The following is a 144,179-nucleotide window of genomic DNA, read 5'->3' as shown; positions in this document are numbered from 1 at the left end:
CAACCATAAATCATTTTATCTATGCAATTTAATTCAACATGCACTTACATATAATTGCATTCATAATTTACTCATCCATGAGATTTGTTACAACAAAGACATTTGTGTTCTTTTAAATAGATGCAACAATTAAAATCAAGCGCACATATTACATGAAGGAAAAAAAGATAAAAATAAAATAAAAAATAATATATATATATATATATATTATAAGTTGCCAAATGACTAGGAATGAGCTCTTTTCCACCCAATCATATGCTCAATTTCACATCATTCTCTTACAACTAGCCATGCCCTAACAAATCCATAATACCACAAGGGGAACTCTTTAACACTTAGGAATTTAGCTAGGTGAAGAAAATTGTCCCTCGCAAGAAAAACAAAGATAGGAACTCCTCTTCCCCACTAAGCTTAGGGCCCACCACAATTTTTCCAGTACTTTTCAACTTGCTTGCATAGCCCCAAGGAAATCCCTTCATTATTCCATATTCCCTCGGCAATTCATTTGCTTTTGTTATTTGTGCATTTTCAGTAATGCATCAATTGCAACCCTCTCAACTCATTAATGATCGAGGCTTCCCTATTTGACTTCAAGGTAGCACAATGAGTATAGAAAACCAAATGTCCCTCAAGTAAGAATTTCACTCAAACATGTATATCTCACCATGCAAAAAAATGCTCTTTGTTGTACATGTTTTCCTTTGCTACCTAGCTCATTACATACCCACTTGTGTGCTACTTAACACTCACATGTGGTGTTCCTATTTTCTTCCATCTAATCGAATGTGTTCCCCCATCCATGCAATTTCCCTTCAATTTTGTGGGCACACTTTCATGTGCACATTCCCCAAGGCAAAGGTGAAGTTTATAAAGGTGATGGGAGTAATCCTATTCTTCTAATAGGTGTAGAACATGGTCCTTCCACCAACCTTGAATATCTTCATTGGTAGAACTATTGCCATGATAGAAATTAAGGACCAACCTGAGAGTTGGTTACTTGGTTGATTATTTGTGTGTGTGTGTGTGTGTGTGTGAATTGATGTGTGTCTTTGTGTGTACACTTGTATATCAACCAATACGTTACTCAATTTCCTTCAAGAAATTCCCAACCTATAGTAAACGTCATTCATCAAAAGATGTGTATAGTGGATATCAATCATCGTGATGGACTCGAATGCAAATAACCATGGGACTATAGTTTCCCCCCACCCCCTCCAACCATACAATATAGATCCAAGAGGTCCATTTACAAATATGGCTGCCTTGCAAAGTATAGTAACACACCATTGATTTCATACTTTCCTTATGTGCCATCAAGAAGAGAAAAACAACTTTGTCTATAAACTTTGTCATGCAATCATAATGTTTGTCCCATAGAATTAGGGACTTTGGTTCAATAAAGTACACAAACCATTTAGGTTGTATGCCATTTATTTTAGAGACCAAAATTTTCCCATTAAACTACGTTGGGACTCTCATACTTATAAGAAGCAAATCTCAAATTTACAAGGTTACATAAATCCACAAGTGAAAACTCAATAAATTTGCATGGATGTTTTGTAAAGACATTAACCCAATCAATATAGTATCACAAAACGACAGTCCACAAACATTATCATTTATCATACCCATAGTCCAAGGTATATGGGCGCAAGGTAACCCATAGAAAACAAAACAATGTTTATTCTAGAGCGAACATGAGACACTCTTAAACAAACAATTTCAAAAGGTTATTAAACCAAGTCCTATTGACCAATAAAGTTGAGATCACTATCCTTATAAAACTACCTCAACAAAACCAATGGAATATTCAACATTCACTTATACATATATATATATCATTCCAAGTCATTACAACTCAACATGCCAACACACGTGATTTACAACCATAAATTATTTTATCCATGCAATTTAACTCATCATGCACTTACATATAATTACATTCATAATTTACTCATCCATGAGATTTGTTATAGTAGACATTTTCATTCTTTTAAATAGATGTAACAAGTAAAATCGAGTGCTTCTATTACATGAAGGAAAAAGGGACACTTATATAAACTATAAGCTACCATCTGAATAGGAATGAACTCTTTTCCACCCAACCATAGCTTAGTTGCAAATCAATCTCTCTACGACTAGCCACCCCTTATCCAAGCAATGATACCACAAAGGGAGCTCTTCACCACTTAGGAATTTGGTTATGTGAAGGAACTTGTCCCTCACAAAAAAGAGATGGACATGAACTCCTTTTCCCCACTAAGACTAGCATCCATGATTTCTCTAATGCTTCTCAACTTGCCTGCATAGCACCAAGGGTATCCCTTCACTACCCCATAGTCCCTTAGCAATTCATTCCCTTGTGCTACTTGTGCATTCGCAAAAATGCATCAATCATGACCCCCTCAACTCGTTAAGGATTAGTGTTTCCCTACTTGAATTCAAGTAACACATCAAGTATAGCATACTCAAGGTCTCTTAAGCAAGCATTATGTTCAAACATGTATGTATCAACACGCAGAAAAGTGCTCTTTGTTACACTCATGTGTCTTTACTTCCTGACTCATTGCATACCCATTCGTGTGTTGCTACATACTCATGTGTGGTATTCCTCTTTTCCTCCATCTAATCGAATGAATTCCACCATCTATGCACTTTGGATTTGAATTTCGTGGGCACATTTTCCCACACACATTCCCCAAGGCAAGGGTGAAGCTTCTACAGGTCATGGGACATTCCATTCTTCTAATAATTGTGGAAGGTGATCCTTCCACCAATCTCATTCAAGAACTGGCTTGTTAAGTGAATGAGGGAAGTTGGGAGGATATTTCTCAAAAATGAAATTACGAATTATAAGAAAGTTTGGTGAAGACGGATAAGGTTTATTTGGTACATTTGGATTCCCTTCTCATCCTCCTCACTTGTTCCCACTCATGGTATCATAGTTTGTCTTGGTTTTTGGTGGGCTCCAGTATTGTAGCAATAATGCTACAACTCCTGGAACTCCCTTCTTTAATTTTATCAACCCGGTAGTTCGTAACAAACTTGGAAGCGACGGTGCTATATGCACAAGTACTAGCTCTTGCCGCAGCTGTCACTTGGTCAGCTGGCACAAGTCCGCTAGGAGCTTAAGCCAACTTCTATGAGCTCTTAGAAGAAGCTTTTTAATTTATGGATGAAAGCTAACTCAAAGGAAGCTAATCTACTTGCGGAAAGAAACTGAAAGCCAAAATGAAACACAAACCCTAGCAAACCCTAATTCTACCAGCTAGTCTTATTGACGCAAAGGAGAGCATGCAAACTACTGAAATAGATGCCATTACTTCTATGAAGGTAAAATGCATGTGTCTAAGTTATCACTATCTGAAGAAAACATCTTTTTGTATTTTTGATTAAGTTGTTGGAATTATCATGCATGTGCTTCTAACTACTTTTGACTGTGCAGAGGTGGGTCAAGGAGGAGAAATGCTTGGAAGAGGTCGGGAAGGTTCAGAGAGGGTCTAAGGGGTCCCTAACACCCTTCCAGAGAGTCTCACAAAGTTTGGCTGCCAAGAAACCGTGTTTATGAGCTTCTACAGGAAGTCTGCAGGGGTTCTACAGGATGTTCAGGATTTCTACAGGATGTTCTGTAATTCTTCTACAAGATGTTTCGAAATGGGATTTTGGAGCATGGATGGAGGGAAAAAGATGGAGGAATGAGTATGGAGGTGAAATAGGGGTGTGAAGAGGTCTAGGAATTGGTGGATGAGGCTAAGGAGTGATTGGATTTGTTCAAGGATGGAGGAAGCGATGATGCACAAGAATGTAGGAATTAGGGCAAGGTGGGGAAAGTATGGCAAATGAAAGGTACGAATCATGGACTAAGGGTTGGAGCAGATTATCTGATGGATTATGGGTAGATAGAGAAGGATAATTGGTGCTCTGCAAGTTATTTTTCGAATTTAACAAATGAAGACTTGGAAAATCAAGAACCTAATTACCTTGACCTAATCTGACCTAGATAATAGCAAAAGAAATGGAACAGAAGTTTATTTGCACAAAATCAGATGAACTAACTATGCAACTAAGCAATCATAACCCTAAGCATGCAGTCAAAACTGATATCAAGTTTGACAACTAAGAATCCAACACTAATACTTGCATGGTGAAGCAAAACAGCGTTTTTGTGGGCAGCAAGGTCACCTTTGTCCCAACTCACGATCCCACTGAGGGAGAGGTAAGATCAGAGGTGCTTGAGCCCCTTTTTCCAAGGATCCTTTATGTTATTAATCTATCCAAATCAATCTGAACATGAAAATCTACTTTAATCATCAAAAGCAACCTAAATAACACAACAAGTTTTAAATCTAAAGAAACAATGTAAACTTTGAAACGGGAACTGATACTGTTACCCGTTTTGTAGAGGTGGCAAAAAAATGACCCGATTTTCAAAAGTGGTGATGCAGAATACACATGTTTTTTTTAGAACATGGTTTTTGGAACTTTAATTTTTTCATGTGCATTAAGTTTTAGAATGGTAGTGAATGGTAGTGATTTTCATCCTGATTTTAAAAAGTGAGTATTCTGCATCACACCCTTTTTTTAAAAGACCTATTTTTTTACTTTAAATTTTCTAGTGTGTGAAATGTAAAAAATTATTTTCTAAATTTGATAGTTTTTGAAGTGGTCATTTTATTCATATTTTCTTGTTCTCTATCTTAATTTTTTTTTTTTTAGTGGGGTTTTTATTGTTTTGCGTTTTTAAATTAGAAAGTCGATAGTTTGAATTTTAGATAATCTACATATTTATACATCCTTAATTAATTTTTCAATCCACATGAAATAATTGTTTCTAAAAAACAACATTTTTTAACAATGGACATAAAAATAACCATTTTTAACATAAATATAACAAAAAAACTAAACGTTTTGATAATTTTTTGCTAGAATTAACATGTCAAAATCACAATTTTTATACAAAAATATTAACTAAAAATGGTCAAATAATAGTTTTTTTTATGAATTTCATGTCAAAAAAATAATAATAACAACTTTTTTTTTTCAAAAAATAATAATTAACTTAAAAATCAATGCGAAAATCACAGTTGTGCTCTCCCCCGCCCACCCCTCCACCGCCACCGCCCCCTCCCCGCCCACCCATCCCCCTCCACCGCCACCGCCACTGCCCCCCCGCCCACCCTGCCCACACCCTCCCCCCCCCCCCCTCCACCGCCACCCCGCCCACCCCTCCCCCGCCACCGCCCCCTCCCCGGTCCCCCCGCCCACCGGCACCGCCCCCTGCCCGCCCACCCATCCCCCGCCACCGCCCCCTCCCCGGCCCCCCCGCCCACCCCGCCCACCCATCCCCCACCACCGCCCCGTCCCGGCCCCCCTGCCCACCCCTCCACCACCACCACCCCCTCCCCGGCCACCCCTCCCCCTCCGCCTCCCCCGCCCCCTCCGTGGAAGCGGCACCCCGGGCCGCCTCGCCCCGCCCGACCGGCGGCGGGTCGATTCCGGGAATCGACCCGCCGCCGGTCGGGCGGGGCGGGGCGGCCCGGGGGTGGCGCTGCGCGGATCTAGAACACATCTACCCAAATCTTCAAGTAATTTCGAATCAAACAATGAATACTTTATTCTCCCACCTTCAAATGCAATTGTTTTATTTCTAGACGCACGTCAGGAGGGACAATGTTGAAAATGGATCCACCTTTTTTAAGAGTTGATCTAGTCTATATACTCGTCGCACTTCCTTTTATCCCATTCTCTTCTCTTAAACTTCTCTTTTCATTCCTTTTTTTCTAGTTTGTTTCCTCCTATTTGAATTCTCTCATGCATCCCCCTAGCAACTTCCCCTGAATCCTTCTTCTTATTCCAAGAATGGAGGTGAGACACCTCTTTAGTCTTCCTAGTCAGAATTTGCCTCCAAAATTTCTTAGGAGCTAGCTTAGAGAGGTGTAAGAGATTCCCTTGTCTTTGACGAATGTATTGCCTCTTTTTCCTTTTAGTTAGGGCTTTATATATTTTTATCTTGTCCATTTTAAGAGATTCATCAACAGCTTCCTTAATTGCTCTCCTCGCACTTTTACACTCTTTGTCATACCATGGATTGGTTTTGCTATTTCTTTTATTATTTGATATAGGAAAAATAATTTGCAAAATTTGATAACTAATTCTCTAAATCCCTTTCCAATACTAACACTTGAAAAATCAATTAGGTAACAAACATGCTATTAGATAGAACTATTTGTTTCTTTATTTCACCAAACCAAATTGAAAAAATAATTTTATAAATTAAAAATCAATAATACAATCTTAGAAGCAGTTTAAACCTATTATTATAATCATGATGTGAAATTGAATAGCTAGATTCTTAGCACATCTAATATTCTCTTTTATTCTGCTATCAATGATATCATATTTTCCAACGTTTGATACATTGTGCAAGGCCTATCTATATAAAAGGATCATGAAATACAAAAAATGGAGAACCTTTTCCCACGAGCATGTGTGTGCTTGACACAATAATACTTGCAACAACAAATATTCAATAAGATGCAAACACTTTTAAATTGGTTGTAATTTGGAGAACCTGATCTTTTTTCAACCTTTTGAACTCATTTCTGTATCAGCCATAGCCAATATTATGCTTTGACTTCCTTAAAATTTTCAATGGTTAGAAGAATAAATTACTGATTAGCAGAAATAGTAAGATATGTACAATTTTGGTTTTGTTAATATCACAGTTATGAGATCAAATTACATGTTATAAGTTTAGAAATTTAATTTAAGACATCATTAAATCATTATCCAATATAGCATACAACATTTAACCTTATAAATAGTGTTTTATTAGCACAGGGTCCACATTAAATATATTATTTACTTCTTCCAAATCATCTCGGGAGGGTTTCAAATGGTCTGCCTTCCATACGCTACATGCAGAAAATACATTCCAAATAAGATTTAATTTTAGAAATAGTGTTTTTGTTAGTACAGGGTCCACATTAAATATATTACTTATTTTTTTAAATCGTTATACATCTTTACAAAAAAAGAAAAAGGCAGTGACATCATTACCATGCAACTCTTGTGTTATAAAGAATACGAAATTCAAATATAAAAGTGTTTATGAATATCAAATATAAAAAATTATATATATCATATAATTTTTTATTATACATTTTTATACTTTGAAATTCGCATATTTTAAAGCTCCAAATTACTTTTCCATTATTCTAGAGTCCTATAAGACAACCAAGTTGAATAATCAAACACCAACTGGAAACTAAAAGTCCGATATCTTGCGAGAAAACTCGAGCGTTGTACTTAATATGTTATTTCTCAAGTGATTCTCTGTATTCTATGTTTTTAAGAATTCCTAACTAAGAAGTTGTTTGCTAAACCAACCAAAAACCGAGACAATCAGGCACAAAATCATGACAATTTGTAATAAAACAATAACTAATATACTGTATACAATATTGAGGAAAGCTTGATGATGGTAATACAGCAAGGAGAAAAAACTAAAATATTCAGTACCGTAGCAAATAATCCGTCTGAATATATAAACTAGAGCTCACAAGCTCCGAAGCCGGTACGGGTCGATTCCCGGAATCGACCCGCCGCCGGTCGGGCGGGGCGGGGCGGCGCGGGGGTGGAAATTTGTGAGCTCTGGTTCACAAATTTTTGGTTTAGGACGCCATATTTGATGAGAGAGAAACTGTTAGAACTTGCAAAAGTGGAATTCAACATCTTTCACTCTATACAGAAGAGAGAGTTACAATCTCTCTCGAGGTGAGGTGATGAGTTGTCATTGCATATCGTCTCCAAATTAATTGAATTTGAGTCCTGAAAAAATCAAGAAAGTAAAAATGGGAAGTTTATATGTGTAGATGGTGGAAAGATTATGGGTTCCCTCAAGTAACATTCGCACGGCATCGTCACGTGGAATACTACACTTTAGCAGCTTGCATTGCAAATGATCCTAAACATTCTGCCTTCCGACTCGGATTTGCCAAAATATGTCATATGATCACGGTTCTCGACGATATCTACGACACCTTCGGAACAATGGAGGAGCTCGAACTCTTAACCGCAGCATTTAAGAGGTGATATCTGGAGAGGCCTATTTCATACATATAATTCTTATCTATTTTTAATAACTTTACCTTCAAATTAAGAAAAAGTATACTAATCCTTCTCGATTTTAAATAAATAACTTTCCTTTCGAATTAAGAATATGCATTCTACTAATCGAGTCAACGAATATTACTATTGCATAAATTGTGTATATAATGATCAGATGGGACCCGTCTTCAATAAAGTGTCTTCCAGATTATATGAGAGGAGTGTACATGGCGGTTTACGACAACATAAACGAAATGGCACGAGAGGCACAGAAGATTCAAGGCCGAGACACAGTCAGCTATGTTCGACAATCTGTATGAACAATTATAATAAAGCATACACGTAATACAAATATTTCTTTGTGAGAACCTTAACTTGGGGAAATATTTCACCCAGTATGATCAGTTAATTTTGTTTCGCTTAGTTAATTTTGTTTCGCTTGTTCATGTGCATGTCCAGTGGGAGGATTATTTTGATTCGTATATGGTAGAAGCCAGGTCGATTTCCACTGGTTATCTTCCGACGTTCGAGGAGTACCTGGAGAATGGTAAAATCAGTTTCGGTTCTCGCATAATGACACTGCAACCCATGCTCACGTTGGGATTTCCTCTTCCGCGTCACATACTGCAGGAAATAGACATTCCCTCACCTCGAGAGAGATTGTAACTCTCTCTTCTGTATAGAGTGAAAGATGTTGAATTCTACTTTTGCAAGTTCTAACAGTTTCTCTCTCATCAAATATGGCGTCCTAAACCAAAAATTTGTGAACTAGAGCTCACAAGCTCCGAAGCCAGTACGGGTCGATTCCCGGAATCGACCCGCCGCCGGTCGGGCGGGGCGGAGCGGCGCGGGGTGGCAACAGCGCCACCCCCGCGCCGCTCCGCCCTGCCCGACCGGCGGCGGGTCGATTCCGGGAATCGACCCGTACCGGCTTCGGAGCTTGTGAGCTCTAGTTTATATAATCAGACGGATTATTTGCTACGGTACTGAATATTTTAGTTTTTTCTCCTTGCTATTTCCTGCAGTATGTGACGCGGAAGAGGAAATCCCAACGTGAGCATGGGTTGCAGTGTCATTATGCGAGAACCGAAACTGATTTTACCATTCTCCAGGTACTCCTCGAACGTCGGAAGATAACCAGTGGAGTATTCCAGGAGTACCCAACGTGACGCGGGTCATTATTTGGTCTTATCATAAACTTCTTTGTTTATTCATCAACGATGCTATAATATTCCACATCATGATGGGCTTCGTCATCCACTCCAGTTGTGTGTTGCACTATGAGATGCAACAAAGTTGTCATGTTTACCCTTATCTTTAAATTTTCAGAGTATTTTGAAATGCGGCAGATAAGCACTAAATTAAACTCATTGAGATGTACTAAATTGCACCTAACAACTCATTCTACCAGTTAAGCTGAAGTTTCCTTGAGGCATAATCAGGGAAAAACCATGAAATGAGATTGTCTTCACATAAAACTGCCTCTTTTTCAAATTAAAGTAGTATTTGTACTGCATAGACAGTTCATTACGTACTTCTGTCATGATCAATGTAAGCCATTAAACAATCAGGAAACTGCGTAGTCCGCCTTTTCATTTGCCTTCTTAGATTTTAACTGCTCTAGATGTGCATATGAGCTACTACAATTATTTGTTCCAGATCAGCGCATTCTATAGCCACTATCAATAACCTTGTAAGGCAAGCACCTGTTTTCCAGGGCAGCAATCTAACTTTTTTGTTTTTTTGGTATTTTCTAGGTCAGTTGTGTTCATCCGAATAGATTTCTTGAAATCTTAATTTTGAGTTGTATAATCTGTATAAGTGGAGTGCCGTAAAGCTTTTTCAGAATGATAAATCTATTTATGCTTTTAAAAAACTAAATGCCATTCATTGTTGGGTGGATTCAGCGTCCTTTATTAATGGAGTAGAGATAGCTAGAGCCTCATGAACTAACATAATATTAAGACAATTTTGCACAATATTTTTGAAAGACACCTTACCCAGATGTTCAGAGGAGGAAAGAAAGGTGTTGGCACACACCGAAAGCCCATTAACAACTTTCATACTAGCACCAGAACTATGGAAGGAGGATGTGGACGTCACACGAACAACCACCGCGACACTGAAATCATAGACATATTCGAATCATTACATATTCGAATCTTCTTAACGAATTTCCAATATTTTTCCCCTGATCCTGGCGAATTTCGTAACTATGGAATAGATAGGTTAGTGAAGCAGTATAACTATAATAGTTTTTTTCCATTTCCCCTTCAATCTGGTGATTCAAAAACCTCTAGAACATCTAAAACTTTGAAGTTTAATAACTATAATCTAAATTTACAAAAATCCCTACACAATTTTATCAAAATCTTACGAAAATTTTCATAATTTTCCAAAAAAAAAAAAAAACCAAACCAACTAACTAAACTCCTCCTCCTCCTTTCCGTAACCAAAATAATGAAACAATAAAATGGAAATTTGGAGTGCATGTTAAAACGGGATCTGCAAGGGCGTTTCTGTGTAATAGGATTTTTTTCACATCATTAACGAAATTATTCAAGCTCCATTCAATATGTCTAATTTATTTTCTTACGAGGTTAGTATTTTATCTGTGGTGCGAGGGATGAGTCAGATGCACGCTAATTTCAAATTCCTCACGGAAAGATTTGCTACAAACCATACTATTCATGATAGTTCTAGTTATTATGAATATTTAGGTTTGCTACAAACCATACTATTCATGATGGTTCATATTATTCAGGATGGTTTTATGATGGTTTTAGTTATTATTGTTCGAATGGAAATTCGTTAAGAAGATTCGAATATGTAATGATTCGAATATGTCTATGATTTCAGTGTCGCGGTGGTTGTTCGTGTGGCGTCCACATCCTCCTTCCATAGTTCTGGTGCTAGTATGAAAGTTATTAATGGGCTTTCGGTGTGTACACCTTTCTTTCCTCCTCTGAACATCTGGGTAAGGTGTCTTTCAAAAATATTGTGCAAAATTGTCTTAATATTATGTTAGTTCATGAGGCTCTAGCTATCTCTACTCCATTAATAAAGGACGCTGAATCCACCCAACAATGAATGGCATTTAGTTTTTTAAAAGCATAAATAGATTTATCATTCTGAAAAAGCTTTACGGCACTCCACTTATACAGATTATACAACTCAAAATTAAGATTTCAAGAAATCTATTCGGATGAACACAACTGACCCAGAAAATACCAAAAAAACAAAAAAGTTAGATTGCTGCCCTGGAAAACAGGTGCTTGCCTTACAAGGTTATTGATAGTGGCTATAGAATGTGCTGATCTTGAACAAATAATTGTAGTAGCTCATATGCACATCTAGAGCAGTTAAAATCTAAGAAGGCAAATGAAAAGGCGGACTACGCAGCTTCCTGACTGTTTATTGGCTTACATTGATCATGACAGAAGTACGTAATGAACTGTCTATGCAGTACAAATACTACTTTAATTTGAAAAAGAGGCAGTTTTATGTGAAGACAATCTCATTTCATGGTTTTTCCCTAATTATGCCTCAAGGAAACTTCAGCTTAACCGGTAGAATGAGTTGTTAGGTGCAATTTAGTACATCTCAATGAGTTTAATTTAGTGCTTATCTGCCGCATTTCAAAATACTCTGAAAATTTAAAGATAAGGGTAAACATGACAACTTTGTTGCATCTCATAATGCAACAGACAACTGTAGTGGATGACGAAGCCCATCATGATGTGGAATATTATAGCATCGTTGATGAATAAACAAAGAAGCTTATGATAAGACCAAATAATGACCCGCGTCACGTTGGGTACTCCTGGAATACTCCACTGGTTATCTTCCGACGTTCGAGGAGTACCTGGAGAATGGTAAAATCAGTTTCGGTTCTCGCATAATGACACTGCAACCCATGCTCATGTTGGGATTTCCTCTTCCGCGTCACATACTGCAGGAAATAGCAAGGAGAAAAAACTAAAATATTCAGTACCGTAGCAAATAATCCGTCTGAATATATAAACTAGAGCTCACAAGCTCCGAAGCCGGTACGGGTCGATTCCCGGAATCGACCCGCCGCCGGTCGGGCGGGGCGGAGCGGCGCGGGGGTGGCGTTGTTGCCACCCCGCGCCGCTCCGCCCCGCCCGACCGGCGGCGGGTCGATTCCGGGAATCGACCCGTACCGGCTTCGGAGCTTGTGAGCTCTAGTTCACAAATTTTTGGTTTAGGACGCCATATTTGATGAGAGAAAAACTGTTAGAACTTGCAAAAGTGGAATTCAACATCTTTCACTCTATACAGAAGAGAGAGTTACAATCTCTCTCGAGGTGAGGGAATGTCTATTTCCTGCAGTATGTGACGCGGAAGAGGAAATCCCAACGTGAGCATGGGTTGCAGTGTCATTATGCGAGAACCGAAACTGATTTTACCATTCTCCAGGTACTCCTCGAACGTCGGAAGATAACCAGTGGAAATCGACCTGGCTTCTACCATATACGAATCAAAATAATCCTCCCACTGGACAGGCACATGAACAAGCGAAACAAAATTAACTGATCATACTGGGTGAAATATTTCCCCAAGTTAAGGTTCTCACAAAGAAATATTTGTATTACGTGTATGCTTTATTATAATTGTTCATACAGATTGTCGAACATAGTTGACTGTGTCTCGGCCTTGAATCTTCTGTGCCTCTCGTGCCATTTCGTTTATGTTGTCGTAAACCGCCATGTACACTCCTCTCATATAATCTGGAAGACACTTTATTGAAGACGGGTCCCATCTGATCATTATATACACAATTTATGCAATGGTAATATTCGTTGACTCGATTAGTAGAATGCATATTCTTAATTCGAAAGGAAAGTTATTTATTTAAAATCGAGAAGGATTAGTATACTTTTTCTTAATTTGAAGGTAAAGTTATTAAAAATAGATAAGAATTATATGTATGAAATAGGCCTCTCCAGATATCACCTCTTAAATGCTGCGGTTAAGAGTTCGAGCTCCTCCATTGTTCCGAAGGTGTCATAGATATCGTCGAGAACCGTGATCATATGACATATTTTGGCAAATCCGAGTCGGAAGGCAGAATGTTTAGGATCATTTGCAATGCAAGCTGCTAAAGTGTAGTATTCCACGTGACGATGTTGTGCGAATGTTACTTGAGGGAACCCATAATCTTTCCACCATCTACACATATAAACTTCCCATTTTTACTTTCTTGATTTTTTCAGGACTCAAATTCAATTAATTTGGAGACGATATGCAATGACAACTCATCACCTCACCTCGAGAGAGATTGTAACTCTCTCTTCTGTATAGAGTGAAAGATGTTGAATTCCACTTTTGCAAGTTCTAACAGTTTCTCTCTCATCAAATATGGCGTCCTAAACCAAAAATTTGTGAACTAGAGCTCACAAGCTCCGAAGCCGGTACGGGTCGATTCCCGGAATCGACCCGCCGCCGGTCGGGCGGGGCGTGGCGGCGCGGGGGTGCGATTCCGGGAATCGACCCGTACCGGCTTCGGAGCTTGTGAGCTCTAGTTTATATATTCAGACGGATTATTTGCTACGGTACTGAATATTTTAGTTTTTTCTCCTTGTTGTATTACCATCATCAAGCTTTCCTCAATATTGTATACAGTATATTAGTTATTGTTTTATTACAAATTGTCATGATTTTGTGCCTGATTGTCTCGGTTTTTGGTTGGTTTAGCAAACAACTTCTTAGTTAGGAATTCTTAAAAACATAGAATACAGAGAATCACTTGAGAAATAACATATTAAGTACAACGCTCGAGTTTTCTTGCAAGATATCGGACTTTTAGTTTCCAGTTGGTGTTTGATTATTCAACTTGGTTGTCTTATAGGACTCTAGAATAATGGAAAAGTAATTTGGAGCTTTAAAATATGCGAATTTCAAAGTATAAAAATGTATAATAAAAACTTATACGATATATATAATTTTTTATATTTGATATTCATAAACACTTTTATATTTGAATTTCGTATTCTTTATAACACAAGAGTTGCATGGTAATGATGTCATTGCCTTTTTCTTTTTTTGTAAAGATGTATAACGATTTTAAAAAGTAAGTAATATATTTAATGTGGACCCTGTACTAACAAAAACACTATTTATAAAATTAAATCTTATTTGGAATGTATTTTCTGCATGTAGCGTATGGAAGGCAGACCATTTGAAACCCTCCCCAGAGGATTTGGAAGAAGTAAATAATATATTTAATGTGGACCCTGTGCTAATAAAACACTATTTATAAGGTTAAATGTTGTATGCTATATTGGATAATGATTTAATGATGTCTTAAATTAAATTTCTAAACGTATAACATGTATTTTGATCTCATAACTGTGATATTAACAAAACCAGAATTGTACATATCTTACTATTTCTGCTAATCAGTGATTTATTCTTCTAACCATTGAAAATTTTAAGGAAGTCAAAGCATAATATTGGCTATGGCTGATACAGAAATGAGTTCAAAAGGTTGAAAAAAGATCAGGTTCTCCAAATTACAACCAATTTAAAAGTGTCTGCATCTTATTGAATATTTGTTGTTGCAAGTATTATTGTGTCAAGCACACACATGCTCGTGGGAAAAGGTTCTCCATTTTTTGTATTTCATGATCCTTTTATATAGATAGGCCTTGCACAATGTATCAAACGTTGGAAAATATGATATCATTGATAGCAGAATAAAAGAGAATATTAGATGTGCTAAGAATCTAGCTATTCAATTTCACATCATGATTATAATAATAGGTTTAAACTGCTTCTAAGATTGTATTATTGATTTTTAATTTATAAAATTATTTTTTCAATTTGGTTTGGTGAAATAAAGAAACAAATAGTTCTATCTAATAGCATGTTTGTTACCTAATTGATTTTTCAAGTGTTAGTCTTGGAAAGGGATTTAGAGAATTAGTTATCAAATTTTACAAATTATTTTTCCTATATCAAATAATAAAAGAAATAGCAAAACCAATCCATGGTATGACAAAGAGTGTAAAAGTGCGAGGAGAGCAATTAAGGAAGCTGTTGATGAATCTCTTAAAATGGACAAGATAAAAATATATAAAGCCCTAACTAAAAGGAAAAAGAGGCAATACATTCGTCAAAGACAAGGGAATCTCTTACACCTCTCTAAGCTAGCTCCTAAGAAATTTTGGAGGCAAATTCTGACTAGGAAGACTAAAGAGGTGTCTCACCTCCATTCTTGGAATAAGAAGAAGGATTCAGGGGAAGTTGCTAGGGGGATGCATGAGAGAATTCAAATAGGAGAATTCTCATAGATATGATTGCGCTTAGTTAAAAAACAACTGTGCATATTCATTGAACCCTTATGCTTTGGAACAATACAAATATTAGGATTGGATAAGTTCTTTAGTGATGCATACGCCCTTTGGTTGGAAGTCCTCACATGTATAGTGTATTTCAAGACCATATTACACTTCATGGACTCTTAAAGACTATTGTAATATATTGTATTTTATTATATGATACTGTGAAGGATGCCTCTTAGGTCAGCAATGGTCCAAGTAGCATGTTTTTGAAAAATTAATTGTATATATTAAATTTGTTATTTATCATGTGAATGTTTGAGCAACGATATCTATATTTGGTCGAGCTCTATTATTTTGTCTGTACTCCAATTATATATAATTAGCATTATAGTTTTGATGAAAATTTTAAGGTGACGTTAGGTTGCCTTCGCATCCCCGACTACAGGTTTCGAGGGTGGACGTCAGCTTGTATGTGTGATACAACGGACAGAGAGACAGTACGCGACAGAGAGACTCGGCAAAGTGAAAAGACGCAGACATTCTCCATTGACGGGTAGCTTGGGTTTTACCAATTCCACGCATCAAATGACGATCCACATTACCAATTCCACGCAGCGGCACCCCTGAGCCGCCCCGCCCCGCCGGACCGGCGGCGGGTCGATTCCAGTATCAACACTTTCGTTCTGAAGCTATATTTTGCAGGAAAATTTCGTAGAAAATTTCGTAGTCACTGCCATTTTTAAAACAGCCGCAAAATTGACACCTAAAAAAATAAATCATTATTCCAGTATCAACACTTTCGTTCTGAAGCTATATTTTGCAGGAAAATTTCGTAGAAAATTTCGTAGTCACTGCCATTTTTAAAACAGCCGCAAAATTGACACCTAAAAAAAAAAAACATCGTTCCAGTATACACACTTTTCGTTTTGAGCACTGTTTTTGTGGTTTTTTTGGGGTTTTTGGGCCAGAGTTCCCATTTTGAGTTTATAGTTCCCGTTTCAAAGTTTACATTGTTAAGAGCATATTTTACTCTGAGAATGCAGCAAAGACACATGAAAGTAAACAAAGGAGGTACTGGGCGCTTGAGATGGGCCCAACCCCAAGAGCTACAGCCTCCTAAGAGAGATTTAGAGCTGGTGCAAAGCTGGATTCATCTTTATTGATCAAGAAATGAAGAGTTACATCAAAACTGTCCACAAGGAGAACTTGAAAATGCGCTGAAAGCAAAGCTAATCTACTGCCTAAAAATCGAACTACAAAATGACTACAACAAGACTATGAAATGACTAACTACCAGCTACAAATTGACTAACCATTAGCTAACCCAAATGAGGCCCTAAGCCTTCTTATTTATACAAATTGAGGACCCCAACAGTCCTCCTAAACTTTAGGGACTCGGCTGCCCAAGACTTGTAGTTAACAGTAGTCCTACTTGACTTGCTTGGTTGCCCTTGTGCTGATTGATTTGGTGGCCCTTGAACTCCGAGCTGATGGTGGAGAATCCGAGGTAAGGGCCCATAAATGAAGGGAACACCTTCCTAAAAATACTCTCCACGAATTTGGCTTCCAAGTGCTCATTTCAACCATTGAGTTTGTCTCCAAATTGACCAAAAAGGCTACACAAAGCACACATTAGACTTGTTGGCATAATGACTAACACAATTCACTCTATTAGCATAAATATAATCAAAAACATGCAATAAACTAATGAAAATGGTGGATTAAGTCGAATTAGGAGGTTGAATGAGCCCAAATAATTATCCATTTTTGGGGCTCATCATCACCCCCTACTAAAAGTGTTGCTCATCCTCTGAGCAACCAATCTATCTCCTCATCTTTGATGGCCTTGGTGGCCTCCCTGTCATGCCAAGCTTCTGAAGTGATGTCCTCTTCTCTGTCATGAAGCCATGCTTCTTTTTTCTTCCCACTGCATGTGCTCCTTTTCTTAGAGAAGTTTGAGCTTTGGTATGATTGTGCAAGTATATTCAATCTGATGGTGGCAATGGTGGTGAAAGGAGATGAAACCAGTGGAGGATGGAAGAAAAGAGTGGTTGCATGCCTCCTCAACAGACTTCTAGCTTCAAATACCTCTCCATAATTGATTCTGGCCTGCCCAAAGGCTTCTACAGGATGTTTTTGGTAAAAATACAGAACTTCCTGTAGAAAGTCCTGTAGCTTCCTGTAGAAGGTTGAACCATGACCAAATTGTGTCCGAACCTTGAAAAAATGAGTGTTCATGGAGGGAGTGGATGTGCTTAGGGTGGCCAACACAGGTGCTGCCTCCTTAGCTAAAATCTCGGCCAATTTCTCCTTCTGCTGCCCTTTCTCCAAACTTCTTGTAGAAACAGACAGCACCACTGTATCCTGCTTGGTTGTGGGTGCTTTTCCTTTCAGCTTGGCTGTGGCTGCCTTAGAGGTGCCCTCACTGACGTGGACTTTTTCAGTCCTTTCCATCCTGCTCTGTAGTCTTTTCTCCCTGGGTGTTAGTGTGGTTTTGTCCCCCTCTGTTTTGGCAGCTTGGTTTCTCTCTTGATTTCCCTTATGTTCTTACTTTGGTGTTTTGGCCAGAGTTTCTTGGCCTTTACCTTTCTTCTCTGCTTGAGTGTGTTCCTTCTCCTCGCTGCTGGAGAAGGTGAGCTCCTCAGCCAACATTCGGATGTCATCATCTTTAGTCAAATTTCGAAAGGCTTCCCAGGAGAGAGGGACGGTGTACGTGTGGAGTGCATCTTCCACGAGGAGCTTAATGAGCCCATGATGGGCTATCTGGCCTGGCGTTCCCTCTCTCAATTTGGTGGCACATTCAGTCATGGACTACAGGAGGAAGTAGGGAATGCTCAACTTTTTCTCTAAGGGTAGGTCCATTTGGTGCCTGAGTTATGTGAGCAACCGAAAATGGTATCCATACACGATGCTATATCGCCCTTTGCACGTGATATACTTCATAATCTGGAGGCTGACCTCACTCTAGAACGGTTGTAGGCTGGTTCTTCGAACTCCATTCTTGTCTTCTGAGAATTGTTCCTCTGGCAAAAATAATTCCTTCTTAGCTTTCTGACCCATTTTTCTCTCCTCCTTATCCCAAGGTAACCCCATTGGTAGATCAGTTACTCTGCTAATGAACTATGGGGTGAGTCTAAGGGTCAGTACTCTGAAGTTGACAATGGTTAATGTTTTTGAATTTGGATTCAAGGATCGCAGGAATTCCTCTGCAACCTCGTCATCGTGACCTTGAAGCTTGTCACAAAATGACATCCATCGTGCACGAGAAAACAGGTCCACCACCTCAGGCGTTTCCCGTAACTTCTTTGAGTCTATAGGCTCTTTTCTAATGAACCCTCCCGACATGGTAAAAACTTGCTTTGTTGGCCTGCTTGCCTGCTTGTATACAGAAGTGGATTTTTGGGATTTCCTTAGATAGAGCGCAGAGCTATGCCTCTGTTATGCACACAGTATATAAAATTCACAACTTTCTGCAAGTGAGCCTTAACAGTGGCTCAATTATGAATCAAAACCCTGGAGAAAATCCCACATACATACTACGACAACAATTCTCATGCAGCGATAAGAAAATGGCTTGTAATTTCATGAACAGACTTTTATTCACAATTTCCTACCCCTTCAATACGTCGACTCCACCAGCTTTTTAATCAGTTGCGTGGGAGAATTATGTTCAGGCCTACCTCATTAAGAATCGCCACCCCCGACGTGAACAGTCCAAGCTTCTTCGTATGTTGGGTTTCCTGTAGTGCAGCTTCCTGTAGAAACGCCTGTAGAGTGCCCCTACGCCTCTGAGTGAGCCTGATACGCGGGATAATTTCGAAAACAGGTAGAAAACCCGATGGAGGACGACTAGTTAACAGATTGTTGGAGCAGAGGATGCGTACTTCGGCTAAGAACGTTATAGGTGCAAATGAATCAGCGGGTGGTGAGAGTCAGCCGAGCATTTTTCAATTACGGCATGATTTGTGGTGAGGGAGTGAAGTGGCTATGGGTACGTGGCCACATGCAGACTGCAGTGCTATCATGAACTGCCTGTTCTCTTCTAGATCAGTTGCACTGGAGTTCAAATGGCCAACACTCCCTGTTTTTTTTTAATTTTCACGTGAGTCGACCGTCCACGTATACTGCATGATTTCTGGCTGAGCGCTAGAGAAGGCACTGTTGGGTTAACTTTGTTAGATTCCTGGCTTAATCTCACCATTTCATTCATTTATGCACTTTCAAATCATATTGATGCAGATAGAGGAACCGGTTTAGACACATACATGTAAGTCGGTGTGTTGTTGTGTCCTTTTTGTTGCTGCATGCATTCGTTACTTTGGTTGCATGAGGGCTTGGCTGATGATTTTTGGTTTTTTTCCTTGTGCAGGTGTCCTCTGGTCGGATGCATGCTTCAGGAGTTCATTTCCACACTCAGATCTGCACCTTCAGGCTGCTGCTGCTGCATTTTCACAGGACCAAAACTTGTTTTTGCCATTGCTCCCAAACGGTAGGTCAGATCAATCTGAAAATTGTTGAGCATGTTCCTATCATCATTATGCGTCTCCCATAGCAAAATCGTGATTGATGGATGCACATATTTCGAGAAAAATGGAAAATGGCTGAAGATTTCAGAGATCAATTTCTCAGAAACCGTGCATCAGAATTAGCTGAAACTGCTTGGGTAGGCTACTATCACCCATGTGCATCTCCCCATGAAACAGGTTTTGAAACAGATGCATGGATATGGAGAAAATGCAAAAATGGCTGAAGGAGATGGAGGCTGATTTCTTGGAAACCGTGCACCGGAATTGCCTGAAACTACTCGAGCATGTTGCCATCATCCCTATACAATTCTCTGTAAAACGGTTTTTCAAATGGATGCATGGTTTTCAAGTTATGGCAAAAACAAATTTTGTTCTATATATTTTCTCTTCAAAGCATTTTGCAAGTTTTTGCATGGAAAGAAAAACTGAGCTTGGGCTGTGATGCAGGTATGGAGATGATGGAGGAGGAGTTTGAAGATTGCAAGAGGACTTTTGAACCCTTGAGGAAGCTACCATGTTCGCCAAACCACCTTTTTGAAATCCATTTCTAGCTTCCTACAATTTCTACAGGAACTTCCTGTAGAAGCACAATGAGAAGCACAATGAGGTGGAAAAGATGATGGAAAAGGGTGAGAAATGATAACATGGATGCTTGCAGACATAACCAATGGATTCCAAGCTTTGGACCCCCTTCCAAAATCGAATCTGGCTTGCTTGAAGGTTCTACAGGATGTTTCCTGTAGAAATATAGAACTTCCTCTAGAAGGCACAAAAACTCCTTTGTCTTTGTTTTGAGTGATCCTCCTAACCTGCAATGTCATTGCTGCAACCTGAAATTATTCACTGGAAATTAAATTTATTTTTCTTTTTCTTTTTCTCTTTTTTTTTTTTGAAAAACAACTAGGGTGCCTCATGGAGGTTTTCACCCTAATTGTCTGCCCTGGGCGCCTCCAAGGGAGGTTTTCACCCAGAGATCTTATTCTCTTTTCTCTTTTTTCCCAACCCATTGACCGCCTCATAGAGGTTTTCAATCAATGAGCCAATCTAAGGCGCCTCCGAGGAGGTTTTCACCTTAGATTTTTATTCTCTTCTTATTTTCATTTTTTCTCATTTTTTTTATTTTTTCTTTTTTTTTTCTACCCTACCCTACTTGAAGAACAAAATTGTTCTCAAGTATAAGAATACTTCCAATGGAGCCATGTGCACATCGAGATTAGAGACAAAATGATGGAGGCTCGAAACGCATGCTTGGACAGCTATCTGGATTTTAGAGACAAAATGATCTGACTTTGAAGGGATCAAACATAGCTGAAGAAGAGAGTACTGCTGCAACTTAGTGACTGTCTGGAACCATGTCTCAATATAGCTTTGATATCCTTGGTCCTTTTGCTGATCTGGATCATTCTTCATGTCACCTTCTATCATGACCTTCTCATATTCCTCTTTTTGCTGATCTTTCTCTTGAGTACATGGAGGATTTGACGGTAACCATGAGGGAACTCTCTCGATCTCTAATTTTGATTTCTTCTCTTCATCAAGTGCAGCCCATGGTTCTTTGATCTCCTCTTTTGAATCTTCTTTTGCCTAATGTGGTCCTTCAATGCTTTCAATATAGTCTCTTTTTTGCGATACTCTTCCTGAGCTATGGTGAAGATCATTGAGCTCAAGAGCAGTTGTTTGGACATGTTGTGCCTCAACTTTGCAATTGGGTTGAGCTGCTCCATGGTATGGTTTTGGGAATGGTGGTACGGGTCGTTGTAGTATAGTGGTGAGTATTCCCGCCTGTCACGCGGGTGACCCGGGTTCGTTCCCCGGCAACGGCGCCAAAAAGATGGTGGGCTCCAGTATTGTAGCAATAATGCTACAACTCCTGGAACTCCCTTCTTTAATTTTATCAACCCGGTAGTTCGTAACAAACTTGGAAGCGATGGTGCTATATGCACAAGTACTAGCTCTTGCCGCAGCTGTCACTTGGTCAGCTGGCACAAGTCCGCTAGGAGCTTAAGCCAACTTCTATGAGCTCTTAGAAGAAGCTTTTTAATTGATGGATGAAAACTAACTCAAAGGAAGCTAATCTACTTGCGGAAAGAAACTGAAAGCCAAAATGAAACACAAACCCTAGCAAACCCTAATTCTACCAGCTAGTCCTATTGACGCAAAGGAGAGCATGCAAACTACTAAAATAGATGCCATTACTTCTATGAAGGTAAAATGCATGTGTCTAAGTTATCACTATCTGAAGAAAACATCTTTTTGTATTTTTGATTAAGTTGTTGGAATTATCATGCATGTGCTTCTAACTACTTTTGACTGTGCAGAGGTGGGTCAAGAAGGAGAAATGCTTGGAAGAGGTCGGGAAGGTTCAGAGAGGGTCTAAGGGGTCCCTAACACCCTTCCAGAGAGTCTCACAAAGTTTGGCTGCCAAGAAACCGTGTTTATGAGCTTCTACAGGAAGTCTGCAGGGGTTCTACAGGATGTTCAGGATTTCTACAGGATGTTCTGTAATTCTTCTACAAGATGTTTCGAAATGGGATTTTGGAGCATGGATGGAGGGAAAAAGATGGAGGAATGAGTATGGAGGTGAAATAGAGGTGTGAAGAGGTCTAGGACTTGGTGGATGAGGCTAAGGAGTGATTGGATTTGTTCAAGGATGGAGGAAGCGATGATGCACAAGAATGTAGGAATTAGGGCAAGGTGGGGAAAGTATGGCAAATGAAGGGTACGAATCATGGACTAAGGGTTGGAGCAGATTATCTGATGGATTATGGGTAGATAGAGAAGGATAATTGGTGCTCTGCAAGTTATTTTTCGAATTTAACAAATGAAGACTTGGAAAATCAAGAACCTAATTACCTTGACCTAATCTGACCTAGATAATAGCAAAAGAAATGGAACAGAAGTTTATTTGCACAAAATCAGATGAACTAACTATGCAACTAAGCAATCATAACCCTAAGCATGCAGTCAAAACTGATATCAAGTTTGACAACTAAGAATCCAACACTAATACTTGCATGGTGAAGCAAAACAGCGTCTTTGTGGGCAGCAAGGTCACCTTTGTCCCAACTCACGATCCCACTGAGGGAGAGGTAAGATCAGAGGTGCTTGAGCCCCTTTTTCCAAGGATCCTTTATGTTATTAATCTATCCAAATCAATCTGAACATGAAAATCTACTTTAATCATCAAAAGCAACCTAAATAACACAACAAGTTTTAAATCTAAAGAGCAGATTTTACTCTGAGAATGCAGCAAAGACACATGAAAGTAAACAAAAGAGGTACTGGGCGCTTGAGATAGGCCCAACCCCAAGAGCTACAGCCTCCTAAGAGAGATTTAGAGCTGGTGCAAAGCTGGATTCATCTTTATTGATCAAGAAATGAAGAGTTACATCAAAACTGTCCACAAGGAGAACTTGAAAATGAGCTGAAAGCAAAGCTAATCTACTGCCTAAAAATCGAACTACAAAATGACTACAACAAGACTATGAAATGACTAACTACCAGCTACAAATTGACTAACCACTAGCTAACCCAACTGAGGCCCTAAGCCTTCTTATTTATACAAATTGAGGACCCCAACAGTCCTCCTAAACTTTAGGGACTCGGCTGCCCAAGACTTGTAGTTAACAGCAGTCCTACTTGACTTGCTTGGTTGCCCTTGTGCTGATTGATTTGGTGGCCCTTGAACTCCGAGCTGATGGTGGAGAATTCGAGGTAAGGGCCCATAAATGAAGGGAACACCTTCCTAAAAATACTCTCCACGAATTTGGCTGCCAAGTGCTCATTGCAACCATTGACTTTGTCTCCAAATTGACCAAAAAGGCTACACAAAGCACACATTAGACTTTTTGGCATAATGACTAACACAATTCACTTTATTAGCATAAATATAATCAAAAACATGCAATAAACTAATGAGAATGGTGGATTAAGTCGAATTAGGAGGTTGAATGAGCCCAAATAATTATCTATTTTTGGACCTCATCAGTTTTCATATTTCCAGCGAGTTTTTCAACATTTTTATTACTAAGAAAAAATAAAATGCTAACATTGTGCTTTTTATTATCTAGTTCGGCTTGACACATTCATGCCTATACAAGAAATATCAGGATAATTAACTCACTGTTAGCCTCCTGCTGCAGCAGGTATTCATTTTTCATGATTGACATTTTCACATGCCAAATATGTCATACTTTGCAGGCTGCAGTGTTCCATATTTCCAGAACAGGCCAATGAAGATGCCATGAAAGTATCCTGGTCCAAATGCCACTGCTGTATTCCATTTTTTATCACAGTTATCAGGTAGTTTTGCATTCAAAGGAGGTACTCAAGCTGGAATTCACTAACCTCCCCTTCTCATTTCCCCCAAGTCACTTACTAACATCCCCCAAGAGGTCAAGATCTGCTTGAGCCTCTCAGGTTCATCATCTCCATGACATTCGCCTTAGTAAGGATCTGCTTTACTCAAGGACTGCTCACTCATCATCTGTGAGCCTTCTTTTCCCCAACAAAGCCTAAGGTCTCATACCATAGCACCCCCTTTGCATCTCCATATTAACTATTAACTTTATTATGTAACTCCCCTATCAGTTTTTCCCTTTCCCTATTAAAATCATGTATATAAAACTCCCCTATGTAAATACCCCTCCCTGGCAATATAGCCATATTTCCTATAAGTCCGGGGAATCACAGTCCATCTGGGGCTGTCTTTAGCCCATCCGAGTCATAACAGGGATTAATCTGACACCTGGCCAGATTAATAACCTCCCCCCCAAAACCCCTAAAAAAAGAAAACCTTCAAAAACCCATTTTTTGCACCTTTTTCCTACGTTTTGTGCATAAAATATTAACCCGCGCCGTTTTTTCACATAAAAACCCATTCCCTATGTTTTAACCCACCGCCGCGATATATTCAAAAGGGAATATTCCCGCGAATATCCCCGCCCACTAACCCGCCGTCACTACCCATCTACCGCCAACCGCTAGATCTGACCCGATACAGATCTACGGTGGGCGGGCTTTCCTATATGCAACAAGCCAGGGTTTTAGCGTCCGGGAGTCCGGCGGTTTTGTCGTCGTACTCCCGCCACGCGTCAAGCTCTGGGGTGTGGCGGAGCCCCCTCCCCCGAGACCGCCTTTGCCCATAAGCGGTGCGCCACAAAACTGCTTACCGCCCGTGACGTCACATCCCACGTCACCCTCTGCCCAGTCACCGCTTGCGTCACCCCCTTTGCCCAGTCACCATGTCGAATCACCTGCATGCGTGGCCTTCTGCCATGTGTCCCTGCCACTGTACCTGCCACGTCATCGTCCATACATGATGACGTCATGCTGACGTCACCCGCCGTACAGCGTCACGTCATGCTGACGTCATCATCAATCTTTTTGCGTGCAGAGGCAAAAATCGCACTTCGGAGCCCCGGAATCCGATTCTGAGGCAGTTTTTGATGAGCGATTTGCGCTCATCGCTAGATTTTTTGGGCCTGAATGGGGAATCTTCAGGGAATCTTTTTATTCTGCGGCCCCCAGCAAGCCCGAAAGGCGCCGAATGACCCATTTTTCTTCATGAAGCTTGCCGGAAGGACCAGAAAACGGTTTTGAAAGAAACAGAGGCCGAGCAGCGGCCATTAAATTGTGAATAAGACTCACAGCACAGCAGAACAGCATCAATTTATTGCCAAAGAGTATCAGAGGAGGAAGGAGAGCCAAAGAGTATCCGCCAAAGATTTTTTAGGGGCTCGAGGCACTTGAACATTCATGAGCCCCCCAGAAAGTCAAATCAAAGAGGAGTAAGCCCATCCTAGCTCTCAAATCACAGTCAAAAGCATTCAATACCGCCGAACAGCAATGGTGCGAAGGCCAGTGCACAGTTATGACAGATGAAAGGCACAGGGCCACCTGGACAGATATTAACTCATTTTGATACCGCTGCCCCCAGCACAGCTCAAAGATATTTTCTGGCATTTATTTCTGGATAAGATTAGGTTAGAGTAATCAATTTTTCTGTCGGACCTGTTAGGTCGGCTATAATAGATAATTTCGGAAATATCTTCCCTATATATACCACCCTCTGTATTGTTTTAAGGGTTGGATGGTTGATAGTTTTTTAGTAGAGACTCGCACTGCATACCTGACATGTTTTCTGTAATCAAAGACTGCTGAAAAGCTTGGAGGAAAGACTGTCTGCACTGTGTCTAATGGTTTCAAGAAGTGAATCTGGAATTCTTGTGCTGCAACATGACTCAATAAGTTTTCCTATCTCTTTTTTTTTTATTCATATACCGTCTAAATAGCAGAAAGAAAGAATAGTCTAGAATTGGTTAACTGCCCTCTATGCTCATTTTCTGTTGTTTCTTTATGTTTTCCTCTGGATCAGTCATGAATATGAATTCCCTTCGGCTCATATTTCCCCTAATCCATTCATCTTTGACAGTTGTCTAGGAATTCTTAATTGCTCCTAGATAGAGTTCATTCACTTTCCCCCTTTTAAGCTTAATGAGAGATTCTTTGTTGCCTCTCATTCCTTATCCCTCATCCCATCCTTTAAGCTTTCAGTGTTGTTTCATGAGCAGCTACCTTGCTCCTTATTTCTCATGTGACGAAGAAACGCACCAGCAGTCCCACTCCTCGACTCCACGCCCAATGGTTTGAAAACTTACCAGACTATGTCTTGCCTCTCTACTTGAAATGTCTTCCTTCCCACCAAAAACAATACAAAACCCTTGTGCATCATACCTAGCCTAAAATCATCCATTAAACAAAGCTAAATCTATAAGAAAGAGCCCTCTCTGACTGCAGGCAGGCTAGAACCTGCAGTCCAAAGTTGGTCTGTGGTTACCTCGGCCATATCCTTTTCTAGAGCTTTAAGGACAACCTGAGTGATAACACTCACAATATAAAATGGGAATATTTCAAGTCGATTTCTATACCACAAGCTTGGTATTTTAGTATGGTAGTGACTTATGTAGATTTCTATTTGCATTTCTATCTATGATTTTGAGATCTAAATCACTTGTCTTGGTCTTACATGGAGATATGATTTACTTTACAAGATATCCTAAATGGCTTATGATCTAAGGTTATGTTCTTTCAGAGTTAGATGTAGTTAATGTTCTTTGGAGGTTTGAGATGTGGTGATAGCATCTTGTGTAAGGTTGGATACAATTGGTCTTCTAAGGTTTACAAGCTCTACATTCCAACACACTGAAAGATAGTAAGGAAAAAGAACATGAAGTTTAATGAGGATGTCAGGGCTACCAATTCACCAGATTTTCCTTTAGAAATTGCACTGATGAGGTTGTTATTAAAAAGTAGTTATGTAGCACTACTTTTTTAAACTGGGAAGGTAATTACAATGGCACAAAGCATCGTAACATACACATGCATATAGTTATATGACTCGAATCTTCAACATAATGGACAAATCATGACATCAATCAACTTGGCAATTGTTACATATGATACATAGTCCATACATGCCTTCACATCAACCAATATTTGTATGATAATCGCATCGATAAAACACTCTAAAAGGCAGTGAACCATACGATACATAGTTTATATACTCTGTAAGGTGGCTATATGTGATACATAGTTCATACATGCCTCCATATCAACCAATATTTGTATGCTAATAACATTTATAAAAACACGCAAAGGTAATTTTGTTAAGCCGTTTTTATTGCAAGGAAGTTAATTATAATCTCACAAAGCATCACAACATACACATGCATATAGTTATATGATTTAAATCTTCAACAACATAATTGATAAATCATAACAAACATCAACCAACTTTACAATTGCCATATATGATATGCATAGTTCATACATGCCATCAACCATTATCTATGTGATAATCTCATTATTTAGAACACTCTGAAAGGCAATTGACCATATCACAACATGATTTTTTCCATTAAGGAACAATATCATAGCATCTAACATGTTTGGGCAAATAAATATATAGATAATATCATAACATTACTCAAATGGGATCTCATATAATTACCATCCATTACAAGTATAAAATGAAGGGCATTATCCAAACATCATTTTACTCTATTCTCGGTGCTTAAATTGAAGAATGAATGTTCAATCACTAATCTTCCACCCACAACTTCCAACGCCGTTCAATATGTTATAATTGACATTAATCATGTTAAAATTAATCATAAGATAAATTTTAATTATATAGAACTCAAGTATTTAAGAAAATCATTACCTCATCCACCATCTAGGTTTACAATGTCAACTTCACAAACTGAATGAATTGCCCATTCTTATTAAAAACCTAGTAAAAAACGTCTACTTTGTTTTTGCATTGTGAAGATCCAATAAAAATACAATAACACAAACAAAGCCAAATTTGAATACTGTTTCCAATAAAAATACAATAACACAAACAAAGCCAAATTTGAATACTGTTTCTTGAACACATTATAGGTATGCTAATTCCACCCAAATCAACAATGGTATGGTATTTCTTGATAGGTATACTAATTCCACCCAAATCACCAGTGGTATGGTATTTCTTGGTAGTTGATTGAAAACCAAGGTAACAAACAATTTTGCAATAACCTCGTATCTTCACATTACCACTATCCTCTAATTCATACATTTTCCATATAATTTGTCTTGGAACTCTATGTTAGAGAGACCTTTCTCTCTTTCCTCAATTTAAAGTGTATAATGCATCCAACAACTTTATCCCAAGGCAAGGCTCTCCATTTAACCATGGCTTAAAACAAGTGATGTGATAACATTTTAAAATGAACCTAAACCAAATATTAATACCATGTGATCTTCAATTCTATAATCCAATAACAAATTATCAACAGCCATAAAATCTTGCCTTTGAACTTTCCATTCCATGTTGGTAGAAGACAACCACCAAATGCGAGATGTTATCAAGCCTTTCCCTTGAACTTTTCATTCCATGTTGGTAGAAGACAACCACTAAATGCGAGATGTTATCAGTAGGTTGCAACCAAGGCCAGTTAAACATATTCAGAGTCTAGTACCTAAATTCCTGCTCTGCTCCAATATTTTGGCCAAGTATATCAGAAAGCCATAATACCTTGCCTATCAATCTCTCACATTCCATGTTAGTGGAAGACAACCACCAAACGCAATATGTGTTATCAATAGGTCACAACCAAAGCTAGCTAAACATATTCAAGGGGTTTAGTACCTAAATTCTTACTCTGCACCAATTTGACGAAGTGTACTCTTTCCCTGTCAACTCAACTTGTATCAATAAGCAAGTAATCAACTTTCTTCCAAGGCATGGCTATCCATTTAACAATTGCTTAAAACAAGTGATTCAGTACCATTTAAAAACAAGCCTAAACCAAATATTGATACCAAGTGATCTTAGTAGGATTCTATAATCCAATAACAAGTTATCAGCAAACCTTGAGGTATAGCCTTTGAATTTCTCATTCCATGTCACTGAAAGACAACTACCAAATGTGAGATGTGTCATCAGTATGTCGCAACCAAAGCTAGATAAACATATTGGAAGAGTCTAGTACATAAATTCCTAATCTTGGAAAAGTATACTTTTCATTAAAATTTACAAATATTTTAATCAATTAACAAGTTATTCAAATGATAGACGATTAATCTCAAAGTTCAGCTTACCTCGTGTTAGAACACAATGACCGAAACTAAACCCTATGTTATTATATCACAACCAAATCTATATAAACACGTTTAAGGAGTCTAGTACAAACTCTTACCTTGCTTCGATATTTTAGCAAAGCTTACAACCAATTAAAAGGGGCAATTAAGTCTACAATTATGGTCATGCAAAGGGTATGCAATAGGTTTTGAGTTTAATTTGTATCTCTGTTTTACCATTGGGAGTAGACCACCAGAAGCTCTATATTATCGGAATCATAACAAAAAGCTAATATTATTAGAAATCCTAGTATCTAAAATTTGTTCTTGCTCCAATATTTGCTTTCGTGAATCTGATTGCAGCCCCTGGTTCAGTAGAGACAGCAAGTCATGTAACTGAGTTAACCAGCTCAGAAGATCAATCCTGAGCACTCATGTGATGTTTCCCTTTGAGAAAAAGTACAATAAGAAATGCCAAATCAATTAAATAGGTCCATATCTGACGGCGAGGAGAGTAGGCTAGTCACTATAATTAAATTACCTCTAAAATGCATGTTTTTGAACCTTTGGACTAAGTTACCAAAAGCTCAAACTGATCCTTAAAAGCAAAGTGCTGCAATTTAATGGATCAAAAGTTATTAGTCAACCAAGTCCTCAAATGGTTTAAAAAACAAATCCCATCTTTTACTTTTAACAATGGTGGCACTCCCGGGGGCTCAAATGCATGTAAAGACAGTCTGCTGCTATAACTCATTCTAGTCAGTACCATGAAGCCAGTCTGGTGTTACAACTTATTTTGTCAGTAAACTGATTTGCCATTTAAAATCTTGGTGCGTGTTACGTTACTTCATTAGTTGGTCATAACGCGAAAATATTTCCCTAATATTTCATGTTGCAAATTGTTCAGTGTCTTGGATCTCATCCTTCACGACAATGTTTATGTAGCTTACATACAGCGTCGGTAAGGCATAATAAATCAAAATAAATTTTAGTAGTATTAATTTTAAAAAGGAAATACAGCATGGCCAAATAGCAAAGGATCCACCGAAAGCCACTAAATACGGCACTCACAGAAGAAGCTTGTGTTTACATCCATGGAAGTTTTTGGAGAAAAAGCAATACATCAGAACATGGCTAAATAGCAAAGGATCCACCAAAAGCCATTAAATACAGCACACAGAAGAAGCTTGTGTTTACATCCATGGAAGTTTTTGGAGAAAAGGCAATACATCAGAACATGGCTAAATAGCAAAGGATCCACCAAAAGCCACTAAATACGGCACTCAGAACAACCTCGTGTTTTCATCCATGGAAGTTTTTGGAGAAAACATGGCTAAATAGCAAAGGATCCACCAAAAGCCATTAAATACAGCAACCACAGAAGAGGCTTGTGTTTACATCCATGGAAGTTTTTGGAGAAGAGGCAATACATCAGAACATGGCTAAATAGCAAAGGATCCACCAAAATCCACCAAATACGGCACTCACAGAAGAAGCCTGTATTTTCATCCATGGAAGTTTTTGGAGAAAGAGTATCCAAAATCGATAGGCCTTACCAGTGGCTTTCCTACCGATCACTTCACAAAACATGCCTACAAATCTTCTTTCATCGGGAATCTATTTTTGTTATGATCCTACACGAGTATTAGGCGAACTCGCATAAAGTTTCTAGTCAAGCTAGTTAATATTTTATTCTTTTTATTTAAGGAAAAAAAAAAGTGTGTGGATACAATAGTTCCTTTCACTAGTACACAAGCATGCGACTTAGATAATGTAATGTTCTCTCTATTTGCTTAACAAGAATGCTTAATAGTAATGCCGAGTCATTACATCCAATCAATTATTTTTTATACCCAAGTACAATGCTGCCACTGGATGGCTTGAAAGCTTACCTAAACTTGACCAGACATGACCCGGCAATGCTAAAATAATTGCTCACATCACTTCCACACAATTATGGTATTGGAATTGTGAGGCCCTTTTTCATATAAATAGAAATTCTAGACAACAGATTGCCAAAAATTATTGCTCCCGGTCTGAATACAGCATACACAAGCAACTTAAAGAATATAGCATACCCCTCCCCCTAACGGCATGTTGACCTACACCAATCATGACAACACTGATACAAAAAATCTATGTCATGAATTCTCTGCATCAGACCCTTTGATCAGCAGAGTAAGATAATGCCACTTCGTAGGAACACAAGTATAAGTCTCTTTCAGAAAGACGTTCATATTCACATCACACAATAGGCCCGAACAACCTCCACAATTGGAGCTCGACACATCGGACATTTTCCACTATTGTGAAGCAATTCATTTGCACATTTTAAACAAGTACACATGTGACCACACCTGCAAAATGCCATGACCTATGATTAGTAGTCTTAAGTAATCTTATTAACATGCTTCCTACTCATTAAATCATCAACAGTTAACCACATTCAGAGGATCCGTTTTTCTCTCTAGCCTAATAAAGAAAATATCAAAAAAAACACCGGAGACCATTAAGGGTTTGTATACCACCTGTACAGTAGAGAATCAATGTGACTGTCACAGCAGACACAGCACAATCCTTTTCTTACAGTAACCCAATTTGATCCATCTATAGAATCCTCGGATACGCCTGAAGTGCATGAAATGTCAAACAATTGCACATTATGATCCATGGGCTAGAAAATTTTGATTAAAAAACAAAGTAATCAGCATCTTTCCATTTTCAACACAATAAACAAAACAACAACCTGACACTGTACATCTAGCAATTGTTATAACAAAGCATGCATCAATTTCCACAAGAAGATCAGCATATTAATTAAACATATTTCAGTTGATTCTACTCGATACAAAACGAAAATATATCTATACATATTACAGACACATTGCTTAGCTTTGTAAGATACCTTCAACTCAGACACACACTGCACAAGAAACGACATGCTCTAGCAATGTTCCAAAGCATATATGAAAGCTCAAGTCACATGGCTCGGGTTCAAGTTAAAGTTCGGCAAGAATGAAGTTCAGTTTGAATTTGAATTCTCCAATGAGGTTCATATAAGGTTCGCCATTAGGTTCGTCCATATACATATTTTCAAAATATAAATTCTTTGTAACATATTAACATATCAGATATATATTTTTTATATAAATAAATAACATTTAATATATTTATATATAATACTTCATAACATTATATAGCATAAACTTTATATATAATATGTAAGACTATTGCATGTTTATATATATATATATATATATATATAAACATGCAATAGTCTTAGTGTAGCTACCAAGAAGTATAAAAAAATTGCTGACTAATTGAATTAATCACAATTAATCCTGATCACAACCTGAAACCAATTAAACAAAGGGAAATAATTGTTTTCTTTCAAAATTGAGAAAATCAAGATTAATTGGAAATAATCAGGAGACTATGAGAATTAATCTGCCCTGTGTGGAAAAGCATCAATAAACGTAGAAAAACAAATTTTTGGGGGGTGGTTGTTCTTTTCAGCTGTTGGGGTTGAAAGCTAAGGACGTGGAGAGAGCCAAACATCAATTCGGATAGAGCCAAAGAATCATTTTCATTTCCATCGAAGATTTTTTCACAAAGGGAGGACTTGATTACTGCCTAAGGTTTTCACTTCCCTGGTATGTGTTACTCAAAATAACATTTCAATTTTTTCCAAATTTATGCAAGGGTTTGTGGAGTGCATACGCCTTCGTTATCATTTTTCCATGGATTATAGAACAAATTTAGAAGTTCATACTGTTTTTTCCCAGCAGTCCTTTACGTTCATTCTTTGGTGTTCTTGCCCTAGATTTGAACCTTGAAACTGGCCATTTCTTTGTCAATATGCCAAAGCCTTTAGAGTTTAGACCCATTCTGGAAGTATGGTGAACCTGAAGACAGATAACAGAATGAAATTGGGCTGTAATTTTGAGATTTCTGCGATCAGATTCAGTAGAGTGAGTTCAGGTTATCTGCAGTGATTATTGTTGATTGTCAAAGTTTCAAATCTGAAAGAGGATCCATCTTCAGGACAAAGAGTTAGAGCGTACAATTGCAGCAAAAACCATATATGTATAAGATGCGAGGCATAGGAAGAGAAAAAGGTCAGCCATGGAAGCCCTAGGACAAGGAGAAAAAACCTCCAAAAAAAGAACCAAGGATAATAGCATTAATAAAATAGTATTACTATTAATATAAATATTAAAACTATGATTATAATATTAATATAAATATTAATAAAGATTGATACTATAATCATATTAAATATTGATAATACTAATTTAAATATTAAAATTATATTGATATTAATACTATCATTATATTAATAGTATATAGTTATTCTTAATAGTATAGTAATAGTAATAGTAAATAAATATTAATGCAATATAATAGAATAGAAATAGTATAACATAAGGGTATTAATCTATGTTGCATGAGTTTCTAAAACTTGGGAACGTTGGGAACTTGGGTACAGGTGTCGGGAACGGCTAGAGGTTTCTTTTTCTCCAAAATTCACAGGAAAAGGCTAATCGGGAGCGGTAATATTATGTAATAAAAAAATAAAAAATTAAAAAGATGAAAAATATTTTTTAATTATATAATTTATATAATAATCAAAAATAATATTGAATTAAAATATTCAAATATTAAAATCAATTTAAATATTTAAATATATAACATATAATCTTTCTTATATATATATATATATATATATATATATATATATATTCTCTTTGTGTCTCTCTCCCTGAGTCTCTCCCTTTTATATATATAAAATGTCAAGTTCATTATCAGTTCTCTGACACATGACCAGTCTTTGAAACAATCTGGCTTAAAAATACAAAGGAACGATTTTACATATGTTTCTCTAGTTATTCTCAAGAGAAAAAGCAGTGACTGCCACATACAATATGTACACAATCTTCTGCGATATATATACATAAACAGCAAAAGAAATACTCATCAGCATGACATCCTAGATATCGCCCTTACGTCAAGATGCCACACGCTTCCTTAACACATCAAGAGATTGCTCCAGTTTCTCAATTAAGTATATCGGTGTTAAGAATGTCTTTGCCTTTCTTCCTGCGAAGGTTTCAACATAGGCTCATGTTTTGTGGGCAGTTCAGCATATTTCTCTATAGGCTTTGTATTCCCCAATCCCAGGGAATGCCAGAACTCCAAAAAAACAGTCTTCAAAGCTCCCAGAACTTTCCCCAGCTCCCATTGCAGCTCCCACTGAAAAGGTAACATTCCCATACAGTTCCAAAGCTCCCAGGAGCGCGGGAACCATTGGAACAGGTTCCCCACCTTTTGGGAGCGGTTCCAGTGTAACAGATGTATTAATATAATAGTAAAAATATATATACTGTCGCTCTCTCCAAGGAAGCCCTGAAACTTCTCTATGGCACATTTGGAATTTCTGAACTGGTGGATGGGGTCGAGCCCGGAATAATGGACTTCCACTTTTAAAGCGCTGTTCACTATTTTATTTTTTGGTGGTAAAAGTTAGAAACTGTTTTATATGGTAAAGTCTCTAGTTTCAAGATCTGAAATGAAGTCAGCAAAGTAGACTGGTATGGACTGTAGGTCTCGCTGAAGGGAATCTTCCCTCTTTTTCTCATGCTATGAAATAAGTAACAGGTTCTGAAAGGGCCTTAAGGCTGACAAAGTCCTTCTCAGGACCACAACATGTGTATTCTCTTCTTGTGGAATATAAATGCTTTTTTTCTATAGAAAAAACTAGTATTAATACAAATATTGAGACTATAATTATAATATTAATATTTATACAAGTATTAATAAAAATTAATACTATAATTATTTGAATATTAATATAAAATATTAATAATATTAATATTAATATTAATAACCTAATTATATTGATATTAATACTATTATTATATTAAAGTTATATAATATAGTAGCATTAATATTTATATAATAGTAATAGTATTAATATGAAGAAAAGAAAGAACAGGGAATCAGGGAACTAAGATAAAAGGGTAAAGAATAATAGTGACAATGAAAGGGGGCTAGGGGAAAGGAGTAATATTACAGTAGTAAGGTAATAACGGTAGTAATAAGGAAAATATAATAAGATAGGAAAGACCAAGATAAAAGAAAGGAATAGAAGGGAAGGGGACACAAAGGAAGGAGATAAAAGGAAGAAAGGAAAGGTAGGCATAAAATGTCAAACCCTAGATAAGTCAAACCTTGATTTCTTGCATCTTAAGTTGTTTTCTACTTCAAGTCCTTTGTCCCTGTTTAAATTGTTAGGGTTCTTGATCATCTCAATGGCCTCCCTGAACAGTCTTTTGAGATAGATCTTTTATTGTGATGAACTTTGTGTTCTCCAAGCAAACATGGTGCTTGGTCTTAATGGAGTGTTTAGCAAGAAATGAGGTGTGCATGCATCCATGTTTTATATCTGCCATGTGTTATTTCATCCTTACTTGGAATGAACATCCGATCTCTCCGATGTAGCTATAAGCTATGTGGAACGGAAATAAATGGGGGTGTTTACCACTTGGCAAAAACCACAGAGCATAATGTTGTAAGTTGTGACAAAGTATCCCCACAAATCATCCAAGCAGCCCATGGAGATATTTGTGAGTTGGATAGAAAGAAGGTTGAGACAATGGCTCAAAAACTTGAAAATGCTACTAAAGGAATCACTAGATCTCCAAAACCACAAGCATATCCCGGATTGCAAATAGTGAGAGGGCTTCATGGGTTGAGCGTCCATAAGGACCTCACCTTTCTCTGTTTTAAGAATGAGACAAGGGTCAAAACCCCAATAGATCAATGGTTAAAAGAAATGGCCATGACACGATTTTGGCAAGGTACCTTTTTTGGATCGACGAGGTTTGACCATTGCCAAGACCTATCTATTCCACCAGGGTATGTTTGATGTTCCCACTATTTTTGGACCAAAGTATTACATCCCCACCTTGTGAGGACCATCACTCCTTCAAAAGGAAAAGGGAAATATAGGGACTATTGGAGAAGCTATGGAAGTCATGACAGGCTACTAGATGCAAAGTGATGTCCAATGGTTGGATGGATGGGAAGAGTGAGAGGGTGACCCTTATTAATTTTCTGGTATATTGTCCCAAAGGCACAATGTCTATAAAATTCATTGATGCATCAACACGTCAAAGATGCAACGTTGTTATGTGAATTGTTGAATGAATTTGTCAAAGAAGTAGGTGTGCAGCATTCGATGCAAACAGTCACCAATAACGCTACTAATTATGTGGCTGCCTGCATGTTGCTAATGGAAAGGCAGCCCACTTGTGTTGGACTCCATGTGCCACTCATTGCATTGATTTGAAAATTGAAGATATCAACAAACTCACATTTTTCAACTTGACCAATGATTAGCACAAAAGCATCACCTAATATATATATATATATATAGATAACCATTACAGATTTTTCCACCAATTTCATTTCCTTTCAATTTTCAATCCCTTCACCGTTGTGAAATGAAGTTGAAGAGGATGTTCCTTTCTAATGAGTGGTGGGATTAACTATATAGCACGAAACAGGGAGGGAAAGCCATCACTAGACTCACAAACAAATGTGGCTCCTACAAAACCGTGGAGGAAGTGTACACAATTAGCAACTGCTTGGTAAAGGTTCTTTGCTTGGTTGATGTGGAAAATCCCACAACAGGCTACTGTTGTGGCCATGGATAAGGCCAAAGAAGCTATCATATCTTTCCATGAGGAAAGATACCTGAGGCATGATGGACTTCATAAACAATTGATGTTCTAGGAGAGGATTGGCTATTAATGCAATGGGATGCTCCCGTAGTCCCTATTATCACCCCAAGAAACTCTTCTAAGTTGTATCTCAGAGATGCTCGGGAACATTACAAACTCAACAAAAATGTTGGAAATAGGTGGATGAATGGAAGGAATGATGCATATTCAAGCCAAATAACCACTTCTACTATGCTTAACCCCAGACATGGGTGAACACCCCCAGACTACAAGGCTTTAGACCACCAATTACTCACAGTTTGAGGATTAAGTGGACATGGAGAATACTGACCACACCAGCAGATGCACAAGACCATGTGATGGCCGGCTGCAACAAGTAAAGAGGTCTGCAAATCTATTTCCTAATGCACAGACAGGATGACAGCTCTCTGGCACCAAGTAAACAGAAACCTGCATAGCACATTCAATGATACATACTAGATTCCAACACAGAGGTGGGATGACATACCCTCTAATGCTAAACATCAAGAGCACATAAAAATGCATAATAGGCACAGCCTAGAATAGAGTAGAAATGGCAAGTGAGCAATTAACAACAAAAGAAGCTTGTCTTAGTTGAAAATGAAGACCAGACGCTGCAGATATCACAATAGTTACAGTCTCCAGAAGTTGAACCTTACATCAAAACAACAACCATCAACCCTCATCACATCTGTGTTCTAGGTATATATAGAGTTTGTTTACAAAGATATTCTGTTGTTCGATGCGTGGAGGGTTCATAATGTACCATCAACCACCTTAACTCTCTGATGGAGTCTCTGCTACGATCTGCTGGCTTTAATGAACAAAATTGGCCTTTTGAGCTATTTTGTTGTCCTTCTCGAGCAGATGGAGTGTTGACTGAAAGAAGCTCCATAACTGATAAATGCCTTTAACTGCTCGAGGTTTGTACTTTCCTTCCTCGGCCATGCTGTCTCTTGAATGAGGTAGTTGAAGATTAATTGTGTCGGGTACAGGTAGCTGGCCACCTTCGTCCTTTGGATGCACAGGACAGGCTGTGGGCGTGGACAAAATGGCGGAGGGACAGAGTGAACGGAGGAACGAGGCGGACCGTCGAATTGCACAGATCAACGGCGGAGACAGCGCGACAGGGGCTATCGGGACGGTGAGGCGAAGGACGATCGCGGGCCGTTGGATCTCGGGGGGGAGATCCAACGGTCGTCGGGCGGCTAACGTGCGCGGGGGATAACGCGCGGGGGAAGGTACGATGGGCGGTAAGCGGTATTCCCCGCACCGCTTACGGGGGAGGGCGGAATTCGTACAATGGGCGCGCGATCCCATTGACCGCGCGACACGTGGCAGATGCGACAGGCGGGAAACCGCTTTCCCCGCAGGTTAACGCGCGGGTGGTTCGCGGGGTAAGGAGGAGTGACTGCCGTTGGATTGCGGCGACAAATGATCGAACGGCGGGGAAATAAACTGGGTTTAACAAGCGGGGAAAGCAGCGGAGACCATCGGATCGTGATGCGATGATCGAACGGTGTGGGTTTAATCGCACGGGTTTCCGGCTGTTATGACAGGGAAACGGTGAATTTGAGGATTAGGCGAAGGCGCGCGGTTACATGGGTTTGAAGCTTAGCGCCTAGGGGCTAAAAGATCTTGGATTTTCACAGAGTTATAGAGGTGAAATGGAGGAAAAGACATGCAGCGGGGGCTAAGAGAGTATAAGAAAAATGAAAGGGAAGAAGGAAACAGACTACTGCGAGCTCCCTTTTTGCACAATCACACGGCCAAGCTAGTATTTGGTCCTCCAAATGCTGAAGTATGTAGCAGAGCTAACAGTCCCAGTCATGCAGCAACACTCGTACTTAAAACTACCTTTTCTTATCCATGTAGATTTGATTTTGATGGCGAGGTTATGGAAGGGTTCCATAAATGTCTTCCAAGTATGGTCCCCCTTTGCCCACGACCCCATAATCATTGATAGAGATATGGATTTGTATAGGAACACCACTGAATTATTTGATTTACACTATTGTCCACGAAAAAAATACTTTAATTCGAAGTAAGAGATTTTAACTTCGAATTTCAGTTACATCTTTTATTTGTTGTCACTTATGTTTGGAATGTTTGGGTTTTGCTGGATTGAAATGCAATTTAAGTCTTTCGTCTTTTTTCTTGATTGTTGTATATGTCTAGTAGAGAAATTATGGTGGACAAGCACCAAATTTATGGAAATTTGTTGTTCATGGGCTCAGCCAAACCTGTATCACTTCAAGTCACAAGCACTATCATAGTGTATTTGAAAAAACACACGAAGAGCCACAACAAGTCAGCAATTACGGTTTTTAAAATACATGACCCCAACTTCTGTTATGACACTCAAGAGTCAAGATCCATTAAATGTATTACAACCCTGTTACAAGTCAATGCTTAGATGATTTGGTTTAAGTCCACAACAATCTCCAAGTGTGGATGAAGCAGATCAAGCACCCCCTTAACGTGAATGCCAATTCCTTAAAACATATCAACACTTTCACTGAGAGGAGGGTGGAACCTGAGAGATGTATTATGTAAGACGTACCTTCATGTGCAGAGGTAGAAATAAAGTAGCCCAAGCATGTGCATGGAGCATGGGAGAGTCTGGAAGACCCATCCTTGTTAAAGGGGCAGGAGCTGGTCCAACAGGGGTACATAGGGACCAAGGAGACATATCAGGCAGCCTCATCACCAGCCCATAAAACAAATTCTACATGGGCACCCATCGGGAGATGTCAGACAGATGCTACAAGGCCTTCTACTAGCAAACAAACCCTTACCTTTTCCCATAAGAGTGGAAGACAGAATTGATAGCTACCTGTTAGATTAATCTTTGTAGATAACTAAACATCACAAAATACATTTTATGTATATTTGATGTCAATTTTGTAGTGGCTAATTCAATATTTGTGTCCTCGACTGGACAACTATCAAGTTTCAGTTTCAACTTTGACATATCATTTGGCATCCTATACATCTATAAATCAGTTCTTTCATATTTATGTGACAACGTATTATTTGATGTTTCTATTGATTAATATTTCATAAAAATTTAAAAAAAAAATGAAGAATCTTGTATTTTTGAATGCTTTCTTATTCTCCTGATTGTTGCCAAATTAATCTTTTCAAGACCCTCACCAATTAATTGTTGATTACAATCATTTCACCTATGGTCACTACAAATGATCCCGCCATAATAAGCATTGTCCTCAAAACCTAGACAACCTAAGTAGTTAAGTATGATCCCTAACAATATTGTACGTCTGCACAAAGCCTCGAAACTCAATTAAAATATCAGTCATACAGGGATTTGCAAAGAAATTGCACCTACACGGTTATTCAATTGTGCTTATGGCAATTTAACAATGAAATGCCTTAACTTGATTCTACAAAAAGCTTAACAATTTGGCATTTTTCTTGTGATATCATGAAACCTTTGTATATCTGGGAAAGTTATCAAATTCCAGGTGCTATCTTGAAATGAGACCTTTTAAAGAACTTGTATGCCAGCATGAAAAGCACAAATTCAACACTTTTGTAGGCAAACCTACTAGAATCCCTTCAAATAAATCAAATGCACAAATTGAGACATTTGAAACCCTTAAAGTTTTGAACATGGAACATTTGATAAAATCACATTTCCCAATGTTTGATAATTAATCAAATCTATCTGATAATTAAAAAATGTTTGAATATATACAAAATGTAACTAGAGAAAGAGGAACTCAAATAAGATACTTCCATAGAAAAATACTGATTTAAGAGCTGCAAACGCAAATAATTGTGAGATGGCCAGGACCTATGTAAAAATAAGTGCCATTACTCTGACTACTTCTAGGATGATGTCAAATAACAAGCATTAAATTCATTGTACATATTTGAAATGTGAGCTAACATTCTAAAAACAAAACATCAAAATGCTTTGATAACAAATTACTGGCCGGGTGTTGCAATAGCTAAAACTGGTTAATGTGGAAATATGTAAGATGACTCCTTATTCAATCTTGAAGTTGCAACTTACAACATTGTAATGAAGTATTCATACTAAACACCTACGATTCATTTTGTATCACTTTGTCACACATTTAACTTAAATCAGATAAATTTTACACCTCACTTTTGCCAAACGTAGTTGCCCCATGCAAATGTAGTAATGTACCATTTGAAACAGATGCACCAAATAATTTACTGTTAATTTTTCTTGAACCTAGCACCCGGCAGTTCATTAACCTATCAGATTGCAAATATATTGAATGAAAGCACAGATAAGTTCTTATTTAGCAGAAGCAAAATTACAGATAACCAATCTCAATCACAATGACATAAAACAGATTCTACCCAATCATCAGTTCTTCATTAAATCTGAAATTACTTGGGTTCCCATCCTAAGATAATGGTCCAACTGAGAAAATTACAGATAAAAAATGCTTGTGATCTAATCCAGCAGATGAGGCCCTAGATTGGTCCTCAATCTCCTTGGCTAATCTGGATCTCAATGCTGCCCTTCTGCACTTCCTCATTCCCACCGCACTAGAGTACTACACTCCTCGGTTGAGAAAATCTCTCTCTCAAAGGTTAGTGTAGTTATATGGTTTGTTTTATCCTCTACATAGCCTTGCTTTTATAACTTTACATTGAGCTAAATCCTTAACCCTAATCTCCAAAGTGATTGACAACTGAGATTAGATCTCGCTAACCTTATATCAATGATTGCGATTAAAACATACTCACTAAAGTAATTTACTTTACTTTTCTTAAGTTTCTTTAGCTCAATTAGCCAACATAAATAATTATGTGCTTTTCCTAAGTTGAACATAGCCTAATAGTTACAATAGCAACTTGTTCACACTTGAGCAAGTGTCCTAAAGAGACTTTGGGTGACTTCTTGCATGCCTAGACACTTAGGCCTATGCAAAAGTACCTTCCTAAACAACAAACGTCAACACTCCCTCTTATCAAGGGAGGTACTTCAGCCTCCTACAATTGGCTTCAATCTTCAAACTACATCCATTGCCATGGTTGCTCCCTCTGAACTGGATGCTTTCCCTGCCACCTGGTCTAGAAACATCCTTGAAGTCTTATTTTCTTTGACTGGTTCCTAAAAGCCTCTTGCTCCTAAACATCTTGTAAAGTCATCTCATACCAAGAGACCTTCTTGACAGACTAGGAGAAATTTTCCAACTACTCCTCCCTACCCAAACGCGAAGGTTGACTCCCTCTGAGTTTCTCAACAAACTCAACCTTCGGAGCTACCTGATCCTTGTTCTCTGTCACTTCTTTGCTTTTTTCCATTACTCAAATAGGCTATTTGTTTATCCCATATAAGTTGTTCTCTCTAACTCCATTTATGTGGCCCTAGTCAAAGTTAGATCCCATGGGTCTAATCAATACTTGTCCATCCCAAAACACTACATAGAACCCCTTCTTCTCTATCATAGAAACTGAGAGATATCTCCACCTGAGTTCTAGCACCCATAGCACGTCCTTCACCTCCAACCTGCCTCCTGACTCAAGCGGGAATATCACTGTTCCAACCCCCTTCATTGTGTATTTAGAATCAAACACCAAACTCTACATGCAGTTTTGAATCCCACTTGGTCAAGATGTCAAATAGCTCTCATGCCCCTGTCATATGTCGTGTGGCTCCATTGTCTAGTAGCCAAACACCCACTAGTAATGTTCCTAAGGAAAGGTAGGAAACAAGTGTGAACTCAATTGCAAACTCCCTGATAAACCCTTCTTGCGCTTTTTTCGATGCAGCTATAGTTGATTGCATGCCCTTTCCACCCTTCTTCCTCTCTGGGCACTCTGAGACTTAGTGTCTCGTCGTATGACGAGAAAGACACTTGAACTTAGTCAACTCCTTTGGTTGTGAGGTTAAATTCTCACCTGATGCTCAAAAAAAATTTCTTTGCTCCTCAATTCCTGATTAGCAAGAGCAAGATTCTCATCATCCCCGCTCTTATGTTATCCACCAAACAATGATTTCTCCTAGATTTCCTTCTAAGTGAAGTCATCCCATAGTCTGCGCCAATCGAATAGTTTCTCTCATGCTAGAACACCTGACACAAAGGTGGCCCATTGTTTTGTGAACCTACTCAAAGGCTATCCTTACAAGCTTCTCATTTAAGATAGCTACCCCAATAGCTCCAAGCTCATCTCAAACTTGCTAAATCCTAGTGAGATATGATGCCATTGTGTCTAATTCAATCATCCCGATGTTCCTTAACTTTTCCATCAACACCATTTTCTAGTTCTAGTTATCACTATGGTATAAACACATTGAGCCAAGAGGCTCATTCTACAGCCCAGTGAGAGGGCAATGTGTAATTTCCTTCATACTCAACTTGGAGTTGACACAAGTCTCTCTTAAAAAAAAATATATATATATATATATATATATATTCTCTAAATAGAAAAAGCAATTTCGGCTATAATAAAAAACAAAAATGAATATGCAATGCATGTTTAGTTAGTTGTCCATATCGTGTAATATAATTTCATGTAAAGTAATTAGAAGTAAAACAAAGAACAAAAAAAAAATGTGTTAGTAAGATGTTTTAAACCTTATACTTTTAAAAATATTTCAACACGAGATTTAAATAAACTATATATCTATCTATGTTAAGTAATTTATGTCGATATCAACTTCATATATATCTATATATAGAAAAAAAATGTTAAGATTAAATATTTTAATGTTGTATATAATAAAATATTCAATGCGATCTATCAATAAAATATTTTAATACGAATTAATATTGACGTATACTTGAAAAATATATTAATAACCAAAAAACTATTTTAACGTGCGCCAACAAAATGTCTAGATATGCATGTTATATAAAATATTTTAATGTCAACTATGTATATATTATTTATTATTTTTAATTACATATATATCGTATAAAGCTATTGAAAAAAATAAGTTTTATGGTTAAAATGTTTGAAGTGGTCTCAGTGTTTTGTAGTTAGGTGGGATTTTAGGTATATGTTTTTTTGTCGAAATCCAACAAAGATTTTTTGGACTTACACGTTCAAGTTATGTAATCTATATAGCATTTAAAAATACAATTTAAACAATGAAAAATTACACATTGTATTTTGCACTCTAGAAGAAGTTTGCACCTGAAGAAATTTGATCCCTCTCAACTCATGTTAGATCTGTGCTTATGTTAAAATTGGCAACTAGGGCCAAACTCCACCTTGGACAACTCATATGATGGAGATGATATTTTTATTGGATTCCTCTTTCCAAGAGGTGCAAGATTGATCTAAAGATCATCTCATTCTGACAAGTATAAATGGAATTATGAATTTATTTCTTCTATGGACAAATTGTCAAGGTCGGCCAGAAGTCTAATGTAGGCTCATGAAGCCCAACAAACGTGTCTCTTCACCCTCAACGTTGTGTATATATAGAGGAGTCATTTTCCTCATTTGGTCACTCATCATCACACATCTTTCTCTCTCTACATCTGATTGGGTCGTACAAAATCACAGGCAGCCTATTCCTCTCCACATGTGCGAAGGTTTGACTGGGATTTTTGTTCTCTGCATTGACTAAGTTGCAACCAGCGTTGACTGGGCAGTGTTTGACTTCGTTTGACTGCATTTTTTGTGGGAAATTCTCTTTTTGGGCAGACAACATATTTTGGCACAGATATCGATATTTTCTGGGCAGGTTGACCAGTGTTGACTGCAGCAACTTTGACCGCAGTGTTGACCAAATTTGACTGAGAATTTCAAGACTGTTTTGGGCTAATTTGGACTACCTTTGGAGGCCAAATTGACTGGGTTTGACCGAGCTGATTTGGAGGAGACTTTTTGCTAGTTTGACCAGTGTTGACTTTCTGGATAGGGCATCCTGTTGACTGCAGTTTGACTGCACTGTTTTACAATAATAGGGCAAGGAAATTTTGTATGATGTACTCTCTCTCGCTACTGAACTCTTGAAGAATAATAAGAAGATTGATCAAAGGGCTTTCCCCACATTGGGGTTTTTCCCTCGCATCCGCCAAATACTGTGTCCTCTTGCATTGGGCTTGTCTTTTGCTTATTGTTTATGTTCTATCTGCATTTACTATCAATGTTAATGTGATTTTTAATTTGGAAATTGATATTGGGCTAATAAGAAAATTAGAAGTAAATTGCTCTAAAGCATAGAACATACCATTGTTATCTAAAATTAACATGGTATCAGAGCTAAGGTGAAAACAAAGCCCAAGCAAGAGTGAGAAGAGCAATCACTGAGATTTGTTGGACAAGGACAAGATTCAATTCCATCCTCATCTTACTTCAAATTTGATGGCAAGCTCAATGATAAGTCTGATTATCATGCATGGAAGATGTCTCTTGACTTGACTTTGGAAGAGCATGATGCTATGGACTATGTGCAGGGAAAGATTATTGAACCTCCTTCAAATGCACCAGCTGCCACTAAGACAAAGTACAAGAAAGGTGAAGTCAAAGCTAAGAAGATCATCAGGGATTCTATTCATAAGCATTTAGTTGCTTACATCTCCGATTTGGGCACATCTAAGGAGATGTATGACAAGTTGGTTAGCATGTTCAAAGCAAGCAATGCGAACCAAGTCCTCTTTCTCAAGAACAAGTTGAAGGACATAAAGAAGGGAAGAGGAGAAGATATCCAATCCTACTTCATGAAGATTACCGAAATCAAAATGATCTTCTATCAATTGGAGAAGTTATTGCTGACAGGGAGCTCACTCACATTTCTCTTAGAGGTCTCCCTCATCAATGGGATGTGTTCAACACTACTATCCTCAACAATGACCGGATTCCATGTTTTGATGAATTGTTGACTAGATGTACTCAAGAAGAAACAAGGATGATAGAGAGAGACATGCCTTCAAATAGGAATGATTCTACTGCATTCTCCGCTCATGCTAAAAAGAAGAACAATGCAAGTTCAAAGAAGCAATGTCAAGGAAGACCGAGATTCAAAGATGGAAGAAAGGGTAGATGGGACATGGATTCTATTAATAACTCCTTTCAACATCGATTGCCAGGGCTTCCTCAAATCCTCTTATTCCTCGGGCCGGTGAGCACTACCAACCCCGGTGGGGGGCGGGGGAATCAAGTGGGTGGGAGAAAGAACGACAGGGTTTGGAAATGTGTGGCAACTCGATACAATTAGGCGCGTAATTGTAAAGTGTAGCCATTAGTTAACAGTCAGTCCTTTAGCCCGAGGAATTGGACGCGCGAAGGAATCTGCATTATCTATGTATGAACCGTTGTTATATTTTATTTATGGTCGATAGCGCCTTATGGTAAGGCAGGGTGGGACCACCGCATTTTACACGGAGATCAGAACCTACCTACCATATTAGATTACCCACCATAAAATACATATGCGGGCCTTTTTTATAGGAATAGGACCCTCTACCACATCTTACTTAGGTCAAAGTTGTTAGTGAGTTCCAAAGCCGAACCGATTGCCGGACAGTTGTAGATATGTTCCTCTTCGATGCCTCAGCAACATCGAGAAGTCTAATCCTTCTGTCCCTACCCTACTCAATAGTATAGTAGGTCCCCATAAGATAAGACCAATCAATCAGATCAACTAACTAGTTGTCCAAAAACTGGATCTTTAGGCAAGATTCACTTTGGGCATAATCTGAGTTCAGTTTCCTTCCCGAGAGAAAAACTACATTAACGATTGAACAAGGGTTGGCGACTAATCCTTCCTTTTGATCTCCTGCTTCAATGGCTGTCGAGTTGGTTTTCCATTGATCGAATTCTTCAACCGGTTGTTTTCTCCGACGCCCAACATTTGTCTGTTCGTATCCATTCCTTCCTCTCCACCAGCCGATCTCACAGAGAATGTACGCACCCGAAAGAAAGTGGATGGGATTTCCAACCCCCTGCCTCTCTAATTCAAGCTATCGGATTCACTTGTTTTGGGACGGCTAACAGATTCCCGTACTTCTCGTATCCCTTTCCGCGAAAGGATTCTATTCCCTTGCCGCTAAGACAATGTACAAGAAAGGTGAAGTCAAAGCTAAGAAGATCATTAGGGATTCTATTCATAAGCATTTAGTTTCTTACATCTCCGATTTGGGCACATTTAAGGAGATGTATGACAAGTTGGTTAGCATGTTCAAAGCAAGCAATGCGAACCGAGTCCTCTTTCTCAAGAACAAGTTGAGGGACATAAAGAAGGGAAGAAGAAAAAGATATCCAATCCTACTTCATGAAGATTACCAAAATCAAAAATGATCTTCTATCAATTGGAGAAGTTATTGCTGACAGGGAGCTCACTCACATTTCTCTTAGAGGTCTCCCTCGTGAATTGGATGTGTTCAACACTACTATCCTCAACAATGACCGGAATCCATGTTTTGATGAATTGTTGACTATATGTACTCAAGAAGAAACAAGGATGATAGAGAGAGACATGCCTTCAAATAGGAATGATCCTATTGCATTCTCCGTTCATACTAAAAAGAAGAACAATGCAAGTTCAAAGAAGCAATGTCAAGGAAGACCGGGATTCAAAGATGGAAGAAAGGGTAGATGCTTCATTTGTAACAGGTTTGGCCACTATGCTAAGGAGTGTCCTAATAGAAGGGATACACCTCGGAATGATGACAACAACAACAACCACAACAATTTCAGGGGCAACAATAATCAAAGGAATGGTAGATTCAATAACAAAGGAAAAAGGAATGCTCTCGCTACTCAACATGGAAATGGTCGACCTCCCATAAGATCAAGAAACTCTAGGCATGATGAATCTAAAGTTGTAGATAACAAGCAAGAAGAATTTACCATAAACTCATTGAGAGCAGTCCCATTACTCCTAGGATCTATGGGTTGCCTAAGATTCACAAGGAGGGGGCCCCTTTGAGGCCTATCGTCAACACCATTGGTGGTCCGACCTACCTTCTTGCTAAGTTCCTTGCCCTTAAGCTTAAGCCCCTGGTTGGCAGTACAGAGTCCTTCGTGAAAGACTCTGCATCCTTCATTAAAGAGCTTAAGGACATTAAGCTTAATTCCGATGACATTCTCGTCAGCTTTGATGTGGTCTCCCTTTATACTTGCATCCCTATAAAGGAGGCCTTGGAAGTGATCTATCACCTAACAGATCTCGATACCGCGCATCTGGTTGAGATCTGTCTCACTTCCACTTTCTTTTGTTTCGAGGGTGAGTTCTTTGAACAGACCTGTGGTGTTGCCATGGGTTCCCCCCTTTCCCCTATTGTTGTGAATCTTTTTATGGAAGATTTCGAAGCCAAAGCGTTAGCCTCGGCTCGTCTCCTTCCTAAGCTATGGAAAAGGTATGTAGATGACACTAATGTCATCTGGTCCCATGGCCAAGAGGAGTTGGATCTCTTCTTCAATCACCTCAACTGTCAGTCCTTTGCCATTTAGTTCACCATGGTAAAAGAAGTCAATGGTTGCCTCCCTTTCCTGGATATTCTTATATCTAAGAACAAGGACGGGTCTCTCTCCCACTCAGTGTTCCAAAAGAAAACGCATACTGAGTAGTATCTTCATGCCTATTCCCATCATTTCTCTGCTCAAAAGATGGGTGTTCTTAACACCCTCGCTACTCGTGCCCTTAGGATTTCTGATAGTGAGAGCTTCAATAAGGAGAGATCCCATCTCCTTAATGTCTTTGTGGAGAATGGCTATAGTAGGCACCTAGGGCAGAAGGCTTTCCTTAAAGCCTCTAAAAATTTGTTAATTAAAAAAGAACCTAAAGAGCGCCGACTAGGTGTCCATCTTCCCTATGTCCAGGGAACCACGGACAAGATTGCTCGGATCCTTAAGAGGTATGATATTCCCTCAACCTTTAGGCCCCTCAACACCATTCGTAAATCGCTCCGATCGGTGAAAGATCCCGTTGACCCTAAGGACATGAAGGGTGTCTACTTGATCCCTTGTTCGTGTGGGACCCCCTATATCGGGGAAATAGGGCGCTCCATCCATCAGAGGATTAGCAAACATGCAGCTGACCTAAGACATGGGAGAACCAAGTCTTCAGCGTTAGCAGAGCATGCGGAGAAGACCAAGCATCAGGTTTGTATAGAGGAGGCCAAGGTTATTGCCAAAGTTGCTCAGTTCCATCATCGTAAATTCAGGGAAGCTATTGAAATTGAAAGAAGGCCTAACAATCTCAATAGAGATGACGGCTGGAAGATCAGTAGTTGTTGGATCCCTGCCCTTTCTTCCTAGTCTTTCTTTTCCTTCCCCCTCCCCCCCCTTTTTTCCTTTTCGAGCTTTCGTTGTTCCCCTTGGAGCCTTGTCTTTTCCTTCCTCCTAGGGTTTCCCCTTCTTGCTCTGTGGTTTTCTTTTGGTCCTTTTCCTGACCTTCTCCTTCTTTTTAATTTGTCGCTCTTTCTTTTTATTTTTTCCTGATAGATATTAATAGTTAAAATCTTTACTAATATTCTTTATTTTATTAAATAACCCCCCCCCCATTTTTTTAAATTTTTTTAGGTATATATATATATATTAATATATATATATATTATTTTTATTTATTTATTTTATATATATATATTTTTTATTTTTTTATTTTTATTTTGTTTTATTTTTTTTATTTTATTCTATTTATTTATACTAAATAGTATTTTATTCTAATTTTTAAAATTTTTTTTTTTTTTTTTTTTTTTTTCATCTAGCTTTAAACCAAACCTCCTAATTAATAAAAATAAAAATTTTATAATTTAATAGTTATATACTAATATTTATAATTTCTATTTATCTAATACGATTTATTAAACTACCAATTTAATTAAATTTACTTTATACATTTAATTTATATATAGGTAAGGTCCCTTATTTACGTTTAATTTATAACTGGTTTGTTTGACCCTGGTCCCTAGTCAAATTTAGACGTTACCCTAGTTAGCCGTTGGAGGCTCTGCTCAAAGTATTTAACTGGCAAAGATAGATCTGATTTCTCAACTTGTCCTGACGATGAACCACACTGGTTGGTTCGAAACGCGTCGACAATGATTTTCTGAATGTGATTTACGCCGAAATTTCTTCTTATAAAAAGAATTTTATCTTATATCTACCCTCTCTACTGCCTCTCCTCCAGATACCTTGGGAAATTGGTTGATTGGTAGTGGTGCCTCAAGGCACTTCACTAGGTATAACGAAGCTCTTTAAAATCTGACAGAAAAGTATACAAATTTGGAAATCATTCTTAAAGACAATGCCACCTATCCCATGAAAGGAGTTGGGAATGTTACTCTTCAATTGAATCAAGGTAACACCATTCATCTACAAGAAGTACTCTATGTACCTGATCTAAAGAAGAACCTGGTATCTATCTCGGCGATGGACGACAAAGGATTCACGCTGGCATTCATTGATTGAAAGGTACGTGTTTGGAAAAGAAATTTCAAAGCAACATTTACTATTGGATTCAGGGTTGACAGCCTATATCAAGTTGGAGGAAGTCCATTGGGAGCTATGTCTTGCGACACATCTCTTCAATCCAAATTATGGCACTGAAGGTTTGCTCATCTTCATTATAAAGCCCTACCCAATGCAAGGAAGATGGTGACAAGTATGCCCGAATTTAAAGTAGAATATGACAGTGTTTGTCAGGGATGTGCCGAAGGAAAACATACAAGGGGACCGTTCCCCTCAAGTGATAGCAAGACTACCAAAATTTTGCAATTGGTTCATTCTGATCTATCTGGTGTTGCCCGTGACATCTTTGGGAGAATATTTATATTATGCTATCTTTGTGGATGACTTCTCTCTCAAAACTTGGATTTATTTCTTGAAGAAGAAGGACGAAGTGTTTTAATCATTTCGTTCTTTCAAAGCCTTGGTTGAAAATCAAACAATGAAGAAGATCAAAATATTGAGGACCGATAATGGAACGGAATATGAATCAAATGAGTTCAATGACTATTGTAGAAACGTTGGCATCAAGAGGGAGACTACTACTGCATATACCACTGAGCAAAATGGTGTTGTTGAAAGGAAGAATCGTACTATTATAGAAGCCACTCGTGCCATGCTTCATGATCAAGGCCTTCCAAAGTTCCTATGGGGAGAAGCTACCAACACTATCGTGTACGTTCAAAATAGATGCCCTCATCAAGCATTGGACACCAAAACTCCTGAAGAAGTTTTCACCGGTAAGAAACCCGATGTTTCTCACTTTAGAATTTTTGGTAGCGCCATGTATTTTCATGTCCTGAAAGAAAAGAGAAGCAAATTGGATGCATCTGGGAAGAAAGGAACATTTGTGGGCTACAGTGAAACCTCAAAGACATATAGAATCTATGTGCCTGGTCAAAGAGAAGCGGAAATAAGTCATGATGTCACCTTCGATGAAGATGTTGCCCTTGGGAAAATTAGGAACCTTCCTATTCCAAGGAAGGACAAAGAAGCAGATACAGGAAAACAAGGAGAAACGTAGGATGAGCCGATGCCCGATGCTGAAGGACCGGTGGATCCCATTGATCCACCTCCTCATGAGCCCTCCTCCTCAAAAAGGAGACCCTCATGGCTTAGGGACACTCTCGGAGATGCCATGAGACATATTGCACCAAGGGGGACATTTCGTGAAAGTAAAAAGTCGAATAGGTACCAAGGGTACTTGGATGCCATGAGCACCATTGTTCAAACTGAGTCTTGCACATTCGAAGAAGTTGTGAAGCACCAAGTTTGGAAGGATACTATGAAGAAAGAGTATGAGTCGATTATGAAGAATGATGTTTGGGATGTGGTCCCTAAACCCAAGGACAAATCTGTTGTCACCTCAAAATGGCTCTACAAGATCAAGCATGGAGCTGATGGAACTGTTGAAAAGTTCAAGGCCAAGTTTGTTGCTTGAGGCTTTTCTCAAAAGGAAGGTATGGACTATGATGATATACTTGCACCAGTTGCCCGATATACCACCATCCATTCGATCATTGCCCTTGCTGCCTCACAAGGATGGAATTTAGTAATTTACTCCAAATGGATGTTAAGACCACCTTCTCGGATGGCTCACTTAAGGAGGAAGTCTATGTTGAACAACTCGGGGGGTTCGAAGTTCAAGATCAAGAAACAAATGCATGTAGGTTGTAAAAGAATGTTGAATGAATTAATTTCGAATGAGCAAACAGCTCAATCATAATACAGAGATATTTACAATAATAGAAACATCAGGTTTCTATGTAGAATATAGAAACACTCAGTTTCATCTAAGAAACTGCTAAAAGAATACAAATAGCAACAGCTAAAAGGAATGAGCATTAAATGCTAAATAGGGATATTCTAATATATTCTAATACCCTCCCTTAATGCTCAATCTATTTACAACACCAATAGACCCTCTGAATTTTACAAATTTATCAGGACCAAGAGGCTTGGTGAAGATGTCGGCGGGCTGCTCTGTTGTGGGAACATATTGCAACTGAACTGAGCCGTCTTCAACAAGCTGGCGAATGTAGTGGCAATGAGTTTCCACATGCTTTGTTCGTTCATGAAAGACAGGATTCTTGGCAAGTTTGAGCACTCCCTGATTATCACAAAACAAAGAAGTAGGCCCTGTCTGGGAAACATGCATATCTGCCAGCATACGTCGAAGCCAAACTGCCTCACAGGATGCCTTAACTGCTCCCCGATACTCTGCTTCTGTTGAGGAGAGAGCCACTGCCTGTTGCTTCTTACTAGTCCAAGTAACAGCACCGGATCCTAGATTAAACACATACCCAGCTGTAGATTTACGGTCATCAACCGAACCGGCCCAGTCAGAATCAGTGTAGCCACTGAGAATAGGATTGGAACTTCGAGTGTATAGGAGGCCATACTCAGAAGTGCCACGCACATATCGTAGCACCCGCTTTGCTGCTTGCCAATGATCAGCTTTAGGAGTGGACATGAAGCGAGAAATGTAGCTTACTGCAAAACTGATGTCAGGTCTGGTAGCAGTAAGATAGATGAGACTGCCCACTAATTGCCTGAATAAAGTTTCATCCACAAGTGGAGAGGATGACTGAGCTGAAAGTTTGAGCCCTGGTTCCATAGGAGTCGTGGCCGGTTTGCAATCCTGCATTCTGAATCTGTCCACAAGATTTTTGGCATACTTGGACTGAGAGAGAAAGATCTGATTTTCAGTCTGCCAAACTTCAACCCCCAGACAATAATGAAGAAGCCCCAAGTCTGTCATCTCAAAAGTTCTGCATAAATCTTGCTTGATCCCATGGATCAAATGTGCAGAGCTGCCAGTAATGATAAGATCATCCACATAGACAACCACAAACAAGATATCATCACCAGTATGCTTGATGTACAGGTTTGCATCAGAAGGGCTCCGCTGAAAACCCTGATCTATCAGGTACTGATCAATTTTCATGTACCAAGCCCGAGGAGCTTGTTTCAATCCATAGATTGCTTTAGCTAACCGACACACTTTCTGTTCTTGACCAGCAACCTTGAATCCTGGAGGCTGCGTCATGTAGACTTCTTCTTGGAGATCACCATTTAGGAAAGCACTTTTTACATCCATCTGATGAACTTTCCAATTGAACTGAGCTGCTAGGGCAAGAACAAGCCTTATGGTACTCATCTTGGCTGTAGGAGCAAAAGTCTCCTCATAGTCGATGCCTTCCTTCTGTGAGAATCCTCGAGCCACAAGCCGAGCTTTATACTTGTCTATGGTTCCATCAGCTTTGTATTTCACTTTATACACCCATTTGCAGCCTATGGGCTTTTTGTCTGCAGGAAGATCAGAAAGTGTCCATGTGTGATTCTTCTGAAGACTCTGGAATTCGGCTTCCATAGCCTGTTCCCACTCAGATGTACCCTTAGCCTCTGAATAGGTTTGAGGCTCAAAAACACTGTGCAGGTTAGCCATAAGAGCAAAATTGACTGTAGACTGTTGTCTGTTCTTATGTCTAGAAGTTCTGCCTTCAAGGAGCTCATCATCCCGGAGATCACCAATGGTTTTAGCCCACCATTTTGGCCGAAGAGTAGAAGAAGCAATAGCAGGAGTAGAGGAACCAATATCAGGAGGAGGTGGAGAAGACTCAAGAGCAATAGGGGCCGCAAGAGGAGGGTTATTTTCTGGAGGAAGCTCAGATAGAGTTTTATCAAATACTGATGCGACATCATCCCTCCCATCAGGTGGACCGACCGGAAGAAGAACACTGTGAGGCTGATCCTCAGAACACTGCTTAGAAGAAGAAGACTGAAAGAATCCTCTGTCTTCATCAAATACTACATCCCGACTGAAGCTAAGACGACCAGTGGCTATATCTATCAGCCTATAGGCCTTGTGATGATCACTGTATCCTGTCATCATGAGTTTCTAGCTTTTGGAATCCAACTTAGATCGCTTAGCAGCTGGAATCCAAACATATGCAACTGAGCCAAATACTTTGAGATGACTGATCTTAGGCTTACGGCCAGACCAAACCTCTTCAGGAGTCTTCCCTGTAACAGCCTGAGTGGGTGATCTGTTAAGAAGATAAACAGCAGTAAATACTGCTTCAGCCCAGAATTTGTTTGGAACACTCCTGTGTTGTAGCATGGAACGAGCCATTTCAACAACCGTGCGATTGCGACGCTCGACAACACTATTTTGCTGAGGAGTGTAAGGAGTGGTTAATTGACGTTTGATGCCATGAATATCACAGAAGTTGGCAAACGCTGAAGAACAAAATTCCCCCCCATTGTCGGTCCTAAGGGTCATGATGTTACAACCAGATTCTTTTTCCACTAAGGTTTTAAACTTCTGAAAGGTACTAAGAGCATCAGATTTATTTTTTAAAAAATATACCCACATCTTTCTACTGAAATCATCTACAATAAGTAAAAAATATTTGCAAGCAGTGATAGAAGTTGTATTCATAGGACCGCAAATATCAGCATGAAGTAACTGAAGTACCTTAGATGCGCGCCAAGATTCTCCATTTTTGAATGAAGACCGATGTTGCTTTCCCGCTTGACAGGCGCTGCATACCCCCAACTGCTGAGTCTGAATATCATGTAATCCAGACACAAGTCCCTCCCGAGAGAGCTGAGAGAGATACTGCATATTGAGATGCCCATATCGCTGATGCCATAGAGTGCTGATAGGAGAGATACGTGCTGCTAGAGCCGCTTCTGGAGAGTCACCGGTGTCAAGTAGCCTGTATAGACCATGATCCTTTAGGCCAACAGCAACTGTTAAACTAGTCTCCCTGTCAATAATGGAGCACTTGTGGGTACTGAACACTACATCAAGTTGAGGAGAATTCCTCATAATCTGGCTGACAGATAGCAGATTAATTTCCATACCAGGAACAAAGTATACATTCAGAAATATAAGTGTGCGCCCACCAGACTGAATTTGAACTGTCCCTCTGCCAACTACTGTGTACTTTTCACCTCCGCCAAATACCACGGAATCACTGAAAGGTGAGAAGTCAATAAACCAGTCACGCCTGTGAGAAAAATGACGTGATGCGCCAGAATCAATGTACCATGCAGAGGAAGGAACAGGATCTGAAGCTCTTTTAGCCATAAAGGCGTAAAAGGCAGACTCTGTCTGCTCGGAATGTTCTGCAACATTTGCTGTCTGATGTGGCCCTCCCTGTTTCCTCTGTTCAGAAGCAATCCTCTGTCGACAATCTTTCTTCATGTGACCGAACCTGTGACAGTAATTACACTGCACACTTTTCTTCCGAGCAGGATCAAAAAGCTGAGAGGAGCCTTTCTGCTGAAAGGACTGAGAGGACTGATATTTTGCAGAAAATGCATTTTCCGAGGACACTGATGAAGCACTACTACCAAACTGCTGTTTCCACCGATCCTGCTGCAGAAGTTTGGTACATAAATCTGGAAACTTCAGATCAACATTTGTGGTGGTAATGTTGAGTGTTTCTATGAAGTGTTCATAGGATTTCGGTAGACTTTTCAAAGTAATAACTACCATATCTTCCTCCTCCATGGTCCGACCAATGGCTTCGAGCTGATCTCGAATGTCTTTAATTTTGTTGAGATGTTCCTGTAAAGACATATGTTCGTCCATCATGATGGAGAACAACTGATTTTTGAGAGAAAAAGCTCTGCTTTTGTCAGATGTCTCATGCAGTTCTTTCAACTGTTGCCAGATTTCGGCAGCTGTCTTGCCAGAAGGGATTTGTGGTAACTGATCATCAGCGACAGAGAGCTTGAGAAGCATAACAGCCTCTCGATTTCGATCATCAAATTTATCTTGATCGGTCCCAACTGTACCGAGACGAAGCTCTTTGCCCAAAATGAGTTGATCAAGACGCCTGTACTCAAAAATGGTCAACATTCTTTGTTTCCAAATGTTATAGTTGCTGCCATTAAAGCATTGATTTCCTTCTAACATCAGATTGGTGAGCGTGGCCATTTTCCCAAAGAAAATACAGAAGTCAGCAAAAATATCTCTCCAGTCTAAAAACAATAGTAATACTGCTGAAACTGTCCCCTTTAATCCTGCTGCAAAAGTCCCCTTCTTTAATAAATGTGACAGGTCCAAATCATAAAATAAAGTTTGAGGTTCCTTTCTCTGTCCAGATCTGAGTTTTGTCCTAAGATAAGCACAGGTCTGAGAATACAGTTTCCCACAGGTTTGCTTCAGGTCCGTGGAGCTCCACCATAATCCGACCCCACAGCTAGCACCATAATCCGAGCGGTAACAGATAATTTCAGGTCTGAGTTTGTAATGGGAACACACTGCTGATTTGGAACAGATAAAAAAACGCTGATTGGGAACACACTGAGCGGCAACAGATAAAAAACGCTAATTGGGAACACACTGCCGGCAAACACTGCTGATTGGGAACACACTGCCGGCAAACACCGCTGATTGGGAACGCTGATAAAGCAAATACGAAGATCTAAAAACTGGCCCACGTGAGTTGTCAAAGCTTCACGTCTCGGCTTCACGTCTCAGCTACGTGGTATAGTTCCACAGGTGTATACGCTTGCTTTATATATATACACGTTTGAAATATAATGAACCAACACACGCGTATCCACAGATATCCACGGGTTTGGTTTAACAGGGTTTCAAATATATATCCACGGGTTTCAAATATATATCCACGGGTTTGAAATCACACGCGTATCCACAGATATCCACGGGTTTGGTTTAACAGGGTTTCAAATATATATCCACGGGTTTGAAATATATATCCACGGGTTTCAAATATATATCCACGGGTTTGAAATCACACGCGTATCCACAGATATCCACAGACAGCGTTTGAAAATAAAAAATAGACAGTTGCCCGCAGATCGAAATTTCAGACCACGACTCCGATTTTCAAAAAAAACAAATGAGTTTTGAACGAGAGAAAACACCTGGATCACGTTTGCTGAGGAGTTCCACGTTGTGGTCGAAGAAAATAGCTGGATTCAATTCACAATAGAAGAATTCCACGTTGAGTTCGAGTAGCCGCCAGGCGAAGAATAAGATAACCGGATTCACGATTCCAAGCAAACTGGCCAGCCAAAAAAAAATTCCGCTCCCACAAAAACAGTCACCGCCACAAAGTTATTTCCTTAAAAAATGATCATGCAAGGGAAGAATCCATTTCTGTATCGAGATGGACGACTGTAAGCTTTTATCACAGCGAGCAAAGCCGAGGCTAAGACTCAGTGAAGGCTGCCTGGCTTATAGAGGGCTCGACCTTAGAAAGGACTCAAGAGATTACGATGCAGAGAGAATTACTGTTCAAGAAATCTCTTAACCTTGCTCTGATACCATAAAAGAATGTTGAATGAATTAATTTCGAATGAGCAAACAGCTCAATCATAATACAGAGATATTTACAATAATAGAAACATCAGGTTTCTATGTAGAATATAGAAACACTCAGTTTCATCTAAGAAACTGCTAAAAGAATACAAATAGCAACAGCTAAAAGGAATGAGCATTAAATGCTAAATAGGGATATTCTAATATATTCTAATAGGTTGAAGAAAGCACTCTATGGGTTGAAGCAAGCTCCCCGAGCTTGGTATGAGAGGATCGACAACTATTTGATGAAGTTGGGATTTACAAGAAGTGATGTTGATCCAAACCTTTACTTTAAGGTTGAAAATGATAGACCTCTCATCTTGGTACTTTATGTAGACGATCTATTTCTGACAAGTGCAGAACCTCTTATTTATCAATGCAAGAGGGAGTTGGCTTCCAAATTTGAGATGAAGGACCTAGGATTGATGCACTAGTTCCTAAGCTTGAAGGTCTGGCAAAAGCCAGGTGAAATTTTCCTTTCCCAAGGAAAATACATTGTGAAGCTACTTGAAAGATTTGGGATGGTGGATTGTAAGTCCGTGACTACTCCAATGGAACTTAACTTCAAGAAGTTATGCGGAAGTGCTACTGGGCCCAATTTGGGAAATCCTTTTGAGTATCGTCAACTCGTGGGGGCCCTAATGTTCTTTACAAGAAGTGATGTTGATCCAAACCTTTACTTTAAGGTTGAAAATGATAGACCTCTCATCTTGGTACTTTATGTAGACGATCTATTTCTGACAAGTGCAGAACCTCTTATTTATCAATGCAAGAGGGAGTTGGCTTCCAAATTTGAGATGAAGGACCTAGGATTGATGCACTAGTTCCTAAGCTTGAAGGTCTGGCAAAAGCCAGGTGAAATTTTCCTTTCCCAAGGAAAATACATTGTGAAGCTACTTGAAAGATTTGGGATGGTGGATTGTAAGTCCGTGACTACTCCAATGGAACTTAACTTCAAGAAGTTATGCGGAAGTGCTACTGGGCCCAATTTGGGAAATCCTTTTGAGTATCCTCAACTCGTGGGGGCCCTAATGTTCTTTACAAGAAGTGATGTTGATCCAAACCTTTACTTTAAGGTTGAAAATGATAGACCTCTCATCTTGGTACTTTATGTAGACGATCTATTTCTGACAAGTGCAGAACCTCTTATTTATCAATGCAAGAGGGAGTTGGCTTCCAAATTTGAGATGAAGGACCTAGGATTGATGCACTAGTTCCTAAGCTTGAAGGTCTGGCAAAAGCCAGGTGAAATTTTCCTTTCCCAAGGAAAATACATTGTGAAGCTACTTGAAAGATTTGGGATGGTGGATTGTAAGTCCGTGACTACTCCAATGGAACTTAACTTCAAGAAGTTATGCGGAAGTGCTACTGGGCCCAATTTGGGAAATCCTTTTGAGTATCCTCAACTCGTGGGGGCCCTAATGTTCTTGGTGAATTCTCGTCTGAACATATGCTTTGCAGTGAATACATTGAGTCAAGTTATGGTTGAGCCTCATCACATATATTGGATTGCTGCCAAGAATCTCTTGAGATATCTCTGAGGCACAATCACCTACGGACTGAGATACACTGCCGAGAATTCGAGGCTCCATGGTTATTCTAATGTTGACTGTGCTGGCAGTGTGGTGGATCATAAGAGCAGATCGGGATGTTGTTTCTCACTAGGTTCTGCTTCGATATCCTGGACGAGAAGGAAGTAGAAATCGATTGCTTTGAGCACCGCCGAGGCCGAATATATCGCTGCTAGTATGGCCTCCTGTGAAGTTGTTTGGTTGCGGAAGCTCTTTACTGAGTTTTTTGGGCATGTGTTGGATACCACCGTGATCCACTGCAACAACCAAAGTGGGATTCGCCTTTCTGAGAATCTTGCCGCTCCAAGCATATTGATATCAAGTACCACTTTATCCAGGATATGGTACAACGGAGAGCAACAAGGCTCCATCACATTGGGACAAATGAACATGTCGCAGATATTCTTACGAAGCCCCTGGGGAAGGTCAAATTCTTAACCTTCCATGAACGACTTGGAGTCGTGGAGAGACTGTCTTATGAGGGTCTCGTTTGATTTGGACATTGAGCTCTGGGAGCTCCAGGGGGACTTGGGGTACTTCTTGGAGCTATGAGCGACCATAGGGTGAGTGGTTCACCTTCCCTTATTGGTGCATTGTGTATAGGGTGAGTGGTTCACCTTCCCCTGTGATACCCCATGATGGTTGATATATGCATAGGATGAGTGGTTCACCTTCTCCTATAGCATATGAGCAAGATGAGTAGTTCACCTTCTCCTATCGATACATCCTACCCATGTAGTCCGGGACTCATGGGAAGTACCTCTCATCTGGGCAATGAGTTGAGAAATGAGGATAGGGACCATAGTACTACCAATGGACGCAATGTGTACTACTGTACTCCCTATGCTAGGATATTTTATATTAATCTAGGTTCAATGGAGACTAACTTCGGGTCAGTGGAGAGTGGTATGATACACTCTCGATCATTTCTTCTTCATTATTTCTTCATGGTTCAGCAGCGCAAAGCAGGGATGTCAGAGATGGTACAGATTGTCAGATGGTTTAGCAGGTGGATTTCTCCCTAGTTGAGAGGGAGTGTTAAAATTGGCAACTAGGGCCAAACTCCACCTTAGACAGCTCATATGATCGAGATGATATTTTTATTGGATTCCTCTTTCCGAGAGGTGCAAGATCGATCTAAATATCATCTCATTCTAACAAGTATAAAATGAATTTATTTCTTCTATGGACAAATTGTCAAGGTCGGCCAAAAGTCTAATGTCGGTTCATGAAGCCCAACAGATGTGTTTCTTCACCTCAACGTTGTGTATATATAGAGGAGTCATTGTCCTCGTTTGGTCACTCATAATCACACATCTTTCTCTCTCTACATATGATTGGGTCGTACAAAAGTACAGGCAGCATGTTCCTCTCCACACATACGAAGGTTTGACTGGGATTTTTGTTCTCTACGTTAACAGAGTTGCAACCAGCATTGACCGAGCAGTGTTTGACTTTGTTTGACTGTGTTTTTTGTGGGAAATTCTTTGTTTGGGCAGGCCGCATATTCTAGCACAAATACCAAGATTTTCTGGGCATGTTGACCAGTGTTCACTGCAACAACTTTGACCGCAGTGTTCACCTACATTGACCGACTTTGACTGAGAATTTTAGCACTGCTTTGGGCTGATTTGGACTGTCTTTGGAGGCTGAATTGACTGGATTTGACCGAGCTGATTTGGAGGAGACTTTTTGCTGGTTTGACCAGCGTTGACTTTCTAGTTAAGGCATCCTGTTGACTACAGTTTCACTGGACTGTTTTACAATAATTGGGCAAGGAAATTTTGTATGATGTACTCTCTCTCTCTGCTGAAATTTTGAAGAATAATAAGAAGATTTGATCAAAGGGTTTTCCCCACGTTGGGGTTTTTCCTTGGCATCCGCCAAAAACTGTGTCCTCTTGTCTTGGCTTGTCCTCTACTTATTGTTTATGTTCTATATGCATTTACTATCAATGGTAATGTGATTGCTAATATGGAAATTGATATTGGGCTAATAAGAAAATTTGAAGTAAATTGCTCTAAAGCATAGAACATACCATTGTTATCTAAAATTAACAGCTTAATATGGATCTATACTAGTCATAGCAATCCACATCTCACAAGCACTCTTCTTTCATAATATGTGAGGGATCACATGATCCTTCACTGCGTCCATGATGATATGTCTGGCTCTATTGAAAAATATAAGTTTTTATGGTTAAAATGTTTGAAGCAGTCTCAGTGTTTTATAGTTAGGTGGATTTTTAGGTATATGTTTTTTGTCGAAATCGAACAAAGATTTTTTGGACTTACATGTTCAAGTTATGTAATCTATATAGCATTCAAAAATACAATTTAGACAATGAAAAATTACACATTGTATTTTGCACTCTAGAAGAAGTTTGCCCCTGAAGATATTTGATCCCTCTCAACTCATGTTAGATCCGTGCTTAAGATGGATCTATACTGGTCATAGAAATCCACATCTCACGGGCACTCTTCTTTCATAGTATGTGAGGGATCACATGATCCTTCACTACATCCATGATGATACGTCTGGCTTTCACATCCTTCAAATTATGGGTGGCCAATGTTGTAGCATTTGTAGGGGGTGTAACGTGAGTTTCTGCAAATTCCCATAGGATATTCTCTGTGAGAACCAATGCTATTCTCTCCTTCCATTGGCCCCTCTAACCTATCCTCAAACCTTAGACCGATCATTTCCATCCCCAAATCAAAAAATGAAAGGTTCATTGTCACACCCTAATTGATACCATGCCCCTCTCTCCCTCTAAGAGCTAACCTCTACAATCACATTAATATTGTTATCTCTTATGTCAAACTCTCGCAGGCCCCGACCATACCTCTGTCCTACAGCCTAGATATACTACCCAACTGTTTGGTGGCTATTGTGGTTGGGTTCCTTGTGCCCAACTCTCTAGCAAACTATCAGTGCTTGGCCTAATGCCTCCTCCAAGCGCTCGACTAGCAGTGTTTTTTTCACATTGATTCGCCTTTGAATAGTGCCTCAACTTGTCTCTATAGATCCAGCCCTACACCCCTACTTGTTCTTGTCCACGACCTCCATTCGCATTACCTGTCTGCGAGTTGTCCAAATCGTGCACGTCTCGCGCCCCAATCCCTTCTATTTGCTTCCACCCTACAGCAACCTATGAAACTATGATTTGGGTTGGCTGCAAGTCTTGTCAAATGGAAATCTCGACCCTTTATCCCTTGGCAGTTGCTTCAACTTCTCATGTTGTATCATCTGACTCAACGGCTCTCCATCTTAATTTCTTGAACCTCTATCAACCCATTTACCTACACGGCAACTACTTTGGTGATATTGACCATGCCTAATCTTAATCTGCAGCCCTGCCACCTATTCCTTGACCACTATTGCCTTCATCGCACTATTCTTTAGTGCCCCTAACTATCTGTAGCTATTGTACGACAATTTCTTTAGGCTAAAAAAAATACTTTTTGCCTAATACAATCGCAACCGAACCTCACCCCGACGACTCCTATATGAATATGGCTTCCTACATGATTCATAGATCGGTTTTCAAAGTTTTAGGCTCTGATACCATGTTAATTTTTCCTTGAACCTAGCACCCAACAATTCATTAACCTAGCAAATTGTAGATCTACTGAATGAAAGCACAGTTAAGTTCTTAACTTAAGTAGTGGAAGAAAAATTACACATAACCAATCTCAATCACAATGACACAAACAGATTCTACCCAATCAATAGTTTTGCATTAAATTTAACCTTACTTGGGCTCTCGTCATGGGATAATGGCACAACTAAGAAAATTATAGATAAAAAATGTTTTGGATTTGATCCAACAGATTAGGCCCTAGATCAATCCCCGATCTCCTTGGTTGATCTGGATCTCCAATGTTGCCCTTCTACACTTCCTCGGACCCAACACACTAGAGTATCACACTCCTCACTTGAGAAAATTTATCTCTCAAAGGCTAGTATCGATGTATGGTGTGTCTTCCCTTCTCCTTAGCCTTGCTTTTACAACTTTATATTGAGTTAAATCTCTAACCCTAATCTCCAAAGTGATTAACAACTAAGATTAGATCTTGCCTCACTTGAGATCAATGGTTGAGATCAATGGCTGAGATCAAAACATAATCACTAAAGTAATTTACTTTACTTTTTCTAAGTTATTTAGCTCAATTAGCGAACATAATTAATTATGTGATTTTCGTAAGTTGAACTTAGACTAAGTTACAATAGCAACTTATTCAAGGAGACTTTAGATTACTTTTTGCATGCCTAGACACTTAGGCCTATACAGAAGTTCCTGCCCTAGCTACAAACATCAACATTTATTGCTTAGTCGCCTTTTGGAGAAGGGTCTCTAAACCAATGATCTGATCTTAAAAATAAGTAGTCAAATTTGCAAGGAGTTGTGGAATCTTTGGTATAACCTTGCAATATACCATGAGTTGGTGTAAACAAAGCCACAAGTGAGAACCTTTGTTGAATGAGAGTTATCTTCCTTGTTAACTTTAATTGGATTAAATCAAAGGTAATTAAATAGATTAGTGGCTCATGATGGCTCTGCCTAATGTAAGAGATTAAGATCTTCTTCCATAGGGGTAAATTTGACTTTTTGCCATAATGAACATCTTATCACTTGAACATCTCAACCAACTTATCCATGCTATATATTGTCCGAGTGAAAGGACTTTGATGAACCACTCTTTCTAGAATACTAAGAAGTGTGACAAGAAGCATCCAAAGTTCAACACATAAAGTGTTCCAAAAAGCTCAAGCCTTGGAGATTTGGAGAGATGTCATCATATGCACTCCAGTGTTATTTTCTAAATGTCTTAGTGTAGTTTGAAAGTAAACACATGTCAATTGGGCACTCCAAAACCCAAATTGAAAATCTGAAATTCTCAACTAATAGAGAACCGAAACACAACACCACAGACAAAACAACAAATTCAAGGACACAAAAAAAATCAATTGACTAAAAAAGGCTCCCTTCAAAAGACTAGAAATACAAGGTGAGTAAGTTTCATATGACTAACGACGTCTTCTATAGGAACATATCGCAGCTTCCTATGACACTTCAAGAGAACTTATGGAGGCATTCTCACCATCACAATAACAACTAGCGGTACACAGCATAGATAATAGCAGCATCCAAAAGCTATTGATTCGAGTGCAAACACCACATGCAAACAATCTAGAAACCCCTTTATTTGTGCACACCAACCTTTTGGACCCGAGGCAACTGGCAACCACATGCACCACCTGTTGTGGGGTCCAGAGGACAAAAGACTGAGTAACTCCCCATCAACCCTAACAAACAAATTCGACGGAGCAAAACCCCCAAAGCCTCTACAAAATTTGGAACCAACAACACCATACGTGCATAGTTCCAGACCTTGTACCACAAGTTCTAGCCCTACACACATACTGCAGCATTTCATGGATTCCCTAGCAACCAAGAATGCCAGCAATCATCCACATATGTACTCTTGGCATTTTGTGCACATCCCAAAAGCCAACAATGCCAGTATTTGCATGAGACCATTATGGAAGCCCAAAAGTTTATGTAACCAAGTCTTGGTACATTGGCATAAATACTTGTATATACATTTTGTTAGCTCTCTCAAATGTCTTAGTGACCTACTAAACAATATTTAGTCTCGCAGTTCTCAAAACATTGGCATACTAAATTTTTCAATCTCACAATCTTTGCTACTTTGACATTTTTATGATCAGTAGAATATAGTTTAAATGCAATATCTCTATGTCATCTGTGAATGTGCACGTAATCCAATGGCACATAGCTAGTTTGTTGCTTGTTCATGGTTTTTTTAATATTTTTTAATATCTCTGAAATCTCTCAAGTTTGGAGTCATCCTCTAGAGTCTGCACTACACATCCTTTAATATTGGTGCAAATGAGCTATTAGCTGGAAAAAAAATTATGGAAAGGATTTCATTTCAACCATAAATTTTGAATGCAAATTTCAAGAAGACTCGAGTTTACTAAAAGTCAATTTTCCAATATGATTTTAACTCAATAGCTTTGCATTGTGACTTTAACTCGACAACAAGGCCTCTAGGTGCATTATGTTCATAATTAATGCATCAGGATGGCTACAGAAGAAGGCCAAGAACATTTTTTGCAAAACTAAAAGAAAGCATGCCAAATGCACCCGACTATGACACAAATAATTTATTTTGTGATTTTTAGTTAAATGGTTTCCAAACCCCGGGGTGTGACCTATAGACGTCAATAATTAAAACAAGTTGTCAAATTGCCAACAAACTTTGGAGACTTGGATATAACCTTGGAATCTAGATAAGCCATGGGTAAAGATGAACGGAGGATGAAAGTTACGAGATATAGGAACTTTAAGAGAGATTAACCTCCATATCAAGCCATATTGAACTAGTTGAAGGGTATAATGGCTTCACCCAATGTGAGCGATTGCCACCTTTATTCTTTTCAACTCAGAAAATCTATCCATCTTACATATTCCCACTTTCAAAGTAAACAATTATTTTTAGCATATGCTCTTTCGTGACCTTTCGAGACTTTATGGCACACAATGAAGAAAAACATAATTATCACCAATGCTTTAGAGCTTTTTGTTTTCTAGGGGGCCTTTATAGCCACGACAATTGACCTAGTAATGGCCAACAAGAGCTCACAACGGCCTTGTGGTTGTTCCTTTAATATAGTTGCACGTCAAGAGATCATGATGTACCAATAACAAGTATGATGCATGAGAAAAGATTCTTAGGTTGATGTAGTAATGGTTAGCAACGGGCCTTCAATCTAGTGATGGCCAATAGGGTGGGTTTGTTTCTAGTAGTAGATATATTCTATGTTTGTTATTTATAATTTGTTACTACTACTAATGACTGAAAATCACGAGTGGTTCTAAGTCCATGATCATACCCTTGCCCCAATTTAGAGGGACTTCCACTACAAGATTGTCTATGATGTGGAGTGTAAGCCCATAGATATCAAGCAGGCCATCTTTATCAACATATGAGTGTTCTGCAAAATTCATACAAGGTTTTATAATACTCAATTATGTTTGTATGGTTTTAATGTAAATCTCCATTCAAATAGTTTCCATACTACAAAGAAAAGATAAACATTTGAAATTTGTCTTGTTGATTTGCATGCAAGAGAATAAAAACATGACACTGCGTGAAAAATTGGGATAAGCATTATTAGCAGTTTTCAAATAATATGAGATTCCTCCAAATCATTTTGAAAGCACAACCCCATACATGTGAAGGCTCTGCATATGAGAGGATGACAAGAATAACCCAAAAATGTTACCAGGAAATTACACAAGGTGTGTAAATCGCTAGCAATCACTTGAAATATTTGTATTGTTCCTTTTACCCACCCAAGTGGGTGACCCCTAGGAGAAAACTTTTCTTTTCTCTTATTGGGTTCGGCTTGCCAACCAGTAGCCCTATGTGATCTACAAGTAGCTAGCCTCAAAGGCCCTCCATCTGTGCTCTGTTTAGTGCTTTTTGACTTCTAGCTTACTTATCAAATGAAGGTGGCATCCATTTGAGGTACATTAACCATCTCTGTAATCAAATGCTTTCATTTAACGTTTCAAAAGCATATTAGTATGAATCACACGTTGAATTGGAAAATTGACCACTTTTGCTTGTATCCTTTTTCCAATGCTTCACCTTGGCGGCTATCCTCTAGTGTGACCTTCTTGGAAGCCTTTCTTTCCATCGTCTGAGAGGGGCACAAATAGGAGGCACTAATCGACATTGTGTGCCCAGGGTAACCCATACTTATCACATTCCATCTTTCCTTGGTTTCATTACCCAATCTTCAGGTTGATTGTTATCTATCGCCAGTATTAGTTCCCTGATTTTCTCATTCTTGAGTATAGGCCCATGAACTTTGCCCTCATAGGTTGATGCAACAAAAAGAAAAAGAAAAGCATGAGTCATAATGATAAAATGAAAAATATTGGCTAACATAATAATAAAGTGTGTGGACAAAAGCCTAAACTAAGTTCTACCACCCTCATTAGCCCTCACCTAGGTCTTGGCTAATACATGAGAAAATCAAAACTGAAAAGAACTTTGACATCCCAACCCTAATGGACGATAAATTGCTTCATCCTTAAGGGGTAATTAATGCATAATAAGGCTTGTAGCCCAAGTTATGCAAGAAAAAGATCATTAAAAAAAGGCGCACAAGAGGGGTGGCAAAAATACACTAAGGAAAGTGGTAACTTAGGTTCCATGATTGCTCCCTCTTTACATTATAACGCTCAAGAATGATGGTATTTGGTCTTCCTCCCGTTGAAAAATTGAGGGGGGTAACAAGGAAGTGTTTCCTATGGTCTTTGGTCTTTAGGCCTAGGAAGACACTTTAATGAATTTTGTGGTGGACTTGAGGTGTTATAATTAAGTCATGAGGGGAAATGTACTTTTAATGTATTATGTATCTTGTACTTTATTATTAAAGTGATTTGTGTTATAAAATCACTTTGAGGAAAATGTACATGTGACACTTTTTAAAATTAAAGTGACTTTATGTTTTAAAGTTCACTTTATGAGAGAAAAGTGACCAAGGAGAAAAGACATTATAAAGTACTAGGAAGTCACTTAAAGATGGGGCCAATGTATGAGGGGTCCAAATCTTGAGATTTAATCTTAGCCCTCCAATCTAAGATCTCAAGATTAAATCTCAGCCCTCTATTCCTAGGGCTTTGCCTCGAGCAAACAAAAGGGAAAAGAAACAATCATTTTGATCATTATTTGAGAAGTGTAGAAGAGCAAGGAGAAAAGGACTTGAGCTGTTATAATTAAGTCACGAGGGGAAATGTACTTTTAATGTATTATGTACCTTGTACTTTATTATTAAAGTGATTTGTGGTGGACATGAGCTGTTATAATTAAGTCATGAGGGGAAATGTACTTTTAATGTATTATGTATCTTGTACTTTATTATTAAAGTGACTTGTGTTATAAAATCACTTTGAGGAAAAAGTACATGTGACACTTTTTAAAATTGAAGTGACTTTATGTTTTAAAGTTCACTTTATGAAATAAAAGTGACCCAGGAGAAAAGACATTATAAAGCACTAGGAAGACTTAAAGATGGGGCCAATATATGAGGGGTCCAAATCTTGAGATTTAATCTTAGCCCTCCAATCTAAGATCTCATGATTAAATCTCAGCCCTCTATTCCTAGGGCTTTGCCTCAAGCAAACAAAAGGGAAAAGAAACAATCATTTTGATCATTATTTGAGAAGTGTAGAAGAGCAAGGAGAAAAGGATAAATGAGTTTTTTGTGAGGAGAACCTACAGCAAGGAACAAACACTACAGCTACAGTGATTTGATTCCTTAGAGAGCGAGTTTCAAACATAGGAGGAGTCTGAATATCTTGGCAGAGGATTGTGTATTTGTTTGCTGATCTTTCAGGGCATGCTTCAACCTAAATGCAGCTCAGAACCCGCATTTAGTAACTGGATAGCCTACCTTCAATCAGCTTTATCCAATCCGAGTTTCACAAGCTACTGTGCGAATATTTTGGGCCTCAACTGCATGTTTTTTGGGCCTGAAAATTGAGTACAGGCAAAGGGTTTCTAGGGCCTGGTTACTCCATGTTATAGAGTGTGATTCAAGGCAGGAAAGGGGCAGCTTCAGGAGGGTGTCTAACTGCTGAAACAAACCCGTGTGCCAGAGAAGGATGGCCTGAGTTTTAAGGCTACCTGTGACAGTCTAATGGTTCGATTTCCTGTGGAAGAGTAGCTGCTAAGAGAACGAATATTTTGGCTGAAAGGAGGGTGACTGTGTGAGGACATGGTGAGTCCATAATTTCAGTGCAAAAAGAGGACCTCTGAACAGCAGCTCAAAGGGAAGAGATAAGTCATTTTTATCTTGTTCTTTTGCCGTATTCGAAAGAAAATAAAATCTCCCTTCTCCAGCACTGGTTTTCCACAAGAGGCAGTGGGGTTTCTCCAGGGTCAGTTTGACCAAAAATAAGTGTCAAATTGTGTGTGTGCTTGCTATTATTTCTCTAGTTTCAATTGTGCAAAAACATTAGTAGAGACACTCTTTAAATATTTTAAATGAATACATAAAAGTTTATCAATATACTAGAACCAATGTTCCACCAAGTTTCTGGGACGTGGAGGCAAACGAGCGGGTATACAAAGGAGCAGCCTATGCAAAAGCTTCCCACCAATTTTTAGGAAACGTGGGGGGACACCAGGGTCTTAAAAACTTATAAATATAAAATATATATCATTGAAATTTTACTATTTATAATATAATTGTCTTTATCATTATATATTATATAATATATATATATATATAACACTTACATCATGAAGGATAAATGATAAATCGATGAATCATATAACTGAAACAAATTTAAAATGAAAAGCATGATCATTGATATCATTATCATATAAATTATAATCATACATCATACATGTAAGTTTGTAACTATACAATGTAACTACTAAGTTACTAACAATGCACAATGAAAATAAAATTATAAATGTTTAAAGTTTTAAAGTTTAAACCATATTGATGTTCCAACTATGAACATTGAACACTGAATATTGAAATAAAATTATAAAAGTCAAGTCTGATACATCAAGAGTCAAAAATTTATAGAGTCAAGACTCAATTCTAATAAGTAATATATCATGATTCATATATCAAGATTCAAAATAAGCTGAAGTCTACCACTGAAATCTGAAATAGAAAAGCAAGTTAATAACATAAGAACATATCAAAAGATAAATGAGTACAATTTGATAGGATATTCCGACACATAGGGAATAGTTAAGTATAACTTGGTCTAGTGTAGAGTTAGGTAAAGTGTGTTTCTTTACTATGTACTTTTGTAACTTACAATCCGACAGTCACGATATGTAGTGATCCGACGGTTCATTCTCTCCTCGGTATTACCGACACTTGATCCATGGCTTAACACCCGATTGGTTCATGATCTCTATTTAAAGAGCATGGAGGGTCATTTGTAGGGTAACCGTTCATGAGAGAAGCTTATGTAAATTTTCATTCTTTTATTAATAAATTCCCTGAAGTGGCCACGTTGGCTCAAGCCGTGGACTTTTTCCCTCTTTGAGGGTTTTAACCACGTCAAGAATACTAGTGTATGATCTGTTTGTGAGCGGTGTCTTTTGGTGTTCTGTCTAAGGAACTTACCTTGTAAATTCCTACATGGTATCAGAGCTATTTGAGGGCCGCATCCGTTGGTGATCCAAATGTGAAGCCTGTAGCACTGCATCCAACTGTCGTTTCCTAGATCTATTGTTTCTGACTGCTTTCGGGCCGAGAGAACTACTCTATTGTGTTAGGAGCATCTGTTCCAGTGAGGAACCCCTTTCATTTGACGCGAAAAAATTTCCAGTAGCCCTAGCTACGTCATTTTTAAGATCTGGAGGTAGACAGTATTTATTTGCAGTTTTTAGTTATTTTCTCTCTGTTTATTTCGGTTTATTTAACTCTCTGTTTTTTATTACCAGATCTATACCTTTCATTTCTGTGTATGCTCTTTGCCCCGCAACTTTGTGTGATCTGGGCAAATCAAAAACAAAAAGGAAGGATTTTTCTCATGCGTATGCTCTTTTCCGCCGCGCCTTAGTGTGATCTCGGAAAATAAGAAACATTGAGGAAAATATTTAGTTTCCGAGTAAAGCTAACTTCAAACCATAAGGTTTGTTTTTTTTGTATGTCCGTGTTGGGTTTTGTGTTTTTTGTTTTGTAGGCAAAAAAAGAGCTTTCTCAAGTAAGCACGCACCCCAAAGCTTCAGTGACTAAAACAAAAACAAAAAACTCCTTCCTCTTTTCCAAAAATTACTAACCTTTTAAACTAGCTCACTTGGTCCAAAGTTACTTTATGAGAATAGAGGTATTGAGTTCAAGTCTGTCTTTTTGTTGGGTTACTTTTTCAAAAAACACATGTAACTTATGTTTTAAAGTTACTTTATGTAAAAGTGTTCTCACCCATTAGAAAAAGTGAGTCACTTATAATTCTAAAGTCTCTTTATCTTTTATTTAAGTTACAATTTAGTGGGTAGCTCATAAAGTACCATTGTAAAAGTGACTTTCACTTATTTATAAAAGTGGGTCACATAAAATCTTTTTTTTAAGTGAGCTAATTAGATTAAGTTTTAGAAAAGGGGGGATTTTTTTTAAATATAACATTATCATTCATTTCCGCACATTCACGCACTTTGTCGGCATCTTCAACAACTTTCATTCAAAAATCCATAACTTCTTCATCCGGAAACCGTTTTCAGAGCCGTTTTTTTTTAATTGACCTATTTTTTCAAGATCTTCCCATTGGAACACTTATTTTCAACATCTACAGCTTCAGTTTCTGTTAAAATGGAACGTCCATGCCAAGTTATTCTTGATAGCACCAACTACTTCCAATGGTGGTCCTACATTGTGGATTTACTTACAAGTAAAGGTCTTTACAGAATAGCCTTAGGCCAAGAAACCAAACCTAAAGATGAAGATAAGGCAGCCAAATGGGTAAATAGGCAAGATCAAGCACGTGGGTTGATAGGGATGTCTATTTCTCCAGACCTTGGATTCCATATCGCAAAACTTGATACCCCTAATGAAGCAATGAAACAACTCACTAAAGTTTTTTAGAATTAAAAATGAAATTAGAGCCCATCAACTTGAAAATGAGTTGCTTACGTTGGACCCCCAATAATTTTTCTTCCATTGAAGATTTTTTGTCCAAGTTCAAGACCCTTAGACTTCTCTTGTAAGGTGTTAAGGTTAAGAAAGAAGATGATAGCCTTATCTATTCCATTCTTATTAAGTTGGGACCAACCTACTCTGTGATTGTTTCCACCTTCCATTCTACAAGAGAAGCCTTCATTTCTCAAGGACAAGACTACAAGTCCCCTTCCTTTGATGCCTTTTGTGATTCTTTAATAAGAGAACAAAAAAAACTCTTACATCTTGATATTCTTAATCTTGGAAACTCTTCTAAGAAAGCCTTAACCACCCAGCAGCAACCAAATTCAAAGAATCCTAAGAAGTCGTATCCTAAAAAGAATGGTCCTAAACCAAACAAGGGTCTTAAGCAATTTCAGTCTCAAAATGAAAAATCATTTCAACAAATTGATAAGGCAAATAATAACAAAGGGAAGAAGACTGATAGACATTGCCACTTTTGTAATCGAGATGGTCACTTAGAATCCAAATGCTTTAAGAAGATGGAAGCCATGGAAGCAGCAATGAAAAAGCATAACATCCATTTGGAGCACTCTTCAACTTCAACTTCATCTTCAGGAATAGCACTTTCTGCATGTGGTTGTCAAGCATCTCGGTTTGGATATGCACTAAATGTATCTTTTTCTTCTCATTCTCACGAGTGGCTCATTGATTCTAGAGCTTCTTATCACATGGCCAAAAACAAAGCAATGTTTTCTTCTTTAAATGATTGTAACACCAAAAGTATATATGTTGGTGATGATAGATCTCTGAGTGTTGTAGGGACTAGAACTGTTCATATAGACAATGGTCAATTTACTAATGTATTATGTGTTCCAACCTTATCCTGCAACCTTCTATCTGTATATCAGATAACTCATTCAGGTGAAGGTAAAATTGTTGAATTTTCACCTCACGATGTTGTAATTAAGGACCTAAGAGATCCTAGACAGATTTTAGCTACTGGCATTGCTGATGATTCTACAAGGTTGTATAAGTTTAACAACTTTGGGTCATCAAATATTCCCTCGGTATTTGTTGCTCATAATGATGAAGTGAGCAAACTTTGGCATGAGCGATTTGGTCACTTAAACTATCGCTCCCTTCAGAATCTATGTAAAGAAAATATGGTGACAGGGCTTCCAATGGTATCTTGCAGAGATGGTGTTTGTTCCAAATGTGTACTCGGAAAACATCATCGGGATAGTTTTGAAAAACGTGCCTCTTGGCACGCCTCAGCCCCTTTACAGCTTGTGCATAGTGATTTATGTGGTCCACTTCCAGTGGTTTCATTCTTTGGCTACAAGTATTTCTTAACTTTCATTGATGATTTCTCCAAACGCACTTGGGTATACTTCTTAAAACTCAAGAGTGAAGTATTTAACATGTTCTTGGCCTTTAAGGCCTTTGATGAAAAACAATCTGGACATCAAATTCTTAAGCTAATATCTGATAATGGCGGAGAATATGTTAACAAAAAATTCACCAACTTTTGCACTGAGAATGGAATTCAAATGCAACATACTGTTCCATATACTCCACAACAAAATGGTGTAGCTGAAAGGAAGAATCGCACCTTAAAGGAAATGGCTAATTGTATGCTTCAATCTAAAGGACTTGGTCTTAATTTTTGGGCAGAAGCAATTAACTGTGCTAATTACATAGTAAATCGCACTCCTACTAAGGTTTTAAAGAATATCACTCCAGAAGAAGCATGGAGCTCAATTAAACCAGATGCAAGTCACTTTCGTTTTTTGGAAGTGAAGCATGGGCCCATATTCCAGATGAGAAACATAAAACTTTGGAACCTAAGAGTGAAAAATGTAATTTTGTTGGATATTCTGAAAATGTCAAAGGATATAGACTTATTCCACTTAAGTCCAAAAATGTTATCATTAGAAGAAATGTAAAGTTTGTTGAAAATATATGGGCCTACGAGCCTAGTTCGGCAGATGTGCCACCTCCCTCTATCCCTTCTACTTCTGAAAACATTTCTTCTTCAGATGATGACAGCGAGGATGACAATCCTCCCCCACCTTCTCAAGATCCTCCTTCAGCTCCTTAGCTTCCAAAATGGGTCCGTGCTACTCGGGATGCAGCAGGTGCTCTTGCTGGTGATCCTACAGATCAGTGACGCACACGTTCTCAGTTCAATAGAGCCTCTTCTTTACTGGCTCAAGTTTCAGCGAATTATGCTCTTGACACCTTTGCAGAAGCTTCAGGCCATCCAAATTGGGACGCAGCTATGAATGAAGAATATCGTTCATTATTGGAAAATGATACATGGGATCTCGTTCCTCTACCAAAGGGACGAAAACTTGTTAGATGCAAATGGGTTTACAGAACCAAGTATGGACCACATGGAAAAGTTGATAAACATAAAGCTCGCCTTGTTGCTAAGGGATTTTCACAAGTAAAAGGCATTGACTCTACTGAAACCTTCTCCCATGTTGCCAAAATGAACTCTATCCGCCTTGTTCTTTCCCTTGCTGCCTCTCTCAAATGGGAAGTTCATCAAATGGATGTTAAATCTGCCTTCTTGCATGGGGACTTGCATGAAGAAATCTATATGGAACAACCTAATGGCTTTATACAAACAGACTCCAGCCTTGTATGTCGGCTTAAGAAATCCCTTTATGGTCTCAAGCAAACCCCTCCGACTTGGTATGCCAAAATGGATAGTTTTCTTTTAAAAACTGGCTTTTCTAGGTGTCATTCTGACAACACTGTCTACACCAAGCAAGTGGGCAAGTCCCTTGTCATTCTTGTTCTTTATGTTGATGATCTTATCCTTACTGGTAGTGATCCCAACCTTATAAGCCATGTGAAGTCCAGCCTTGAAAAGAAGTTTGAAATGACAGACTTAGGACACATGCATTATTTTCTTGGTCTTCACGTCTTGCAATCCAAGGAAGGTATTTCCCTTTCCCAGTCCAAATATGCATGTGATCTTCTACACCATTTTCACATGGAAGACTATAAGCCAGCCCCTTCTCCCTTTCAAACTGGAGCCGAACTTTCAATCACTTGTACTTCCCCTGAAGTTGATGCTACCTTATACCGTCAACTTGTAGGAAAACTTTTGTATCTAACCCATACTCGTCCTGACCTTTCCTTTGTTGTTGGCCTTATTGCTCGGTTTATGCAAAACCCACATGAAAGTCATTGGAAAGCAGTGAAAAGAATACTTCGTTATGTTCGAGGTACAGTAAAGTTTGGGATTCATTACAGTGCAGAAACATATCCTCATTGGGCTGGTAACCCTGATGATCGAAAGTCTACTATAGTTTATGTGTTCACTCTTGGTTCAAGACCTATTACATGGGCTTGCAAGAAACAAAGTTCCATTTCTCTTTCTCCAACAAAAGCAGAGTATCTTGGTGTCGTGGAAGCTAGTAAGGAAGCACTGTGGTTTCGGCAGATCCTGTTAGAGTTTGGCTTTCAGTAGCAGCATCCGACTACACTTTGGTGTGATAATCAAAGTTTCATTCAACTATGCAAAGATCCAGTCCAACATCAGTGGCAAACACATTGAACTGCACATGCACTTCATCAGAAAGCTCATTCATGACCATGTTCTTGAAGTGCAATATTATTCAACAGATGATCAAGTTGCAGACATCTTTACAAAGGCTCTCACAGAGGCGAAGTTTACTAAACTTCGATTTATGGTTGGAGTTCAGGAAGTTGTCACTAAGGGGGGATAGGCTCTAATGCCTCCTTCCTTCTCCTATTGTGTCATATTTGTACATCCTCAATCCTATCCCAAGTTGTTCTTAAGGGGAGATGTTAGGATATTCCGACACATAGGAAATAGTTAAGTATAACTTGGTCTAGTGTAGAGTTAGGTAAAGTGTGTTTTTTTACTGTGTACTTTTGTAACTTACAATCCAACGGTCACGATATGTAGTGATCTGACGGTTCATTCTCTCCTCGGTATTACCAACACTTGATCTGTGGCTTAACACCCAATTGGTCCATGATCTCTATTTGAAGAGCATAGAGGGTCATTTGTAGGGTATCCGTTCATGAGAGAAGCTTATGTAAATTTTCATTCTTTTATTAATAAATTGCCTGAAGTGGTCGCGTTGGCTCAGGGTGTGGACTGTTTCCCTCTTTGAGGGTTTTAACCACGTCAAGAATATTGGTGTATTGATCTGTGATCTGTTTGTGAGCGGTGTCTTTTGGTGTTCTGTCTGAGGAACTTACTATGTAAATTCCTACATAATTTCTTAAGGTAATGCCCCGCTAGTCTCTGCATCCAGCTGTTGCATGTATAAATCAGGATCAACCATATCACCATCTGAATCAGAATCACTTGCATTCTCAAATATGCTAAGTGGAACACCAACCAACCCCATCTGTGTCTCATCAAGTCTCTTCAAATACTCAGATGTCTTCCTATGCTCAAGACGTTGGGCACTATGCATAGCGACTAACTTCTCAGCTCTTTTAGAGGAAAGCTTGTTCCTCTTGATAGAGTGGATGAAGCTATATGTGGACCAATTCCTCTCTGTTGCAGAGGAACTAGCAATCTGAGACAACAAACACATAGCTAGATGTTTGAGCTCTGGAGCACCATCTCCATGCATCCTCCACCAACCAATCAGGTCATAATGGGCTAGATCTATGCGATCTGTCTGAGCACCACGTGTGTTGAAGGGGCCACTAAGAGATGCAAATTGAACAAATTGTCTTTGAAATTTTTCCCCCTCATTGTACATTTTTGCAATTACATCTAGGAAGCCATTCTTTACCTCAGTATCATCAATAGGAGGTACCCTCCCAGGTCTTTCAACATACCATTTTGGGTTTAATTTATATGTTTCCATGTGCAAAGTTGTGTTCATGCGATCCCACCTACGCTGAATGATGGGTCAAATCTAGGATCTATAGAACTCTAATGAGGGCTCCCTCTGCTGAACCGCTGCCTTCACACAACCCAATATGCTATCAAAGGTCTCATAGATTTCTCTAAGACTACGAGCATCTGAATCAGTGTAACGAATGACCTCCACAATAGGGCCCAAGAATGACACCAAATAAGAACAATCTACCCACCAATCATTGTCCAACACCTGAAGCCTGACCTTCTTCCCCGTGTCTGTCTTTGATTTTGACCACCTTCCCCACTCTGAACTCACAACCAAGGATTGTAGAGGTGCTTGTACCTCTAGCATCCTCTCCAATAAGAGAAAATAGCTAGCATATCTAGTAACCCTGGGCTTGAGGAATTCCTTCCTCGTGTGAGCCCTATACATCGCCAAGGAGGTGTTGTGGTTGCAGATAAACATCTGCACATCTCTAGCAGTTGTCACCAAGTCTGATATCCACTAAATTTTGCCAATGTCCTTCAGTGCACTATTGAGTGCATGCACACGACAAAGAGTCCAAAAAATATGTTGATACCTACTTTGTATCAATAACCCGGTTGATCTACAAACTGATGTTGCATTTGTCACAACCTGCACCACACTATCAACCCCAACATCCTCTATAGCTTCTCGAAGAAGCTCAAATTGGAAAAATGCATCCCTTGCGCTTTCCAAAATAGTCAACAACTTTAAGAAAGAATGGACCTTCTGTAGATGTCACTATGATGTTGATTAGTGAGCGTTTTCGGATGTCAGTCCATTCATCCATAACAATAGAGCAACCAACCCTCAGCCATGTTTGTCTCATTCTCTCTTTTTGCACATTAATTTTGGACACTTGTCTATCTAAAATTGTTGTTCTTAGCTTATCTTCTCTGTATGGTACATATGAAGGCCCTATTCTTGCAATTGCTTGGACCATTTCCTTGTAATAAGTAGAACAAACATGGAAGGGAATTCCATTGGCAAAAAGAAATTTGCCAATTGCATCATCTGTGTCATCTTGATCTAAAACATTGTACATCTCGAACTCTGTAGCACCCATTGCACAAGAACGAGATGCACTAGTAGAACCCTTTGTCTGTTTTCATGAAGCACTGAATGGAGGCATATTTGTGCATGGACCAACATTTCTACTAGAAAACAGTGATTTTCCAGTGGTTGCCCTTTCTAACCTCCAAAGTTGCTCTCTTTGAGTTGAATTCAGGCTCTTTGAGGGACACATATTGACTCCTTTCCCTGTAATAGCCAATGTTTCTTCACCCTGGTATAGTTGCCAACAAAGTGATGCCCACAAATATTGCATACCCAATCACGTGAGCCACCACCAACTTTTGGATTTTTCTTCGGAATTCTGGTTACATAGATTAGTAGTGGTTTTAGAGGATTAAATGCCCCCTTGGCAAATTTTGCCAAATCTCTTGGTGAGCCTTCAAAATCTACACCATGCAAAGGCCTATTCTGATTTCTTGCCTTGTTGTGACTGCTTTCAATTTCTATTTCTTGTGCATCATGTGACTCACTACCATTGTAGTTGTTGTCATTGTTCCCACTGTTCCCAGAATAATTCATAGTTGTAAGTTCAATGTAACTTGTAGGTTGCACCCTGCAACAAGGGTTTACTATTTAAATTTAGATTTTATTTTTAATAAAAGTTTTAAGGCATATGCATACTGATACACAGTGAAAATAAATAATAAAAAAATTAAACAAAAATTAGAAAAATTATAGAGACAAAGAAATAAAAAACAAACAAACAAATTACAAGGCTTACTAACACTATACGCAGTGAACATTGAAAGTCTAAAAAAAAAGTTTAAAATTTACAAAAAAAAAATCAATACAATCAACAACACAGAAAATTAAAAAAATTAAAAATTTTAAAATTTACGAAAAAAATATAAAAAAATGCAGTGACACGCTAGCGTGTTGCGTTACTTGCTATGCAGTCACAATGTACATTGCGTCACAGCGGCAGACTCCAGAGGTGCGATGTGCATTGTGGTCACGGTCACAGACTCCAGAGGTGCGATGTGCATTGTGGTCACGGCAGCAATGGGAGCTGAGCACAGTCGAAGTCTCCATAGGTGCGATGGACAATGGATGGGCGTCGGCACAATGGAACTCGTCCGACGTCAGCACAATGGAACTCGTCGATAGCAATGGCATAATGGAATAGTGAACTCGTCGACAGCGATGGCACAATGGAACAGTGAACTCGTCAGCACAATGGAACTTGTCCAACAACGGTTCAGCAGTCGACGGCATCCAACAGTGATGGCAACGTCCTATGGCAGTGATGGCAACGACGGATGGCATAAGGTTTGTGAAATAAGGTTTAAACCTTAAGGTTGCACGATGAAATAAAAGTTAAGACCCTCCGGCGTTAAAAATAAATTATAATAAAATTATACATTTATGATTTTAAACAAAAAAACCCAATATAAACAAAACAAAACAAAAACGAATTTTGTCCAAGGAAACGACCCTAGACGACCCCCTTTTGAGGATTCGACGCCGAATTTAGAGGAAATGACCCCTCCTAAATTTCCCCGTGTACCTTGCTTTTTGGGAGCGTGGGGAAACGACCCCCAATCGTCCCCAAGTCCCTGGAGCATGAGGGAGCTAGGAAACTCAACCCCTAGGTGGGGGGACACGACCCCATGGAACACTGGTTAAAACATGTGGGTTGGGCTTCATAAACACTTGCAAAATTTGTAAACTAGGTAAGGGTGCAAATCATTTAAATTTTCTACATGGTATCAGAGCCAAAGAGGGTTCAAACCAAAGATTTTTGTGACAGTTGATACAAGACCAGTAGGCATTAAACCTTTGCTAATAGTAAATAGGACCGATAAAACCTTCCCAGAAACCCAAAGACTTCAGCAGTTGAGAGGGAGGAAGGTTCCTAGTTCATAGATTTGCTCCATTTGTTGGTTGGGAAGGTCATGCAATAGGGTTGAGGGTAAGGGACAGATTGACAGGGGCTGATAATTTTGGCCCTAGGAAGGAGAGAATGGCGCTTTTGTTTGAGGAGTTGGAGGTATGGAACATTATGGAGAGTCATGTACAACCTCCTACAAATCTTGTTCAGTTGAGTAAGTTCAACAAGAAGAATGTAAAAGCAAAGAGGACCATCTTTGACGCCATCAAAGATCATTTAGTCCCTCATGTGATAGGAATGAAGTTTTCCTATGAGATGTGGGAGTATCTTGTCACATTACACCAGATTTCTAATGAGAACAAGAAGATGGTGTTGAGGCAAAAGTTGAGGAAACACCAAGATGACCAAGACTGACAATGTGACCTCATACCTCACTAGGATCTCACAAAGTGAAGGATGAGTTGGTTGTCGTGGGAGAGGTTATCCCAGAGGACCAGGTGGTCATAATTGCTTTAGATGGGTTCACCGAGAAATGGGATGGATTCATACATGGCATTTGTGCCAAAGAGCACTTTCCAGACTAGAGGAGGATGTGGGATGATTTCATCCAGGAGGAGACCAAGAGGAGTGCCAAGGCGAGCAGCAAGAGTGGTGGGGGAGCAGAGGAGAATGTTGCTCTTGCGGCGAAGGGCAAGAAGAAGAAGGCCAAGAAGGGGTCTTCTAGTGGAGCAAACCAGGAGAAGGGGAAGCAGAAGGCAAAGGAGAAGGACATGAGCAAAGTGAAATGCTTTGCTTGTGGGAAGATGGGTCACTATGTTGTTCAATGTCCCAATAAGAAGAACAAGAAGAAACAGGGAGTTGCAGCTTCAACAGAGGTGGACGAGTTCACCTCCAGATTTGACACTGAGTTTGCCTTGGTGGTGAGTTTAGCCACTCATGTTACATCTTCCCGTGCATGGTTCATTGACAGTGGAGCATCCTGCCATATGACTGGAGTGAGAGTGCACTTCACGAGTCTCTCAAAGGATGACATTGACTTGGAGGTTGTGCTTGGAGATAACTCCAAGGTCAGAGCAGTCTTTAGCTCCTCTGAAGGTGACAAATGTTCTTTATGTTCCAGGGTTGAAGAACAGCTTGATATCAGTCTCTAGCTTGGAGGACAAGGGGTATGAGGTGTTGTTCTAAAAGGGGCAAGTGTTGATATATCACAAGGGATCTAGTATTGAGCATGCTAGACGTATTGGAGCCCAGAATGGGAGGCTATACAAGTTTATGTTTCATCCTATTAGAGCCTTTGTAGCACAAACCAGCGACAGTGAGTTGTGTGAGCTATGGCACAGGAGATGTTGAGAAATCAATGCTAGTAGAGTTAGGGTTAGATTCCTCTTTCTTGATAATTACGTGTGAATTATGTTGGCTTCTTTTACTTCTTTGTTATATTATCTTTCATCAAGCAATTACCAAATTATGTGTGTATGAAGATCACAAAAACACGAGACACAAGATGTAGGCACTCTGCCAAGGCAAAACCCCTATCTAGGGGAGAACCCAGTCAATATCTCTTCCTCCAATAATTTTCTTGAGACAATCCAAGACTCTTCAACCTAGACACAGACCTCCTCCAACCACCAAGTCAACCTCTCCTTCCAACAATTTCAACCTAGATCTTCGACCTTGCAGCAGCAGCACTTCGATCAAGATATTTTCCCAGTAACTTCGCATAAGAGAGAGAAAGAGATAGCCCAAAACCTTCGACCTTGATCCTTCCAGCACTTCTTCTTCTCTTCTTGGAATTTCGCACTTTTTCTGCCTCCTTCACTTGGATATCGAACTTGTGAGAGAGATTCCTCCAAATGAATTCGAACTGCTTGTATATATACCCTTTAGGTGAGGTCGAATTGCCCAGTTTGACGCTGACTTGGTGTGGAGGTGTCAAATACCTAATTTGACTCAATAATAATCCTTTTTAAATTATTCAAAAGCCCAAGAAGGGTCTCATAAAATGTACAATGACTCTAATGACTCAATATAAATCTTAGGAGAACACAAAGGAGACTTTGACTAATAAAAGATGACCCAAGCATGAAACCCATGCTTTAATAAGTCATTGTAATAATAACAAAAAAAATCTTTTTCATTCTTTTGACAAGTACATTACATAATGACTCAAACACATTTATGAAGACCGAACCTAGTTACATTCTTCAACACTCCCTCTTAACTAGGGAGGTATTCATAATAACATATACAAATAGAAGGAAGATCTCAAAACATATGAACTATGAAGAGTTTAGGCTCTGCAATGCCACGGACTAGATTCCTGACCAGGGCAATCTATCCAAGTGGGACTAAGATGGACTAAAGCTTTCAGGCTCTCTAGGTACCATCAAGCTTACTTGCTAACCATCAACCTAGGGATCTAGGTGCGTATCCAAAGTCAGAGGTCCATGACCAATGCCACCCTCCCTACTTTTGGATCCAGACATCAACACATAGTGCCGACCAAATGTCCTCCCAGGCAATGTGTCTCACACACAAAGCCTCAACAAATCTCTTCCAAACTTTTATCATCATCAACAAGATCAGCAATATCAACTAAACCAAGCATGCTTCTAAGATATTCAAACTTCTTATTAGGAAGAGACTTTGTTAGTATATCAGCTACTTGATCGTCAATCAAGACATATTGTAGCTTCACAACCCCATCCTGCACCAAGTTCCTAATGTAGTGGAACTTATTGTTGATATGCTTCGTCCTAGCATGAAACACGAGATCTTCAAACATTTTGATGCAACTTTGATTATCACAGTTTATCACAGTAGGACCCAGAGGTTTCTCGAACAGATCTATCAAAAGCTTCCTCAACCATACAGCCTCCTTTCCTACTTCACATGCAGCCACATACTCTGCTTCAACACTACTCAAAGCAATGAGATCTTGCTTTCTACTAATCCATGAGGTCATGGCAGACCCAAAACTAAAGCACCCACCTGTAGTGCTTCTTCCATCGGTCTCAATGCCACCCAATTAGAATCTGTGAAGCCAATCAGCTTGACTTCCTTGCTATCGTACTTTAGGCAGTGATGAACGGAGATATCTCAATATATGCTTGGTAGCTATCCAATGATCATGATGAGTCTCCCACTAAAACTGACTAAGAATATTCACAACAAAACATATATTCGGCCTAGTATTTACCAAACACATTAGAGAACCCAACTTACGATAGGAGGTAGGATCTATGAGACTTGAGTCAAAGCTTCTCAACTTCTTGAGATTGGTGATCATAGGAGTAGTCATCGGCTTGGAATCTATCATCCCAAATTTCTGCAACAACTTGATGATATACTTTCCTTGCCCCAGATATATCTACCCAGGCTTCTGCCATACTTTCAAACCTAGGTAATAATGCATCAGTCCCAGATCCTTCAGCTCAAATTCAGCTGCAAGCATCTTCTTGCATTCTTGTATCCTTCGCTCCACACCTGTAATGAATAGAAAATCCACATATAGTAGAATAATGACTGGCTCATTATCCGCAACCTTGATATAGAGATTTGGATCAGCAGTACTTTTCACGAACCCAATTCTTAGAAGGTATGCATCCATTCTTGCATACCATGCCCTGAGGGCTTGCTTCAAACCATGTAGGGCCTTCTTGAATCTATAGACATGAGTATCTTCGCTATTTACTTCAAAGCCTTCAGGTTTTTCAATGTAAACTTCCTCATCAATGGTCCCATTCAGAAATGTTTTTACATCCATTTGATGGATATTCCATCCCATTGTAGTAGCCAATGAAACCAAAGATCTAATGATAGTATACCTTAGGGGGGTGAAAAGGTTTCTTCATAATCTATGCCTTCTTTTTTAGAGAAACCCCTTGCAACAAATCTAGTTTTGTATTTGTCTATACTTCCATCAATAGTGTGCTTGATCTTGTAGATCCATTTGGAGGTGACAACCGATTTGTCACTAGGTCTAGGAACAATTTCCCAAACCCCATTCTTCATGATGGATTGATATTCTTCCTGCATTGCTTTCTTCCATACTTCTTGATGAGAAACTTCTTCAAATGTAGATGGTTCAGCTTCAATCAGTTTTGTCATATATGTAGCATATCCAGAAAATATTTTCAGCCTTTTGCTTTCTATAAAGGTTCCTTTCACAGCTCCATGTCCTTCAACATCTTCAAGAGTAGCTTTTAACCAATTCGGTCTCTTCCTTGTGAACGATATGATCACAGGTCGAATAGCCTCACTTGGTCCTTCTTCTGCTTGAACCAGAAAATATTTTCAGCCTTTTGCTTTCTTTAAAGGTTCCTTTCACAGCTCCATGTCCTTCAACATCTTCAAGAGTAGCTTTTAACCAATTTGGTCTCTTCCTTGTGAACGATATGATCACAGGTCGAATAGCCTCACTTGGTCCTTCTTCTGCTTGAATTGTTGAGGGATTGTCGTGGTGTACTTCTTCTTCGAATATTGGTGTATCTTCGTCATCGAAATCAATAGGGATATCTTTGGATCTTTTGTAGGCAAATTTTCATCAAATATATCATCCCTGCTTACTTCAATATGTCTTCCTTCCTTGATGTAGATTCTATATGCTTTTGAGGAGAGACTATAGCCAACAAAGATCCATTTGATGCTTGTAGAATCTAACTTCTTTCGTTTTCCTTTGGAACGTGGGTATAGGCAGGACTCCCAAAGATTCAGAAATGGTCCACACTTGGCTTCTTCCCTGTGAATGCTTCCTCAAGTGTCATATTCTCGAGAATTATATGACTTCTATTTTGAATATATAAAGTTGTCATTGTTGCTTCTCCCCATAGAAATTTTGGTAAGTCTTGATCAAGGAGCATTGTTCGTATACCTTCATCAATTGTCCTATTCTTTCTTTCAACCACTCCATTTTGTTCAGGCTAGTAGGGAACAATGAGCTCCCTCTTAATTCCTGCCTCTTTACAATATGCAATCAATTCTTTAGAAGTGTATTCCCCACCATTGTTAAATATCAAAGTCTTTATTTTTCTTTCGATGTTGGTTTCCACTTCAGATCTAAACTCCTTGAATTTCTTAAATACTTCATCCTTTTTCTTGAGAAGGTAGAGCCATGTCTTTCTAGAGTGATCATCAATGAATGTTACATAGTACATAGTAAAGATGACTTCCAAGTGATTTGTCAGACAAAGGCCCACACACATCAGAATGAATGAGGTCTAATATTTCTTTAGACCTTGTTTCGCTATTTGTAAATGGTTTTCTTGTATGTTTACCCAAAGAACATCCCTTGCAAGCTCCTTCACGATCTTCTTTGATATTGGGGATGCCATGAACCAGTTGATTTAGAGTGGGAATGACCTTGTAGTGTAGATGACCATATCTTTTATGGTCATCTACACTACCAAGTAAAGATGACTTCCAAGTGATTTGCCAGACAAAGGCCCACACACATCAGAATGAATGAGGTCTAATATTTCTTTAGACCTTGTTTCGCTATTTGTAAATGGTTTTCTTGTATGTTTACCCAAAGAACATCCCTTGCAAGCTCCTTCACGATCTTCTTTGATATTGGGGATTTCATGAACCAGTTGATTTAGAGTGGGAATGACCTTGTAGTGTAGATGACCATATCTTTTATGCCATAGCTCAATGGGATTGACTTCCATATGGACTAGAGCTTGAGGAGATGGTGTTATGACTCTATATAAGCTTCCTTCATGAACTCCAATGACCCTAGCTTTATCAATACTTGAATCTTTTCCCCAAACCAAAACTTTTCCATCAACAAACGCAACTTTATCCCCTTTATCTTCTAAGCAAGAAATTGAAAGCAAATTCTCTTTCAAACTTGGAGCATATAGTATATTCTTGAGATGTAGCTTAGCTCCATTCTTCAGCTTCAAAGATGTTAATCCCAAGCCTCTAACAACATAGCTTTTGTTGTCTCCTAATTCCACTGCATGAGAAGATGGTCCCTTTGATAGAGTGTGAAGTTGTTTACTCTCCCTTGTCATGTGCCTTGATGCTCCACTGTCAATAATCCATGCATTATCATCATTAAGTGAACATGTAAGTGCAGCCAAGAACCCTTGACTTTTGACCTTGTTGAATAGCTAGTAGAAGATCTTTTGTATCCAACTTCCTGCATATTGAATCCCATTCTCATATAACTTATCATAGATGGAGTGACCATTTTCTTCAAGCTAACAGAGTGATCTTCAATCTTTCCCTGACCTTAGCTCTGATACCATGTTGAGAAATCAATGCTAGTAGAGTTAGGGTTCGATTTCTCTTTCTTGACAATTACTTATGAATTATGTTGGCTTCTTTTACTTCTTTGTTATATTATCTTTCATCAAGCAATTACCAAATTATGTGTGTATGACGATCACAAAAACACGGGACACAAGATGTAGACACTTTGCTAGGACAAAAACCCTATCTAGGGGAAAACCTAGTCAAAATCTGTTCCTTCAATAGCTAAGTCACCTGACACGGGAATTCGGGATTCGTAGTGTCGGATTCGTACAAGTTGACCCCCCGAAACAGGACACATAGGATTCGTTATATATTATTTTATTAAAAATATATATATATATATATATTTAAAATATATATATATATATTAAAAATATATATATATATTAAAAATTAGATATTTCTTACACAAATTTTAATTAATGATACAAATTTATTGATTTCAAACATAGATCTTCATCTATAGCTTGCATAGTACATACAAAAGACAAAGATACTTATATGAAATGGCAAATGGTTACAGGGAAATATAATCTAAGGCATATTAGCAACATAAATGCCTATTACTAGAGGATGAACAAAATTTTGGACAATCTGGACTTTTATTTCAAAATTCAAATATCTGCATCTTAGGGCTAATTTTTGCTGATAAATTATCTGAAATCTGGGGTCATGTCTCTTCCAACAATGCCAGTGACTTATTAAACATCTGATGCCAGTGACTTATTAAACTTTCGCTTCTCTAAAAGTCTATTTTGCCAACTAAAGGACAAACATATCATGGATAAATAACAGTCAAACAAATCAAATGTATGAGCAATGAAGTTTAAGTCTTTTCAAATCTCAAATCACTTCTTGAATCTTGTCAAGTTCGTTGTTTTTTCAGAGAAAACATGATATTGATGATTCTCCAGTATTAGAGGTACACACATCTACAGTACAAAATTTGCTTGGAGATTGGCTGTTGAGGATGAGAATAAGCCTCCAACAAAAGAAATCTGACCCTAGAAATTCTGTTCTAGAAACTAAATAGGCAAACTTTTGTCCACCGAACTTATAACATACATTCTTCTCCAGAAATACTAAAAAATTGGTCACTGAGACAATTGTTTCTAGTTATTTTCTGGGATACAAATCCTAAAATCGAGATTCGTTGGCCATGCACGGGATTCGTACAGGATTCGTACGAATCCTAATAGGACACGTCAAATCCAATTTTAGAATATGATTTTCAAGAGAATCGTATCGGACACACGAGATTCGGGTTCGCCGGGCTATATGAACAAATCTGGTTACTTAGTTCAATAGTTTTCTTGAGACAATCCAAGACTCTTCAACCTAGACACATACCTCCTCCAACCACCAAGTCAACGTCTCCTTCTAGCAACTTCGACCTAGATCTTCGACCTTGCAGCAGCAGCACTTCGACCTAGCACTTTCAGAATTTCGACCCTTCCAGCAATAAGACTTCGATATAGGAATTTGCCCAGTAACTTCACATAAGAGAGAGAAAGATAGCCCAAAACATCCAACCTTGATCCTTCCAGCACTTCTTCTTCTTCTCTTCTTGGAATTTCGCACTTTTTCTGCATCCTTCACTTGGATATCGAACTTGTGAGAGAGATTCCTCTAAATGAATTCAAACAGCTGGTATATACACCCTTTAGGTGAGGTCGAGTTGCCCAATTTGAGGACGACTTGATCTCTTTGAGGTTGACTTGGTGTGGAGGTGTCAAATACCTAATTTGACACAATAATAATCCTTTTTCCATGATTCAAAAGCCCAAGGGTCTCATAAAATGTACAATGACTCTAATGACTCAATATAAATCCTTGGAGTCCACAAAGGGGACTTTGACTAATAAAAGTTAACCAAATATGAAACCCATGTTTTAATAAGTCATTGTAATAATAAATAAATCAACTTTTTCATTATTTTGACAAGTACATTACATAATGACTCAAATACATTCATGAAGACCGAATCTAGTTACATTCTACAATAGGAGGATGGCCCACTTGCACCATGGAGCTTTCAGGATGGTGAGAGAGCTGGTTACAAAATTATCGAAGTTCAGCATTGAACATCATGATGTGTGTAGGGGGGGTGTGCTTTGAGAAAGTACACCAAGACACCTTTCCCAAGCAGTGATAGCAGAGATGCAAGTATCCTTGACTTGGTACACTCTGATGTATGTGGTGCTATGTTTCATGTGTCACTGAGTCGATATGAGTACTATATGACTTTCATTGATGACCACTCCAAGAAGGCCTGGATTTTCTTTATGAAGACTAATGATGAGGTCTTCAAGAGGTTCCAAGAGTTTAACGCTCTTGTGGAGAACCAAATGGGGAAGAAGATCAAGGTGTTGAGATCAGATAATGGGGGTGAGTATACCTCCACAGAGATGAAGGAGTTATATAGGAGTGTCGGCATCAAGATGGAGTACATTGACCCTTATAAGCCCCAACAGAATGGGGTGGCGGAGCGGAAGAATAGGGCCATAGTAGGAGCATCTAAAGCTATGTTGCATGACCAAAGATTACCTTTCTTCTTATGGGCCGAGACATGTAACACTACAGTGTATTTGCAGATCAGGAGCCCACATAGAGTCTTGCAAAGCAGGACTCTTAACGAGGTGTTTACCGGCAAGAGTTATTAAAGAGGAGGATGAAAGCATATTCATATCTCATCTTTAGGAACAAGCAAGGCTACTAATAATGTAGTTAAAAATACAGATTTAGAAAACTAACTCACAGCCAAAAAAAATGAAAATAAGCAAGCTTGTTGTTTTAGGGGAGATTCCTTGTTGAGAATTTGTCATTATTGGGCCATATGAACCAATTTTGGCAACAATTACTAATCAATCAAAAAGCAAGGAATAGATGGGCTGCAGTTATGCATTGTAGGACATTAGAAGAAAAACTTTAAGAACCATAAATGGAAAAAGGTAAGGACATTTAAACCGAATATCATCTAAAAAGGAAGACAACGAACTTCACTAAAATTCTCGAAAAAATCTAAGCCTAGCCCACAGAGAAAAAAAAATGCAGAAAATGAATTGCTAGAACTTGTAACTCAACCCAAGGAATTCAATCCACCAAAAAATCGACGTCCTAAACAACTTGTCCCTAGAGAAACTTAGACTCCTCCTTTCCTCCTCATACAACACCTGTCCACTTAAGAAAATTGACCCACTACATAAATCAGCCTCTCCACAACTCAGCCTCCTCTAAACTTAGTTACTCAGCCTCTCAATTTCCAGAACTCGACCTTCTAGAAATACCCCTGAAATTTCCCTACAATTTTCCTCCTTTCTCTTCAATCTAGCTAAGCCTCTCGCTCTAGAGAAAATCACTTCCTCTACTTGTGTGTCTTCACCTCTCCCTTGGGCTTATTTTGTAACTTCATTAAGCCAAATCCCTAATCCTAATCTCCTAAGTGATTAACAGTCGAGATTAGATCTCACCTCACTTGAGATCAACAATTGAGATCATATCTAGGTCACTTAAATAATTTCATTATTTATCCTTAGTAATTTGACTTACTAGTTTTCAATAATTATTTGACTTTAATTATTGTACTTTTCCTAAGTTAGACCTTGATAAGAAGTCATAAAACACTTACTCCACCAAGCAAGCACCTAAAGAAGCAATCAACCATCTCTTGGATGTTGTTGACACCTAATCTTCATGATTGGGAATTTTATGTAAATAAATAAATTGGGAAGGTGAACAGTCATCGGGAGATGAACTGAACAATCACTCCCTATTGTATATAACAATGGGTTACCTATGGAATATACACGGATCAGTTTTTCTGTCTTTGGAGAGTTACTGCCTGGCCTGACATGGTATCAGAGCCAGTTCTAAAAATAGTTGTAACTCCTGATCATTTCTGCCACTGCCTCTGTCCTGATCATTGCTGCCACTGCCTCTGTCCAGAGTGCTACTCTGTCTCTGCCTCTGTCCAGAGCGCTACTCTTCCTCTGCCTCTGTCGCTCTCTGAGCAGTCAGACCATGCCATAATTTCTTCCTCGCCCTCTCTGGTTAAGGTGGCACGCAGAACGTTGTCTACCTAACGCTGAAGCCGATATATCAGCTCTGAATGCCAGCACTATTGTCGCTCTGTTCAATTGCCATCATCATCTTTCTTTAGTTCCTGATCTTTTTCATCTGGGGGAGGGATGCACCCTCGAGCCTGAGATTCAATCGGCTTCCCCCCGCTCGGCAACCGGCCTGCATTCCATCCCAACAAACAGCAAATTGAATTATCGTAACCCCAATGTGCAGCCTTCTTCTTGGTCTTCAAAATCGACGGCAGTACTCAAGTGTGACCCGGGTTTGATCCCTGGCAACGGCGATTGACGTTTTGCCTTCCTGCGAATGCCTGTTCAATTGCCATCGACGATGGTATTATCGCGGTATTACGTTTTGAATGCGCAGAGACTTCTTTGAGTCCCCCAATTAACTGGTATTATAGTGGTATTATCGTGGTATTACGTTTTGAATTTTGAATGCACAGAGACTTCTTTGAGTCTCCCAATTCGCTGGTATCTGCTATTGTGTTCAATTCAGAGACTTCTTTGTAAAGCTGATGACAAAGGCTTCTGAATGGTGAGGGCTTCTTTGAAATTTGCTGCCATGAAAGCTACTTCATTGTCGATTTTTGCATTAGGCAACGGATTCTTTGAAACGTTGATCGGCTATTTTATTCAATTCTCTGAACTCCATGAAAGAAAAAAGGCTCCTTTGAAAAGTTGAAGTCATATTAACGTTTGAATGTGCTGTTGAATTAAAACTGAAGTCGCATTGATGTTTGAATGTGTTTACATTATTAACCCTGTTGAATTAAAGCTGAATCCGCTCACTATATTCAAGTATTGAATGTGTATTAAAGCTGAGCGCATCCGGGGAAAACACTGTGGGTATTAACGCTGAGCACTGTTGGTGTATATATATATATTGTCCAAGTCTGTGGTATATATATATATATTGAATGGTTTTCTTGTTTAAAAGAAAATGAAAGGGGAGGATATTTTATAAATTTTGGAGACATTTGAAGAAAACTTAGTGCATAAAGAATTTGAAATATGTTGCCCTTTTGAGTACAACTTCACTGTATATCAGCAGAAAGTTTTTTTTTAATCAGCAGAAGTTTTTTATCAGCAGAAGTATTTTTTACAGAATGCATTCAATCATCTCTATGGTAGGAATAGTTCTCACTGGCAAGGAGAACTATCCTGAATGGTCCCGGATGATAAAACACACCCTCATCTTCAATGAGTTGTGGAAAGGAGTATGTGTCGGAGAATGAGACAATGACCCAGTGCAGCCTACATCAGACAAAGAGCTCGTCATTTGGGAAAACAAGAACAGCAAAGCCTATGCATTAATCGCAGCATCTGTAAATGAAGAAGTAAGTCGTCATATTTCATCATATTCAACTGCCTTTGAAGCTTTACAAAAGCTGAAAGAACTCTATGACTCACATTCTGCACTTGAAGTTGTTCAGCTCATGATTAAACTCTTCACTCTTGAACTGAAAAATAATGATCCTTTTGCTCTTGCATCTGAAGTAAAGTCTATAATGCATGATATTAAATCCACTAAGGTTGAGTTGGATATCCCTCTTATTGCTTTTCTCAAGGCACTCTATCCTACCTACTCCAATTATATTGAGTCTTTACAAACAAATGGAAATCTTAAAGATATAACCTTTGACTCTCTTGTGAAAAAGTTTGTTGAAAGAGAAAAAGCCTTTGGAAAGAAGACAGCTCCTGAATCTTCTGAAGAGACTGTGTGCCTTGCTCATAAAGAAAAGCATCCTGCTCAAGATTCTACAAGAGGAAGAGGTGGACGAAGAGGAAGAGGAAGATACTTCAGGGGCAGGGGGGGCAGACATTCTCAAGGAGAAAAGGAAGATCTGCATTGCATTCGCTGCAAACGAAATGGATCACATGATGCTTCTACATGCAAGCTACCATGGGACAAAATCGAGCAGAAAAGAAACCAGCAGAAAGGTAAAACTGATTATACAGACAAAGGTAAAGCACCTGAATCCGCTCACTATATTGAGGCACAATGTAACATTGGAATAAATGAAGATTTGTTTAATGCTTCACTTGCTTCTTCGAAAAATGATTGGTTGCTTGATTCAGGAGCACCCTGTCATATGACTCATAGAAAAGATTTTCTTGAAGATTTCACTGACAATGTTGATGGAGCAGTATACTTTGCAGATCAGTCAAAATTCAAGCCATCAGGTCTTGGCACAATCAGGCTTAAACTGCCTGGTCTTCCAGACTTTCTTCTGGATCATGTTCTATATCTCCCACAGCTCAAGAGAAACTTGTTGTCCTTGGTCCACATCCGCCAGCAAGGTCACTCCATTCATATGTTTGATGGCAAGCTTGAGGTAAGAAAAGCATCTGACCACTCACTTGTCATGAGGGGAATAGAAGAAGAAAGGCTTCTCAAACTGCAAGGAACCTATGCTCATGCACAACATTTCTCATATATTTCTCATCATGAAGAAGGTACACTTCCATCAAGTTTATTATGGCATGCTAGTATTGGACATTTAAACTATGACAGTCTCCGCTTATTGAAGAAAAATGGTGTTGCTGGTTTGCCTACAATTCCTAGCAAACATAAGCAATGTGATGCTTGCATTCTAGGAAAGCATAGCAAACAGTCTTTTCATGGTTCACATTCAAGAGCACATAGGAAGCTTGAACTCATTCATTCAGATTTATGTGGTCCAATGCCTGTTCCTTCTGCAAATGGAAATAAATATATCATGACATTTATTGATGATTACACCAGAATGTGTTGGGTTTATTTATTGAAGAACAAATCTGATGCTTTTCAAACATTCAAGAATTTTCATAAATGGATTGAAAATGATGCACAATCTCATATTGGGTCTATTCGCACTGATAATGGAAAAGAATATACATCAAATGAATTTGAAAACTATATTCGCCAACATGGGATCAAACATCAAACAACTGTGCCTTATAATCCCCAACAGAATGGTGTAGCTGAAAGAATGAATAGAACAATCTTGAATATGGTACGATCCATGCTTTTCTTCAAAAATGTAAACATAATGTTTTGCGCTGATGTTGTTCTATGTGCTGCATATATAAAGAATAGATGTCCATCTAATGCTATAAGAAACAAGACTCCTTATGAATTGTGGTATGGACATGTTCCTTCGGTAAAACATCTCAGGATCTTTGGTTCCACCTGTTATGCTTTGATACCAAAGCTACATAGAAACAAACTTGGTGCTAGAAGTCGTAAGTGTATCTTCCTGGGGTATTCAAACACCTCTAAAGCATACCACCTCTATGATGAAGTAAATAAAAAGTTTGTTGTATCTAGAGATGTCATTTTTCTTGAATCATCCAAATCTGACAATGTTGTTGAGCGGCAACTTGATCGCTTGGATAGATTCGCAAAAACGAAATCATTTCAAGAATTTGATAATCAGATTCCACATCTTGAAGGGGGGATTCCTATACTAGATCAACATGTGGAATCTTCTTCTGAAGAACAATCTCCCCTGCATGAAACTCCAACAACGGATGATGCTTTAAGCGATGTAATTGATAGAATTGGGAGACTATATCTTGATTCAGTCCCAACTCAATCAACAGAGCAGCCTGGACCATCTCAGAAAGGTCCCCCAAAGTGGCTGACAAAGACACTTGAAAGTGTTCATCCTGATGAAATTGGAAAAACAGGAACCAGAAATTCAAACCGACAAAATGGAGGTGATGTAGATGACTCTAATTCACCTGTTGATATGGATGTTACTTATGATTGTGAATTGAACTTGTCTACAGATTTTGAACCAAATTCCTTCAAAGAAGCTGCTTCTCATGATGAATGGAAAGAAGCGATACAAAAGGAGTATGATGCTCTCATAAATAATGGCACTTGGAAGCTGGTTGATCCTCCATTTGGAACCAAACCAATTGGCTGCAAGTGGGTCTACAAGAACAAGTACAAAGCTGATGGCTCACTTGACAAGCACAAAGCTAGGCTTGTGGCAAAAGGTTTTGCACAAAAGGAAGGGGTCGATTATGCGGAAACTTTTGCCCCCACAGCAAAATGGGCCACCATCCGGACATTCTTTGCACTAGCAGCTCAGAACAGTTGGAAAGTCCATCAAATGGATGTAAAACCTGCATTCTTGAATGGAGATCTAAAAGAGAATGTTTTTATGTCCTAGCCTGAAGGATTTGCTGTGAAAGGACATGAACATAAAGTATGCAAACTTGTGAAGTCCTTGTATGGCCTCAAACAAGCACCGCGAGCCTGGTATGAAAAACTAACTGAGCATCTTCTTAAACTCAACTTCAATCATTTTGATCTTGATGATGCAACTTTGTTTGTCAAGAAAGTTGGCAAAACAGTGGTGTATCTTGTGGTATATGTAGATGATCTTTTAATGACAAGGAACAATGAAAGCTACATTGCATCCATAAAGAAAGAATTGGGGAAAAGTTTTGAAATAACTGATTTGGGCTATGTTCATTACTATCTTGGCATTGAAGTAACCCAACATCCAAAAGCCATATTTCTTTCTCAAAAGAAATACATTGGAGATTTGTTAAACAGATTTGGCATGACAGAATGCAATCCTCTTTCTACTCCAATGGAACAAAACTTAAAGCTCACATCTATTGAAGGAAAGGAATTTGAGGATGCAACAAAGTATAGATAGCTTGTAGAAAGTCTCATCTACCTCACTACTACCCGACCAGACATTTCATTTACTGTTGGAATCCTCTCTAGGTTCATGCAAAAGCCTTGTGAGGGACATTGGTCTGCTGCAAAAAGAGTTCTAAGGTACTTGAAGGGAACTCAAGACCTTGGAATCAAGTATACACAGGTGGACGACTTCAGCTTGATTGGATACTCTGATTCAGACTTCGATGGAGACAAAGAAACTGGGGTATCTACTTCAGGATATGCTATGAGTCTTGGATCAGGAGCTGTCTCCTAGAGATCACGCAAACAATCAGTTCCAGCAGATTCCACAACAAAAGCAGAATACGTGGCAGCAGCTGAAGCAACGAAAGAAATTGTGTGGCTCAGGAAAATTCTTGAAGATTTGCAGGTAAAACAAGTACAATCAACTCCACTCATGATTGATAACACCTCTGCAATAAAGTTGGCCAAGCACCCAAAGTTCCATGATCGAACAAAGCATATCAATACTAAATATCATATGATTCGACATCATGTTGAGGCCAAAACAATCCATCTCCGTCATTGTTCCACAAATGAGCAAATTGCAGACATCTTCACCAAAGCACTTGGAAGGGAAAAGCTTGAACGATTCAGAATGATGCTTGGACTCACCAACATCCCTTCAGATTAAGGGGGGAAATATTGACACCTAATCTTCATGATTGGGAATTTTATGTAAATAAATAAATTGGGAAGGTGAACAGTCATCGGGAGATGAACTGAACAATCACTCCCTATTGTATATAACAATGGGTTACCTATGGAATATACACGGATCAGTTTTTCTATCTTTGGAGAGTTACTGCCTGGCCTGACAAATGCTAAGACACCAAGTTCATGTAGAAGACGTTTTGAAGTTACCAAGAACTTCAACAGCGACAAACAAATACAATGCCAAACATGAGACATGTAAACCCCAAAATAAGACAAGAAGGCACATGAATATATGTATGTGTAATTTTATAGAATATTAAAATTAAAAAGATAAAATTATAGACATAAAGATGTAAATTTTTTGAACATATAGAAAATAGAACTACATCAATCACACATTGAGACACATTTATTAACACGTTTGGACACCTCTACATGCTTCTTTTGAATTTTTATGAATTATTTTGGTCACTTGAGTATTGACACATTTTGTTGTGACATGTGAAGACTCGAACAGGGATGAGATAATGTCTTGGCACTAGACATGTGTCCCATGTTCATCTAACAATCTAGCAGCACATCTTCAACATGTCAACATAGGCCAAGCTAGGCTAGAAGGACGTGTCATCTTTTCTTTGTAAATCCTAAATAGTTAATGACAACCATGCTTTGTAGGCAAAAGACAAATTGCACAAATGTCTTATCAGTGGATTGACGAAAAGAACAGATAAAACATAATGTAAGATAATTTTATTAATGTCCATATGGGACCAAAAGAATTGGTCAATGAGATCGAAACTAGAAACAACTACATACTAACAAGACACATCCCTCAAGGGCCTTGTGTCCATATCCCACATGTCAAACGCATGACACATTATTGACACTAGGACATGTCTAACACATGCCAAACACGTCTAACATGTGCCCTAGACATCTCCCAACGTGTAATTTGTAGTTGGTTGAGAATCACACATGGAGTGGTGGTTGGTTACCTTGGAATACACACAAGTGGAGTGGTTGCATGCACGCACACTCTTTAGGGGGTTCATTCCATGTGGACACTTGGCATTTGAGTTGATTTGATTCCTACTTTGGTGGTGCATCCCCTTCATGAACATCATGTCGTCCATACTACTATTTTTGGATGAGGATAAATTGCCTTGGAGAGGCTGGTTTCCACATGTTGTAACATAGTCAACCACGGATTTATCAAAGATATAACTACCATCATTATAAAATTTGTTTGATTTGTCATGGAATTAGTTAAAATAATAATATTATATAGTATGAGAAAAGACACTCTATAATGAGCAATTCTCTTTCCATTGCAATGGTTGGGATTTTAGGGATTGAGCTCTCCCCTTGAATTTCATTTTGTATACCACATGCTTGGAGCCTAATGGAGAATTGGAGGTATATTTTCATTTGATGTAAGACTTTGTTGTGCACTTATATTTTATGTCTCGATTTTGTATTAGGAAAACCTTGTAGCATGTTGTTAGGGCTTTATAATGAACCATGAACCATTTGGATAGAAAATGTGAGGATTTAGCCCTCTTATTTCTATTGTTCTTATATTAAACTTTCATATAACGAATTTTTGCAAGATTAACATTACCTCACATTCATGACAAATGCTCAAGTATGGCATCTATAGCCTTCCAAGGTAATTTTCTGCAACAAAAATCAACAAGCTAAGGCTGATTTGTGGCATGCATAGTAGCCACCTATTTCCTTACATTCTCATGCACTTTACCTTTTTGATTTAGGATCCCATGATTCCATTGGCCCAAGGTGTGATTAGGCACTTGGTCTTGGGTTTCTACCTTCAAATTCCTTTCCCACGACACTCATTTATTCCACTTTAAATACAACCATTTGTGTTGCTTAGGCTAGCTAATCACAAAATCAACTTGAACCTCCACTCTATAGCCTTAGAAATCCTTAATTTAGAGAAGCCTCCCTTGAGTTTGAAAAGAGCCAACCAAAATTGCAGGGAGGAGATAATATGGTGATAGTGGATAGCCTCCCTAACTGCACATAACTAGCCCCTTCATGCTTAGGACTTTCCATCATTTGGGGGTGCTAGATTTTGTTGTAACCAGACCGAAGAAGGTCAATGAAAAAACCGTAGGGTTTTTGAGTCAAGTAAACTAGAGGGTTTTCCCTTAAGGTGGGAAACATGGATTGATAGTTTTGTCCCAATAGACCTCAGTGAGTTGACAAGGGTCGAAATTCTATGTCAACATGATGATTTCCTCACTTCACAGAGAAAAGCTTGCATCTAAATCCAACATGTTGAACCATTTCTTGAAAACAATAACTCTCTTCAGCCCATGTTTTTGTCTCTTTATTAGGAATGGCAAAAACAACCAAACATAATACTTAGTGGATAAATGTAAGGCTATGTGACAGAGACTTCTAGTGGCACCTAACCTTGAGCTATATGGAGAAAATGCCAATTTCATACAGGTGGAGTTTATAAACTATATAGGTTTCAACCTTCAACTCTTGTAAAATACGAATAATTCAAAGTGTTTCTGAAACATTAACATAACTTGCACATTTTTTTTGTTTATTAGGTAATGTGAGTCTTGAGAAGACTAGCACACCTAACCGGTGGCTTGAGTAACCGCGACCCAAGGGCATCTAAGCCATCAAAATCACCTGGGGATCGCACCCAGCCTAGGCCAAACCAACGCTTAGCATGGTTGGATTCTTGCCCACAAAGTTTCAAACCGGTGACCTTTTCACCACGGAGTGCCTTAACAAAAAACCCTATCATTGTCTGCTCTACGCCCCATAGACGATGTAACTGCACATAATGTTTCACAAATCCACTTCATAATCAAGGAAAAAATGATTGGGCAAGGCAATCTATTTCAGATATCAAAATAGAGAGAGTAGATGAAAACACCCCAGCCCAATACATTTTAAGATGAATCCTTCAAAAATTAGCTGAACATATTCTACCTTAGGTATTTGGTATTTGGTATTTCCACTCACAAATATTTGATTTCCTCCTTAAAGTATCATCACAATTTCATACTTCATCATCTTAAATGTGTTTAGACTCTAGAGAATATTCCCTAATGACTTCACCAGAATTTTCATATATTTATTATGATTAGTAGGTTTCAAAGCATGGCCAACTCCCATTCAAGTCACAACATACATTATTTTCTTTCCTACATCCCTCGATGCCACTATCCAATCAAGGGCATATAACAAATTAGTTAGCTAAGGCCACTTCTTTACTTCAGCTCCTTTACCTCAATATTGAGAGGCTTCTTCTCTTGAAATTCTCCATCGATGTTCTCAATCCCACCAAAAGAGACATAAACAAAGATAGAAATTGTGAGATATACAGAACTAACTGAAAGTACCTTCAATCAAAGTCAAACCAAAGGAATCCCTCACAGTCAAACTGCTGCAGATTTCTTATCCTTAATTCATTCACAGGATAGACTCATTGCTATCCAGACTCCAGAGATAAATCTAGTTGCAGTTAGCAAACAGTCTGATGTTTCCTTTCCCAAGGCTCAAGCCAAGTCCAATGTGAAGTACTTCAAGCAAATCCCAATCTGAAAGCTACAAGAGGTGTGGCCATAGGAGTGGTTCATCTTGGACTAGTAAAAGAAGATTAATAACGTGAAGGAACCCCTCATGTTAAAATTCGTCCACTATCTCCATTCTTAATCCATTCACAGAACAGACTCATTGTTATTCCGAGATATAAACAGATGCAGTTAGCACAGAGCCTGATGTTCATTTTCCCAAGGCCAACGTGAAGAAATATTTCAAGCAAAAAGTAATATGAAAACTACAAGAGGCCTGTTCATAAGGGCAGTTCACCTTAGGCTGGTAGGAGAAGTTTAATGACATGGAGGACCCCTCACAATAAAACTTTTCCACTTTCCCAATCCTTAATCCTTTCACGGGATGGACTCACTGTTATCCTGATATATATCCAGTTGCTGATAGCAGACAACCTGAGGTTTCCTTTCCCGAGGCCAATGTCATGAAAATATTTCAGGCAGGGTCCAACATGAAAGCTTCAAGAGTTCTATTTATGGAGATTGCCCATCTTAGACTAGCAAGAGGACATTAATGACACGAAGACAAGGTGATGATTAACGCTATGAGTCATCTGTTCCTTGGAGATGACTCAAATTAGAATGCTAGTAAAAGATGATGAACCGAGGTGAAGGCCATGATTATCAAGTAGCCTATTTTATGGAATCATATCATACACTAGTAGTGGTGATATATTTGAATGTTTAAAGAAATTCAATACTAATAAATGATCATGAACATTTTATATATCCATTGTTCACCATATGAGGTGCTCTAAATTCAAATATTGAGTGAGAATTTTAAGGCTACCATTACAGTTTATAGAAGAAAAGATCTATGGCTATGAACAATGATATTGAAAAAATTATTGGCATTGATTTCTAATGATTTGAGTAGCATCTACATTCAGGTCAGAGGTGCAAATATAAATGTACTGAGTCACCAGTGACGGTTTACAATTCTGAACTATACATAATTTTGCATATTTTGGGGGTTTGAAATAAGATATTTCTAGAAGAAAAGCTTGATACACTCTCATCTTCTCATGAATTAAAACTGCAATTCCGGGATTCCCTGACCCAAAGCTCCATTTTTTACCTTTTTGGCTGACAAGGGGATCCTTTCAATAATTCATGAATAAAAGTAAAATATAACAAATTTGAAATTATTGACTGTAAATAATACTAACTAAACTCTGGCAACCTTTATCTAGCAAATATTTAACCTGCTTACAGTAGGAACAGAGAGAATCAAATTAATGTCAATATAGCCCAGCTAAGTGATATGGCCATAGGTTTGGTTATGTTTAACAGATGATATCAAACTTTCTCCGAATAAAGACCACCATGCCATATGAAATTCTTCTAGCAGAAACAGGGTTATACTTGTACTCATCGTCACCTGGTTCGTGTTCGTGTTCGTATTCGAATTCGACAAAAATAAAATTCGTAAAAAAATCGTCTAATAAAAAAAATTTGATAAAATTTGACATCAAGTTCGAATGTAAATAATATATATATATATATAATTTTAAAAATAAATAATTTAATAACTATAACTTTTATATAATCAAAGAGATATAGAACAGTCGGTGAAGGAGCGCGCTGTTAAGGTGCTCCGTATGCAAAGGTCACCGGTTCTAGTCTCGCCGATACCAAAAAATCCAGCATGGTTTCCGCTGGTGCGGCTCAGGCCGGGTGCGATCCCCGGGTGACTTTGACGGCTTAGATGCCCCTGAGTCGTGGCCTCTCAGCCACAGGGTAAGAGTGATTTTCAGGATTCACCCACTTATCAACAAAAAAAAAAAAAAAAAACTATAACTTTTATATATAATAGAACGTTATTATAATGTATATAACTATATAAACATAAATATAAATTTTAATTATATAATTTTAAATTAATTCATAACGTTTAAGAATTACACCCTAGGTCACTAATATTAATAGTTTATTTCCAATAAAAAATAGATGATATAAATCTCCCTGTTCCGTTCCCGTCCCTGAACTCGAGATGATGTTCAGTTGCTGTCCATGCTTTCTAATAATGTGCCGCAGCTCACCATAAATTGGGAAGGTTCTCCATTTTAATGAGTTTAATCAGGATGGCTCACATCACTACATGGAGTTATTGATTTACAAATCACTACAATCCAGCAGAAATTGAAATTCAAGAAATTTACAGTAGAGAAAGCGTACTCTTTGACCAATTTCGGCTCGTAAATAGTACATAGTACATACCTTGTGCTCGACCGCCAATATTTTAACTATTTTCTATTAGGAAGGATAATTTCACATGTAAATTTAAATGTGGTAATAAACCGAAATGGTTTGCTTACTATTTAGCCAAATTTGAAGGGCGAATTTCATCGATTCTGTTTGTGGTTCCTTCAAATTCGACGAATTTCGAACTTGATAAGGAAAAGTAACCAAACCCAGTGACTCAACCTGTAGTAAATGGAAGCAATAAGAAAGTTGACTTTACATTTGACCAAAAATCAGACATGGGCAGCAAAAGGATGCCAAGCAAGATCAAAAGAGAGGTCCTGTGGAGAAGAAAGAAGTTAAAACATGGGAACTACAATCAGAAAGTGGTTGGAAAGCTGGAATGTAGTGGAGTAGGGTTGCACGATAGATGGAAAGGAATTGAACAATCATTTATAAACATGCTACAGAAATGGAAAATGGAAAGAAAACAGCGATACTAAATAGATGACTTCAACCTAAAAGGCGAAACCAAAATAGAAGAATATCTAAAAATAGGCATCAATTGGAGAGAAAAAAACAGATATTATCCCATCTAAGGACAAGGTCACATAGGCTGAGAGGAGTGACAGAAAGATGGAGGTAACCCAAAGAAGTGGGAATACAAAAAATGGCACGTGTATGGGAAAAGGAAGGTAGAGATCAAGCAACACTTCCTATTCCACTGAGGCATATGGTCATGTCAGCAAGGAGACATCATCAGAAAACAACAGTTGGGATACAGTAGTCCAAGAATCAGAGGTAAAGGACATGGGGAAAAGGGCAACAAGGATCATGTGCTTCAGGGACAGGATGTGCAAGCCAACCTAAATGGAGTAGGCAACCCTCTTCGGGGGACTACACCAAGATACTTGACGCAACAACCTTATCAATACCAACCTATGGGATATCATTTCTTTCTCCTCTCCTTGCTCGCATTCCAGTATTCTCTGTGTGCGTAGTGAATTTTCTGGCTCTTCGAAAGTGCTGTTTCCAAGATCTCTAGAGTGTTTCGAAAATCCCTCCTGGTTTCCACTTCCAGGTGACATTGTTGTAGCTTCCAAAGATGTTAGTGCATCCTCACAGTGCGTGATAAACAGTTCTTAACTAGCTGTTAGCAATTTTGGTTTAAAAAGCTGTTTTATAACATTATTATGGTTGACTGCCATTGCTTTTGATACAATCCAATTGATCTTCAAGGGCTGAATATCCTTGTGAACTTGTACAGATATTTTTTTCACTGTATGATTTTGATAAATAGTTATGTTTAGGTTTAACCTTCCCAGCAGATCTAGATTTTTCACTTCACATAACTGCTCCCCATGCCTGGTTATAAATTTCAAAATTTTGTGACAAATATATACTTAGTACATGACTTTACAGTAACATCTACAAGATCTTAAAGAACTAGATTTTTGACTCGAAATAACTGCTCCCCATGCCTGGTTATAAATTTCAAAATTTTGTGACATATATACTTAGTACATGACTTTACAGTAACATCTACAAGATCTTAAAGAAGCCTATGAAACAAAAATGATCACAAGTAGACTCTAATAAAATAAATATTTATGCTAGGTAAATAAAAATATATATTTAAGCCTAGACCTTTATCTATAATAAAATACCTACATATCCATATTTCTAAATAGCAGATGATAAGAAGAATTAGTGTCCCTATATATGTCCATACCCGCCATTCAAGAACTACTCAACACCTCTCAACGCACACATTCCCTTGAATGTGCATACCAACAGCAAATGTTTGTCACAACAAGAGCCTTCATTACCACCTTGATCATCACATTAATTAACAAGATTGATAAATTATGAACAGACTGGTAGATACCTATTTTTTTATATATGTAGGCTAGATCGACACTATATATATAAGCTGACATAAATATTTTTATCAAATATGCTTTATATTGTTACCCAATTTTATATTTAGATGATAAAGCCCACTCGGGGTTTCTATAAAAGATAAGAGGGAATAAATTATCAGTGTTCCATGGGGACGCGTCTCCCATGGTCGGGTGCGCGCACCCCACGCACCCGGGACGGGGGATGTCTGGGGAAAGGTTTCCCCACGTCCCCCTTTTGGGGAGACGCGGGGAGACGCAGGGGGGACGTTTCCCCAGTGTGGGGGACGCGACACTCCAAAAGGGGGACTCCTGGGCGTCTCCCCTCAATATGGGCTATGCGTTCCCTGTTAAATTTGCTTTTAAACAATGATTTATGACAGGGAAAACCTAGTATTTAACCATATTTCCCTACTAATGCTATGCAATTCATGGTAATGTTAAATTCTTAAAGTAAAAGTCCTTTTACTTAAATTTTTAATATTACCATGAAATGACTCAGGATGTTTGAGAGTGGTTCCGACCTCATTGGATTTCATATGGAGAAAGTAGAATTTTAGATCTCACTCAAAATCCAGCAGATTTAATAGTTTTTCAGGAATTCTTGATTCGATGGGTTGCAATGTTTCCATTGCATTTTGTCACGTACAAGGGTATGGTATTAGTATTTAATCAAGAGCACCAAGCCCTCTTTGTAATTTAGAGTGACTTTTAGACTCATCACTCTACTGTTTTTGAGTTTTAGTTATATCAAATTACTATTTCAGTATTCAGATTTCAGTATCTATTATAGTCTATTTTGCTTAGTACTAATTAGATTCTAGAATGATGAATGATGAATTCTAATTTTAAATCAACTTAGAATCTAGAATGATGAATGATGAATTTAGTTTTTAAATCAATGTAGATTCTAGAATGGTGAATAATGAATAATGAATATGGATTGGAGTATTTCATTATTGAATCTTGTGATCTATGGATGAATCATGTATGTATTAGTAAGGATGATGAGTATGGATCATTGTATTTCATTATTTATTCAATTATGTATCATTGTATTTATGCTTTCATTATTGAATATGAATTTGATATATATATATATATATAGATATAGATATATATAGATATATATATATTAAAAAGGAAAAAATATATATATACCCCGACATCCCCCCATCCCCCCTAAATTTCCCTAAAATTTGAGGGTACTCCGACACATCCCCCTTGTGCGTCTCCCCGCACCCGCGTCTCCCCGTCCCGGAGTCTTGGTGGAACATTGTAAATTATTACTTTTTTATCATTTTCACAAACAAAACAAAACAAAACTATTTTCAAGCTAAAAATAGACTTGTGAATTACTACATATACCTAAAGTGTAGGGCTCATTCAGCTACCCCAAGTTCACATATGATACTTTTCCTACTACCTAGGGACAAATATTAAGCACTTGAAATAAGGAGCTTACCCCCTCCCCCACACCAACCTATTTGTCTGTGTATTAGAGCCAGGAGGAGGTATGTTAATAGCATCATGAGTGTCTCTCTTGTGTACTTCCAGAAAAGCAAATGTGCAAACAATGCAAATAAGAAGAGATAATGAGCAGGCCAACAACCTAAGCATCATTTGTAAATGTTGCAAAATATAACATATGCATAGGGATTTTTTCTGTATATTGAACCTGTCTTGTAGCAATTATTTACCATCAGTGCATACTAGTATAATGTACTAGCTATAGAACATAAATAGGCTCGCATATAAGCAACTATGAAAGGAAATTAATAATTCCAGAATCCAAATCCACAATAAAGATGGAGAATATTTTTGGCATAAAGCAATCTAAAACAACCATATGAGTGGTCATATATTTGGACCTAACCTAGTCTAGCCTAGCTTCTCTTAAAATCCTTGACACGGATATTACAACAACTACTAAAGCCTATTAGACTATAAAAAATCTAAAGCATGTTCCAAAATAGCGATATTCGCAAGTATTATCTCAGAATATGAGCCACCAGTGGTCATTACTTTAATCCTATGACACATCTTTAACCATTTATACATGGCCGATACATTTAGTTCTAGGTTAACTGTGAATGGTTACAAAATAAGGAGTTAGGAAAAGGATCATGACAATTATGTTTCCAAATCCCTTCCCAGCATAAACTTGAGGTTCAATTCAGCTTTGGCTGTCTATATATTCTATATATCAATGCATTATATTCCAGATATGATAATCCATCAAGAACCTTACTTCCTGGATCCCCATATGAAAAAATCTTATAATATGAGTTGTGTTTCCTACTTGCATTTTCTCATATTTTGTAACTATGTTTCTGGCAAAATGTAGTAGTAAAAATATTGATATCTTATTTAACTAATCAAACAATGCTTTTAAAATTCTATTAAAACTTCTAATGATTGAGTCATGCAGAAAAAGGACAGAAGGACAAAACAAACATGCAACATAAAATCACATCACACTTCTGCAGGTGTTTGCAAAAATATCAGAGAGCTCATAAAGTTTTAAAATTGTTTCTGTTCCTAACTTCAAACTGGCATAAACATCAAAATATCTGGCATCCATTTGCCTAATTTAAAAGACAAAAACATTTCAATTTTGTTTTCTACTACTTTTAGGCCATAAAATGTCATATCCATTGTTCTATCTAGGTCTTCTGTAATCTCCTTCATGTTCCTGTTATTATGTGGTTTTGCATGTGCTTTTCAATTCATCTATCTTGAAATATACTTTTGTAATCCCCCTTGCTTACTATTTCAAGGCTCATAACTTTTCATCTGTGTTCCTTTCAGTACAATTCACCATATCTTGTCTTTTCTCAGGCTAGAGTTCAGAAAAAGTCTACTGAAAAAGATTGTTATAGCCTATAGGTGATATCTATCTCAAGGATCCCTCATGTGTGTTAAATTCACCATATAATTAATCTCAACAAGATTGCAAGATTGATTCAACCTTGCTTTTATACTAATACTAATACACGATTCCTCACCCCAATCTTAACATGTTCAGTTTTCATAATCATATTTCCATAGACCATACTCACCTTGGCCTTGGCTTGAACAATTTAGAGGAGCAGAAACTTCCTGCCTAACAGAACGCTGCAATTCTAGCTACATATCCATGCAAGCCTCCAACATGCGTTGCATGTTTATCATTCCTTGCTGCAGTTGTTCCATCTCAGTCCTCAAGTCATTTAAAACTTCAAACTCCTGCAATACCAATATCCACAGGGCTTTTATAGTTGAAAAGACCATTCATTACCTTCAATTACTTTAAAATGTCAAAATTTAAAACATTACAGATAGAGGTTTTTTATTCCCCAAGTAAATTGCTTAGGAACTTAAAATCAATGTCTTAAAAGACTTTCCTAATTCACTTCAATCTATGCCTTATTTGTATTAAATACCTTCAATTACTTTAAGATGTCAAGATTTAAAACATTACAGATAGATGTTTTTTTTTGCCTAAGTAAATTGCTTAGGAACTTGAAACCAATGTCTTAAAAGACTTTCCTAATTCACTTCAATCTATGCCTTATTTGTATTAATAAATATTTTATTACAATTTGATAGTTACAAGGGAAAACACCAATGATCATGACTGTGGCTGGGCTATGTTAATTTCCTGTGGCCTCACCCATGAAGGAAAGATTACAAGATTTTCATGTGATTCTGTTTTTAGGATTAGGCATTCTCATCATAAAATTCCCTTTGATTCTCTTTAGTGTTTTCATTTCAACTTTCTACTGCAAGTTTGAAGCATGGTGCTAGATTTTAATGGGTGAGAATGCTCCACTCACTTTCAGCCATAGCAGAATTCCAGAACTGCCACACATCGCAGTTTTATTCTTGTTTAGTCTGTTGATTAAGCTTTAAATTTTAAAATTTTGATGTAACATGGGTGATCTGTATTGCAGTGTTACAAATCTTTTAAGTATGCAAAAGGTTCTTGAATCTTCAAACTAGTAAAATCTTCTAGAAGATTGTTGATCCATCATCTATGAACAATTCAGTTGATTTTGGTTCTATTAGGCCTTGTAAACATGCATTTTCTAGAAAATATAGTGATAGGAGATCAAATCCAATGCGGCTGGTGCTATAGTTCAACAGTTTAGAAGAGGCTGTAAACTATCAACCATGTAGTCATTTCAGCTTTGGAAGGATGTGGCAAGCATATGGAAAATTGAAAGACTGGACGCACAAGTCTGGGCACATCTGGTAAGAGGAGATTTTTCTTTATTTTGTGTGCAAGGGGTTTTCCATTTTTGTGTTATTATTGTTGGTGATGTGGATAATAGTAACAGATATTGCTAGCTTTTGGTAGCTCCAAAGGCGTTTTATGTATAGGGCTTGTGGCTTCCTAGCCCCTTTGTTTATTTTTTACTTACATTTGGAGAGCTTAGATTGGATGTATGCTTTCCTTGAAATCACGATTCACTGCTAGGGAGGCACACTTCTTGATGTGGTAGTTGGCTTACATGGTGCATTTGGCATCTTCTACAAGGGTGCACTTGTTGAGGAGCATTAGCTCTTGGCATGTGGAGTAACTAGTCTGAAGGGGGGTGTTAGGCACTTGGAGGTTGGGTGCTTGGCCCTTGAAGCATGTTACCACCTTACACACAGTTTGAGTTGAGGACCATTGATTGGAAATTGCACCATCTTGGAGGAGGAGCGCTCGACATGTGTACACCCAACTTGGAAGGTGACCACCTTGGGTTTGGGGTCTGGACAAACCGTAGTGTGATATGTGGACAACCTGCTTTGAGGAGGGCTCCATCTGGGGCTTTTTTTGTTGACTTAAGCTAGTTGGTTGTGAACTTAGCCTAGGGTTGCTTGACTTAGCATAGGATTGTAGCATATATAAAGGGAGGAAAGTACCTTTTTTAAGAGTAACTACTTTGTATCTTAGAGATTGATAGTTGGTGTGATACTAGCTATTTGGAAAATCTTGGAAGATCATGTATTACACTTGTAATGTTGAAAATAGCAGTGAGTAAGGTCTTCTTTGACTTGTGCCTTAGTCAAAGTGACCACAAACAGTCTTCTTTAGCATGCACAAGTTCCTGAAAGTTAGGACAAGTTCCTATAAATTAGGACGAGTTCCTATAAATTAGGACAGTTCATGAAGCAGTTTTACTCGTGCGAATAGTTGGAGGTTCAGTTATTTGTCTCCTAGTGCAAGTTAGCTTTGGAAAAGGACAAGTGACCATTCACAAGGTTATTTGTGACTAGACGAGTTACAAGAGTCAGTTTGACTCAATTAACTCATCGATCACTAGTTCGACTTCCAAAAATAAAACTTGCCAGATTTAGCCTATTCAATTTGCTTATAAGGAGGATGAAGGCACTCACTAGATCATTGTTTTGTGAGCACAAGTTGGTGAGACAAGACAATAGAGAGAACGAGTTTGTGTGCAGCGGCTTGAGTGTGGGAAGGGCGTACTAAGGAGAAGCTTGTGCGCAAATTGATAGAAGAGAATTCCTTGGGATTTGTGCTATAATTAAGGAATTAATTCTTAAAAAATAGGAGCTTCCTGTGCGCAAGGATTTAGGAAGCAGATCAGGGTTTTTGGAAGGTGTTTCAAGCTTAGGACAAGCAGAAGGAGAACAAGATTGTTTCCTGATTGAAACAGTTGTATTGTAAGAGATCTATTGCTCAAATTTCTATCAATAAAATTCTCAAACAAGCAGAGGGTTTTCCCAGTTGGGTTCCCTAGAAAATATTGTGTTTTTGTCATTGTGTAACTGTGTTTATTTCTGTTCCTATTCCACTGCAAACAAGTAGAGAAATTATGTGTCTTAATGAAAAAAAACTAGTTTTCAGATTGTTCATTAGCGCAGTTGCAGAATTTCATGGATTTTCTACATGTAACAAGGATTAGTGTTTGTGGGATGCTAGCTTTAGGGTTCCTTGACTTTGGGGATGCAAATGTTGAGTATTATAGCTTGTGGGACACAAGTGTGTGAATCTCCTCGATAACTTATGTGATTTAACTGCAAGTGGGAGAGCTTGGGGTTTGATAGTTGGCATGATGTTGGCTTATTTGGATGCTCGAGGGATTGGCTTGTAGAGCTTGTTGGGATGCCTTGCTTGGCTTTTGTAATGTTGGTTAGGGTTTGCAACTTTGCAGTGATTGTGGAAGCCCTGGCTAGGGTTAAGGATGCACTGAAGAGTACTTGCTCAGGATGTACTGAAAGGACTTGTTGTACAAGCATGGGATGCCCTGAGGTGTTACTTTTAGGTATGTTCTATGCTAAGAGTAAATTTACTTCAATTTTCCATATTGGCTCAATATCAATTCCAAATTAGCAATCACATTTAGCATGATAGTAAAATGCAGATAGAACATAAACATAAATCGTAGAAAACAAGCCAAGACAAGAGGACACAAGATGTGGCACCAGCCAGGGACAAACCCCATTGTGGGGAAACCCTTGATCAATTTTTCTTATGTTCTTCAATAGTTCAGCATAGAGAGAGAGAGAGAGATAGTATATATACATCAGAAGTCAACATTTGACTTGACAAAATAAGAACAGAGATCTTCACTAAGAAGATAATACATGAGGTAGTTGATCTGAACACAGATGATTCCATCACCATGCTGCACCCATCACTGTGTTGCTGTTAAAATTGGCAACTAGGGCCAAACTCCAAGTGAGTCACCTCATTTATGGCAGCTGATATTTTTCCTAGATTCCTCTTGTCGAGAGGTGTAGGATTGATCTAAAGATCATTTGATTCCGACAAGTATTTATGGAGATATGAATTTATTTGTATTTACTTGACAAATTGTCAAAGTCGGCCAGCAGTAAAATGTGTGGCACACATGCTCAGTGAATCATATAAATACAAGAGAGGTTGATTCATTTTCTCATCATCTCATCTCACTCATTCTTCTCTCTCTCTCTCCTTAGCTTTGGGTTATACAAGGAGCAGCTCACACGTGGGAAGAAGGAGGACGCATTAAGGCAAGGAGGACGCAGAAGTTGTTGGAGGTCTCTTTGACCAAGCGTTGACTCATCAAGGGTGTGGTTTTGGTGTGGCTGCCTCTCCTAGGCAGGCCACAGATTTTGGCACAAAAATCGAGGCAATCCGTCCACAGGTTTGACCAGCATTGACTGCCCTAGTTTTGGGCAGCAGGTTGACTTCAGTCAACAGCAGTTTGATTGTGTTTTTGGGGTTGTTCAAGGGCTGTTTCTTCAGACTGTTCTAGAGGTAGTTGACCGGAAATAGACCAAGCATATTGGAAGTCAATTTCAACTCGTTTAACCAAGTATGACTTTGTTGATCTAGGGTTTGCTGCTGCTGATATAAAATTACAGAATTCTGATTTTGTATTATTTCTCTCTGCTGAACTATTGAAGATAAAAGAAGATTTGATCAAAGGGTTTCCCCACATTGGGGTTTGTCCCTGGCTAGCCGCCACATCTTGTGTCTCTTGTCTTGGCTTGTTTTCTGTTGATCGTTTAATGTTCTATCTGCACTTTACTTAATGGATATGTGATTGGTAATCTATGGCTAATAAGAAGAAAAGAAGTAAACTGCTCTAAGCATAGAACATACCATAATTTAACATGGAATCAGAGCTGAGGTGAAAACAAAGCCCAAGCAAGAGCAAGAGAAAGAGCAATCACCGAAGAGAAGGTAGGCAAGGTTATCTTAAAAACTTCATGGGGTCCTCAACACTCTTCCCCGCCGAAGACAAGCTCCGTGAGAACCTTGACTACCATGGATGGAAAATGTCTCTCGATCTGACTTTAGAAGATCAGGAAGTGTTGGACCATGTGAGAGACAATATTGTTGCGCCTCCATCAAATGCATCCGCTGCAACCTAGCAGAGCAGCTAGGCTATAGTTACACTACTTAAGGACAGTGTTCAAGGTCCTCTCCTATGACAGTGTTTAGGCAGCGTAGAGTTTCTTTATAACAGCGTGAAAGGCTAAGTAGCACGTAAGACCTCCTTCTGACTGCGTCTTTGACACTTTCTAAATAGCAGACTATAACACCTTTGATGACTGCGTTTGGGGCAGCATAGAGTCCTTCTCTTGCTGCAGAATGGGGCCAGCCTTTAGGGTGCATCTGAACAGAGACTAGGGCACACATAGAACTGTGTCTAGGTCTCTTTGGAACAGCGTATAGACCTGTCCTTAGGACAGCGGATTTAGGACCCTTTGAACAGCGTATGAGAGCCAATATTATGACAGCGGTTAGGGCTTGAACTGACTGCAGTTAGGGCACATAAAACTGCAGCCTATTCTCTTCAAAGTTAGAGCCAGGACTGCGGCCAGAATTCTGTGGCTAAAACACTTCCTTACTGTGTCTAGGGTAAGGATAGAAAGGTCTCTTCTAGACCAGCGTTTAGGCTTCTCCTTGCTGCGTTGTGGAAGCCACCTTCATCTTGACTGCATATAAGACAGCGTAGAGCCTTCTCCTTTTGACTGTAAGTAGGGCTAGGGTAACTCCTCTTAGGGCAGCGTATAGACTTTCTTTAGATAGTGTCTAGAGTTAGGGCAAACCCTCTAGGGCAGCGTATTCTCTTAGTGACTCCTCCCACCAAAACCCAAAGACAAGTGGAGAGGAAGAGATCACAAGAAGAGTGTGTGTCCAAATGACTAGCAAGCCATTTCTTTTTATACTAAAATGTTGAGCACAAGTGGGGGCAAATTGGTTGATGGCCAACCTTGACGAATTGTCCCATAACACAAATAAATTCATATCTCCATGAATACATGTCAGAATCAGATGATCTTTATATCAATCCTACACCTCTCGACGAGAGGAATCCAAGAAAAATATCAGCTGCCATGAATAAGCAGACCCACATGGAGTTTGGCCCTAGTTGCCAATTTTAACATGAGGTATTGTATTTTAGCTTCATTACTCTGATAATATGAAGTGTGCCACTGCTGTCCTAAATTTGTGACTGTCAATCTGATATTTTTCATGTATTGAACAAATTTCAGGGCTGTTTTGATATGCTAATTTATTGGGACAGCAGCACTAGATGCTATGTTGATTTTAGCATGCTTAATGAAGCTTTCAAATCTCTTTGCTGCTGTTATATTTTCACTGTAAATGAAGTGATCTTCATATCTGTGTACTGTGATAGATCTTGCCCTAAGGGCTGCGGAAAGGATATATGCTTGAAGTCTTTGTGAACTACATTCTTGACTTTAACTAGTAGGGTGTTTGATGTTTCTTGCAGGGCTGTTGAAGAAAATAGTTTAAGCACCATTGTTGGAAACTCTATGAAGTAGATCCATGGCCTCACATTAATGAGGTGGAAATTTTAGATTCAGTATATTTTTTCTACAGTTTTTACATGGAAGGGTCTTGGTTTTAAGGTCAGGCAGGTCTATAGGACCTGGTTCCCAAAGTTTGACCCTATACTTTGATTGAGTAAAAGCCTTATTATTTTCATTTACATTTGTGGCATTTACATGTGGAGAAGTGAACTAATGCAATCCAGATATTCATTTCAATGGAAAAGCACAATTCTACATAACAAATTTTCAAGTGTTTGTGCAATTTAAGGATTTGTCAGAGATTATTTTTGCATCATGGTAATATTAAGTCCAGATAGTTATTAGCTTATGAATATATTGCTTTTGGCGTAGTTTTGTCGTGAATACAGACATATGAAGGAAATTGACTGAGTTAAGAAGTGCTGAAATGAAAAGGAAATGGGAGGTGAAGCAATCAGATACCTCAGGTGCTGAAAATAATGAAGCTAGTGCAAAGGATCAAGTTTGAAGTTGACAATGAAGATCAAGAAAGCTCAAAAAGGTTCCCTAAAGAAGGTAGAAGATCAGATGGATAGTGACCTGAGATTTTGACTGACTGGTGAAAAAGGATGAATGGACAAATGTCAAGGAAAGAAGCAGGAAAAGGACAACAGGATCAAATTGGGATTCTGGCTGATAAAATCAATCTTTAATGGTTCGATGTGCTAAAACATCTCTCCAATGTATCTTAGTTTTGACAAATTTCATATAACTTCTTTCTACATGTAAAAAGGTAAAGATCTTATTATAATTTCATCTAAGCACAAAAGCTTATAACTTACAACATCTGATCGTTGCAATGGATGGCGTGTCCATGTTGGCTGGTGTAACTCCTGCTGCCAAAGTGGATGTGGTGGTGGAGGCGGTGGAGGTGGTGGTGGAGGCACAAGTGGTCGTTCATCTGGTGTGTTAGTGAGAACCTCATCCTGCGCTTCAGCTTCTTCTTCTTGTGGATCTTGTTCCTGCATAGTTGTTGGCCGCTGTACAGCTGTTTGCAGTTCCCAGGGTACAGGGTTGCCATCTTGCCTTTGTATGTAGGATCTGATTAGTTGGTCCAAATTCTCTCTGAACTCACTAGCCAAAACAGTTGAAACACTGCGCCTGCATAGGAATTGATAACATTGTTACGTCTTGCCTTCATAATTTTCCCATATACTCAAACTCAATCATCAAAGGAGAACCACCATCATATCTGCTTCCAGGCCAGATCAGATTCACCAATCAAAGAAAGAAAAATATATATATGATTATAGAGATTGCTTCAAAACAAACCTGCCAAGCAGTTCTCGAAGTTCCATATTGTTTGCAGTTGCATCATCTGAGGACTGAAAATTGCTGACTCTTCTTGTAGAAGCAACACCTTGCCAAACTCTTACTCCTCCCTCTGAAGGACCTTCTTCCCAGTCCCTTGCTCCCTGTGAAGCGCCTTCATGCCAGTTCCTGCCAACATCTTCCGAAGCACCACCTTGCCAATCCCTGCCTACATCTTGATCAGAAACTCCCCGCCAATTCCCATCTGCATTCTCTGAAGGGTCCTGCCAGCCCCTATGTAAGTCCTGTTCACTGTGTTCTTGCCATTCCTGTACCCGTTCCTCTGCAATATTTTCTTGCCAGTTCCCATCCCCTGCTTGTGCAGTAGCTTCTTGCCAGCCCACACCTCCTCTTTCTACAGCAACCTCATTCTGAGGCCAATCCCTTCTTGTTTCTTCTGTATCACCCTGTGTCTCCTCTTCCACTACTGCCCTTGTCACTCTTTCAAGGTCTTCTGTATTTTCAGATTGGTTACTTTCTTGAGGCTCCTCTTGTGCACTGCTCTGTGTTTCTCCCAAGACATTGGACTGATCGTTTCTAGAACTACTAGAATCTCCAGAACTACTAGAGTTGCTGCTTCCAGAACCATTGGAATGGTTACCAGCGTGACCACGAACAATGCTCTCTAATCTGAAGCGAAACCCTTCCCTGATTATCACACAATTTATTTTATCGCAAAAATCATGCAAGACCTAAAATAAAATGTTGAATTTCCAAGAATAAATTACCACACCACGTCAAAACATTCTAATTTTCTATGATCGAATTCCAGCCTATGTTGAAATGTCTCTCTTTTTTATTTTACTTGTCTAACTCCTATAAGAAACAAATCCCATTTCAGGATGTTTCCTCACATGGTTTTCTGCAATGAAGCAAGCATTTCAAATGAAAAGGCAAGCAGAAGCTTTTCCTAATTACATATCTCGTTGATTTATAGCAAAGAAAATATGCAAGTATAACATATCCTTCTTCAGATTCCCAAGATCTAGTAAATGAGCATATTAGATCAAGAAAGGCTAATCTTCAATCACCGAAAACATCCAGTTCTGAAATGCTTAAATTTTGAGTTTCTAGCATCATCATTCTATATACACAATAGAATGCTTCAAAAAGGTTCCACAACATGATTCACACGTTCTGAAGTAAGCATTTACAACAACAGCTATCAATTACTAAAAGTATGCTTGCTTATACAACACAGTAGGTTGTTGTCAATTGGGTCTAGCCTGAGTGGTTGTATGATGGAGCGTTATGCTCCCCACTCTGATTCTATTCTTGTAAGTGACTTGACAAAGCTTTGAGCTTCTACAAAATTCATTTTACCCTGAGTACCATACTCAGAATGAGGAAAAGTGCCCAGTGGGTTTCCCCAGGAAATACATTATGTGAGTTGGGGAACACCATAGATGGTCAGAAGCACACAAATACATAAGACAAATACATAGAAAATATAGTTATACCCATTAATCAGAACCATCTTATCCATCTGCCTTCACCATAACATTTTATATAAAGTGAGAAAAATGATGTCAGCACAGATCCACATACCTTGCCACATGGTAGCTTTACAATGACACTAGAAAAAAAGAGTAAACAAATCAACAGTATCCAATGTTTATATGGAGTCAATAATATATAGAGCCATAACGCATGCATGCTTTGAGGAATGGGGTTAAATCTTTAAAAATTATCATACCTTAAACCAGATACAGTCCTGCGTTGTCTTAACTGTCCCAACTCCCTTGCAGCTGTTGAGGGAGGCCTCTCTTCCTCAATTGCAGCTCCAGTGCGTAAAAATCTACCTCTGAGTAATGACTGCAAAAGAGTACCAAACCAATTACACAGTACCACTGGCTCAATGCACTAAATAGATTAGTCAGTTGAAGAAATGACTCATAACAAAGTAGAATCACAAAAACATGCACTAACTATATCTTCTAGTAATACAATGTTGATTAAGAAAATGTGGCCATTAGAAATCATAAATTGCTCCATAGTATCCCCATTGAAGCATTAAAATGTACAAACAATAAAAAAACCTCCTGTGACCATTTTTAAAGGCATTATAAAATAAGGCACAATATTCTATTTCAGCAAATGTGAAGCAGAGTTGCAAAACGGAAATACAAACAGTAAGATAAGATAATTTTACTCATACTCAACAAATGACCACAAAAGGAGGTCAATGGAACTAAATGAGTAAATCCAGTGTCAATACAAAATGGGAGCAACTCCTAAATCAATACTAATAGTAGAAAAAGATAGTTCTCAAGCATCTAGCTGAAAGCTAAATGTTCTACCTAAGAAAAGATATAAAATTAGGCTGCCAGTAACTGTTTGATATAATAGGACACTAATATTCTAGTTTATCATATAAAAAATAATCAACAGCAGGATTCAGGAAGAGGTACAACATAGAGCTTTTGTAATCATCCTAAATCTGATGAGATACTTCCACATAATGGTAGCATTTAAGATTTACTGTAAGGATTTACAACTAGCAGAATTTGTATGATGGTGTAGCGTCCACATTACCAGAAACAAGACAGCAGCTGCCATGGTTTCTATCAAGGAACTGCTTAGAAAAAGAAAGCAACTGAAAACACCATTTTCTATGGCCACTCATGTTTTTGAGAGCCAGGATTTTTTCTTGAGAAAAGGACCATTTCCACAGGACATTCCAAAGGAAACAATTTCCTGTTTCTCAAGAAACAAGGTTGTCTCTCATGGTTAAAACTTAAAAGCGAAAAAACAGAGAAAAATAACAAGAACTCGATAAAAAGTTAAAACGCAGAAACTTGAAATCCTAAAACATATTTCCACATTTCCAGCTTGAAGCAAGGAAGCCCTTCAATTTTGGTCACTGGAGATCTGATAGCTATGTCAAAGTATTTTCATTTTTATAATGAACTATTTCGCACTAAGCTCCAATTGAGAACCAAACCAGTGCTGGGGCGACTTGCATTCGGATAAGATGGCAGAAGTAAGGATAACAAGATTTGTAAATTCAAATTCTGAGTTTTTATAGAGCCACACTCCAATGAGATATACTCCAGCAACACATATACATTAAATTCTAAGTTGCACGAAACGGGGAAATGGGTACGAGTTCACGAAACGGGAAGCGATACGAAACGCGACCTCCCCAAATTTTGGAAACGGGGAAACGCGAATATATATATATATATATATATATATATATATATATATATATATATATAGAAAATATTTATACATATATATATGTGTGTGTGTGTGTGTGTGCAATCATAAAGCATAAATGATACATTATAATTTATTACACTTAAACATTAAGATTTAATTTACATCACATTTACTCATGAATGATCACATAATGAAAATAAAAATATCGGAATATCCAAAAGCAACCTTTATTAGATATCCAAATCTCAAAATCAGCCTTTATTTATATTAATATATGAGGCTGCAAGTACAATAAAGACTATAACGCTGCAAGAGAGAGATCCAAATCAGGATTTTCTGCATCCACATCCCATTCTTTAAAAGGACCACTGTTGTATTGGGAGTCTCCTCCTACATAGTCGAACGACCTTAGTGCTCTTGATTAAATACACGTTTCATACCCTAGTACCCTACATGATCTTGATTATTGGGAGTTTCCCCTGCATAGAGGGCTTGGTTCTCTTGATTAAATACAAGTTCCATACCCTAGTACATGATAAAATCCAATGGAAACATTGCAATAATCCAATCCTGAAATCCTGAAAAACAAATAAGTCTGCTGGATTTTGAGTGAGATCTAAAATTCTACTTTCTCCATATGAAATCCAATGAGGGCGAAACCACTCTCAAACATCCTGAGTCATTTCATGGTCATTTTCATCCTTTTACTTTAAGAATTTAACATTACCATGAACTGCATATCAACACTTGGGCAAAAATTCACTTTTATAACTTTAGACACACATCTAGAAAATTAAAAAACAAATTTGAAAAAAAAAAATTAAAAAAAACACAATTCAATTGAGAAACGCAGGCTGTACGGCCGGGAAACGTGTTTCCGGCGTTTCCCGGCCGTACTGCCACGTTTCCGTTTCGGGAAACCTGGCAGTACGGCCGGAAACACGTTTCCTGGCCGTACCAAACGCGTTTCCGCGTTTCGTCCCAGTTTCCAGCCGGAAACAGCCCCCCCCCACATTTCCTGCAACATAGATTAAATCAGAAGAAGAAGCAGAAATGGATATGCAGAAGAAAGGAGCAGCAGGGACCAGTCCCAGACCAAACCCCAAACCTAATCCCAACCCAGAATATATTATTACTTGGCAAAATGCGTGCCCAAGTGTTACAGGCACTCAGAAGTCTATTGGCCATATTCGTTCTCCTACCAAACTCCATCTTTGGAAAGGTATATGCTCTTTATTATTATTTATTTTCTTCCCAAATAATTTCTCATTCAACTTTTCGTATTGTATTTCTTTGGAATGGTATGTGCTCTTAGCCTCTTTAATATTTATTATTATTTTTTTCCCAAAGAATATCCCATCCAAATTTATGTATTTAGGGGCCGGGGAGTGATGGCAGCATGCTTCTTTTGGCTTGGTACCTCTAAGTGATCTATACCTACTAGGGCCAGGTGCCCTTTTGGAAGCATAGGGTGGTCCCCCTTTTTGTTTTAAGGTCTCTGTTGAGAGTGGTATCCTGTTGACATATGTTGACTATATTTAGAGAAGTGAATTGACTCCTCGGAATTCAAAATTCTTAACTCTGGTTGGCAATATGGCAAACCAACCTTCACCAGAAGAAGATTTTATTTCTTTTTCAATTGTACATACATAACTTATACTCATGCAATTCTTCAGGCCTTTTTATCTTTCAGTCACCTGTATCTTGTGTATGAGTATAAGTTAGGCCCTATAGGTATATAGTGTATACGTTTCTTATATGAAAAACCTTCCAACTCTGTTTCGTATATTATTGTTTACCATTCTATTGCATCTTTGTCATTTCTGGTAAATATGTAAGTTCATATGTTCATTGTCCAACATCCAAGCCAAGGTAAGGAATGGAGTGGGAATTTGATGGAACGGTTTTGACTTGTCACAAGAACCTGTCATGCTCAGGCACACATACATTCCACTAACCCCAAGGAAAGAATACAGGATAGTGATGATGATGGATTCACATTGCTGAAAATACAAAGTGAATTGGGTTACCATAACTCTTCAAAAATGAGCTTGTTAAAGTGAACAGAGAATAGTCTGGAGAATCTTTGTTTAGCTTGTTAAAGTGAACAGAGAATAGTCTGGAGAATCTTTGTTTATCAAAGAATTTGCAAAGGGTGGGCTGTTTTATGCTGCTTCCGTTGTATGTATAAGAAGTTGCTAACAAATGATGTTATCAGGAAAGACTTCACTTGGCCCTCCTGCTGTGAATTATGCAGACCACTGTCCACTTTTTCGTTCAAGTATATGAGGGAGGCTTGGACAATGATAGCTAGGAGCCCTCTTTCTTCTGAAGGATCTTGGAACTTTACAGACTTATTCTGGGATGGGATGAGATCTGCTTCTTTATCTTAAGAGGTAAGAATACATACATGCTTCACGTCTTCCCAAGTTTCTGTTCAGGTTTGCATGGATTACATGGGATAGGTGAAAATTCAAAGAAGAACCAACCATGCAAGATTTACATGTTGCAGGATTGTTAGGTGGTCAAGGAGAAGTCAAAACGTTGGAAAAGAATAGAGCACCATGGAGCTCGAGATTGTACCAGAACTGCATGTTCATCAGTTTGTAATACAAGGCCATAATTGGGTTCATTGGAGCATGAAAGAAAATTCTATGCCTGTACACGCCGGGTCTGAAGTGGTTACAGAGCAGGCCAGGGAGCTGATGGGGGAGGTAGAAGAACATAAACTTGAGCATATTTTCCAGAATAAGAACAAAATAGTTGATGCTAATGCTAAAGTAGCACAATACCTGCAACTGCCAGAATTGATCGTCGATGAGAAGAATCTTCAGTTACTTACTGTGCCAGTATTTGAATCTTTGCTTCTGTTTTGCTCTATATGGTTTGGTTCAACTTTGGTCCAGAGTTACTTTGGAAATAATTGTATGTAAAACAACCACTAATATTCATGATATATAATTTATATTTCCATTAAGACACTATCATAAAAGTGTTAGTTCAGAAACTAATATTAAAATGTTCACCTGCAAACGGTTGCGATGTGCAAAATCTGAAACAGCTCGATGCTCCAACAGTCCCTCAAGTTCTCTCTGCCTCTCCCTCCCAATCCTGACCAGTAAATCAAGAATGGCTTGCCTTCCTCGTAATCTTAGTGCATCTCTATTTACATGCTCTGGCTCATTCTCGTCCAGTTCAGCAGCCAATCCATCTCGAAGGCCTTCGTGCTGTCTGGCTTGTCTACGGACTAGACCAGGCTGGACATCATGCCTGTGTGACTGCTCCAGCCGATTACCCCGGGCATCTCTCTGCTGGCTTGTCACATGCACCCACTCCCTGACTAGTCTCACCCGCTCTCTTTCATTTTCGCCAAGCCACTCTGCTCTGTGGCCACTGCCCTGTGTCATGTTAGATGCATTATCAGTAATTCCATTTACAGTCACCCATCCCTGTACAATCTGCCTTACCCTCTCCCTGTCACCTTCTACAGGTTCAGGAGATTGTTCCCTACTAGCATTTTCTGAATCCAACTGTGCATCTTCCCAGACTCTATATTGTTCACGTCTACTTCCCACTTCAGGATTTTCATTATTATTTCGTGTATTTACTGTCCACTCTCTGTCCTCAAAATGATCACCGTCATTCTCTGACACATTCCTACTTCGATTGACCTCATTTGAAGAAACATTTACATTGTTGTTGTTTGAACCATGCTCTCTCCCCTCTCTACCTGCATTTTCATGATACAATCCATTATCCACCCGTTCTCTTGTAGAGTTTGGAGCCTCTGAATAAGCCATGCTTGCTCTCAGCCTTTCTCTAGCACGATCAGCTCTCTGTTCCTCCTCAAGCTCCCTCCACATTTGCAGAAGTGAGGAAGCTCGAGTACTAGGCCTTTCAACTCTCCTTTCTGATCTACTCGCCGAAGATTCCCTCAGGAAAGAAGAATCTAACATTGATACAGTATGTAAGCCAGCAAGAGCTAGTAGCTCCGACTCTCGATTTTGCCTTTCCATTGTAGTGATCATCTCCTGAGCCTGTCGTGCAGCCCATCTAGTCAAGATCCTAGATTGGCGTCTTCTTGCTGCAGAAGACTCGGCTAAATCTTCTTCAATGTTAGATCTGCGTCTTCTACGTATAAGCTGATCACCTTCCTCTTCTTCACCATCATCATGGTCCTCATCAAAGTGATGAACATCAATGCAATCTCTACGCCCATTGATTCCACTTTCATGAGCAGAACTGCAGGAAGCAAGAGTCATACAGGTATGGAAATGATCCCGAACAAGCTCCTCTAAACCTCGTCTAAATTCAGCATGAGCAGTGGAAACTGACTGGGCATCCACTAATTCATTCATCTCCTGCTTTTGTTGCCATTGTTGACGATGAATCATGTTAGCGAATATTTCATCTGCCTCAATTGAACCCGACGCCATATGAACTCAGTTCTGGAAACAAACTTGTTAGATGATGAAGGGCAACTCAAATGACATTGAAAGGTGACTTTCACAGTTCCATAAAACGTGGTTGTCTCAATCTGGATATCTGCATCAAAGTTCATTCAAACCAGTCAGAACAAAATAATCAGCTCTTCCTCCACTTGGATGCACTTAGCTACTACATTAGATAAGATAAGATGAGAAAATTTTATTAATGTCCAACGAATGACCATAAATAGGTCAATGGGACTGAAGGATACAACCAGTACGAGTACAATGTGGGAGTGCAAACGCAACTCCTAGAAAATGCCAAAGCTGAATCACAATCTCCCTTTCCTTTCCACATCCATTCCTTGTCCCAAATACATTTCAATTTACTATCAGTTTGGCAAGTGCATGATAGCAAGTCATTGAAGGCTACTTCTGACACACTTGTTATGCTTACAGCCATTTCCAGCAAAAGACCCCACATAAAAGATCAAATCATCTGCAGGCTGCAGCTAAATTCGAGTCTTAACTTATTTATCCAAAGAAAATGGCCCCTTTGTTAAAAGTTAAAACAAGGGAAAGTCAATGTCCTGATAAACAGCATGGCAATTTGTCATTTAATTCATCCAAGACAACCAATAGAATCTATAAATTATAAAATTTCAAACCTGTTGATAAAGTCACAAAATACAATTAAAAATCTCAAGCCTATCATAGTATCAAATACAGCAATAACACAACTTCCAAATTCCAAAACACTAATATATCGTAGGATAAAAACTGCCAATTTTGCAATACAATCAAATATGAAAAAAACAATTTCCAGTTGCCATGCATATCAATGCAATCAGAAAAACACAAGTCAGTATTCAATCATATCCAATAAACAAGAAGTGAGTTTACAAAATCCAAGCATGTTAATAAAGGACTGTAAAAAGTTCCAAGCCTCTAAATGAAACCAAACGTTATAAGTAAAACTTTCACATCCCAACCAATTGATGGAATCGATTGTATATATGTATAAAACCTTTGCTTTTATGAATCAATTAAACACTTAAGATTTTTCAACATGTGATAGGCAGTAAGTATAAGAAAATGGGTATTGGCAAACTCCAGCAGATAACAAATGTGCAAAGTTTGTAAATTAGGTCTTACCTCAAAGATAGCCCATTGGGTTAGTTTGAGTAGTTGAGTATAGCGAATTACAAAAAAGAGGTCACAGTGGAGGTCACAGGGTCAAGTCCCTGGGCTGGCTGCCTCCACTAATATTGACCTCACTTCACTCGAGGTCCCCGCCATACAAGGTTGCCCAAACTGCAACTGGCAGGTTTGCCCTTAGTATGATCCTCAGATCGAGGGGAAGTGTGTAGTGGGTATCCTGAGTTGTGCATTTCATCAACAAAATCTTAAAAAGAAAAAGGTCTTAAATCAAAGATGTGTGCCAAGTTACAACAGAAATCAAAGATGTGTGCCAAGTTACAACAGAAATGACGACAACTATTACCCCATCTAACAGGTCTTTTACGCCTCAGTTGTATCTGAAGTAAAACTAAATGAAAACAGAAATATATGGCTCTACTGTAAACGCCTTCACATATAATCCAAAACTATAGCCCCTCCCTTGCCAATGGGGTCGTGGTTCAGTGGGCAAAGGCAGTGATATGGCAGTGATATGTCAAGCTACCCACCCAGATTCAAATCCACTGGAGACAGAGATAAGTAATTGGGACCAGGAGAAACAACTGGGTAACTTTGATAGAAATGTACCTCCCCTTGAGGGCTGCTTGCTAGTGAGAACGGGCCACTGGCGGTGCCTGATTTATTCGGGCTAATTGGAATGCTTAGGGGGTTTAAAGGAAGCACTTTCAAAACAAATACTAAACACCAGTATTGTCAAGCCCGTCAATGGAATTAAAAAAACACAAATATATTTAATCAATGCACTCAGCCATATCCAACCAATTATGCCAACGGTTATCATCGTATTGGAATTTCTATCAGAATCTTTAATCGATGCATTTTCGCCTGCTTTCCGTAAATATGAAAAATCATATGCCTCTCATTTCAACCAGCAAGAGGCCATACCCTAACACATGCCACTCGTGGCTTGAACTAAACACCACATGCGAACAAAAATGGCAAAAGAAAATGAAGTAATCGAATGCACAGAGAGACTAGTCGCGACTTATATGTATCAACAAAAAACTACATTTGAGCAAAATATGAAAGCAATTACACAACTTACATGAAATGGAGCTTTGCGTGCACAAACAAAAAGGCCAAAAGCATTTTCACGAAACTTAAATTTCATTAAATATTAAAAACCTAAAATTGGAATTCATAAAAGCAAGAAAATTCAACAGGAGAAAAATCAGAGATAGTCAAATATCAATTGCACAAAATAATAACCACCAACAAATATCAGTGCCATCCGATATCAAAAGCAAAAGAAGAAAAAACTAATCCACAAAAAACATATTTTGCCAAAAAACAAGAATTGAACTCACGGAAAAGCAGAGCGCATCCACCGACTTCAAGATTAAATGCATGAAATTAATAATCATCACGAGAATTGAACTAAATTTCAACATTTTGAAATTCTCTGTTTTTGAAAGGAAAAGAAAAAAACACAAATTTCAGAACCATGAAAGGAAAAGAGAAAGTATTTTGTTGCTTCAGATTAAAAGAACACGAATTTGAGAGCCCTGAAAGCAAAATAAAATTTCTGGAAGCTTCATTTGGAAATCATTTTGATCTCGGGCCCAAAATAGTTGAAAGAAAACTCCAATTACCAGTGAGAGAAAAACCTTTTGAACCTCGATCAATCCCAGGACATTTAGAAATTCAGACGACGCCTGCTGGAAGGAGTCCCGTCCCGAATCAAGCAAAAGCATGTGCACCTTGTGCCCCAAAATTCACAGGAAAAACATCCAAACGCTGGATGACCGTCTCGAAACCGCGAAGACGACATCCCCTGTCCATCTCACCACAAGATTGCAGGCACCGATCGCTGTAAAAAAAGGAATTTTTTCCCGCTCGTAAGGCAATTGAGGTGGAGAACTTTGGCCAGAACTCTTAGGGTTTGAACCCAGGACCGCTTTAGAAAAAACTAACGAAAATAAATGATGCAGGCGAATAACATAAATCAAGTCCGCTCCTCATAACAACAATCATTATTTTTTATTTCCAACTGAACACGTCATCATGGCCCACGTATTCCATTCCCATGAATGGCAACAGCACATACATACATCATGTGGTTCATGTGAAAGCCGCACCAACTCCATCGTCAACAAATGTTGTGCTGTCATGATCTGATTGGAAGAACGCGGCGTCGAATGCTTTATAATCCGCCAGATTCTCTCTGCTCGCCGCTGCAATCAACCGCTCGAACGTGAATAAGGTGGAGAGTCAGAAAACCCCGACAGTCAGCGCCGATTTGCCACGCAGCACGCTGACTGGACCATTGGTGGAGAGCGGGTCCCACAGACTGATTGCAAAAGGACACGAGTACTCTTTGTTCGTGTGTGTACCGAGGAGGGCCCTGCGGCTGTAGCCACTTCGGTATTTACAACAAATTGCGTGGTCACGGGTTCGAATTCAGGGAAGTGCTGCTCCCCGTTACCCGCGCACGAACTGTGTGGACACACTGTGCACGGGCCCCAGTGGATGAGAATAAAAACGCCTGTTTCCAACATTGATTTGATATAAGCGTTTTATATTATGAAAATTGTCTTTGATTTGTATTAAATTGTGTGAAGGAGGCGGCACTGCCTATTCGTGGATCATTCTCTCACGTTTCTTGTTTAGATATTATTTTAAACGAAAACTTTATTTAAATTCACTTATAAATATCTGAACTGCAGAAATCTGCAATCTCAATCTGTATACTGTGTTTTCTACTCGATCCAAGTCATTAAATCGGGATTTGAACAACGCAGAATTACTATTTCAGCCATTACCGGATTTTGGACGAGTAAAAGACAATTGGAATTGCCCTAAATACAACGCCTTTGACATTTCGTTCGTGCGGCGAAGGGATAAGCTCGAGGACCGTTGGCACATGACATGGATCTAAGATCTACGACATTCCTTTGGTGGCACAGGGATAGATTGGATAGGTTCGAGTCATGTGCTCCTGTCCTCATCCGACGCACGGTACGTATAGGCTTGACTCAGTGATGCAGAGGAAAGAAAGCGTTTCAACAACAGTGGAAATGCCGGAATCCAATGCCTGCCCTGTACGTCCGTGAGTTGAAGCTTTGGTTTTTGTGATTAATGTAGAATGATAGAGGTACCTGTGTGTATAATTTGGTAGGCAATAGATACCCTGTTACGTGGCATTGATGGCTGCCATAGTCCACTCTGGCCTGCCCTACGAGAATCGAACCTTGGACTTTGTCTAGCAACATTATCAATTCAACTACTTGCAGAGGGACATATGTAATCATTACTACGAAGTAGGTTGATTTTTGTTTTTTGCCATAACGAAAAATGGAATTCGACATTTACTATAGATTTGATTTCGAAATTCGAATTTTTAATTTTATATAAATATATATTTGATTTTGAAATTCAAGTTTTATATAATATTATATATTTTATAATAAATACGTAAAAGTAATAATATTTATTTTTAATAAATAATATTATTAAAAATAATAATATTTTTTAATTATTAATATGGATGTGATTTATGTTACTACTATGTCATATAAAATCAAAAATTTTAAACCATCAAAATTATTAGATAATTGTTTGAGTGTAGTGTGTCTTATCCATTGTAAATTTTGTTTAAAATTACTAGATAATTGTGCGAGTGTAGGGACATTGTAATTTTGGTAATTTTAGTGCAGTGTAGTGTAGGGTGAGTAACACATTATAATTTTGATAATTGTATTAATGTAGTGTAGTGTAGTGTAAGAGTTGTATAAATTGTAGTTTTGAAATCTAATTGTATTAAGAAGATTTGATTTAATAAATATTTGTGTTTTGAAATAGAGTTTCTAGAATTTAATTTAATTATCATTAATTATTAGGTGGATGGTAAGGATTTAATCTCTACTGAAATATTCTAGAATATTCATAGTAGTATACACGAACCATAGGTTGAGATTTATCTACAAAGTAGTTATACTTTTTTTCCCCTTTTAATTGAATTGATTATTCAAAAAAAAGGCATATGAACAAGTGTCAAACTAAGTGAGTTATGGTTATTGGGTATGTGGTATTGATAAGCCATGGTGTTGTAACAAAGTCTATTTACAATTTGTAACAAAGTTTATCCACAATTTGAGGAATCTCTATGGTAAAGTGGGGATAAATCTCCATGATTAAAAATTTTGTTTCGAGTTTTTATAAATGTATATATGTTTAAGTTATATATTAATTTTTCTTATAATTAATACTAATATTAATTTTAAATAAAGTTATAATTTAATTAACTTTTTATGATTTTCTAAATTTTAGCAATTTTTTAAAATGTTTATAAGTGTTATTGCCCATCTAATTTATATGTATATATATATAGGTATGAAAAATTAAGATTATCTGAATTGAGATTCAAATTGACATATAAATAGAAATATTATAAATATAATTGGTTTAACAAATTCAAAGTTAAAATAAAATTATGTTGATTATTGTTATAATGATGTTTAAACGGGAGTGCATTTTTTTATATATAATGGGCACTTATCTTATTTGGAAAATAATTTAAAAGTGGGAATAATTGCTTCTCATTTTGGATTTGATACTATATTGGGCGTCTCTTCTCTCTTATTGTGATGGAAAGTGCTTTCTACAACCTACTTTGAGGGAGATGTATAATTCCTTTCATGCTCATTGGGTGAGTAGGCACAATCTAGCATAAGGGAGATATGTAATTCCTTTTGTGGCCATTCTATTAAAAGGCGCTACATAATAGGAGGGAGATGTGTAATTCCTTTTATGCTTAACATGGAGTTGACACATGGTATTTTTAAAATATATTAATAACAAATGAAAATTCAATGTTTACCAAAAATAAAATGTTTCAATGTTCACCTTCAGTGAAATAATTTTATATCAGCTTTATAAAGAGATAATGTAGTCGAAAGTAATCCCCAGATCGGGTGTCGGAGGATTTGATAAGACATCAAGTGAGGGATGATGATGGACTTCAATAACTTGATAGACAAGTGTCGCCCTCTACCATGACCTTTCCATGCAACCATTTGCACTCACCATTATGGTAATAATGCCCCACATGTTGATTCAACTGTTTGTTCACTCTTCCAATGGCTTTGTACTTTTGACACTAATGTAGAAGCAAGGTAGAAGCATACAGTCTGTCGAACCCTTCTGGAAATTGGGTAAGGCGATGGATTTTCTTCAAACACAGGTGCTAGTTGATATGTTTTCTCTGCCCTCCCTTCCCCCTTACATTCTCTTCATTTTATGTATTCTACTCTAGTAATTGGATTTTTTTAGTTTTCATCCCCCCCCCCACACACCTTTGTCCTACTCATCAAGGTCATACCCTGCTACACGTTGAACTTGGGTTGAATCTACAACCATGGATGCTACTCAAAACTTCCATCAAGCGATCTCCCCTACAACCTAGGAAAACAATGAAATTGTTAGATATTGAATTCAAGGATGAAATCAATTATATTTCTAATGAGGATATGGAGGTTGTGATCGTTGGGTTTCTTCCTAATTGTGGCACCATTCACACCCACAACAAAAAATATTTCAAAACACTTGAACTCTATTGGGACACAAAATTGTTGGAGGCACATGCACTAGCTAGATAGGAGGCAAAGCGGATGAAAATGCCAGTACGTTGGATAGGGTTGAAAGACATGGTAATGTTCTCCTTACCCTATGAAAATGCCTCACGAGAAAACAGGGTGGGGTTCTACCCTCCGAGTTTGGTGTTGGTATTGGGAACAACCCCGTTGACATCCAAACTAATGTGCCTAGTAGCTCTCCTCTTTTTGTTGTTATAGTTTTAATAAGCCAATTAGGCTAGGAAGTATAAGTAGACTTAGTTTCCACTCCATGGTAAGACCAGCCTTTATATTTCTCTATCCAAGTTTGTTAAGTACTTTTTCTATCTTTGGACTCTCTGATTTTCTAATGGGTAGGCTTTTGAAACTACATTCACTTAGTTTGATTATAGCACTACTTGGGGTAGACTTGTTTTTCATGTTTGTATAGTTTTTTAGATAATAGATAAACTATTAAGTCCAACTATGCTATGTATGCTTAAATTTCTGATAATAGAATAGCTTATTTTACCACCAACAAAAAATTATTTGAAAGCAAAAATATTCTTATTTTGCAAATAGGTGCTTTCTTATTCCTAGTATGAAGGAGATGTATAATTCCTTAGATGCTTAATATGGAGTTGACATATGACATTTAAAAAAATATTAATAACAACAAAATATTCCAATGTGACATAAATAAAATATTTCATTGTCCATGTTAAGTAAATTATTTCAACATAGGCCATAAATAAAATATCTCAATGTCCATGTTAAGTCTAATATTTCAATACTGATGCACTGCCCCTACCTGATCTTATTATCTTACATCATGTTAATAACCTACCAGTTGAATGATTATTCTTTGTGCTTTATTTTGATAAGTATTATTAGTATATGTACGAGGTATGTGTATGCTAGCTACATACCCATGCCTCGCACAAATATGCTTGTATCATGTAGCCTATTATGCTAGACAATTAATTAATGGTTAAGCTTGATTAGTGAATGAGTTATGATCAAGCTTAAGGTTGATCATTAATTTGGTTTAAGGCTAATCATAGCTTATTCACTAATTAAGCTTAATCGTTAATTGATTTTCTAGCATAATAGGCTACATGATACTAGCATATTCTTGCAAGGTGCAAATATGTAGCTAGCATACACATACCTCGTATGTATACTAATAATACTTGTCAGAATCAAGCACAAAGAACAATCATTCAATTGGTAGGTTATCAACACAATATAAGACAATAGGATCTGGTAGGAGCATTACATAAGCATTTTGATAGCTTCCCATACAACTTATTTTTCCTTAAGCATGTCAAGACAACCCTTAAGTCCCCTTCATGCTCCTTTTCATTCTTGGAATACAAGAGAATATCATCCAAAAAGACTTGAACAAAGTGGTCTAGATACTTTCGGAACACGTCATTCATGAGGTTCATGAATATTGTTGGTGCATTGGTCAAACCAAATGACACTACTATGAACTCATAGTGTCCAAACCAAGTTCAAAAGATGGTTTTTGGGATGTCACCTTCCTTAATCCTTAACTAGTGGTATTTGGATTGCAAATCGATTTTCGAGAAAACCATTGCTCCCTTCAATTGATAGAAAAGATCATCTATTCCAGGTATCGAGTACCTATTCTTTACCATGGCTCGATTCAAGTTCCTGTAATCTATGGACAATCTTAAGGAACCATCCTTCTTCTTGACGAAAATCACCTTCACACCCCAAGCTGAAATACTAGTTCTAATAATCCCAGATCTAACAACTTTTTTAACTACATTTGCAACTCACAAAGGTCTAAGGGCATCCTTCTCTAGGGTGTCTTTGATATTGGTTGTGCCCTAGGTTTTGGGTCGATTATGAAATCGATCTCCCTCTCAGGTCGTAATCCTAACAACTCTTTAGGGAAAACATCCTCAGATTTTGACAAATATGGGTGTTGATCTAAGGAGGGTCCCTTCTCGTCACTTACAGTCTTGACCACAAATAATTTGAAACCTTGCCTGAGGTAGTTTTTTACCTTCATCATGGAGATGAATCATAGGTACACTCCTCTCTTGATACCATAGATCTCAATTGACCCACCTTCATCATCTAAATAGATTACCTTCTTTTTGAAATAGTCCACAAAAGCTGAATGAGCTTCTAGCCTATTCATCCCAATGATTACATCATACGTCCCCATCATAGTGACGTATGCCTTCAACTTAGTTGTACACATCTCGAGGTTTACTCTATATTGCTCAACACTAGGTCCCACTCCTTTTTTTACCCTAATAGCTATTTCGAGTTGTTTAATGTAACCATGCTCATAGAATTCCAACCCACATTCGTCTATTACAAATGGTAAAATAAAACTATCTATAACACCATAATCAAGCACATAGAACAATCATTCAGTTGGTAGGTTACTTTCACAATGTAAGATGTACGATCAGGTAGGGGCATCAGAGAGAGAGATTTATAATTCCTTCTATGCAATGCACACTTTATACATGTGATATGGACTTATGCAGGAACACAACAAAATACAAATATAAACATAAACACAAACATGCAACAAAAATACAACTTCATTTAATTAATATAAAAGAACTAAAATATGCTTACATATAGAATGGAAAATAAACTAGCTCGGTCAATGGTAGCTTACCTCTAAGAAGAGATGTGGCGGCTACATGCCTCTGAACTGTGTTATAATGAGGCTCAAGGGCCTTTTTATTGAACAATAAGGAAAAACCCTAAACAACCAAAACCCTAATCCCAGGAGATGAAATGCCAAGAGTTTGCGGGCCCTGTTGGGGTTAGTTGGGTAGCCAACTTCCCAGGGTCATAACTTGGTCATATGATATTCGTTTGGTGCGTATGATACCTCGTTGGAAAAATCTCTCTGAGTACTATAGGATTTGCCAAACTTCCCTACCTATGGTTGTGGGCTTGCTGCGAACCTCAAAAAAACGTCGTTTAGGGGGTTAAAACAACTCCGAAAGTTCAAGACCCAAAAAAACTGCTAAAAATAGTAAATGTTGTTATAATCAAGGAAGCAGACGAAACCAACTGGAGGTTTAGGTGGAATAGGCGGGTGGCCACCAATATCCACCTAGATCTAATCCTCCTCCCTTAGGAAGCAATGGTCCCCATTACGTGCAGATCCTCCATGAGGTGAGGAAATTTATTTTGAACCTAGTCCTTGGTGAACCACTTTCCCTGGCGAAGGATTTGGCCGCTTTGATAACTCGATATAATTGGATCCTTTGTTGGCAAGTGTATTTAATCTGTGTGTCCATGATCCTTTCAGTTGTGGTCTGCTCAATGTATCTTGGGTTGAGATCTGTTGGCAACAGTTGCTCTGCGACGTCAGATGTGTCCAATAATGGAGGAAAGTATAGTCGCAACCGGTCCACATTGAATACTGGGTGCAAGCCAAGGAACAATGGAATGTTGAGCTCAAAGGTTTTGTCCCCTACATCCTTGGTGATGGTGTACGACCCATATCGAAGCGGGCTAAGCTTGCGATGGGGCCCAACGAGGCACTCTTTCTGCAAATGTAACCAAACTTTGTCGCCCACCTGGAACTTATGCGGCACTCGATGTTGATCATGATGTTGTTTGTACTTAGCATTGGCTTTGTTCAATATGTCATGGACTTGCTGGCGGATGTGTTGAATGCGCTCAATGAAGCTGTTAGCCCGATCAGCTTTGGACTAGACATGACCCAAATATGCTTGAGTAGTTGCAAATGGTATGGCCACATCAATGGGACATAGTGGCTGGAATCCTAACCCCACCTGAAAAGGGTTGTGACCAATGAAGCTATGGAGATCTCTGTTGTAGCTTTGTTGGACATAGGGGAGGATTTCATCCCATGTGCGTGGATTCTTCGAGTTGTACATCCATAAAATGTTCATGATCATCCTGTTGACGACCTATGTTTAGCCATCAGTTTGGGGCGGAAGGTCGTGGACTTAGTTAGCTTGGTATCCAACATCGACTAGAGGCTTGACCAAAATGTACTCAGGAATCTATTGTCTCGATCTGAGATAATGGACTGTGGGATCCGAAAATGTACCCACACTCTTTCAAAGAATATCTTAGCATTGACTTCTGCTATGATACTCTTCCTTTAGGCCGCCAGAATGGCTATCTTAGAGAATTTGTCAACGACCACGAATACGTAGTCGTTGCCATTCTCAGTAGAAGGCAGGCCCAACATGTAATCCATGGAGCTGGATTCCCAAGGCTGACTAGGAGTAGGAAGAAGAGTATATAGGCCTTGCTTCATTGTTTTTGGTTTGACAATGGTGTAGGCAGTGCAGGATCTGATGTACTTTCCAACATATTGTCAAAGGTTTGGCCAATAAAAATACTTCTACAATATTTCCACTGTCTCTTCTTTGAAGTGTTTAGCGACCCGACTATATTGCGCCTCCCAAATCATCTTGGAATGCTCGCTTGTAGGAACACAAAGGTGTCCCATGTGGCATAATATTGCGCCCTAGAGGTGAAAATCTAGAACTTTCTTGCCTTCCAAGAGCATCTAGTAAGTGTTGTCGAATTCTGAATCGATATTGTAAAGATGTGGCTACCTTGAAGTATCGTGTCCACAAGAGTCTAGCATAGTGGTCAATGCCATGACCGGTTTTCAGTTTAGACAGTCTGCGACATTATTAGTGTTGTCGTTCTTGTACTTGATGTTCAAATGGAACTGTTGCAAATATGTGTACCATTTCTAATGGTGATTGTTCTGCAACTTCCCTTGTGTCTGTATGAACTGCAGAGGTTGGTGGTATGTGTGGATGACATTTCCTTCCCCAAAATGTATTGCTTCCATTGCCGGTAGGCCTGTGCAATAGAATACATATCTTTTTCATAAGTGGGATACTTTTGGACTATATCTGAAATTGTCTCACTGTGGTATGCCATCGGATGCCCCTACTGGGTAAGAACTGCACTAATAGCATAGTCAGAGGCATCTCAATTTCAAATGGTTGTTGCATGTCTGGTAATGTGAGCACTAGTGCAGAGCAAAGACAATGCTTCAACTCAAAAAATGTCTTATTTTGGGATTCATACCAAAATAACTTTGCTTTCACCCCGCCCTTGACTTGACTCAAAGGGCAAGTGATATGAGAGAATCTAAACACGAACTTGCGATATAAATTGGCAGGGCCCAGAAAGTTGTGGAGCTCTGTTAGAGTGGTTGGGGCTGGCCAATCTCGAATAACTTGTATCTTGGTTGGGTCCACATGCACACCCCACTCATTAATGATGTACCCTAGACATTGAACCTAGGTCAAACCAAAAGTGCATTTCTCCAAGTTGGCACACAATTTGTGTTGTCGCAGGGTTTGGAGTACTTGTCGCAAATGGTGTTTGTGCTCTTCCTAACTCCAGCAAAAGATCAGAATGTCGTTCAGGTATACTACCATGAATGAGTTGGTAAAGGGCCCCAAGATGTTGTCCATCAGCCACATGAAGATTACGGGGGCATTCGTCAACCCAAAAGGCATGACCAGCCATTCGAAAAGACCCTCCTTGGATTTGAAGGTAGTCTTCCACACATCAGAGGGTTCAATTTGTACTTGGTGGTACCTGGACTTCAAGTCAATCTTGCTAAAAGATTTAGCCCCCTTGAGTTGGTCGAGAAGGTCATCAATTTGTGGGATTGGATACCTATTTTGGACAGTGATCTTATTCAATGCCCGATAGTCAATACAGAGTCTCCAAGTTCCATATTTCTTATGTACCAACATGATCAAGCTTCCAAAGAGTGATGAACTTGGCCCGATGTGCCATTTCTGCAACAACTCTTGAATCTGCCTCTTAATTTCATCGTTATCCAGAACATAGCGTCGATAGATCGGTCAATTAGGTAACGACACGCTCAGGGGTCAGATCGATGGAGTGCTTGACCTGCAAGTGAAGGGGTACCCTTGTGGGTGAGGTGAAGATGTCCTTATACTCTTCCACAACCTTGTCCATCTGATGCTGCTATGCATAAAAGTCCTGTCTAGAGGTTGTGGATGTGACCATAGTCTTCTTCTTACCCTGAGGGTGAATCATAAGGAAGAGTAGTTTCCTGGTTTGAGAAATGATCTTATTGCATTGCGTCACAGAGATCAAATAGATGGCGGTAGGTGGTGCTACCTCCAGTATCCTGTATAACTTATTTCCCAAAGAAATAATGACAGTGTGAGGCCTAGACTCATATAAAACATGACACTTCCACAAATATGGTTGGCCTAATAGTACATCACAAAATTCAAGAGGAGCAACATCACACAGTGCCTCATCTATGAAGGGCTTGAAGTTGTAGGGAAGGCAACATTGTTGGTTGACGTGAAGATCTCGCCCTTGGTGAAGCCGCCTGATGGTATACGGCTACAGGTGTGGTGTAGTCAGTAGGCCCAACCGCTTCACGACCTCTGCTAAAATGAGGTTATTTTGGCTTCCATTATCTACAATGAATTGTAGTGGAGATCCCTTCACCCACATATGTGAGTGGAAGAGCGGCTCCCCTCCTTTGTATCTTCGGGCTCAACCTACTGGATCTTGGTGGTGACAATGGTGGCACTAGGATCTGCATCAATAATCTACTTCCCTTTGTCATTTCCCTTGTCGGTTTCTAACTCAGATTCGGAACATGCATCTAACTCGGAATCCTTCAACTCGACCACTAGTGATTGCTTGGATCGACACTCACTTGTGTTGTGAGTGGGGCTCTTATGGAACTCACACCATTTCCATGTGTCCTTCTTTGTCTTTGTAGTGTTTCTCTTTACTTGCGGCTTCAGCCGGTTGTCTTGGGTCGCCCGACCTTGGCTTTGACCTTTATTATGCAGTTTGGGGGTGCCTTTCCTTTGCTTTAAATTCGCAGATCCAAAGTCTTGCTTCTTTTGTTTAAATTTTTGGTCGATCTCGACAGCGTATCAATAGGCGGCGCCAAGCGATGAGATGTCTAGTAACTCCATCTCATCTTGGATGTACTTGTGTAGAAAGCCGCAGTAATTGAGTACCAAATGCCGCTTATAATTCTTGATACCCAACTTCGTGCGAAGGGTATGGAAAATATTTGTGAACTTCAACACATCTTGGTCCCTTCCCTGTCGCAACGTGTTCCACTTTATGTATTTATCTTCATATCTCCAGACAGGGTAATATTGTTCCTTGATGGCATCTCAGAAAGAATTGCAGGTGGTTGCAGTTGAAAACAATGAGGATGCCCTCTTGTCCTTTTGTTCACAGTAGGTTTCTCGCCAATCCTTGACATGTGGGGATGCTTTGAGGAGTGCAAAACTAATATTTTCCCAATTGGAAAAGTCATGAAATGAAAAATATCCTTCCAACATATTTAACCATCTATCTATGACGTCTGCATCTATCTGGCCTTCAAATATGGGAATGTCAAAGTTAACTTGTACCTTAAAAGGAGTGGTGTCTCCAAAGTGGCTGATGAATGAAGATGCATCGCTTGTGGCTAGTTGATGAAGGATCTGGGCAAAGTTATCTATCATCGCATTCCTTTATCGCTCGAGGGCTTCCTCGAGCAATATTTTGAAAGGATCTCTTGCCCCCTCATCTTTCTTTTCTTCCGCCATGGGAGGCCATCAGGGTTTTCGGGGCTAGTCTTGCAAAGGTTCAACAAGTTTGAGCCTTAACTCCTTATACCTTGACCTCGTTGGGGACATGCAAAGAAAAACAGAGAAAGAGCATACTGGTTTTAATACCACTGATTCGAACTTATGCAGGAATGCAACAAAATACAGATATAAACATAAACACAGAGATGCAGCAGAAATAAAACTTCATTTCATTAATATCAAAGAACTGAAATATGCTTACATATAGAATGGAAAATAAACTAGCTCAGGCAATGGTAGCTTATCTCTAAAAAGAGAAGTGGTGGCTACATGCCTTTGAACTGTGTTACAATGAGGCTCAAGGGCCCTTTTATTATTGAACAACAAGGAAAAACCCTGAACAACCAAAACCTTAACCCTAGGATATGAAATGCCAAGATTTTGTGGGCCTCGTTGGAGTTAGTTGGGCAACCAACTTCCGAGGGTCGTAACTTGGTCATATGATCTCTGTTTGGCACGTTCGATACCTCGTTGGAAAGATCTCTCTGAGTACTACACGATTTGTTGAAGCCCCTATCAATGGCTATGGACTTGCTTCGGACCTCAATAAAACTTCATTTAGGGTTCAAAACAACTCTGAAAGTTCAAGACCTGAAAAAAAATGTTAAAAATAGTAAATGTTGCTATAATCAAGGAAACAAACGAAACCGACTGGAGGTCTAGGTGGAATAGGAGGGTGGCTACCAATATCCACCAGAATCAATGTGACTTTTAAAAAATATTAATGACAAAAAATATTCAATGTTGTTCATTAATAAAATATTTCAATATTCACCTTGAGTAAAATAATTTTATATAAAATTTCTTTATAGAGAGAAAGTAATTTAAAGAAGACAAAAAACTTATTCTACTCAATGTAAATCCATCTTACACTAGAATAAGTGTGGTGGTGGAATCCACCACAATTACTATAGTATAATTCCATCTTAACTTCAGATTTATCATGCATCTAGAAGTCCTTCGAGTTGAAAACCTTTTTTAGGTTTAAAAAGTTGAGAAAAGGTTTGTAACCTCAAGGAATTTGATCCCACTAGTGCATGATAGATTTTGAGTTAAGATGAATATTTTCTAAAAAAATTCAATATTGTATTGCTAGTATGTGGGAGGTGGGTAACTTTTGTGCTCAATGTGGAGTTGATATATATATCCATCTTATCTATAGATTTATCATGCATTTAGAGTGGTCAAATTTTTCGAGGTAAAAACTTCCATAGATTAAAACAAAATAATGTTTGTAAGCTCAAGCGATTTGATCTCTCTTAGCACATGATAAGTCCAAAGATAAGATGGATCTTGGTTAAAACATTTCAATGGTGTGTTTTTTAGCATGAGAGATGTGTAATTCATTTTTTCCTCAAGATGTGTAATTCCTTTTGTGCTAAACATGGAATTAACATGTAGCGTGAATACACACACACATAAAGAGAAAGAGAAAGCGAGCCAATTTAAATCCGTTTTAACTCCAAATCTATCATGCATTGTGATAGATCAAACCCCCTAAGATGGAAATCTTTTTTAGATTAGAAAATTTTAAAGAAATGGTTGCAACTTCAAGAGCTCGATCCCTCTAAATGCATAACAAATCTAAAATTAAAATGAATCTAAACTAGTACAAATAAATAACTTAAAATCATCATACTTAAAGAAATTTTAAATAATACAATGCCCTAAACTTATAACTTATCTTAAAAGATCATAACTAGTTTTCATTAAAACCTTTTCGGAATTCATTACTCCTCTCTTCCTTTAACTAATTACCAGTAGCATTTTGTTTCATAACTTTCAATTTTAAAATCCATTACTTATATCCATTACCTTATAATTAAATCAACTCATCCTTTTTCCAATTACAATTAAATGTGAATGTGAATCAACTAATATATTTTTCCACCAATTCACCACAATTACTTTGAACCTCACAATCATTACAATTTCAAACATAATTATCAAAAATTTGAATCTTATTTTCCAATTCATCAACAAATTTTCTTTATTAGGTAGTAATAATAGATGATCATTGTCCGCTAAAGGGAGTGAATTCTGTTAATATAATATTGCATATCTTACAATGCACTAATAAAGATTATTATCTCTTATGCATTTAAAAAAAAACCATAATTTGACCTTTAAATCAACAATTAGTTCATATATTCTCAAAACTACTTAAGATTTGATACATAAATATTGTTAGTAATTAACGTATAATTAAATGGAAATTTAGTTTTAAACTAATTTTTTAGTGAGACAATATTAGGTTAGATTTTATATTATACTTATTTAATATTATTATGTTATTAAAATAGATAATAAATTATATATATTATAATTTAAAATTGATTTAAAATTTTTCAATAAATATATATTTATTTTTTCAACTAAATTATTGAAGCCATTGATTTGATCTCGAAGCTTGTTGATGTTAAACTCCTAATCTGGTTTAAACTTGTCTCTCCACTTTTTTTCTTTTAAAGGTACACCATACCATCTATGAGCAGTCCGAAGTTACCAAGAAGTGTTTTTTCCTATTTCTTGTAGTGGTATCTTCATGAAATAATTTGAAACTAGAGCTCTCGATTCTTGGCATAAAAAGCTGAAGTGATGGTTACGATTTGTAGACGACACTTTTGTCATTTGGCAACATGTTCATCTTGCGCTTAATGTATTTCTCTCCCATCTTAATATAATTTCCCCTCATATTCAATTCACCATTGTAATTGCACCTAATACATCCCTCCCTTTCTTAGTGTTGTCCCTTAGATTGTTCTGGCAACACTAATAATTCTAAAGGCATTCAATGAGGACCATTGGTCCCCCCTCTTTAGTTTAAAGGACTTGCCTTGCTCAATCACAGAGGGTATTCCCTATAATTTGTGAATGTTTTTCTATGATAGCTTTTAAAAATTAGCCAGGCTATAAATATATAGTTTTGAAAAATAATAGATGGCAAGGCTTAGAATAAGTGAAACTCATATATAAATAAATTATTAATGACTTAACTTGTAAATTTCAAATATGCAATTGGGATCAATAAGTGCTTCAAAATAACTTATGAGGAAAGTACATAATATAATTGACAAAAGATAAAGTTAAAGAATAAACAAGAAAGAAAAAATAAAACATCGCTGGTATGTACTTGCATTTAAGCATTAAAATAACTTATGAAGAAAGTACATAATACACTTGACAAAAGATAAAGTTAAAGAACAAACAAAGAAAGAAAAATAAAACATCACTGGTATGTATTTGCATTTAAATGAAACATGCAATGAAATCATATGACATCGTGTATCCGTATAATTCTAGTCTATAACGGATCAATCAAAATCCTGATTTAAATCTTCCAAATAATGTATATTTGAGAAGTAATAAATCAAGTAATATGTATGAAATGAGTTATCAATTCAATCGTGTCAAACAGTTAATCATTCATGTGTACTAGTGTATACAAATGCAAAATTAACAAAATACAGAACACTGAAAATCATCATTAATAATAATTGCATCTAACAAAATCATATTGTCATCATGGAGCAAGTAAATACAACATGTGCACTATATCTATTCAAATAAAGTTTGACATCCAAAAAGATGACCCCTTCAAAGTAAGATTGTGGTCCTTATAAACAAAACCCCAAACCAACTACCCACACAATTGTCCTTTAAATTAAGTATTACATCACGTAATCCTAGAAATATAATCTATTTGCGAGATGTTTTTTGTTTTTTTGTTTTGTTTTGAATATTGCTTAGTCACTTTAGCCTTCCTTTCACCGCGGTGTTAGTCGTCGAACCTCCTGTAGTATGGGCACTTTTCTTCTTAGGCCGTTGGAAAACCATTGTCTCCTCTTCATCTACCTCTGCAACTTCCTCAATCATCAACTAAAATGGTTGAACCGATTCGATATCATGTATAAATGGAGCACTACTGGCCCTTTTAGCAAAATATTTCTTCAATTTTATAAATTTATCCCATTTAACTAGGATAACCATTGTTGTTTTTTAAACTTTAAATAGGTCATTCCAAGCTCAATCTGAAGTTGATAAGGAGCAGTAGGCAGTTATTGAATCATCTTGCCTAGAAGGGCCAGTACATTGATATCCCTACAAAGAGAATTTACCAACAATTGCCTGGAAACAACTTCTTCACTACTAGTTGGAGCATATCCCTGATCTTCTTCAAATTTTTTTAGTGCAAATTAAAATTGATCTTCTGATATAAGCCAAACTGAATCAGTCCAAAAGGATGGGACCCCAAACCTATGAATATTCCCACTCCATTTTAAATTATGTGATGATCTTTTTGGCTTTGAGGATTTCAACATTTATTTCATCCATGGCTTTAATTTTTTTCCTTAATTTATAAAAGTAATAGAACACATTTCTCTTTGCTAGGAAGATTGAAGAACTTTACAATTTCTTCGTTAATTGAATTTAAATAATGAATAACTTGATCAATTTCCTTCAACCTTTCATCTACTATAAGAGTGATATTTTTCATGTTTATGCAAGCATTAACAATGATGATTACCTCGCAGTGAAGCAAAATATTTACATAAGTTTAAATCTAGTTGTTTAGGCCATTTTGTCGCATCTGGTCAATAGGCCTGCAAACCTAATCAATCCACATCCATGAATATGTTGTCATCATCCCTACACAAATCCCTAAGCATGACCTTTCCAAATGTTTGAGTTTCTGGGTAAAAATCAATGCTTTTAAGCCCCAGTGCACCCTGATCCTTTAGCCACATGCATTCAGCGTTGGTTGCTCCTTTTTGCACCAACGTTGATCAATACTAGTTGCTCCGTGCTAGGGGTGCGCTGATTCTAGAAATTCAGGAAAATTAAAAAAAATAAAATCAAAAGCTTCCTCTTCCAAAATATTCCAAAGATTATTTAACCATTTACTTTGGATAAGAAGCTCAAGTCCTATCTGATCCTACCTTGGAGACTTCACCTCTTATCCATTGAGTTCATCCTCCCATCATAAGTGGATCTCAAGTTGATTATGGTAAATCTTAAACTACCATCCCTCTCCTATAAATTTACTCCTATCCATAACTTCACGGTTGGCTATTGGAGATTGATCATGCCCTCATGTTGCTACCTTGAATCTAAGAGAGTCGTTATCTTCATGCATTAGGGTGACATTGAGGTGTGCTTTGTGACAAGGAAGGACAAGTCAACTTGGGGAGATCTCTACAATATCAACTACTATTCTTGGTTGTAAACTCTCTCCTATTTCTATTAATACAAAGAGTATCATGTTTTCCTATATGTGTTGTGTTACATTTACATTCATGTATTTCAATGCCTCGTTGATTCATTGAATAGAGTAATTGAATTATGCTACATAGATGTTGTGGATCCTTGGATTGTTTTGGTTGTATGTGCAGGTTCTAATTATAGCATTTGGAGCTACGATTGGAGCTTACAAGCCAGGAGGAAAGTAAATCTTGTGACGGATTCCAAGTAAGCCTCTTTCCCATTCTTCAATTTCTCTAAGGGAAACTCTATATTATTTGCTTTCTGTTGTTCTAGACCAGTCCACTAGGTCTAGGGAAGATACTTTTGTCTGCAATCATAAATTATGTATAACACTAGCAACCCTTTCATTGATCATTTTCCATATCTTATCCTTTGTATGAGATAGTGTGGCTCTTCCCAATGTAGCATTTGATATATATTCATGTAAGGACTACAATTCATCTTTGTTTATATTTAACACATATTGGATTCCATCAATTACCTCATTTTTCAAATTAACTTCAGTGGCCCAATTATGCATAAGTTGTTGCTTTTCCTACTGTTGATTTTTAATCTGTTCCTCCAGTGCAACAATCTTTATTTCAAAGAACTTAATTTTATCTGCATCAATATCCCCCACTATGTCTTGTTGAAGAACACCATCAATGTTGGCTTTATATTCATTAATTTTATCCTCATATTTATTTTCCTCTTTCTCAAACTCTTTATTCCATTTAGCAATTTGTTATTTTAAATTCTTCAATTGTGCTTATTTTACATTCACCATTCTTTGTAATTCTTGCACTTTCTTTTCTTCTTCTTCCTTATGTTGATATATTGTAATTAAATCTAACATCTCGCATTCAAAGGAATTGAAGGTTGCTTTCAAGTCTTTGATTTTTGTGTCTTTGGACTGTGATAACGTTTTAGTAGCAATCCCATCTTTAGGAAATCCTGATAAACTATCTTATTTTCCAAATCTTTAATCTTATTTGATTTTCTTTTGACTGCTACCTTGGCATTATTCAACTGCACCTCAACTCTGGCTAAAAGAGTCTGTAATCTTTTAATGTTGGTGGTGGAATTTATTAGTCTTCTAGCAACCACCTTGTAACAACCCCTACTTAAAAGTTCATGTAATAAAAGTTAATAAAGGCAAAATAAGACCACGATTAAGGGACACTTATTCCAAGTTGAATGTTGGGCAAAGATATCGTAGTGGGCATCACTGGATGTGTTTATGGCTAAGGGAAATTGGCAAAGGAAATGGCTAAGGCATTAAAAATGCAAAAATATATTTTGGCACATTTATTTATGAAAATAAAGGAAAATAGGAGAAAAGGAAGGTGAAAGGTCACAGGTTGCATGTGAGGAGGAAATTGAAGGAAAATAATGGAAAATGAAGAAAATAGAGGCCTCATTAAGAAAAAGTCTTCTAAGGATTAGTTCATGGTTTTTGGTTAGTTCAGTTTTGGATCTCTCTCATTATTCTCTCTCTCACACATTCTTGGACACTTAGAGTTTTCTTGGAGCATTCTAGCTTTGGAGCAAGGAAGGGAAAAGCAAGAAAAAGAAGGACAAGGAGAGGAAAGGAAAGGAAAGAAAATATCAAGCAAGGAGAAGCAAGATTAAGTAGCTTCAATAGGAATATTTACAGGTAGCATATTGCATGTGTGATTTCCTAACTGGTTTTGACATGCATGGCTTTGCATGTTGGTATATGGTTTTCTTGTTGTCGGTGGCATGGTTTTGTCGGGTTATGACAGTGGTTTTCAACCTTGCCTTGAATTTTTCTAGATAGCCATGGTGTGATGGAATTGTTTTCTCAGTTTTGAGCTTTGGAATTGCCTGATGGTTTCAGAATCTGGGATAGAGGTGGTCTCAGGAAAATTTCCAAAGCCCTAGGAATCCCTTGATTGGTTTTGGCGGGATACACGGTAAAGCCTAAGGGTGGAGTCTTGGTTTAGGGCCTAGTGATCTGGTGTGGATTGTGGTAAAGCCTAAGAGATTGGTGTCTTGGTTTAGGGCCTAGTGATCCGATGTGGATTGCGGTAAATCTTGAGAGACAAGGAGACGAAAAATTCTTCAAGGATAGTGATGGAGTTTGGAGGCATTCCAATCTCGGTTTGGTTTTGTGATCTCGGTGTCGATTTTGGAGAGATCACGGTTTGGTGAGGGTGGAGGTGGTTTAACATCTAGATTCCCTTGGTTGTTTTTGTATTGGTTTATCCATGAGATCCCACATTCATGCTTGGAATATGGCATGGGGGTGACTAGCAAAATGAAAGATTTGGTTTAGCCATGTCTACGGTTGGGTGGTACGTGGAAGTCTCGAACTTGGTTGGCTTTGCCTATGTTTAATAAAAGCTAAGTTCTCCTACTTTTTTACTTATTATTATGTGTCTTTAATATCTGTTATATCAATGTTATTTACATTGTTTAATGATGGTTCTAAACATGGTTATATGACTGGTTATTTGTGTATTTACTTGTAACTAAAATGATAATGGATGCAAGACTTAAATGATGTCAAAGCAGTTAAGGGAAGAGAGTGGTGATCTTCTTGTCAAGTATCATATGAGTTATCAATAATTTATGCTTTGTCTTGTATTCATTTCCTGTAGATTGCATTGATGCCAAGTGTTTGACAAAATGTTAGTCCCGGTTGGGGATAGTCAGGCCTAGCCCTGGAGCCAGTTTTTTATTTTTAAGTCTTGTTATTATGTAATTTATGGATTCTTAAATCTATAGGGGTTTCTCAGTAGTGATATGGATTATGGGCTTGAAAAGTGGCACGAAT

At 38.3% G+C, this 144,179-nt stretch overlaps 1 protein-coding gene across 1 annotated transcript; it reads right to left on the bottom strand.

The window, feature by feature from the left end:
- Positions 1 to 31,330: 31,330 nt before the first annotated feature.
- LOC149191092 (uncharacterized) lies at positions 31,331 to 124,867 on the bottom strand. The gene is made up of 8 exons (XM_089412335.1): positions 124,518 to 124,867; positions 120,325 to 121,843; positions 115,830 to 115,948; positions 114,095 to 114,781; positions 113,605 to 113,923; positions 106,579 to 106,744; positions 32,095 to 32,194; positions 31,331 to 31,923 (listed from the first exon to the last, which is right to left on the bottom strand). The coding sequence occupies exons 2-6, from the start codon at positions 121,732 to 121,734 to the stop codon at positions 106,646 to 106,648; spliced, it is 2,634 nt and encodes an 877-aa protein (XP_089268461.1). The 5' UTR covers positions 121,735 to 121,843; positions 124,518 to 124,867; the 3' UTR covers positions 31,331 to 31,923; positions 32,095 to 32,194; positions 106,579 to 106,645.
- Between the last annotated feature and the right edge of the window lie 19,312 nt (positions 124,868 to 144,179).

This window comes from Pinus tabuliformis, chromosome 3_1 (assembly GCF_031772625.1).
Source record: "Pinus tabuliformis cultivar Carrire ecotype Pingquan chromosome 3_1, CPIR1, whole genome shotgun sequence".
Classification (NCBI taxonomy): Eukaryota; Viridiplantae; Streptophyta; class Pinopsida; order Pinales; family Pinaceae; genus Pinus; species Pinus tabuliformis.
Note: the sequence above shows the minus strand (reverse complement) of the source record. Positions and strands in the feature narration are given on the sequence as shown.

Coding starts and splice junctions, on each gene's coding strand:
- LOC149191092 (XM_089412335.1), bottom strand. CDS start 121,734: ATGGCGTCGGGTTCAATTGAGGCAGATGAAATATTCGCTAACATGATT. Junction 115,949..120,324: donor CACATCGCAACCGTTTGCAG/GTGAACATTTTA, acceptor ACTCTTTTGCAG/TCATTACTCAGAGGTAGATT. Junction 113,924..114,094: donor CTTCGAGAACTGCTTGGCAG/GTTTGTTTTGAA, acceptor ATTCCTATGCAG/GCGCAGTGTTTCAACTGTTT.